At 37.0% G+C, this 120,755-nt stretch overlaps 1 protein-coding gene across 8 annotated transcripts; it reads left to right on the forward strand.

Moving 5' to 3' along the window:
- Positions 1-4,168: 4,168 nt before the first annotated feature.
- Positions 4,169-110,226, forward strand: TAF1B (TATA-box binding protein associated factor, RNA polymerase I subunit B). 8 transcript variants are annotated; one of them, XM_037812993.1, is made up of 15 exons: positions 4,169-4,251; positions 5,618-5,716; positions 26,117-26,204; positions 29,570-29,667; positions 31,543-31,638; positions 34,411-34,564; positions 41,544-41,700; positions 47,009-47,108; positions 80,897-81,044; positions 86,134-86,311; positions 86,947-86,993; positions 89,120-89,210; positions 96,232-96,302; positions 100,600-100,822; positions 109,811-110,226. In XM_037812993.1, exons 1-15 carry the CDS (start codon positions 4,234-4,236, stop codon positions 110,013-110,015), a joined length of 1,773 nt encoding a protein of 590 aa, XP_037668921.1. In that variant the 5' UTR covers positions 4,169-4,233; the 3' UTR covers positions 110,016-110,226. The 8 variants fall into 8 exon arrangements, with proteins under 8 accessions (XP_037668921.1, XP_037668922.1, XP_037668923.1 ...); XM_037812994.1 differs by lacking the exons at positions 4,169-4,251; positions 5,618-5,716 and adding an exon at positions 27,286-27,609 and having other exon boundaries at positions 26,122-26,204; positions 109,811-110,224; XM_037812995.1 differs by lacking the exons at positions 4,169-4,251; positions 5,618-5,716 and adding an exon at positions 27,331-27,609 and having other exon boundaries at positions 26,152-26,204; positions 109,811-110,224.
- Positions 110,227-120,755: the final 10,529 nt, after the last annotated feature.

A 120,755-nucleotide genomic window follows, 5' to 3' on the forward strand; every position in this document is an offset into this window, starting at 1 on the left:
TATTGGCCTAAAGTTGTCATAGGATTCTCTTATGATCTTTTTAATGTCTTTAACATTCATAGTGATCTCTTTTTATTACCCTTGATATTGGCTAAATTGCTTTCTTTTTTCTTCTTGATAAATCTTATCAGGATTTATTGAATTTAAAGGTCTTTTCAAAGAGCTATTGAATGCTTGCTTATTTATTTATTAATTTCCCTTATTTTTTTTTTATTTCCTTCCTCGTATTATGTCTAGTTTAATCTGCTCTTTTTTTTTCCTAACTTCTGGAGATGGATGACTGATACTGAGTTTCCAGTTTTTATTTTTCTTTAAAAAATGCATTTTAGGCTATACGTTTCCATCTATGCATAGATTTAACTGCACTTCAGAATTTCTGTTTCTTTTTCATTATTATTCACTTTGAAATGTTCTGCCCATCCACTGTGACTGCTTCTGTGCCCCACTGATTATTTGCTTAATTTCAAACACTTGGGAATTTTCTAGTTATTTACCATATCGTTGATAAAACCAACAGCAGGCTTCTTACCAAAAACAATGAAAGTCAGGAGAAATGGAATGATACCTTTGGAGAGATGAGAGAAGACAACTGCTAATCTTGTATTCTAGACACAGAGGAGGTAAACTTCATATTCAGTGCACTCTTCCCAAAGGAGCATAATTGACTAATGGTTAGAGTTAACAGTGGGAAACCTTGGGTGAATCACTTAAGCATAATAGTAGTGCAGGAGACTTTGCTTTGTTTAGGTCTTCCTTTTGTGAAGCTTCCAGGGCTAAACATACCTCTTTCTGATTTACACCTTCTTTTTTCAGGTATGTTATTACCTCCAATCAGATCTGATGTTAAATCAAATCTTGGGCTAAGAATCCTTCAGTTCCTCTAAAGGTTTACTACCTCTGTTTTAGTCTTATTTCTTTGTTTCCTGTTTCCAGGGCTACTTCAATTTTGCTCCAACATAATACCTGTATGTAGCCAACTTATTTTACAGAATTGCATCAACATTCATTCTCATCTACAGGATAAGACAGAGTTCATTTCTCTAAGCCCTTCCACCACTGATCATTTCCCATTAAACAAAAATCATCTGTGACTATCTGGTAAGGAAAAAACAGCTCTGAGCCAGATTTTTTAAAAAAGCATATTAAAATTTTTCTGCTTAAATCCCACCTAATTTTTATAGTCTAAGACATTTTCTTCCAAGGAAACTGACTTTGCTCAAAACACGAGACATCCTGTTAGGGAATGGCTGGAAAAAAAAAAAATCTGTGACTCATTTCTGTGCAGTCACAAGTCCAAAGTTTCAAGTCAAGGTATGTTGTCTATTTAAACTATTTTGCATGTACATGAAAATCTTACAAAGTAATTCATTCATTAAACAAGTATTTACTGATCACATACTATGACTTATGCACTATTCTAGGCTCTGGGTATTCAGCAATAAGCAAAAAGACAAAAATCAGTGATCTCATGGAGTTTATATTATAGGTTAATACACACACTAGTAGTTAATGGGATCTTCAGCACTGCCCCTCCCTCCTCCCATGCCAATATTTCAACATTTGAAATGAGGGCTGGCCTGAAAAATAAGAGGCTTATGGTAAGGCTGTCTATATGGAAAACCTTTGAAGGTGGATATGGTTTTTTGGAAATAGTCTGAAGTCACACAGAGCCAAGCTTGGTGAATGCTGTGGGTGACACAATAGAGAAGAACATTTATCTAGTGCTGTGATAAAATAATGAAAACTGATTGCTCCACAGGGCTGTGTTTCTTGAGGGCAGGGACTCTTCTTTTATCTTTCATTTCCTAAGAGATGGCACAGTGGCTGGAATGTGTTGGGTGTTTAATGAATCTTTTGAAATAAATAAATTGACAAGCAACTATGGAGTGAGAGAATGAAGAGCCACTCCCTTTACTCATGACTTCAAATACCATTTAGACAGAGATAATTCCCAAACGTATGTCTCCAACTCAAAACTTTTTTCTGAACTCGAGATTCCTATATCCAATTGCCTTTTCATCCTACCTACATGTATTATAGGCATCTCTAACTTAACATCCAAAACCGAACTTTGATTCTTTTCCTACCCCACTCCCAAATTGTTCCACCCACAGTTGGCTCCAACTCAGTCAATGGCAGTTCCACGGCTCTAATCGCTGAAGCCAAAACCTTGCCTTCGTTCTTGACTCCTTTCTTTCTCTAATGGCCCACTTGCTGTCCAACAGGATATCCTGTTGGCTCTGCTTTTAAAATTCAGTCTTTCCAGAATCTGTCTACTTCTCAGTGTCTCCACTGCTTTCACCTGGTTCAAGTCTTGCCTGGATTATTTCAATAGTCTCCCAACTTGTCTCCCCACTTCTAACCTCTGCGCCCTCCCACCTGCAGCAGTCTGGGTAAAATCAGATCATATCACTCCTACAATGGCTTCCTCAATTTCTCCAAGTAAAAGTCAAAGTCCTTACAACGGTATTATGCCCCTGACCTTATTTTCTACTCTCCCTTTAGCTCAGTGTTCCATCCACTCACTGACCTTGCTGATGACCTCGCTGATCCTGGCATGAGGCTCAGGACCCAAAGCCTTGGTACTTACTGTTCCCTCTGCTTGGAATGCTGTTCCCAACACAGCCCGTGCTCCTTTGCCTTAAAGGTTTCCTTTCTTGACCACCTCCTTTAAAACGGAAACCACCTTGTTGTTCCCATTCTTCCCTGCTTTTTTTTTTTTCTTGGCACTCATCACCATTTAACACATATATTTTCCTTATTTATTTTTGTCTTTCCCCACCAGAATACAATCTCCAAGAAGACAGGGACCTTTGTTTACTTTGTTCACTGCTGAATCCCTAGGACCTAAAATGGTGCCTGTTGAATAAATGAATGAGTGAACGAATGTGCTCAATGAATGAACCACAATAATCACTAAAATTGTTGAGCACTTATTATGTGAGGCTTAATTGTAAAGGACTCACAGGAAATATCTAATTTTTACAGAGGGGGTAAACTGAAGCAGGTAAAACACAAAACACAAAATAAAACAAAACACACACAAAAAAAACGTGATTAGAAATCAGGGTCTGACTCATCAACCTGAGTTCTTTTCTCCAAATCAAGATGCCTCGTCCATGCTACCAAAATCCCCTCCCCATGCCTCCTTCCATGCAAGCCTGATCCCTCCAGCAAGTGCCCCTCTTCTCAATCTTTCCTTCCATTCTGCTCTACATCAAAATGCACTAGTCCCCTGCGCCACCCCTTCAGGCCCATAGTCTCGGTGTTCCAGGTGAAGAGGCAGATAATGTGGTAAAAAGAGAGTCCTAGGTTTTTGTGAAAACTCCAACATTGAAGACCTTTGTTGAAAATTCTGTTCTCTACAGAAGGACTGAGTCTGGCCCGAGAACATAACTGTGCTTTTGGTGAGATCCCAGCTGCCCTTAGATTCTGTATTGTGCCTTAGTGAGGGAGATCTGCAAGGAGTCCACGCCATCTCTGACGGGAAAGAAACTGAAGAGAAGAGGCAGCCTGTGGAAGGAAGTAAAAGGCTCACTGAAGAAGAGCTAAAATACGACATGATATCCCTGTTCTGACTCCCTCACCCTCTCTCTCTCTTAATTTTATCAGCCAGACAATTCCAGCTGTAGCATTCTGCTTCAATATTCTGTCTGTTCCTCTCTTTAAATATCTAACTGTAGGTAAAAGCAAGATCTGCAACCTTACCTCTTGAGGTATTTTGTTTTGCTTTTAATAGTTGGATGGATTTTGTCAATCATCCGGATGTGCTGTTTAGTTTTTACAATATATTACTAAATAAAATCGATATTCCAGCTGCCTCATTTCCCTTAAAAAAAAAAATTAAAAGGAAAAATAAGCCAGTACGGGGTGAACAAAGCAAACCGTGGAACCTGAGCCGTGGGAGTTCTCGCTCTGGAACTTGACCCTCTAGTAACCCCCTTGGCCTTCGGAGCGAAAAAGTGGGTCTTAGAACGCACGACCATAAGAACAAAGCATGATTAATTAGATTAGCTCGGCAGTAGGCGCAGCCCAATTGCTTACTGGCTGGTTTTAGTTCGCAAGACTAGCAACAGGGATGCGGGATTTACGGCGCTCGGCCGCAGGCGCCCGGAACCCAAAGCCGGGATTTCTGGTTTCCGGTCGGAGGAGTGCACTCGCCGCTGCCGGAAGCTGCGCCCCACACCCGAGTAACGGTGCCCGGCGGCGGTGGTGGCTGCTGGGGTGGCGCCGATGGACCTAGAGGAGGCGGTGAGGAGGCGGTGCCCCGGGAGGGTGCGGACACCCGGGACAGGAGGGGAGTGAGGCTCAGGAAAAGGGGTTGGAGGACGCCGACTGGCTGTGAGGGAGGCTGCTGAAAGCAGGAGGGCGGGTCGGGAGGATGCGAGGCGGGGAAGCGCGAGAGGGCTGGCCGGCTGCTCGTGTTCTTGGGAAAGAGGCCGGAATTTCTGGCTCTGCGAGGTTGTGGGTGCAGGCAGGGTGGTTTGGTTTTCGATGTGGGTGTGTTTAAGGAGGAGGAGGATGTTCTGGGTTTTGTGGGGAGGCCACCCGCATGGCTTATCCTTCCTCGGTCGGACCACCCACAAGTTCTCTTTGATGCTGGGGTGGGGGAGGGAGGGGCAGAGGTTTGGAACCGGAATCCACCCAGGTAACCCTGCACGTCTCTCTGGGGAATCCTCGTCTCGGTCTGGTGCAGTGATGCCAAATTCTGGTTGCGGACACCCCAGTATAATGACATTTATCAGTACGGGATCATTGAAAACTTGAACAAGTTTCAAAATAAATTTTTCTTTTTTTTTTTTTTGGCATGCTACGTAAGATGCCGCATTATTTCCTGGTGTCAACGGAGTATTAGATATTCTCGTTAAGAATAATAAGTTGTGAAACACCACAGACGTTGGGAATCAGTAATTTCGTGTCAGAGAGTTAGGTCTATGTATGTACAGAAGCAGTGTGTGATGATAGAGAGCCTTACTCATAGTAGATGCTCAATAAATGTTCATTGAATGATGGGTGGTTAATATACATTAACAAGTATAGCTCACCAGTTAGCCTGTATACTCTTATGAGTAGGGACCACTGCTGTTTCACTCACTATTGAATTCCTAGCACCTAGTAAAATGCCTGTTGCATACATAGTTGATATACTTTATACTGCTGAATGACTACATTGGAGCTTGAAACAACTCTAATAAAAATGTGGTTCCTTTGTGGTGAGTGTATGTTTTTAGTGACCTGAAGAAGGTTCCAAATGATAAGCTATTTCTGTTGTCTGTCTTCTCTATACTTAAAGCTTTTCTTTTTTCACACAGCATTTTCAAGGAGTTTTATTTACTCTTTTTTTGTTTGCAGTTTTACCCCTAGCACCTTTTCTTATTTTTTTCCCCTCACATTCTAAATATTTCAGAAGATAGTTTAATTTTCTTTCATACTGGTTAAGAGACTGAGTTGTTATTATGCTTGTTTACAAGTAATCTCTGATTTATTTTGTGTTTTCTATGGTTTTTCATATACAGCATAAAATTGCAAGGTGTCCTTTGAGTAGAACTTTAGGGTTTAGATAAAGTGAACCAAGTTGGTTTGATCATAACACCTTTTCTCTCCTTGTTTCCTGTAGAAAGAGTTCAAGGAACGCTGTACTCAGTGCGCTGCTGTCTCTTGGGGTCTCACTGATGAAGGCAAATATTATTGCACTTCTTGCCACAATGTTACAGAAGTAAGTAATAGATATTTATGAATTTGTTTTAAAATTTCAGTTTCAGCCTGATATATAGCACAGTTCTCACAGAATTGATTTGTTTTTATCACTCATGCAGTGCCAAAATTCCAAAAATCTCAGTAGTCTTCAAGTACTTACACATGGGTTAAGAAATTTATAAATTAGATTTAAGATGAGTTTTTGAAATTAAGTTGAGCCATATTTATAAATGATTTTCTGATTCAAACTTTATGATTTAAGGGGAAATAATTGAAATTGTACTTAGAGGATGATACATTCCTATATTAGTTAATACTTAAGAGTTTTTAATATGCTTCATTATCATTTTATTTTTGTACAGTACCTTATAGATTACAGAGGTCTTTCTTATCTCATTTCCTCTTCATAGCAAAATGTGAGCTATATTGTGTCTATATATAGATGGAGCAACCAGGGCTCACAGGATTTGAGTGAGTTTGCCAGAATTACCCAAGTGTGAAGTATCTGAGCCAGAACTTGAACCTGAGTTTTCTGACTCCTGTGTTCTTTTTACCCTACCACACCTGCCTCTTAAAATAGAAATTATCCTACTGTTCTTTGTGATCTTGGTGAACAGGAGCTCTAGGTCCTATTCTAGTTACCACACCGTAAGGGCAGTACAACCAAAATAATCAAGGGTGTTGCCAGCCTGCTTTTGGACAGGCTAAACATGCCAGGACTCTTCTCTGTGGAAAGGGATTTGCTCCAAGTCTGTAGAGGCAGACTGGAACAAATATCACCTTCACCAAACAGGCTTAAGAAAGGCAAATATGAGACAGATAAAAGTAAGTGTGTAGACTTCTGTTTCTGGCCAAGATGGAGTCACCGGGACCAGATTTACTTTCCTACCTTAAACAGTTACAAACCTGGGCAAAACATATGAAACAAGTAAAAACAATGTTTTCCTTGAGATAAGTGGTTAATTTAGCTGGCAACTCAGTTGCACAAGTGCTTTTCCTTGAGTCAGTCATTGTACTTCAGTCTGCAGCTGAAGGCCTTATGTCTACTTCCCAATGTAGTCACATAAAGTATTAAAAAGACTTGTACTTGTTTGATGAAATTGTTGGAGTGATGGCTATGCTCATTATCTTGATTATGGTGATAGTTTTGAGGGTATCTCATCAAATTGTACACTTTATAAATATGTGCAGTTTGGTGGCTCTGCCTTGATTTGTGTTAAGGCTCTAGCAGTTTTATTTACTATTGCTTTTACACCAGCAGTGCAAATGTAAACACAATGAAGAAAGATGATATCTAAATGGACTGTTTGCTGTCAGCAAAGTCAGCTACTATTTTTATAGAAATTGAACTACATTAATTACTTCTTTTATTTCTATCTTTGGTAATGTTTCTGTTTGGTTCTGTTGATCAAATGTGCTGCAATGATTTGTAGCTTTGAAAGTCCTAATACCACTACCTCGCTCTACATTTGAAAGATGGTCAACCTGCATGTGGTAACTTGCCAGGAGTGTAGACCGCTTGAAGATGGGCAGCATCTTTCTTTGGCCCAGAACCTAGCTCGGTGCCATGCACGTAACAGGCAAAGCTGTGTGTTGAATAACTTCAGTGGTGAGTCTTAGCTTCACAGTAGTCCAGATGTGTCCTTCACATAGAATACCACGTGATTGCTGCTGCTTGGTGGTGTGTAGTGTGGTGGTGTTGAAATCAGGTGGGTGGGGCAGGGTGGGGGGAGTGGCTGATGAAACAGTATTTACACTGATAAGAGTGGAAGTCCGGGTATCAATTTTCCTATTTTTTGCCCCCTTTACTCCCTCCAACTTATTCTATATATAATTCTTAAAGCTCTAGATACCTTCTGGAAAAAAGACTTTCTGAGTCACGAAAGGAACCAGATATGTTATCCTTTTATCCAGGAAAAAATTCTTGAGCTATTAAATCTGGCCAATTTAGACAGTAGATATTTTCCACGTATTTCATGGGTATTTTTTTATAAGCTTAGTTTTTTGTTTTTTTTTTTATTAAAGTAATTGTGGGTTTTACAGAAGAATCATGCAGAGAATACAGAGCTCCAATGTACATTTCATGGGTATTAAATAAAGGTGTAGGCTAGAATTATGTAAGTTTAATAAATTTTTATGATTATAAGAGCAATATGTATTTTAGAAAATTTGGAAATTTGAAGATGAAAGCTAAAATTACCAATAATTGTGACAAAGAACATTTTAATAGCTTCCTTTTAGTCTCTTTTTTTTCCTTTGAAAGGAGGGGGGGAGGAGATATGTGTGAGTACTATTGAATTTTCTTTTTTAATAATTTAAGTGTTTTCCTGTGTTAGTCTAAACATTTGCAAACATTTTTATTCTGTGTAAATATTCCAAAATATTACCATTCAATAAATTAATTATACATCTGTTTTTGAGTGTTAGGTTTTCTAGCTTTTTGCTATTTTACATTTTGTCTAATCTAGATTTTAAGCCTTTTTTCCTGCCTGCCCTTTATAAGTTTTACCTATCTTTGCTGAATACCTGCTTTTTTTTTTTTTAATCATTTTATTGAGATATATTCACATACCACGCAGTCATACAAAACAAATTGTACTTTCGATTGTTTACAGTACCATTACATAGTTGTACATTCATCACCTAAATCAATCCCTGACACCTTCATTAGCACACACACAAAAATAACAAGAATAATAATTAGAGTGGAAAAGAGCAATTGAAGTAAAAAAGAACACTGGGTACCTTTGTCTGTTTGTTTCCTTCCCCTACTTTTCTACACATCCATCCATAAACTAGACAAAGTGGAGTGTGGTCCTTATGGCTTTCCCAATCCCATTGTCACCCCTCATAAGCTACATTTTTATACAACTGTCTTCGAGATTCATGGGTTCTGGGTTGTAGTTTGATAGTTTCAGGTATCCACCACCAGCTACCCCAATTCTTTAGAACCTAAAAAGGGTTGTCTAAAGTGTGCGTAAGAATGCCCACCAGAGTGATCTCTCGGCTCGTTTAGGAATCTCTCTGCCACTGAAGCTTATTTCATTTCCTTTCACATCCCCCTTTTGGTCAAGAAGATGTTCTCCGTCCCACGATGCCGGGTCTACTGAATACCTGCTTTTTTATTTATTCTGACATGTTTTACATTCTCAGTGTGGCTAACCTAGTACACTGGAATTGTTTTCAATATGGTTCTTTTGACTGAAGAGATGACATTCCAAAAAGCCAATTGTTAGAGACAGATCTTCCCTTTTTTTCTTAATGAGAGTTGGATAAATTTTATTCCAAATCTCTAAATTTAGAAAATACATAAAGTCTCCTGTTGGTTAAAAATCTTCACCTTTCTTCCAGCAGTAAGGGTTAATGTTTTTTGTGTGTGTGTTTTTTTTTTTTAATGTAACAGTTTATTTTTTCTGGAGAACCTCTCTTTGATATTTATATATGTAAATATATATGTATATTTATCATACTTTTTTATTGTAGAATTATAACATACATATAGAAGTGATAACTTTCTAAGTACAATTTAACAAGTAGTTGGAGAGGAAATTTCGAAGAATGTTATAGTTTACAGTTCCACAGTTTCATTTATTTCCCCGTTGTGAAATATAGCTTATATACAAAAAGGTATTATCTTTCAAAGTATGATTTAACAAGTAGTAATTTCCAAAAATGTTATGAGTTATAGTATTATAGTCTCAGTTGTTCCTTTATTGTGAAATATAACATATATACAAAAAGGTGATAGCTTTCAAATAACAATTTAACAAGTAGCTATAGAACAAATTTCAAAGGATGCTACATGTTACAGTCCCACCATTTCAATTCTTTTCTTCTAAATTTTAATACCCTAGCAACTAAGAAAAAGAAAATTATATAAAGATTCAGTATTCATAATCCTTTGTTAAATTCCATCTTGTCTGTTGCTACCCCTTCCTCTAGTTTAATCACTTTCCCCATCTTCAGGGATGTCTAGGCAGTGACCACCCTAACTTGTTCATGTTAAAAAGGGGTATCAACTTTATGAGAAAAGAGGACACATCTAGTTGATATTCTTGAAGAGGCTGTTGCCTCTGGGTTTGGGAATTCAGCTGGCATAGGAGTTCTCTGAAGAATATAACTTTATGAAGAATAAACTTAGTGAGTGAAACCTTTGTAGAGTCTCAGATAGGGATCCAGGTATTCTTTAAGGTTTTCAGGATTACTGTTGACTTGGGCTTATCATACTGTGGTCATTTGGCATATCTAGGGGAAGCTTGCATAAGAGTAACCTCCAGGACAGCCTCTTGAGTCTATTTGAATTCTCTTAGCCACTGACGTGTTATTTTGTTGCCTTTCTTTTTGCACTTCTGGTCTTAAGGCATTCTCAACACCTTGATGCCAAGGTCAGGCTCATTCCCAGAATCTGTGTCCTATGTCGCCAGGAAGGCTTATTCATCTTGGGGGTCCTGTCCCACATCAGGGGGTAGGTGATCAATTTATTTACAGAATTAGGCTTAGAGAGAGAAAGTCCACATTTGAGCAACAAAAGAGGTTCTCTAGAGGTGACTCCTAGGCATAATTATAGGTGGGCCTATCCTCCCCTTTACAACCATTAGTTTCACCCAAGAAAGCCTCAATATCAAGGGCTTGACTTATAAAGTAGGGAGTTCCTAAGTTTACATAGCATATGTTATGTCCACGATCATCCATCCATATCTCACCTTATCATCACTTAGTTTTACATTATATTAAATAAGCAGTTTCACAGACATTCTGTACCATCTGTGTTACAAACAAATTACATAGTTTTCGCATTGCATAAAAATTTCATCATAACCTTTTGCTGTTATCTCTGTTTAAAAAGATGGTTATTAAATATATTCAGCAGTAATGGCAGACATAGAGTTTTCTCTTTGCTGGTTGTAAAATCTAATTTGTGTAATCTGTAGAACAGTGAGAGTGCAAGGAGAATGTGGTAGAGCAAGAAAGAAGGCATATGTCAAAGAGTGTGTTTGCAGTTGATCACTGACTCATCGGTTTGGTATGAGTGTGTTTAGTGTAGATGCTATGATAGAACTACCAAGTTTATGATTCCTAGATTTGACAGTGCTTATGCATTTTACCGCACTTTGGCTAAGGTTACAAAAATCTAATTTCCAGTGCTGCATTTGGTGACTTATTTGCCAGTATTAATAAAGGTTAGTTTTACCTCTCAGGGTTGTTCAGATGTCTGTCAACAAAGAGAAGTAGCAGAGGTTGATTAACAATTGTTGCACCATAATTCCTTTTAAAAAATTTGTGCCTAATGTTTATTTTAATTTCCTAAAACATTTTTTAAATTAAGTAGTTTTTTTAAAAATTAATTTTTTTTTTTTTATTAGAGAGGTTGTGAGTTTACAAAACAATCATGCATAAAATACAGGAGACCCATACTCCACCACCACCACCACCACCACCACCTTGCACTGTTGTGGAACCATTTGTTCCTGTTAATGATAGCACTTTTAAAAATTATTGTACTTTTTTTTAATAGTAGTTACCTTTGTTACAATTGATGTAAGGTTATTAAAATAGTTCTATCGTTCATTGTTTATACTGGATGATAATTATAATAATTATAACAGTTATAATTATTATAATATTTACACATTTTTCCTATATACCATTCTACTGTTACCACCTTGTATTAGTATCATACATTTGTTATCATGAAAGAACTTTCTTGTACTATTAACTATAGTCATTGTCTACAACAGAGTTCACTGTGCTGAACAGTCCTGTTTTATCATTTAGTTTTTATTCTGGTAATATATATATATACTGAAGATTCCTCTTTTAACCACATTCAGTGGTTACTTATAATTCAGTGCTGTTCTGATTACACTAACCATAATGGACTACCATCACCACCATTCATTTCCCAATCTTTACCGTCAGCCTAAATAGAAATTCTGTACAAGTTAAGCATCAACTCCCCATTCTCTAACCCCAGTCTATCTCCTGGTAACCTATATGCTAGATTCTAACTCTGTGAGCTTGGTTATTACAATTAGTTCATAGCAGTAAGATCATACAATATTTGTCCTTTTGTGACTGTCTTATTTAACTCAAAATAATGTCCTCAAGGTTCATCTATGTCATCACATGCCTCAGAATGTCATTCCTTCTTACAGCAAGTAATAGTCCATCGTGGGTATATAACACATTTTGTTTATCCACTGAGCAGTTAATGGACACTTGGGTTTCTTCTGTCTTTTGGCAGTTGTGGATAATGCCCCCTGAACATTGGTGTGCAAATGCCTGTTTGAATCCCTTCTTTCAGTTCTTCTGGGTTTATGCCTAGTAGTGGGATTGCTGGATCATATGGCAGTTCTATATTTAGCTTCCTGAGGAAATGCCAAACTTTCTTCCAGAATGGCTGCACCATTTTACATTCCCACCAGCAGTGAATGAGTGTTCCTTTTGGTCTTTCACTACTCAGTATGAAATTAGCTGTCGGTTTTTCTATGTGCCCTTTATCATATTGAGGAAGTTTCCTTCTATTCCTAGTGTTCTAAGTATTTTTATCAAACAAGGATGTTTAATTTTGTCTAATGCCTTTTCTCTGTCAATTGAGATGATAGTGTGTCTTTTTTCCTCTTCATTTTGTTAATGTGGTGTATTACATTAATTGATTTTCTTATGTTGAACCACCCTTGCATACCTGGGATAAAACCTACTTGATCATGTTGTATAATTCTTTTAACGTGCTGTTGGATTCGATATACAATTATTTTGTTGAGGATTTTTGTGTCTATGTTCATTAGAGAAATTGGTCTGTAATTTTCTTTTCTTGAGGTCTCTTTCTCTGGCTTTTGTATTAGGATGCTTTTGGCCACATAAAATGAGTTAGGTAGTTTTTCCTCCTCTTCAGTTTTTTTAAAGAGTTTGAGCAAGATTGTTATTACTTCTTCTTGGAATTATTGGTAGATTTCACCTGGGATGTTATCTGATCCTGGGCTTTTCTTTGTTGGTGGGCTTTTGATGACTGATTCACTCTTGTCACTTGTAATTGGTCTGTGGGGGTCTTCTGTTTATTCTAGAATCAGTGTAGGTTGTTTGTGTGTTTCTAAGAATTTGTCCATTGCATCTAAGTTGTTTAATTTATTTGCATGCAGTTGTTCATAGTATCCTCTTATGTTCCTTTTTATTTCTGTGGGTTTAGAACTTCTAGTCCCCCCTCTCATTTCTGATTTTGTGTATTTGCATCTTCTCTCTTTTTTTCTTTTTAGGTCTAGCTAAGGGTTTGTCAATTTTATTGATCTTTTCAAAGAACCAGCTTTTGTTTTTGTTAATTCTATTTTTTTTTTCCTTCTCAATTTCATTTATTTCTCCTCTAATCTTGGTTATTTCCTTCCCTCTGCTTACTTTGGGATTAGTTTGCTGTTCTTTTTCTAGTTTCTCCAGGTGTGCAGTTAGGGCTTTGATTTTAGCTCATTCTTCCTTTTTTATGTAGACATTTAGGGCTATAAATTTTCCTCTCATCACTGCTTTTGCTGATCCCATATTAAATATGTTGTGTTCTCGTTTTCATTTGTCATATTACTGATTTCCCTTCCAGTTTCTTCTTTGACCGAGTGATTGTTTAAGAGTTTGTTGTTTAGCTTCTATATATTTGTGAATTTTCTAGTTCTCCACTTGTTACTGATTTGCAGCTTCATTCCACTATGATCAGAGAAGGTGCTTGGTATGATTTCAGTCTTTTTAAATTTATTGAGACTTGTTTTGTAACCAGCTATCCTGAAAAATGATCCATGAGCACTTGAAAAGAATGTATGTCCTTCTGTTCCGGTTCGCGGTGCTCCGTATATGTCTGTTAGGTGTAGTTCATTTATCATATTATTTAAGTTTTCTGTTTCCTTATTTATCTTCTAACTAGATGTTCTTTCTATTGATGAGGGTGTTGTATTGAAGTCTCCAACTACTATTGTCAAGATGTCTGTTTCTCCCTTCAATTTTGCTAGTGTTTGCCTCATGTATTTTGGGCACCATGATTAGGTGCATAATTATTTATGATTGTTATTTCTTCTTGGTGGTTTGCCCTTTTTATTAATTTGTAGTCCTTATTTGTCTCTTATAACAGCTTTCCATTTAAAGTCTGTTTTGTGTGATATTAGTACAGGTATCCCAGGTTTTTTTTTGATTACTGTTTTTGTGTGGAATTTTTTTTTTTCCAGCCCTTCACTTTCAACTTCTTTGTGTCTTTGGGTCTGAGGTGAGTCTCTTGTAGATAGCACATAGTTGGATCATACTTTTTTATCCATTCTGCCAATCTGTGTCTTTTGATTAGAGAGTTTAATCCATTAACATTCAGTGTTGTTACTGTAAAGGCAGTACTAAATTTAACCATTTTATACCTTGGCTTTTTATATGTCATATCTTATTTCTGTCTCTCTGTTTACTCTTTCAGTTACCCTTTCTGATAATCTTCATTTCTATACTTTTCTCCACACTTCTCTCCTGTCTTTTCCTTTCACCTGCAGAAATCCCTTTAGTATTTTAGGGCGGGTCTCTTTTTAACCAACTGTCTCAGTTTCTGTTTGTCTGGGAATATTTTAAACTCTCACTTATTTTTGAGGGTCAGTTTTGCCTAATAAAGAATTCTTGGCTGACAGTTTTTCTCTTTCATTACCTTAAATATATCATACTGTTGCCTTCATGCTTCCGTGATTTCTGATGAGAAATGTGTGCTTAGTCTTATTGTGGTACTCTTGTATGTGACAATCTGTTTTTCTCTTACTGATTTCAGGATTCTCTCCTTAGCTTTGGCATTTGACAGTCTAATTAATATGTGTCTTGGAGTAGGTCTATTAGGATTTATTCTGTTTGGAGTACATTGTCCTTCTTGGACATGTATAGTTATGTCTTTAATAAGAATTGGGAAATTTTTGGCCATTATTTCCTCAGATATTCTTTCTGCCCCTTTTACCTTCTCTTCTCCTCCTGGGATACCCATGACACACAAATTTGCAAGCTTCATGCTGTCTTTCAAATTTGTGAGACCCTGCTCAATTTTTTCAATTCATTTTTCTATCTGTCTTCTCCCTATGAGTTGGATTATCCTGTCTTCTAGCAGGCTGATTCTGTCTCCTGCCTCTCCACATATGCTCTTGTATTCCTCAAGTTTATTTATTTAAATGCAATTCTATGGAGAGATATTCACACAGCACAGAAACCATCCAAAGTATAGAGTCAGTGGTTCACAGTATCATCACATGATTGTGCATGCAGCCCTTGATCAAATTTAGAACATTTTAATTATTCCAGAAAAGAAATAAAAATAGAAAAGAAAATCCTCATCCTCCTATGCTCCTTACCCGCCCACCCCCATGTTATTGACCCACAGTGTTGGTGTGGTATATTTGTTACTGTTGATGGAAAAGTATTAAAATATTACTGTTAACCATAGTCCATAGTTAGTAGTAGGTACATTTTTTCCCATATATACCCCTCTATTATTAACTCCTTATAATAGTATCGTGCATGTGCTCCACTTCATGAAAGAACTTTTTACTATTTGTATAGTTAGTCACGGACATTGTTTACTAAACTGTGTTATACGTTTCTGTGTTTTAACCTCCACCTTTCCTTCTGGTGACATACATAGCTCTAAATTTCCCTGTTCTACCACACTCACACACCATTTAGCACTGTTAATGTTTCTCACAGTAATATGCTGCTGTTGCCTCTGTCCATTTCCAAATATTTACATTCACCCTAGTTAAACGTTCTGCACATATTAAGCAATTGCTCCCCATTCTTTAGCCTTATTCTGTATCCTGATAACTTATATTCTATATTTTGTCTGTGAGTTTACATATTATAATTAATGAATATCAGTGAAATTGTGGTGTTCAGAAGAAGAAGGGAAAAGGACCAGAAAGAATATTCAAAGAAATAATGGCTGAAAATTTCGCAACCTTATTAAGGACATAAATATGCAAATCCAAAAAACCCAGTGTACTCCAAACAGAATAAATCTGAACAGACCCACTCTAAGACACATAGTAATCAGACTGTCAAATACCAAAGAGGAGAGAATTCAGAAAGCATCAGAAGAAAAGCAATTCAGCACATACAAGGGAAGCCAAAAAATACTAAGTGCTGATTTCTTATCAGACACCACAGAGGCGAGAAGGCAATGGTACGATATATTTAAGATCCTGAAAGAGAGAAATTGCCAGCTAAGAATTCTCTGTCCAGCAAAGCTGTCCTTGACAAATAAGAGAGAGTTTAAAATATTCACAGATAGACAGAAACCGAGAGAGTTCTTTAATAAGAGAACTATTAAAGGGAGTCCTGCCAGGTGAAAAGACAGGAGAGAGAAGTCTGGAGGAGAGTGCAGAACTGAAGAATATTAGTAAGGTTAACTTTTTTTTTTAATTCATTTTTATTGAGATATATTCACATACCATGCATTCATACAAAACAAAGTGTACATTCAGTTGTTTACAGTACCATTATATAGTTGTGTATTCTTCACCAAAATTAATTTTTGACATTTTCATTACCACACACAAAAATAATAAGAATAAAAATTAAAGTGAAAAAAGAACAACTGGGTGCCTTCCCCCTCCCCCCCTGTTTTTCTACGCATCCATCCATAAACTAGACAAAGGGGATTGTTGGTCCATATGGCTTTCCCAATTCACATTGTCACCCCTCATAAGCTACATTTTTATACAATCGTCTTCAAGATTCATGGGTTCGGGGTTATAGTTTGATAGTTTCAGGTATTTACTGCTAGCTATTCCAATTCGTTAGAACCTAAAAAGGGTTGTCTATATTGTGCAAAAGAGTGCCCACCAGAGTGACCTCTCAGCTCCTTTTGGAATCTCTTTGCCACTAAAGCTTATTTCATTTCCTTTCACGTCTCCCTTTTGGTCAAGAAGATGTTCTCCATCCCACGATGCCAGGTCTAGATTCCTCCCCGGAGGAAAGGGAGATTCACTCCCCTGGGTGTCAGATCCCATGTAGAGGGGAGGGCAGTGATTTCACCTGCCAAGTTGGCTTAGCTGGAGACAGAGGGCCACATCTGAGCAACAAAGAGGCATTTGGGAGGAGGCTCTTAAGCACAATTATAGGGAGGTGTAGCCTCTCCTTTGCAGCAACAGTCTTCCCAAGGGCAAGTCCTGTGGTAGAGGGCTCAGCCCATCAAACCACCAGTACCCTATGTCTGTGAGCACATCTGCATCTATCGAGGTGGGGAAGCCCAATACCCCTGCATTTTCCACCAGCTACTCAAGGGGGCTCTGCATATTTTTTTCATTGTTTTTTTTTTTTTTTAATTGACTTTTTTTTAAATCAACTATATCAAAAAAATTTTTTTAAATATACAATTAAAAAAAACATTTCAAACAAATCATAACAAGGGAGTAAGAAAAAGACAACTAACCTAAGATAACTATTTTCCTTTCAACATGTTCCTACTCTACATAGCAACATTTCTGTGAACTTGTTCCTACCATACCCATCAGAAATTAACAGACTATAGTCATTCCTGGGCATTCCCAGAATGTTAAATTTGCCCACAGTAGCTTATCTGTTCTTACTGGGTTATCATTCCCCCTTCCTTGCTTGCTATCACTAGTTCCCCTACATTCTATGTTATAAACCATTTGTTTTACATTTTTGAATGTTCTCATTAGTGGTAGCATATAATATTTCTCTTTTTGTGCCTGGCTTATTTCACTCAGCATTATGTCTTCAAGGTTCATCCATGTTGTTGTATGTTTCACGACATTGTTCCTTCTTACTGCTGCGTAGTATTCCATCGTGTGTATATACCACATTTTATTTATCTACTCATCTGTTGAAGGACATTTGGGTTATTTCCATCTCTTGGCAATTGTGAATAATGCTGCTGTGAACATTGGCATGCAGGTATCTGTTTGTATCACTGCTTTCAGATCTTCCGGGTATATACCGAGAAGTGCAATCACTGGATCAAAGGGTAACTCTGTATCTAGTTTCCTAAGGAAGTGCGGGACTAACTTCCAGAGTACCTGAGCCATTATACAGTCGCACCAACAATGAATAAGAGTTCCAGTTTCTCCACATCCTCTCTGGCATTTGTAGTTTCCTGTTTGTTTAATGGCAGCCATTCTAATTGGTGTGAGATGGTATCTCATTGTGGTCTTAATTTACATCTCCCTAATAGCTAGTGAAGCTGAACATTTTTTCATGTGTTTCTTGGCCATTTGTATTTCCTCTTCAGAGAACTATTTTTTCATATCTTTTGCCCATTTTATAATTGGGCTGTCTGTACTATTGTTATTGAGTTGTAGGATTTCTTTATATATGCAAGATATCAGTCTTTTGTCAGATAATGGTTTCCAAAAATTTTTTCCCATTGAGTTGGCTGCCTCTTCACCTTTTTGACAGATCCCTTTGTGGTACAGAAACTTCTAAGCTTGCGGCATTCCCATTTATCTATTTTTTCTTTTGTTGCTTGTGCTTTGGGTGTAAAGTCTAGGAAGTGGCCACCTAATACAAGGTCTTAAAGATGTTTCCCTACATTACTGTCTTTTATAATGAGGTCTTTGATCCACTTTGAGTTAATTTTTGTGTAAGGTGTGAGGTAAGGGTCCTCTTTCATTCTTTTGGATATGGATATCCAACTCTCTCAGCCCCATTTGTTGAAAAGACTGTTATATCCCAGTTCAGTGGCTTTGGGGGCCTTATCAAAGATCAGTCAGCCATAGATCTGGGGGTCTATCTCTGAATTCTCAGTTCAATTCCATTGATTAATATGTCTGTCTTTGTGCCAGTACCATGCTGTTTTGACAACTGTGGCTTTATAATAAGCTTCAAAGTCAGGGTGTATAAATCCTCCCACTTTTTTTTTTTTTTTAGAGTGTCTTTAGCAATTCGAGGCATCTTCCCTTTCCAAATAAATTTGATAACTAGCTTTTCCAAGTCTGCAAAGTAGGTTGTTGGAATTTTGATTGGGATTGCATTGAATCTATAGATGAGTTTGGGTAGAATTGACATCTTAATGACATTTAGCCTTCCAATCCATGAACAGGGAATATTTTTCCATCTTTTAAGATCCCTTTCTAGTTCTTTTAGTAGAGTTATTGTTCTAGTTTGCTAATGCTGCCAGAATGCAAAACACCAGAGATGGATTGGCTTTTATAAAAGGGGTTTTATTTGGTTACACAGTTACAGTCTTAAAGTCATAGTGTCCAAAGTAACACATCAGCAATCGGGTACCTTCACTGGAGGATGGCCGATGGTGTCTGGAAAACCTCTGTTAGCTGGGGAGGCACGTGGCTGGCATCTGCTCCAAAGTTCTGGTTTCAAAATGGCTTTCTCCCAGGATGTTGCTCTCTAGGCTGCAGTTCCTCAAAAATGTCACTCTTAGTTGCACTTGGGATATTTGTCCTCTCTCAGCTTCTCTGGAGCAAGAGTCTGCTTTCAACAGCCGTCTTCAAACTGTCTCTCATCTGCAGCTCCTGTGCTTTCTTCAAAGTGTCCCTCTTGGCTGTAGCTCCTCTTCAGAACATCACTCACAGCTGCACTGAGTTCCCTCTGCCTGTCAGCTCATTTATATGGCTCCACTGATCAAGGCCCACCCAATGGGCAGGCCAACACTCCATGGAAATTATCCAATTAGAGTCATCACCCACAGTTGGGTGGGGCACATCACAGAAACACTCAAAGAATTACAATCTAATCAACACTGATAACATCTGCCCACACAAGATTACATCAAAGATAATGGCGTTTGGGGGACACAATATATTCAAACTGGCCCAGTTATGTAGTTTTCTTTGTATAGGTCTTTTACATCTTTGGTTAAGTTTATTCCTAGGTACTTGATTTGTTTAGTTGCTATTGAAAATGGTATCTTTTTCTTGAGTGTGTCTTCAATTTGTTCATTTCTAGCATATAGAAACATTACTAACTTTGTGCATTAATCTTGTATCTTGCTAAATTTGTTTATTAGCTCTAGTAGCTGTATCGTTGATTTCTCAGGGTTTTCCAGATATAAGATCATATCATCTGCAAACAATGACAGTTTTACTTCTTCTTTTCCAATCTGGATGCCTTTTATTTCTTTGTCTTGCTGGATTGCCCTGGCTAGCACTTCCAGCACGATGTTGAATAACAGTGGTGACAGCGGGCATCCTTGTCTTGTTCCTGATCTTAGAGGGAAGACTTTCAGTCTCTCACCATAGAGTGCTATACTGGCTGTGGGTTTTTCATATATGCTCTTTATCATATTGAGGAAGTTCCCTTCAATTCCTACCTTTTGAAGTGTTTTTATCAAAAAGGGATGTTGGATTTTGTTGAGTGCTTTTTCAGCATCTATTGAGACGATCATTTGATTTTTCTCTTTTGATTTGATAATGTATTATAATACATTGATTGATTTTCTTATGTTGAACCATCCTTGCATGCCTGGAATGAACCCCACTTGGTCATGGTGTATGATTTTTTTAATGTGTCTTTGGATTAGATTTGCAAGTATTTTGTTGAGAATTTTTGCTTCTGTATTCATTAAGGAGATTGGCCTGTAGTTTTACTTTTTTGTAACATCTTTTCCTGGTTTTGGTATTAGATTGATATTAGTTTCATAAAATGGGTTAGGTAGTGTTCCATTTTCTTTGATGTTCTGAAAGAGTTTAAGTAAGATTGGTGTCAGTTCTTTTGGGAAAGTTTGGTAGAATTCTCCTGTGAAGCTATCTAGCCCTGGGCATTTATTTGTGGGAAGCTTTTTGATGACTGATTGGATCTCTTTGCTTGTGATGGGTTGGTTGAGGTCTTCTATTTCTTCTCTGGTCAGTCTAGTTGTTCATATGTTTCCAGGAATTTGTCCATTTCCTCTACATTATCCAGTTTGTTGGCATACAGTTGTTCATAGTATCCTCTCATAATTTTTTAAATTTCTTTGGGATCTGCAGTAATGTCACCTTTCTCATTCATTATTTTGTTTATAAGGGTCTTCTCTCTTTTTGATTTTGTCAGTCTAGCTAGGGGCTTGTCAGTCTTGTTGCTCTTCTCAAAGAACCAACTTTTAGTGTTATTTATTGTCTATATTTTTTTGTTCTCTTATGTCATTTATTTCTGCCTTAATCCTTGCTATTTCTTTTCTTCTACTTGGTTTAGGAGTGGTTTGCTGTTCATTTTCTAGCTTCTTCAGTTGATCCCTTCTTTGATTTTAGCTCTTTCTTCCTTTTTAATGAATGCATTTAGTGCTGTAAATTTCCCCGAGTACCACTTTTGCTCTGTCCCATAGGTTTTGGTATGTTGTGTTCTCATTTTCATTCGTCTCTATATATTTAGCAATTTCTCTTGCTATTTCTTCTTTAATCCACTGATTGTTTAGGAGCGTGTTGTTTAACGTCCAGGTATATGTGAATTTTCTAAGTCTATGATGCATATTGACTTCTAATTGTATTCCATTGTGGTCAGAGAATGTGCTTTGAATAATTTCAATCTTTTTAAATTTATTGAGGCTTGTTTTATGTCCCAGCATATGATCTATTCTGGAGAAAGTTCCGTGAGCACTAGAGAAGAATGTGTATCCTCGTGATTTGGGATGTTATGTTCTTATATGTCTGTTAAATCCAATTCATTTATCAGATTGTTTATGTTTTCAGTTTCCTTATTGGTCTTCTGTCTGGTTGATCTATCTATAGGACAGAGAGATGTATTGAAGTCTCCCACAATTATTGTGGAAACATCAATTGCTTCCTTTAGTTTTGCCAGTGTATGTCTCATGTATTTTGTGGTACCTTGATTGGGTGCATAAACATTTATGATTGTTACTTCGTCTTGTTGAATTGCCCCTTTTATTAGCATGTAGTGGCCTTCTTTTTCTCTCATAACATCCTTGCGTTTAAAGTCTATTTTATCTGAGATTAATATTGCTACACCTGCTTTCTTTTGGCTGTAGCTTGCATGAAATATTTTTTTTCTATCCTTTCACTTTCAATTTCTTTGTGTCCCTGTGTGTAAGATGAGTCTCTTGTATGCAACATATTGATGGGTCATTTTTTTTTTATCCATTCTGCCAATCTATATCTTTTAATTGGGGAGTTTAATCCATTTATATTCAAAGTTATTACTGTGAAGGCATTTCTTGAATCAGCCATCCTATCCTTTGGTTTATGTTTGTCAGATATATTTTTTCCCTCTCTCTCTTAATGTCCTTTAACGTACCCATACTGAATCTCTTTAGTACTGAACCTTTCTCCATCTCTCTCTCTCCTTTCTTTGTTTCTCTGTCAGTAGGGCTCCCTTTAGTATCTCCAGTAGGGCAGGTCCCTTGTTAGCAAATTCTTTCAGCATTTGTTTGTGAAAAATTTAAGCTCTCCCTCAAATTTGAAGGAGAACTTTGCTGGATAAAGAATTATTGGTTGGCAGTTTTTCTCATAATTTTAAATATGTCATGCCACTGCCTTCTCACCTCCACTGTGGCCGCTGAGTAGAAAATACTTAGTCTTATGCTGTTTCCTTTGTAAGTGGTGAATTGCTTTTCTCTTGCTGCTTTCAGAACTTGCTCCTTCTCTTCAGTATTTGACATTCTGATCAGAATATGTCTCAGAGTGGGTTTATTTGGATTTATTCTATTTGGAGTTCGCTGGGCATTTATCCTTTGTGTATTTATATTGTGTAGAAGGGTTGGGAAGTTTTCCCCAACAGTTTCTTTGAATACTCTTCCTAGACCTTTACCCTTCTCTTCCCTTTCTGGAACACCAAAGAATCTTATATTTGGACATTTTATATTATCTATCATATCCCTGCGATCCATTTTGATTTTTTCTATTTTTTCCCCATTCTTTCTTTTGTTCTTTTGTTTTCTGTTCTGTCATCCTCTAGGTCACTGATTCGCTGTTCAGCTTCCTCTAGTCTTATACTATGAGTATGCAGAATCTTTTTATTTTGGTCAGCATTTTCTTTTATTTCCATAAGATCGGTCTGTTTTTTTTATTTACTCTTATAATTCTTCTTTATGCTCTTCTAGGGTCTTCTTGATGTCCTTTATATCCTGTGCCACGCTCTTCTTCATGTCCTTTATATCCTGTGCCATGCTCTGGTTGTTCATCTTTAGTTCTTTGATTAATTGCTCCAAGTACTGTGTCTCCTCCTATCTTTTGATTTGGGTGTTTGGGCTTGGGTTATCCATATCATCTGGTTTTTTCATATGCTTTAAAATTTTCTGTTGTTTTTGGCCTCTTGGCATTTGCTTAACTTGATAAGGTTCTTTTAGTGTACATAGACCAATTCAAACCCTTATCTCTAATTTGTCAGATCTTCAGCTTCATGGAGTACACTTTCTGTAACTAACCAGCAGGTGGCATCTGCAAGCTACCTGTTCCCCTTGAGTCAGTTCTCCCTCACTTTGTGGTGAGTGGGGGTGTGAGTCTTGTTGAGTCCAGTTGGTGCACCAAGCTTGTGTGTGTAGTTGGTGTTGCCCACCGTGCATATGGGACGTGTGTCTGAGCGGTTAGGGAGGGGGAGGCGGCTTTAATAATTAAATCTCAGTAAGGGTAACTTAAAGGATAAAAGGAGAGAGAGAAAAAATAGACCTGACAAATAAAAAACAAAGGATAAGATGGTTGAATCAAGAACTGCCTTTATAGTAATACCTTTGACTGTTAATTGTTTAAATTCCCCAATCAAAAGACACAGATTGGCAGAATGGATTAAAAAATAGGATCCCTCTGTATGCTGTTTACATGAGACACGTCTTAGACCCAAAGATGCAAATAGGTTGCAAGTGAAATGATGGAAAAATATATTCCAGGCAAGTAGTTACCAAAAGAAAACTCAGGTAACTGTACTAATATAAGACAAAATAGACTTTAAATGCAAAAATGTTATAAGAGATAAAGGAGGACACTATATAGTAATAAAAGGGGCAGTTCAACAAGAAGAAATAACAGTCATAACTAATCAGGGTGCACCTTGATTAGGAGCATAGATAGTTACATGGGTGAAACACTGGCAAAATTGAAGGCACATGAGTGAAACACTGGCAAAATTGAAGGGAGTAATAGACGACTTGACTATAATAGTAGGAGACTTCAGCACACCACTCTCTCCAATAGATAGAACAATTAAACAGAAGATAATAAAGAAACAGAGAACCTAAATAATATGATAAATGAACTAGACGTAACAACATACATAGAACACTACATCCCAGAACAACAGGATACACATTCTTCTCAAGTGCTCATGGAACATTCTCAAGGATAGACCATATGCTGGGGCACAAAACAGGTCTTAATAAATTTAAAAAGATTGAAATTATGCAAAGTACTTGCATTATGTAGAGCTTATCAACAAGCTCTACAACTTGCTAGACAACTTATATGAACTGGACAACTTCCTACAAACACATGAATAACCTACACTGACTAGAGAAGAAATGGAAGACCTCAACAAACCAATCACAAGTAAATCACAAGTAAAGAAATCGAATCAGTCATCAAAAACCTCCTGACGAAGAAAAACCCAGGACGGAACGGCTTCACAGGTTGAGTTTTTACCAAGCATTCCAAGAAGAATTAATACCATTCCTACTCAGACTCTTCCAAAAAATTGAAGAAGAGGGGACACTACCTGACTCATTCTATGAAGCCAACGTTATCCTAATACCAAAGCTGGATAAAGATACTACAAGAAAAGAAAACTTCAGATTAGTCTCTCTAATGTATTTAGATGCAAAAGTCCTCAACAAAATACTTGCAAATAGAATCCAACAGCATATTAAAAGAATTACATACCAAGACCAAGTGGGTTTTATTCCAGTTATGGAAGGGTGGTTCAACACAAAAAAATCAATTAATGTAATACACCATATTAACAGATTAAAAAGGAAAAAACACATGGTCATCTCAACTGGCACAGAAAAGGCATGAGACAAAATTCAGTATCCTTTCTTGGTAAAAATACTTAGAACACTAGGAATAGAAGGAACCTTCCTCAACATGAGGGGCATACATGAAAAACCCACAGCTAACGTCATACTCAGTGGTGAGAAACTGAAAGCTTTCCCTCTAAGATTGGGAACATGACAAGGATGCCCACTGTTACCACTGGTATTCAACATTGTGCTAGAAGTTCTAGCTAGAGCAATTTCAAGAAAAAGAAATAAAAGGTATCTAAATTGGAAAGGAAGAAATAAAACTGTTGCTCTTTGCAGATGACATGATCCTATATTTAGAAAATCTAGCAATAATGACCGCAAAGCTGCTTGAGCTAATAAGTGAGTTCTAATGTATTTTTAGTCTGTTTTATTGTGCCTTTCATTCCCGTCATTTCTGCTATGTATCTTTATATACTTTCAGATTCTTCTTTATGCTCGCCTAGCATCTTCTTTATATCCTTTATCTCTTTATGCATATTTTCCTCATCTCCTTGAATTGATTTAGGAGATTTGTTTGAACATGTTTGATTAGTTGGTCCAAATTTTGTGTCTCCTCCAGAGTTTAATTTGTTCATTTGACTGGACCATATCTTCCTGTTTCTTGGTATGGCTTATAATTTTTTGCTGATGCCTAGGCATCTGATTGTCCTGGTGCATTTACTCTGAAGGTTTCTCTCTCTTGCCTGGGGTTTTATTGTTGATTGGCTTTGTGTTAAGGCTATTCTTTGACAGTTGGTTCAACTTATTCTAGACCTTTAGAATTGACTGTTTAGCTGATGAGATTTCTTCAGCTCTTCATCTGATTCTTGCCCTGGATTTGCAAGTACAGTGTTTCAGATTGTACTGTTTGTGCCATTGTTTCACCCCCAAGAGAAAGCTTCCTTTCTTGTATTCCTTTTCCAGAAATCTTGATCTTTCTGTTTGTTTTTGTTTTGCCTCTACAGGTCTTTTTTTTCACTCCTTTTGTTGCCTCTTAGGGTTGACAGGTTTATTTTTGGTTGTGAGTGTGCCCTTGAGAGCACTGGGAATTGAAGACTTTGTAGTATGAATTGTACTCACTACTTAGTCATTTTAAAATTCAGTAAGTTTGATTAAAAATTAAAAATTATACTTTTATAATTTCAGAAGTGAAAGCTGTTTTTGAATATTATTCAAACATATTCAAAAGTAGAATGTATGTTGCTTAGGCTTTGTTGATTACAATAAAGGCAGAAATTGTTTTAATTCCCAAGTGTGTTTTGGATAGAGAACAAAGTGACTAAATTTGACTACTGTATCTGTTTGGTTTGACCAAGTTAAAAAGTGATTTAAAATAAAAGTTTAATCATTTTAACAGATACTTATGTTCCAGGATTGTTTTACATAATAAGAAATTTTGAGTGAAAAAGCAGTAATTTTACCTTCATTTTTCCTGGCACTCACAATTTGGTTCATCATGCTTTCCAGAGCATACTTAAAAATATGTTTTGGGGGATGTAAAACTATCTTTTTAATTGTTTCTGTTTCCTGCAGAGATCTAAGGAAGTTATAAACACTGAGGCTATTCCTAATACCAAGATACAAGCCATCAACCGGGGACTTAAAAAAAAAAGAAAACTTGGTATGCTCTTTGTATGTGTTTAACATTTTTTAACCACATGTCATGATACCTCTTTAATTTTCTTTTACCTTCATGGTTTGGGGACATGGAATGGAACTTTAAATAGATTCTAGAGAAAATGCCAGATTTTTTAGCAGGTAATCTAAACTGGCATTAAAGTGGGTTAACTCTTGATGGTATAATTGGAAGCTCATTTCTTAATCCTGCTTTTTGTTAATGAGTTGCATATCTAGTGGAGCAACTGTTATGCAAGAAACATTAACAGAGGGAGCATACATTCTTCTGTATCTACTGGCATATGCTCTTCTGTTATGTATCTGTTATGAATACGATTTTCTGTGCTTTTGAACAAAAATGCTTGTTTTCTGAAACGGTTCAACTGGAATTGTCAGGGTAGGCCAGTTAAACATGATATTCAACTTTCAGAAATCCATTTCTCACAGTGAATTTTGAACACACCTTTCTATAATAGAGGAAATTATTTTCCCTTAAGATAGCTTCAGCATGGGTGTGTTTTGAAAGGTAATCTATTTCGTTAATCCAGTGAATACATATAATTAGCTATTATTGAGAAGAACCTGAGGTTCTAACTAATGCTTTTTATTTCTATGACATTAACTACTTTAGGACCAGATTCTTAAGTTTGAAACCAGGGTAATATTAATGGTATACTCCACTACATGAGGTAGCTTTAAGAATATTGTATACAGACACACACACAAACGCACACACTCGGCATACGTTTGATATAAACGAAATGTCCCTATGAAATACTTTGGTGTTTTAGATGAATAGCAGAGAGAATGCCTAAATGTTGACTCATGTTCCTCTTTAACCTTTTCTAGTGACTATTTATATTAGACTAAAACCTGATTAATTTTAAATTTAATTAGTGTGAAACCTGTTTAGTGTGGACTTAACCAGTCTAAAGCATTCAGATTTGTAGTTTAAACATAAATTGCTGACAGAACTTCAGGAGTTTCAAATCGGTTGACAAGTGTCTTATATTCAGCCTCTTTGTCTTTTGTTTCTTCATCTGTAAAATGAGAATTGTAATACCATTTGTTATATAATACAACAGGACCAAAAACTCAGGATTTAAAATATGACTTGATCAATTTCTAAGAACAGTGTGCAGGACGAAGAGAGTGCACCTGTACACAGCCTGAAGAGTTTAAACTCTCTCAACTCCCAGTACATCAAAATTATAGGCACCTACAACTCGAGAGCCTTTCTCGGAATTGTGATAGTCAGCAGGAACGGAGAGCTCTTGTGACGTTTAGGTGAGGGAGAGGAGCAAGAGTCCTGTGGCATCCTGCAGGGGAGAGGAGATCTTGGAATCTTAGGTTAACAAACTTCAGAGGCTATGTGAAGGAAGTGCTGATGATTCGTCCAGCAGTGAGAGGTAAAAACGTTTAAGGCTCCTATCAGATTTTAACTTTTTCTTTAAGTGGTAGTTATAGTTAAACATATAGTTCTATCTGTTGTGTTGGCAGATTTCTTTACAATCTCTAAGGGTTGTTTGAGGATCAAAGGAATTAACCTACTTAAAATACTTAGCACACACTTGGTACCTGGGCACAGGTCAATGCGTATTAGTTTCCTGGCTTTCAGTTTCTCGTGATAACCTAGACCCTTTTCCAAAAAAGCAGACTACCTGTGAGCAGTTAATTTTCTGTGAATGTTCTTATTGCTTTCCTCTACTTCTGGTCCATCACATCTAGACTTTTTTCATTCGTTCACCAAATATTCATTGTTTCCTTTGTGAGTTGGAATAGAGTGGTGGAAGCAGTGAATGAGTAATTTAGGATTCTGCTGGGCACTGACTAAGTAAAATATACATTTAGAAACAATTAACTTTTTTTAATAAATGCAATATTATTGATACATATTCACACACTATATAATCCATCCAAAATATACAGTCAGTGGCTCACACTAGTATCAAATAGTTTTGCATTCGTCAATGTAATCAATTTTAGAACATTTTCATTATTCCAAAAAATAAAATAAAAGCAAAAAAGAAGACCCACAACATCCCATACCCCTTATCCCCCACCCCTCCATTACCTATATATTTGCAGAGTTGGCTTAGAAATACAGGCCACATCTGAGCAACAAAAGAGGTTCTTGTGGGGTGACTCTTAGACATAGTTATAAGTACGCTTGGTTTTGCCATTGGAGGGATAAGCTTCATAAGGGCAAGCCTCCAGATCGAGGGTTGTCTTATTAAAATGGGAGCCCTACTGCTTAAGAAAATAGCAGGAATTCCTCAGGTGGGGAAATTTAATAACTCCTTTTTTTTCCCCAGTCCTTCAAGGAGACTTTGCAAATACTTTTTTTATTTTCTGCCCAAAATATTCTAGGATATACTGGGGTATTACATTAGCCTGTACAGAATGATGAGATCTCATTCCCTATTCTAGGTTCCATGTAATTATATTGTTTAAATAAACTAATCAGACAGGTTAAATTAGATAATGTGCTATAGAAAATATAAATTTGGTACCAAATAAATCTTTCTTTGGTCTCACACCAGAAGTTGAAATTTTAAAATCCAGTCAATATCATCTTTTACCCTGTATTCTAATTTGCCTTAGTCCTAACCAGGTCCATTTCATTCATATCTCTAATTGAAGTCTGATCTCTTTTTCAGCTTCTTCAACAATTGCTGTGTGGAGTAATGCTGACTTTCAGAGCTGCAGTATTCTAACTTTGAGTCTCAGGTGTCATACAGATACTCAAATTTCCAGGGAACTACTAGGTTCTCAGCATCTTAGAATTTAGCAATAACAGTTAAAACTCAGGAATAAATGTGACTGCCATTAGAGTTTACAATCTAGGAACCTTTACAATAAGCCTTTTTGAACATTCTGTATTCCTTCATCATTGATTTCCCAATCTCTGCTCCTGATGTATCCCCTGATAACCCATGCTCTCGAAATCAATTCTCAGCATTTGCTCATTATAATTAGTTTATATTAGTGACACCTTAAAATATTTGTTCTTTTGTTTCTGGCTTATTTCACTCAATGTCTTTAAGGTTCATTCACCTAGTTGCTCACTTTTTTTTTTTTTTTTAACACGGTGACTATTCATTTTTCTGCCTTTTAGGCTGACCCTTCAGAAAATTATAGATAATTGAAAACACTTAAAATGGTAAATTATAAAAAATGATGTTTAGTGTTAGCGTTAGTATACAGATTTGCCAGATTGGAAACAAGAAATATAAGAGTGGAAACTCTGTTTAGAGGTATAAAAGAATCCAAGTTGTGATGTGTAAAACACAAATTGTAATTATGTAGTGGCACTGCACTTAGTAAACTAGGAATGTGAGTGTCTAAAGTATGTTATTTGTCCTTTAGAGAAAGGCTGGGATTGGTATGTGTGTGAAGGTTTTCAGTACATACTTTATCAACAAGCAGAAGCCTTAAAGACCCTTGGGGTAGGCCCAGAATTAAAGGTAAGTTTATTTGTTTCTAGATGTTAGCTTCACATTTTGATGTTTGAAGAGCACTAAGATTTAGAGTGGAACTAAAGAGAAAAGTAGGATTATCAGTAATAACACCAGGGCTATTGGGAGAATCATTTTTCTCATGTTTTTGTTTTAATCCTTTTACTGAACCAGCAATTCCCAAAGTATGTTCTACAGGATGTAAATAAGCAATATGTGTAAAAGGAAATTTAAAAAGTTGTATTTAGTCCTCAGATATTTAGGAAACATTGGGTAAAACAAAGGACTTGTTTAATTTCCAAGGGGATGTAGTATGCAGTATTCATTTGAAAACAAAATCTTTTGGTGTGCGAATGCTTGTGCATAGCCTTGATCGGAATTTGAGTTCCATGGAATGCACTGTGGGGAATTATATATTAAACCAGAGGCTTTCAAATTTGAATGTGCATCAGAATCACCTGGAGGGCTTGTTAAAACACAGATTGCTGGTCCCTATTTCCAGAGTTTCTGATTTAGTAGGTCTGGAGTAGGGCCCAAGAATTTGCATTTCTGACAGGTTCCCAGGTGACCCTGAGCCTGCAAGTCCAGGGACCACACTTGACTGTGCTCCCTCCCTGGAGTAACATAATATCCCTACTATTATTTGAATTTCCTATTTCCTCATCTAGTTGAGGTGATTCCAGGAATTCTTTGAAAAGCCAGTTATTTAGCGGTAAGTGATTATCGAACACTTACTTCATGCCCATCGCTGGAAACTAAGTGCTAAGAAAATCAGCCTGGTTGGGCAGAGAGTTATGCATTTGTGAAATGAGTAAACATAAAATTATGTGATGATATGCTCATAAAGTGATGATAAGAGCAAAAAGAAAAGGAAGAAAATTTAATTTGGACTGAAGTCACCAAGGAAAGTTTAGTAGAGGAGACTGCTGTTCAAAGCAGCATCTGGGGCAAGCCAAAAGGAATGACCTCCAGACCAGTGCATGGCCTCAGTGGACTCTGGGCTTACCCTAAAAAGTATCAGAGAAATTAAAAATTCAGAAACAGAAACCCCTCAAGGCTTACCTGTGATGGTCATTGCATTGGGGAAGATTGCTGCTGCTCTGGGGATTTGTGAATCCAGTTTTTCCCTGTGTGCTCATTCTATGTATAAATGTTTATGAGTAGTTTTATATAGTCATACTTTATAACTGTAGTAGAGTTTACTCCTGTATACAGCTTTCCACCCACTTCATCAGGGGTTAATTCTGAAAAGTTTCTCTGTTATTAGCCAGTGAGCCTAACTGTTTAGAGCTGGTCAGTTAAATGGCACAGGAATGGTATTATGCTAAGATCTCAGGCCCTAGAATCAGAACTGACTCCAAATCCTAGTTGTGGCTTTTCTGCTTATTGACTGGTCATCTTGGCCAATTTCCTTAACTTCTGAGCCTCAGCTTCTTCAGCCATAAAATGCAGTGTTATGTTGGAACTAGTGGATGCCTAGTACATAGTAGGTGATGAATAAATGGGAACTCTTTTGTTTTGTTTTACTTTAACTGGGGCTGGGGGACAGTAGGGCAGCACATCTGATGGCAGCTTTGGTTCCAGTTAGGAACGTAGTTGCTGTATGAGTTGTTCTCTTTCTCTCATTCTTCATTTACTTCACTTGCAAAAGGAAAGGATTCAACTCGGTTACCTTTAAGCCCTTCTTTCTCTAAACTCTAAGATGAAGGATTTATTCAGTGTGCACAACATGCCTGATATTTTGATAATTTTTTTAAGGAAAAGCAGTATGAATACATTTTAGATCAGAGACAATATTTAAAGTACAAATAATTCTGTGTTATAGATGTACCTGTGTATTTGTAATTATAACCTGAATTATCACTCATTTCCCTTCTGCCTTAGAATGAAGTTTTGCATAATTTTTGGAAGCGCTATCTGCAGAAGAGCAAGCAGGCATATTGTAAAAACCCAGTTTATACCACTAAAAGGAAAGCTGTGGTAAGTCACAGATTTTAAGAACAGGACTAAAATAGACATTTTTTAGTGGGATGTAGAGGTGAAGATGGATTCATGACCAATTTGAGTATCTGGGATTATGATACCTGTCGGAGGATTTTCGGTGAAGAGGCAGAAAGACAAGGTCATTGATCCAAAAATAGGAAGTAAATTTGACTTATTATTTGCCTGATTGAAATTTGTGGTTAAAAGGTAGAAGCTTAAGGAATTTCTGTCTTTGTACTATTTAAAAAATTATTTTTCTTGAATATGTTACTCCCTTTGCTTGGAATATCTACTTTCTTTACATTTTATTTTAAGATTCATCTCAGTTATCATCTCTTCCCAGAAGCCTTTTCATGAAGAAAAGTAAATCTGGGTGCCCCAACCCTGTGTCCACCAGAGCAGCTTATACTTTTAGCAGTTTGCTTTTAACTGCTTTATAAGTGTGGCATGGGAAATTTTGTTTGGATGAGGGAGGATTCCACTGCTGAGAGGAGCAAGATTGAGAATCTTTGATATGTTCAATGGGTAATACTTACTCTCCAGGGCTGAGTGGAAGAGATTCGGAATCCATTTTACACAAATTTGTTAACAGCTTGGGACCTTGACACAGTTTCCTTGTTTGGTTGAGTTCTCATGGGTTCCATATATAGGTTTTAGTGATGGTGGCTAGGACCAAATGATAGCAGTGGAGATGATAAGTGGTAGGATGCTAGAAATACTCTGAAGTAGAGCCAATAGAATTTCCTGATGGCTTAGATATTGGGTGTGAGAGAAGGAGGGAAGTCAGGGATAGCTCTAATCTTTGGCTTGAGAAGCTGAGAGGATGGCATTATCGCCAACTAAAATGGCAGGTGGAATAGGAAGATCAGTACGGTTTTGGACATGTGAAGTTTGAGATTGCTATTAGACATTCAAGAGGAAGTGTCAAGTACGCAGCTTGATAAACAAGTCTGGAGTTTTCTGGAGAGAGTTCTGGGCTGGAGATACACATTTAGCATTTGTCATCTTATACCATAAGCATCAAATCTAAAATACTGTCAATTGTAAAATGTACCATTATGTACCGCTAAGAAAGAAAATAATGCTGCAAATTAAACTGTCACATGCCATTCATTGTAAGATGCATCCTGATCTCAGAGATGTTAAAATATGGAGAAAAAGCAGTGTATCTGAGACTAAAAAATATATAGTAGATAGTATTTAAGACCGAAAGATCAGGTGACATCATCAAGGAGTGAAGATAAAGAAGAGGACAAAAAACTGAGCTCTGGGCCACTCTAGGGTTAAAATGTCTGGGAAAACAGAAGAACTGGCATAGGATTCTGAGAACGTGCAGCTGGTAAGATAGGAGGAGACCCAAGAGAGTGAGGGTGGCATTCTGGAAACCAGGAGAACAAAGGGTTTCAAGAAGATAAAGAGTGATGAACTGTGATAAAGCCTGCTGGTAGGTCAGGAAGGAAGAGGGCTCAAATTTGATTAGTGGAACAGGAGGATCCAAGGCTTGATTGGAATAGGGCCTAAGATAGACCGAGAGGAGAGGAATTGGAGACAGCAAGTCTGTACTACTCTTTCGAGGTGTTTTGTGGCAAAGAAGTACAAAGAAATGATGCAGTAGCTGGACTCGAGGGAAAGTTTTTGTTTGTTTTTTAAGTAGGAGATATGATAGCATATTTGTGCACTGATAGGACTGATATAGGAGGGAGGAAAAATTAGATAATGATGCAAAGAGAGAGTGGAGAAGTGAGTGTTATCTTTGAGTAGAGGAGAGGGGTGGCAGCTAGTACCCGGAGAAACTGCCTTTAGATAGGCTCTTGGATAGTTCATTAGAAGCAAAGGGCAGAGGGTGTGGGTTGAGATGCTGGCAGGTAGTTGCCTGTGGGAACCTGTGGAAGTTTCCTTCTGGTTGCTTCAGTTTTCTCAATGATACCATGCTCATCAGCCAGTTTTATAGTGTATCTTACCTCTCATGTGACTTGCCTATAGGGAGCAAATGTGCTTGACAGAGTTCACACCTAAGTAGCCTGGTTTCTTACTTCATTCTGTTGTGAGCTTCCTTAATGTGAGATTTATCTCCTGTTAATAAGATCAAGTTTCTTGGCTTGCAAGGCAAGAGCCCAACTTTTTGACCTATGATCAATTCCCCAAGGTAAGGTCAGCTAATGAGGCCCTTAATTAGCCAGCCAGCTTATCTTTCGTAGGTCATTCTGTTTCAGCTGTACATGTGTGGAAACTAAACAATGGAATGAGGTAGTATATCATTGTCAGTTAAGTGTTATAAGCCATGAATGCTACAGGAATTCAAAGAAGCTAGAAATCATTGAATAAGAATGGGTTGGAAAGACTGCATAATACATTAAGTGATGAATTGGAGAGAGGGAGAAGAAAGTACATCCAGGCAGGAGAAATGGAATTAGCAAGACACAAATGTACAAGGTAGGTGCTGTAAAGAGAAGCAGGCTGGTGTTCGTGGGTGTTTTTCTTGGTGTAGATACTAGAGCCCCAAGAGAGATGTTAGTGGGAGAACAATGAAACCTGATGCTTATGCTGGCAGCCCATTGCCTTGCCGCACCCATGTCTGTGGCCCTTTCTGAGAAGCGATGTGGGAGCTTCCAGAGAGCAGGTTTCAAAAGTAAAGGTTTTGGCAGACAGTTGCAGCTCTCTAGAGTAGTTTCTTTTATGGTGTATGTGAAGGTCAGGAATTGTTTACATTGATGGAAATTGTGTCTTAAACTCTTACGCAATAATTTTATTATATTATTTTGCAAATAGGTTTTAGAAAATAACCCAAGTCATTCAGACTGGGATAGTGAACCTGAGCTGCTAAGTGACCTTAGCTTTCCTTTTTTGGTTGAAAGTGGAGCAGAATCACAGTCTGATGTCAACACTCAAAAATCTTTCCCCACCATCAAAGCATCACAATCAGGTAAAAATGAAAATGTCTAGAATTTTAAAGCTGGTAAAATGTCTTAAAAATAGTTTAGTCTACTCTCCTCATATTACAAGGACGGGGACTTGGCGTAGCAAGGAGGAATGACTCGCTGAAGGACATGGCTAGAAAAAAGGTAAATTAAATGAAGTCTTAGTGCAATTAAAAGAAAGGCACGTAGTCTCCACATGAGTATTTTTGTGTGATTTTAAAAGAAGTTAGATAAAGAATAAGTAAATCCAGAAAGAAAGTTAGTTCAAAACTGATCGTTTATATGTAGGAATTATGTATGTCATATCATATGCGATATATCCTATATGTCAGGGTTTTCACCGTCTGTAAGGAAAGTAGCAGGGGAGGAACAATAGAACTTAGCTATATAGTAAGATAGACAAGAGTCAAAGATAACTAAAGCAAATTGAGTAAACCTTACTAGATTACTAGTGTGCTTGTGTCTTACTTTCTGACTTAATAATTTGAAATAGATAAGGGATTATATTTAAGGTTTCAGATATAGACCTTCTCTCCGAAGCATTTATTCATGATTTTGTTTCCTCACTACTTTTTTTTTCTTTTTAATGTGATAGAAAACAGACCTCAGAGAACAAACCAGAGTTTTATTATAGTTTACTAGAATCCTGAACTGTACTGATAGAGTTCTTTGGGAGACAGCTCCCAAAACTTCTGATGTTAAGGATTGTTTATTGAAATCTGGGTTAAATGTGTATATATAAAGTTTTCAACAAAACATTTCCTGTACATACTGCTTCTTTGCAAACCCCCTGCCCTACAAAGTTTAAAAATTCGTTTTCTTAGCATATCTTCATTTCTTGCTAGGCTGCACAGTGATATAGATATCAGATAAGTTACTTTTTGTGTTAAAAGAAATAAAGTTAGAATCATAGAAAAAAATTCAGAAGCACTGAACTGCTAGAGTTTTCTTCTCCATACTTTCAGACAAGATTGAACTCAAACTGGCCCAAAAGACTGCAAATCTAAAAACATCCAAAACTTTTTTTTGAAAGAAGACAATAATTCCTTCTAAGGTATTGTTTTTTTTTTCACCTGTGTTAAGGGTTTTTGTTTTTTTAATAAATGATGAGCCCTAAAGCTTGATTTTCATTTTTATATTAAAAATAGCTATTCATACAGTTCTTACTGTAAAACCATAAAATACAGTCAAGAAGAAAAGAACCAGAAATAATCACTAGTGGTGTAGTAGACAGCATTTTTTTAAAATGCAATTTTGCTGAGATATATTCACATAATATACAATCCTCCAAAGTGTGCAATCAGTTGTGTATAGTATCATCATATAGTTGTGCATTCATCACCACAATCAATCTTTGAACATTTTCATTACTGCAAAAAAAAAAAATTAAAATTAAAATAAAAAAGAACATCCAAAACATTCCATTCCCCTCCTCCCCCCATTGTTCATTTGCTTATTTACTTTTTTTAATACTCATTCATTGTTTTTTTTAACTTCATCAAAAAATTAAAAAACAAACAATAAAAAAACATTTCAGACAAAACCAAAACAAAGGAATAAGAAAAACCAAATAACCTAAAATAACTACATTGCTTCCAACCTGTTCCTACCATACCCCAAGAAAATAACTATAACCAAACAAAGGAATAAGAAAAACAACCTAAAATAACTTCATTGCTGCCAACTTGTTCCTACCATACCCTCCAAAAATTAACAATCCATAGTCATTCCTGAGCATTCCCATAACATTAAGTTTACCCTCCATAACTTATCTGTTCTTATTAGATTTTCGTTCCCCCTTCACTATTTGCTGTCTATTGCTAGGTCCCCTGTATTCTACAATATAAGCCATTTATTTTACATTTTTCAGTGTTCACATTAGTGGTAACGTACAATATCTCTCTTTTTGTGCCTGCCTTATTTCACTCAACATTACGTCTTCCAAGTTCAGCCATGTTGTCATGTTTCACGAACTCATTCCTTCTTACAGCCGTGTAGTATTTCATCATGTATATATAGCACATTTTATTTATCCACTCATCTGTTGAAGGACATTTGGATTGTTTCCATTTCTTGGCAATTGTGAGTAATGCTGCTGTGAACATTGGTGTGCAGATATCTGTTTGTGTCACTGCTTTCATATCTTCTGGGTATATACCAAGAAGTGAAATTGATAGATCGAAGGGTAACTTTATATCTAGTTTTCTAAGGGACCGCCAGACTGTCTTCCAGAGTGGCTGTCCATTGTACAGTCCCATCAACAATGAATAATAGTTCCAATTTTTCCACATCCTCTCCAGCATTTGTAGTTTCCTCTTTGTTTAATGGCAGCCAGTCTATTTGGTGTGAGATGGTATCTCATTGTGGTCTTAATTTGCATCTCCCTAATAGCTGGTGAACATTTTTTCATGTGTTTTTTTGCCATTTGTATTTCCTCTTCAGAGAACTGTCTCTTCATATCTTTTGCCCATTTTATAATGGGGCTATCTGTACTATTGTCGTTGAGTTGTAGGATTTCTTTATATATGCAAGATATCAGTCTTTTGTCAGATACATGGTTTCCAAATAATTTTCCCCATTGAGTTGGCTGCCTCTTCACCTTTTCGACAAATTCCTTTGAGGTACAGAAGCTTTTAAGTTTGAGGAGTTCCCATTTATCTGTTTTTTCTTTTCTTGCTTGTGCTTTGGGAGTGAGGTCTAGGAAGTGACCTCCTAATACAAGATCTTGATATTTCCCTACATTATCTTCTAGGAGTTCTATAGTACTATAGTAGACAGCTTTTTATTCATGTATAGAGAGAGAGAAAGGGAAAGAATTTTTGGGTTTGTTTTTGCAAGAATGTAAGGTATTTCTTCATTCTTTAAAAATTTTTATCAGAGTTATATATGTGTGTAATACAAATAGAACTAAAAGGCTTGTTATAGAAAGTTGCCGTCCAATGTGTCCTCAAAAGTCTTGTTCCCAAGAATCATTCATTTTCAAATTTTGAAACCTCCATGTCTTAAAATAATAGCTTCTAGGTAACTATTGAATTCCTGCTATGGAAGATGGTGTTTTAGCTCTTTTTCATGCCTCCTTCTCTACCCCTCCTCCCCATGTAATCAACAGCAAACAATTATGTGCTGTCTTCCAGTGTAATTATCATTCTGTCTTCTCAGTATAATTACATTATAATTTTTTACTAGATCAGTATTTAGTGTTGAAATTATTATAAATGTATAGATACTATTCAGAACTAAGCCAGGTAGCTTGCTGTGATTACTTTTTCTGTATAAGTTGATAATTGTCTTATTTTATTATTTGTTTGGTTTTCTATTTATTTATTACTGATCTATACTTTATTACCATTGTATCCCTACACTTCCTCCCAGTTCTGAAACTCTCCTCTTGATACCTTTGGTATTCTGTCAGTTTCATCTTGAAGAAGTTTCTCTGGAACCTCTGACCTGCTCGGATTTAGTGTGTGTAATCTCTTTGGGATCTCTCCTGAGGCTTCTAGTCACTGTCCTGAGGATTCCAATCACCTCTCTTTTGTTGGATCCCTATGACCTGTATCGCATTACCTCTTCTTTCCTGGTTTACTCCCTCACTTTTGTGGAGCATCTTTTCTTATTTCTCTGAGGACATTAAGGACATTTCCTCCCTGATTTGCTTGCTTTGGCCTCTGCTTTTTATAGTAGAGGTTTGCTTCAAATGTTTGGTAAGCCCAAGATGGCTATTCCTTTTTAAGAACAGAGTACTGAAAAGTTGATTAAAAATTTTGTAGCAATGGGTGAGTCTTGTCAGCTGAGTTCTTAGTAAACCTCCAGTGTTGTCCAGTGTTTAGCTCTTTGTCTCCTGAGCTGATCAGAGTCCCCAGAGAAGTCTCATTGAGTCTTCTGTTTTGAGGCTGTCATCCTGGCTGTGTTCTGGGCACTGGGTGGAAGGAGGCCCAAGGGAATAGGGGTTGTCTTGATACTCATTATGTAAACTTTCACTTCATCCCCGTTTTCAAAAAGGTACCCTTACTGTCAACTGTATGTTGAGAAACTGGCGTGCCTTATTTCAGAGACTTTGTTTTCCTTTTTCTAGAGAAGAAATTTCCAATTATCTGCCAAGATCGGGGAGGGGCAGTTCTTGGCTACATGGAGTTGGGATAGGAATCTGGATATCTAACTGCCTCCTAATCAGACTTTCAAACAGTCCTCCTGGTATTAGCCCTACCTTCACCCTTTTTTCAGGGGTACCTGGCTTATCCAATTCCTGAGCCATTTTTAGGGGTCCCTAGTGAAAAATTAAATTGTATTTTGGCTTTTCCCACTGCTAACTTTGGATCCAACTGTCTCAGGACCACTAAGGCAGTAATCACCTGTCCATATGCTTTCTAGCTTCTAAAATTTTATTGCTTTTGTCTCCTTTTCCATGTTATTTGTTGTTGGGTTATCTCTTTAAAAAAATTCCTTTGCAAATATGATAGTGGGACAGAGCAGAGGCTAATGTGTGTTTTCTAGCAGCCACCTTAGCTGGAAGTCACTACATGTTGTTTTATTTTTTAACATAAAATATAGAAATCTGTGTCCTTATATATTCTTCTAAAACAATGGTTCTCAAACTTTAGCTTCCATCAGAATTATCAGCAGGGCTTGTTAACACACAAATTGGTATGCCCAGTAATTTTCATTTCTAATAAGTTCCCAGGTGATGTGAACACCATTGGTTTAGGAGCTATACTTTGGGAACTCCAACCCTAAAGCATTATATAAATTGTTATACAATATTCCACTGCATATAAATTTTTATTCCCAGCATTTAGATTGTTTTGTGTTTTTCATATTATAAACAGTACTACCACAAACAGTCCTTGGCCTTTAATTTTTGCATGTTTTTAAAATCCTCTCACTAGGATGAAATCTTAGAACTACTGGATCAGTTTGTCACCCAGTATTTACTGGTTTCCTACTCTGTGCTGGGGCTTGTTCTGGGCACTGGGGATGCAGTGGTGAGCAAGGCTGTCGTTACTTTCAAGGTGCTTGTATTCTGGTGGGAGGAGATAGTAAATGCACAAATAAATAAGAAAGATTCCATTATAAAGAAAGGATTTACAGGATTTGGAAAAAGGGATTTTGAGGAATGATTTGGATACTTTATGTACAAGAAAGTTTGAAACTCTCCAAACTCAGGGTCATTCCTAGTCCTGCTTCTCTAGTCTCACTCCTTAGGTGACATCACCTAATGCCGTGGCTTTAAACAGCATCTGTATATCCCAGTGACTCTAAAATTTGTAGCTCAACCTCTCCTCTCAACTATAGACTTTTATATTCAACTGCAACCTAAACGTTTCCATTTGTATATTTAATGAGATCTCAGACTTAACATATGCAATTCTGACATCTTGATCTCTCTGATCAAACCTGCTCTTTTGTAGTCTTCTTTATCTCGATAAATGGCATCTCCATTTTCCTCATGGCTTGGGCCAAAAACTGTAGAGAATCATTCTTGTCTCCATACCTCATATCCAATTCATCAGCAAATCTTGGTGACTTTGCCTTCATATTATATGCAGAATCTAACCACTTCTCATTACCTCCAGTGCCACCACTCTAGTCCCTGTCACTGTTGTCACTCTCCTGGAATAGAATCTCCTGTTTCCACTCTTGTCCTCCCACAACCCTACACTCCACATAGCAGCGAGAGTGATCTTTTAAAAGCATAAACCAGGAGGAGTTGTAACTAAGAAGTTAGGATTTAACAAATGATTATGACTACTGACTCATTACGTAGATACTTCTTTTTAGTTTCTAGTGTATTGGAATAGCCAGAAGGAAATACCTGAAATTGTTGAACTGTTATCTAGTAGCCTTGATCTTTGATAATGATTGTATAACTATATAGCCTTCAACTTGTGACTGTATGATTGTAAAAACCGTGTGACTGACACCCTCCTTATCCAGTGTATGGGTAGATGAGTAATAAAATAAATACATGTATGGGGTGGGGGTGGGGGTGGGGGTAGCATAAACCAGACCATGTTGCTCCAGAAGCTTCTTCCTATACTTAGAATAAAAGCCACAGTACAAATCATGGCTTACAGATCCCTACATAATGTTATTTCTGACTCCCTGTCCAATATCATCTATCACTTTTCCTCTCACCCGTGATGCTCTTGCCACGCTATCTCCTTGCCGTTCCTTGAAGTACACTCCTGCTGCTGCACTCAGTATTCTTTCTGAGGTTTCCTTGAGACTTCCTCTGAAATATTCAGGTCTCTGCTCAAATATCACCTTATCAGAGAGGCATCACTGACTACCTTGTATACAATAGCACATCTCTCCTTCCGCCCCACCACTTTTTATCATCCTGCCTTGCTTTATTTTTCTAGGTAATTCTTATTACCATTTGTATTTGTTTATTGTCTGTGTCCCATGACTAGAATGTAAGTTCCAAGAGAGATGGGACGTCATTCACCACCATTTCCCCAGATCTTGAACAGTGGCACAAAGAATGAAACTAATAAGGATTGGTTGAATGAATGAAAGAATGAATGAATGAGGATAATGTAACGTGGTAGAGAATGACTGGTGGATAGGGGTGGAGGGAGGTGCTGCTTTAGCGAAAAAATTTGGTGAGACCTCTCAGAGAAGGGGACATGTGAGTTGAGACCTGGATCAAAGGAATTACACATTTTTTGTTTGGCTTTTTAGTTGTTTGTCCTTTTATTTACTTAAAAAAAGTGTTCATGTTCACTATAAAAAAATTGAAACAGTCCAAGTTCCTCTTTAGAATCCCACCCCATCCCACTCCCACAGATAACTTACTGTTTTGGCCAATTTCCTTCTAAACCTTTATAGCTCCTTATTGCCAAATTGCACTTTGAAAAGGTTATACCGATTATAACCTAATTTTAAGAAATTTAAAACAGCACTTTGAATTTTTTTGTTGCTTTCATTCTTTTGTTGTCCATAATAGTTTCTTGCACTTTTTAAAATCTCAATTTATACCCCAAGAAACTGCATCCATCTGTTCTGGATCTCTTGATGGCGTTGAATACTCACAACGAAAGGAAAAGGGAATTATGAAGATGACTGTACCAAGGACTCTTGCTTTCTGCTATCTTTCATTACTTTGGCAGAGAGAGACAATTACTCTTTCAGATCTTTTGAGGTAAGCTGGACCTCTAATATGATAATGGTTTTGCTGATTACTTGAATTAGGGGATAACCTTTGGATTGTTTAATTTTTACAGGGAGGCTTAAATTGAAGAAGGGATTGAAAAGATTGGGTAACCTAATTCTAAACCCTGGAATTTAATACCCTGTGGGCTAGTAATTCATCTCTTTGGTTTCCTTATTTATATCTTGGAAATAATAGTATTTACATCATATGGAGTGTTGGGAAATTATCTAATGTGAATAAAATGCTTTGAAGATGAAATGTGACATTTAAATATCTGAGAAGTATTATAGTAAGTATTTTTCATTTCTAGAGGAAAGAAGAACAGATGATCTTTACATGGGCAAAATGGTTATTAGTAACTAAACAAAAGTATATATTGGTGTTGCTAAGAGCTAAAATATAGGTTGTTTTGTTGATAAGGTAAAATTGAAAGCAAAACTATTGGAAGAACCTGTTACACAGATACTTAGCATTTACCTTTTTCAAGATAATCCACAAGGTTTTATGGTTAATGAGTAAATTATGGCCTTGCATATAATATGTCTCATTTAATAGAAGATGTGCCAAAATTATCAGTGTTCCTTTTTTTCACTTGCTTTATGCATAGTCTAAGTAGTAACATTTGGGTTTAATCATTGTGAAGTTGTTTCAAGAGCACAGACTTGAAACCAGATTTTCTTCTGGCTTCAAATCCTGACCCTGCCACTTAACTCAAGTAAGTTATTTAATTTCTCTCTGCCTCAGTTTCCTCATTGGTAAAAAGGAGCTAGTAATAATATCTATCTCACAGGATTTAACTACTTTCAGTAATGAGAACTACATAAGAAGCACTTAGAACAGAGACTGGCATATAATAAAACTCTATGCTAGTTATTGTTTTTTCATTATCATCTTCATCATTATTTTTACTGGCACTAGTCCCTTTGATTAAAGAAAATGCCCACAGTTAATGATGATAGTGCCTTTGAATTTAGCTACATCAACCAAATGACAAGGCTTTACTCAGGTGTGATTAAGTCTGCATACAGCTAGCTCAGGATTCAATGAATTTTGCTCTTAAGTTACAACCTCGTCTTGCTCAGTGAGTGATCTCATCCTCTCCCATGGCTTTAATTACCTTCTATATGCTGATGGCTCTCATATTTATACCTCTAGCCCAAACTTGTCTGCAGAGGGCAGGACCTGTATATTCATATATGCAACTGCCTGCTGGACACAACTACTTGGATTCTTTGTGGTATCTCAAAATCAGCAGGACTAAAAGAGGCTCACCATCTTTCTCCTTAATTTAGCTCCTTCTCTCATGTTTTCTTTCTTAGTAAATGTCATGCACTCTGTTGCTCTAGCCAGAAACTTAGGGATCATCCTTGGCTTTTTCCTCTCTCCAGATATACATTTGGTCATTATGTCCTATCAATTATTCTTCCAAAATATCTCTCAAAACCATTATTCTTTCCTTTCCCTCTGTCCCATTCCACACCCCCTCCCCCCATTTCCCTCCCTTTCTATCCTCCTCCTCCTTCCTCTCCAGGGAAAATTCTAAAGTGCCTTCAAGAAGATTGGATCTAGTATGCTAGAGGGCTTTTATTTTTCTCTGTGGGGTATACAAGTCAGGGAATGGAGCTAAGGTGCTTGGGGCAATAGAGTTGTAAGATGATTGATCCTACATGTCACTCCCCTGTTTCAATTCTTTAGCAGCATCCATACCCTTAGGAAAAATTCATAACTTTTATAATAGTCTTTAAGGACCCTGCCTACCTAGCAATAACAATACCAGTAATAAATAACAATAACCAACATTTACTCACTCCACAAATATTTATTGAATATCTACTATATGCAGGTATTATTCTAGAGTCTGGAGTCTAGAAGCTTCAGATACATCTGTGAGCCATATAGATCAAGTCTCTGTTCTCATTGAGTTCAGACTAGAGGGGGAATAGATGAGCAAATACATAAAAAATAAGAAAATTATCACAGAGTGAAGTGCTTTGCAGAAGATTGAAATACAGTGATCTGATAGAGAATGACTAGTTGGCTACTTCAGGTTAAGGAGGGCCTTGCTGTGAAGATGGAATTTAAGCTGCATTTCCAGTGACGAGAAAGTGCCAGCCATGTGCAGATTAGAAGGTAAGGCGTTCCAGGTAGAAGGAATAGCTGGTGCAAAGGCTCTAAAGCAAGAGCAAGCTCAGTGTGACTAAGGAAAAGAAGGCTGGTGTGGCTGGAGTAAGACAATTTGAAGAAGGATAAGGGCAGAAAGATAATAAGCAGAGGCCAGATTTTGTCTTTATAAGCCAAGTTAGGAGTTTGTATTTTTTTAATTGAGGTATAATTCATATATGATAAAATGCACCCTTAAAAATGTGCAATCCAGTGGTTTGTGGTGTATTCACAAGATTGTATACCTACCACTGCTGTCTAATTCCAGGATGCTTTCATCAACCCAATACCCATTAGGAATTTGGATTTTAGATAGTAAGTCACTGGAGGGTTTTAAGCAGGAGAGAGACAGAATCTGCTTTATATTTTTAAAGATCCTTAAGGCGGCTGTGTGGAAAATGCATTTTAGGTAAACAAGAGTGGAAGCAGGGAGCCCAGTTGGTGGTAATCTTTTGCTGTACTTTAGGCAAGAGATGGTGGCTTGGCCTCGACAGGTGAACTCGCTGCCCTCTCCCCTACATGGGACCCGACTCCCAGGGGTATAAATCTCCCTGGCAATGCAGAATATGACTCCCAGGGATGAATGTGGACCCGGCATCGTGGGACTGAGAGTATCTTCTTGACCAAAAGGGGGATGTAAAATGAGACAAAATAGTTTCAGTGGCTGAGAGCTTTCAAATGGAGTCGAGAGGTCACTCTGGTGGACATTCTTATGCACTATATAGATAACACGTCTTAGGTTTTAATGTATTGGAATAGCTAGAAGTAAATACCTGAAACTACCAAACTCCAACCCAGCAGTCTGGACTCCTGAAGACAATTATATAATAATGTAGATTATAAGGGGTGACAGTGTGATTGTGAAGACCTTGTGGATCACACCCCCTTTATCTAGTGTATGGATGAGTAGAAAAATGGGGATAAAAACTAAAGGACAAATGGGGTGGGATGAGGGGGATGATTTGGGTGTTCTTTTTTCACTTTTATTTTTTATTCTTATTCTGGTTCTTTCTGATGTAAGGAAAATGTTCAGAGATAGATTGTGGTGATGAACACATAACTATGTTATCATACTGTGGACAGTGGATTGTATACCATGGATGATAGTATGGTGTGTGAATGTATTTCAATAAAACTGAATTTAATTAAAAAAAAAAAAAGAGAGGTGGTGGCTTGGACTAGGACAGTGGTAAGGGAGATTGAAAGAGGAGCATGGGTTCAGGATGTGTTTTAGACACAATTTAACTCTAATGCAGGGCTGCTTAGATTATCTGTGATGAGGGACCAATTTGTTATATTTCCAATACATCACAGATGGATTGAACACATGGGATGAACATATGGGATGCTTTTAGCCTGTTCCAAGTCTCTTATAAACATCCTGGATTGATCCAGAGAGCCATGTGATAATACCTAACAAGGGGAATAATACCGTTAGAACTTTGATTCAGTAGCTATCCTTTAGAAAAATGTATTTTTCTAAAAGGAAATTCCAATTAAAAAAAACAGAATTTTTGGAAAGAGGATAAGAGCAGCACTGTCTCTCAATGGTGGAAAACTGTTAAAAACCAAAACACCCAGGACCTGCTCTGTGCAAACTTCTCTGCTTCTCTTGGGCAGGCATAGCCTTCTTCCTTCCGTGCTTTTGCAGCTGTGTGTTCAGCCCTCTGCCAGGGCACTGTTGGGAATGATTTACCCATGGGCTGTCTCTGTAACCTGGTTGAGTTAGTCTGTGAGCCCTTCCTGTCTTAAGCATCTTTGAACACCTAATGTCTCACCCAGTGCCTGGCACATGGCGGCAGTGATGAAAGCCAGCATGAACATGGTAACTTAATGGAACACTAGATAGTTACATAGAAATGATAAGCATACAGTACATTCTGTATATAAAATAATGAAAGTATTACTACACACAAATACTTTTATAGAAATTAAAGAAACAAATGAAAGCCTAATGGGGGGAGGCTTCCTTTTGGGGCTGCTGTGAAGAACCCTGTTTTATCTGTAAATTTCATAAAACATCGTATTTGCAGAAAATATTTGCTTTGTTTCTCAACTTTCAATAGCCTTCAAAAAGTTAAAAAAAAAATTCACATTTTAATTTGAAATTAAAGTTGAATGAGAATTGTTCTTTAAGTGGTAGAAAGCTGAAAGTCAGGGTTAGCCCAGTTCTAGCAAGTCAAGACCTTATGGCAATGCGTTTGTGTACTAACTTACTCTTGCCTTTATCTTAATCTCCTTAACAAATTCAAGTTTTAAAAATCCTAGTGCATGTATAGATATGTATACATATGACACAGATTGCAATACCCCCTTCCCTATCGTTTATGCTCCTTCCCTACTTTATTTTCTCCTTACCATTTTTTCCTACCTAACATACTATATATTTCGTTTATTTGTTTTGTTCCTGGTCTGTCTCCCCACTGGAATGTAAACTCCATGAAACAAGAATGTTTTCCTTTGTTCACTGTTACATCCCTGAAGCCTAGAATAGTACTGGGTACATATGAAACAAGAATGTTTTCCTTTGTTCACTGTTACATCCCTGAAGCCTAGAATAGTACTGGGTACATAGTACTCAATAAATTTCTGTTGGATGAATGAATGAATGTATTATAAATATATACATGTGTGGTTTTATTTATATGTATGTGCTATCTTCTTCCCACCTCAGTAATCTACTGTGTACCAGACATTGGGGATGGAATGGTGAGCAAATGGACAGGCAGTGTGCCTGTCGTTAATCATTCTTTCAGGTAAACTGTGATAGGTGCTGGCCACAGACAGGTAAACAAGAGATGTGGTATAACAAGGAATACAGGTATCATTAGAAGTCTCCTTGAAAAAATGGTTTGAAAAGGAGTAGGAAATAATCACGTGAGGAGAGTGAGGGATAGAAGGAATGCCATATCTGAAAGCCTGATGGCGAGTTGACAAGACACGTGCTTCTTAGAAATATTTAATATACTTAGTCACAAACTTGAGAAAATCATTAATTAACTAAATGTCTTCCACACATGGGTACAGAAAATAATAGATAGGATTCTTACCTTATCTTTGAAATACAAGGTTTTCAGAAACTGTTTTGATAAATAAGTTCATATCTTGAATTGAAACTTTCTTTTTAAAAATATAGGTTTGTTGAAGAGGATCATATACCTTATATAAACGCTTTTCAGCATTTTCCAGAAGAGATGAAATTGTATGGGCGTGACAAAGGAATCTTTGCCATTGAGGTAAGTTCTTTTCTTTTTTACTTTGTAGGCGCTAGGAAGACACAGATAGTGTGTTGAATCATTATTTGTACTCCTTGCCTGACTTAACTGTTTGGTGTAGGAGGTTTTTAAAATGTCATCTTGTTTTTGTTCTATCCAAATATGGAACATTATTTATAATTTAATGAAGAATGGAATTATTTTTTTCTCATTTTCCTTATGTGACTTCTTCTAATCCATTAGGTTATCCCCAAAATATGTCTATAGTGTGATGTGTGTGCGTTGCAAATACGTAGATTGTTAAGACTACACTTTAGAAGTTTTTATAGACCTTCATGTAATCCAATTTAAAAAAAAAATGTATTTGGTGGCTGTTGTTTGCATACTGCGTTTCTTTGATGGAAAGAGAAAAAAGTATCACCTTGTTTAAAGGGGCACTATTTTAAGTCCTTTGTGTTAGTAAATCTTTTTCTGGATCTGATTTCAGGTATCTCCAATGGAAGGGCTTCTTTCCTTTAATTATGAGTCTGTTGCTATTTATAGTACTTGGGTTATTTCCCCTTTGTTTTTCGTCAGAAGATTTTCAGTGTACTAAATATTATATTAAATATTATCCTCAGTTTTGCCTACTTAAGGTATTATTTTCATAGACAGACCTTCATGACCTTCACAGCCTTCACATTGTTTGTGGTTTAATTCAAGAGATATTTGTTGAGTGCCTGCCAGGTGTTCATGACATTATATAATATTTGTAACAACTTAATAAGGATAGCTCTAATTTATAGATGATGAAACTGAGGTTTAAAAGGTTAAGTAACTTGCCCATAGTCATACGATTGGCAAATCAGGAAACTAGAGTTGGGCTCAAGTATCTCTCATTTCAAATTCATGCCCTTTCTTCTGTGCCACAATGTCTTTTCCTTCTCTGATAAAAACTACAGTCAGGAGGGGCAGAGCTTCCAGAGACGAAGAAGTAAAGAAACAAATCCTCTCCTTTGAAAGCTGCTATAAAGCTGGACAAAATTGTCCAAAAAACCTCTCTCTGGAAATCAATCAAAGACAAACAACAAAGTTGAGAAGTGTTTATTCATGAAAAACTGCTGACCTTCAGGGAAGAACGTGGGAGTCTGGCATTCTTGCCCAGTGCTCCTGCCCTCCCTCACCCCCCACCCCCAGCCTGGTTGGTGAGTTGGTCCCACCAGGGTAGGGCTGGCTGGGGAACCACTGGCTTCACCGCTGGAGGGGCTAACTTGATTTGGGGCGGAGGGCACAAGACTCACACACAGAGGTGTCATCAGGGAAGTAGAACGCCCGTTAGGAAGCAATCAGGGAAAACCCAGAGCTCTGTTAGTCTGACTTGGAGGTTAAATTTCTAGTCAGAAATTCAACAGGGAGATCTTGGAAATGGAGGGAGCCATAATTGTTACAGCGATATCACAGATTCTGAGGCCATAACTGCTAATTATTATTGTAACTGGAGAGAATTTAACATCAGTGAAAAGTTGATATTTCATTACTAAAAGTTATGGTGCAGCATATAATTTTACTACTTATAATGAGTTCATCTGAAATCTTGAAATGTTTTCCATTATTAGTCCCTCAGAGGCAGTTATTCCATTCTTCAAGATAGACTTTGAGGCGTTAAAAAAAGGAAAAAAAAGGTTGGGAAGCATAGTAATCCAAGGTTTCTCATTATGCAAATCATTAAGATAGAGATTTTTTTTCTTTTTTTTCCCTCAATAGTTACTTCTCTCAGAAAATAGTTTATCTTCATTCTTTTATAGGTTAAATGAATTACCCAAGTAATTTACAACTTGGTAGTTTTTGCTTGGAGGAGGTCATTTTTTCCAAGTGTTTTTATTACTTAAATGGTTTACTTTGGGAAGAAAGTCATCATAAGACAAAAATATTCAATAGTGATCTGCTTCTTTAGAAAATTAGTCTCTAGTCAAGCATCCTTTTATGTTTAAGTTAATATTGGGGTTTATCCCTTTACAGCTAGCTCATCAGTGTTAATGTAATGCAGATGTAAAGTAAAATTGTAAATTTTGCAAAAGTTACGGCATTTTTTGTTGCCTTTGAAATTGATATAGGAAAACTCCTTGCAAATCCATGGACAAATAAGGATCTGAGAGAATTAAGCTACTAAACTATTGAAGAAGAGAACATCAGTAATGAGGGTGACACAATGGTTGCTTCAAAAGGGAAAATTTAAATGTCAAAGGATTATGAGAGTCCACTGGCAAAAATGATATAGCTCTTGAATATTTTTGTAAAGTGATCATTTTAATTATTCTGCTGGCATCGAAGGCAGTGTGAAGGGTGCCATGTTGTATTATCATACACTTTTGCTAGAAAAATTATGTCAAAAAGTACGTCAGATGTTCCATTCATTCTTTGTTTTGAGAATTTAGTGGATAGATATTATTATTACCAAAATTTTGTTCACTAAAAGAAAAAATATTTTGTTTCTCAAACTAAAGTCCCAACCAAATCCCCTTTTCACTATTTACCAATAAAACGTTGGTCTGTGTTTTAAGTGGATTCATTTTGAGTGACCTTTACTGGTGTGAGTTAACTTTGAATAATAACAAAATTGGGATAGGAATGAAGTGTTGCTATGAAAAGCACACAGTTAATTTATTTTCATAAATGGCATTCCAAAAATATTTCATTTAAATAAAGATCCCTTTCTGAATTATTTCAGTATTTAAAATGTTAGCACCTATTTTTATATTTTAAAAACTTAAACTTAATTATTGGCTTAACTGTCTTCTGACAATGCAGACTATGTAGTCATTGCTGATAAAATACATTTTGTTTATATGTTGTACTTTTGCAAGTGAAGGGACTGAAATGTTGACTGTAAAAAATTAAGTCATATCTTCTCATTGATACTCATTGTGAAATTGGAGACCTCGAATTGTGGTAGAAAAATGCAATATGAATTAGACTACCACTTTTATTTTTTTTTTTTATCTTCATTTTATTGAGATATATTCACATACCACGCAGTCATACAAAACGAATTGTACTTTCGATTGTTCACAGTACCATTACATAGTTGTACATTCATCACCTAAATCAATCCCTGACACCTTCATTAGCACACACACAAAAATAACAAGAATAATAATTAGAGTGAAAAAGAGCAATTGAAGTAAAGAACACTGGGTACCTTTGTCTGTTTGTTTCCTTCCCCTATTTTTCTACTCATCCATCCATAAACTAGACAAAGTGGAGTGTGGTCCTTATGGCTTTCCCAATCCCATTGTCACCCCTCATAAGCTACATTTTTATACAACTGTCTTTGAGATTCATGGGTTCTGGGTTGTAGTTTGATAGTTTCAGGTATCCACCACCAGCTACCCCAATTCTTTAGAACCTAAAAAGGGTTGTCTAAATTGTGCATAAGAGTGCCCACCAGAGTGACCTCTCGGCTCCTTTTGGAATCTCTCTGCTACTGAAGCTTATTTCATTTCCTTTCACATCCCCCTTTCGGTCAAGAAGATGTTCTCCATCCCACGATGCTGGGTCTACATTCCTCCCCGGGTAGACTACCACTTTTAAATACGTGTTTAAATAATATTCTAATGAAACATGTAATAATGCTACTCAAAATAAGCCATGAATTATAGCAATTATATCGAAACTTAAAATAGGGCCCTTCCAACTATTCTCAACATTGTATCTCCTTGTGCCACTTAGTTTTTTAATTTGAAACACTGGGTTTACAGTGATTCTTTCACAAGGAATTCCTCTTGTGTGCTAGCTCTATTTGTTGAGGAATGTCAGCTGTATCCTTTATAGCTTCTCATGTGGAGAATCATTTTTTTTTTTCGTGTACCAGTGCCACCTTCTATTTGTGTTACGGTACTTTCACATCCAGGATCTCCTGTGGTCCTTACTAAACTTAGCCTGTGTGATAAATATAGTTTAGCTATTATCCCATTTTACATGTGAGCAAACAACCTCAGAAAAGGGAGAATTATCTGCCCCAGGTCACACAGTTGGTTGCAGACTTGGAACTGCAGTACTTCAGGCCTTGTACTCATTGTATCATCTTTTGGTCTGTTTGCCTGCTTCTCTACCTTCCTCATTACTCTAGTTCTTCAAAACACTTCAATAGGTGCTGTGAAGATATGATAAGAGTTTATTACATCATCTTCTGTGAAGTACTAATTTTGAAGCATTAACCCAGAAGGAAATGGATGATGGGAAATACAGATAAATAAACATACAACATAAAAATGTAGCTTATGAGGGGTGACAATGGGATTGGGAAAGCCATAAGGACCACACTCCACTTTGTCTAGTTTATGGATGGATGAGTAGAAAAATAGGGGAAGGAAACAAACAGACAAAGGTACCCAGTGTTCTTTACTTCAATTGCTCTTTTTCACTCTAATTATTATTCTCGTTATTTTTGTGTGTGTGCTAACGAAGGTGTCAGGGATTGATTTAGGTGATGAATGTACAACTATGTAATGGTACTGTGAACAATCGAAAGTACGATTTGTTTTGTATGACTGCATGGTATGTGAATATATCTCAATAAAATGAAGATTAAAAAAAAACAACAACAATGAAACACTCTTGAAAAAGAAAAAAAAAAATAAACATACAACATACCGTAGCATTTTGCATATGAAGTAATTAAATATTAGTAGCATTTTGCTTTGAGTCAGAATGTTGGTCACTGTCTTAGTTTCCTAGGGCTTTTGTAACAAAGTATCATAAACTGAATGGCTTAAAACAGAAACAGTTCTGGAGGTTAGAAGATCAAAATCCAGGTGTCAGCAGGTCAGTGCTTCCTCTTAAACCAGTCATTTGGGATTAGGGCCCACCCTAATAGACTTTGGCCTCATCTAAACTAATAACACCATCAAGACCTGTTTCCATTAAGGCCATATTCATGGGACCGGGGGTTAATGTCTTTGGGGAACACAGTTCAACTCATAACAGTCACTGTGAATTGATTTGTAGAGAACAAGTGATTTTTTAAACCAGAAGTGGCTTTACCCTCAGAACAACTTAAGCAGGGAGCAGTTCCTGTAGATAAAGAGAATAGAAAGGAAAAATGGAGGTGGTTTCCCAATATTGCTATCCTTGGTCACCATTTTAATACCCAGGAGAGATAAGATGTGTTCCAAAAGTGCTTGCATTTGCAATGGCATACATCCAGGGGCAACACAAAGAGGGGGGATATAGTTGCAGGCACCTTTTGATCGGAAAAAACAAAAAAGAAATAATAGTAGTACTAGTTAGCATTCATTGAGTGCTTATTACATACCAGCCTGGTTTTAAATACTTTATAGCGCATTTATTATTCATACCAACTCTAAGAAGTAAGTGGTACTAGTAGTATTATCCTTATTTTACAGATGAGGAAACTGAGGCACAAAGAGGTTAGGTAACTTGTCTGGTACTCTTAATTCTGAACGTAGTCCAGCAGGGCCACAGTGGGCAGAAAGGGTATCTTAGTTTAGTTTTAGCTAATAAAAAATTCCCTCACTTCCCTCCTCTCTCCCTTTTTCTCTGTCTTCCCCTTAATCTACAGTGTTTTCTGTATCTTACATCCTAACTCAGTACTTGGATTTAACCTATTTCTCAGAGCCATTCAACACTCAAGTTATATTGATAATATCCGCTTTGGTTGAGGTTATTTGTACTTTCTGCTAATGCCTAAAATTCTTGTTTAGTTGTTTTTAACTCCCTAAATGACATTTAAGCTCCTTAGGAATAGACACCATAGTCTTTTTTATAGAATCGTGAATCATGAAATATTAAATCTGGATGGAAATTTGGAGATCCTTTAGTCCACTTCTGTTATTTTTCCACTAAGGAAACAAGCCTAAGAAGAAATGTGAAGTTGGGAATAAATAAACATCTACTTCATTAGGAATTTGATGAGGATATTTGAGATGATATATTCAAAATTGAGGCATACCACAGACCTAGAAGTGGTAATAGTCTCCCAGGCACCAGGATGGAACCCTTTTCCCCACCCTCCCAAGGCAGAAATTAAGAGGGAAATCAGTTGCTTTAAGAAAAAATGTATCATTTTTGGAAAATGAAGTTTTCATTTTAAAGTTCAGTTAAAAATCTCTGAATCTACCCATTTCTGAATTTTCTCAAAGTAAGCCAGATGGAAAGGGATAAGAAGTCATATTATGACTCTTGCTTTTCATTATGGTATTTACAATTTTGGTTACCATAAATTCAGCTTGTTGCAAAGAATATTGCTTCCTGGATTGAGTTTACATGCTTGAGATTGGTATCTAACCAGTAATTTCCTTTTTAATTAAAAAATTTGGTTTTACTTAGACACACAAAGTTCACTGTATAAAAATAATTATTTTAAAAACTGTTCTGTGTCCTTTCAAAATCTGATTATTGCCAAATGTTTAAATGACTGCAAGTGGCATCTAATGCACAGAACCAGGAGACTGTAAATAGCCATTACAGCTCGCATATCCCAGAGCCTAACCTAAGCCTTTTAGCTAAGATTTCGCTGCCCTCCTATGGGCAGTGTGGTGCAAAGTCCCTGAAACTATTACAGTCACATTTATTTATGGTGGTGATTGAGGGTTTCAGCTTGAAATGGTCTCAGAATTGTTAAACTGGTCTCTCCCCATCCCCACCCCCAAATTTTTACAATTTGAGACTTAAGTTTTGTTAATTAAGAGGTGAAATGAGTTATTTTATCTTTATTTGCTTGTTTTGTGTTTTCTCTAAAACCACTCAAATACTAGTTTTTACCTATCCTATCAGTTATTAAGGGAGTGGTGCTGAAATCTCCAAGTACGATTGCAGCATTTTTTTAAATGTTCTATCAGTTTTTGCTTTAAGTATTTTTAAACCCTCTTACTAGGCGTGTTGATATAGGATATTTATGTCTTCTTGGTGAGTTTACACCTTTGTCGTTATGTTATGTCCCTCTTTATCCCTGATAATATTTATTCTTCTGAAAAGACTGCCTTGTCTAATATTAATATAGCCACTCCAGCTTTTTTTAAAAAATTAATGTTTGTGTGTTACATCTTTTACCCTGTGTCTTTATATATAAAGTGGCTTCCTTATAGATAGTATATAGTTTGGTCTTGATTTTTTTATCCAGTCTGATAATAACTGCCTTTTAATTGGCATGTTTAGACTATTTACATTTGATATAATTACCAGTATGGTTGGATTTAAATCTACCATCTTGCTATTATTTGCCCCATCTAGTCTTTGTTCCTTTTCCCTCTTTTCCTGCCTTCTTTTAGATTAAGAATTTTTTATGATTCCGTTTTATCTCCACTATTGATCTATTAGCTATGCCTCTGTTTTATTTTTTTACTGGTTGCTCTAGAGTTTACAATATTCATCTTTAACTTATCATAGTCTATCTCAATAACGTATTACTACGTGTGTAGTATAGGAACCTTCCAACCTCCTCCCATCCTTAACAGTTGTCATTTTACCACTACCTTGTTATAAATCCCACAGTGCCTTGCAATTAATTTTGCTTTAACGATCAGTTATCTTTTTTTTTTCATTATCTTTTTCATTTTTTCATTAGAGAAATTGTGGACAACTTTTTTTTTTTACTTTGAAATAAATTCAAAGTTATAGGTACAGTTGCAAAAACAATACTAACCCCATACGCAGAACTCCATCATACCCTGATCCCCCTCCCCCAATAGCCCAATCCACCAGCTTTAGCATGCTGTCACATCACTATTTCTTTTCCTCCCTCCCTATCTATCATCCATCATCTATTGCTCTGTCTTCTGAACATATGAGAGCTAGCTGCACACATCCTTGAACAAACACTATAATTCACATATACACTTCCCATGAACAAGAACATTCTTTTATGCAATCCCATTAAGCGCAGCTAAGAAGTACAAGAGATTCAACAATGACACAACCTTACATTCTGTGTTTCCTTTTCCTTATGTCTCAACTGTGTCCCTTTGAGCCTCCTGTCCTCCATCCTCCAATCCCATCCAGGGTCATCCTTGGCATTCAATTGTCATCTATTTAAACTTTTTTTTTTTTCAATTGTGGAAACATATATACAGCCTAAATCTTCCCATTCCACCCCCTCCCTAGCATTCCGTTAGTGGCATTAATCACATTTAGAATGTTGTAATGCTCTTTCCCACCATCCATTACTAGAAATTTCCCTTCACCTCAAACAGCAACCCTACACTCGTTTCTTAACTCCCCATTTCCCCTTCCCCCATTTCTCTTAACCCATACTCTGCTTTTCAACTCTATGGTCATATTCTCTGATAATTTCTCTGTGTTTACTGTGGGGCTTAAAATTAACCTCTTAAATCCATAACAATCTTGTTTTTCTTTGATACCACTTTCACTTCAATAGGACACATAAACTATGTTCCTATACTCCTCCATTCCCCCACCTTTATATAGTTGTCTAAAATTACATATTTTACATTGAGTTCAAAACCACTGATTTGTCCTTAGAGTTTGTGTATTTTATATCATGTAGGAAGTAAATAGTGGAGTTACATTTCAAAAATTATTGACTTCTATTTGTATTCCATTGTGGTTGGAGAATGTGCTTTGAATATATTCAAATTTTTTTTTTTTTTTTTTTTAATTCTTGAGGCTTGTTTTATGTCCCAGCTTATGGTCCCTTCTGGAGAAAGATCCGTGATCACTAGGGAAAAATGAGTGTCCTGGTGATTTGGGATGTAAGGTTCTATATATGTCTGTTAAAATTTTCTGTATGTCTTTCTCCTTTCTTTGTTCCTCTGTTGGTACTGAAGTAGGGCAGGTCTTTTATTGGCAAAGTCTCTCAGCATTTGTTTGTGAAAAATTTAAGCTCTCCCTCAAATTTGAAGGAGGGTTTTGCTGGATAAAGTATTCTTGGTTGGAAATTTTTCTCTCTCAGAATTTTAAGTATGTCATGCCACTGCCTTCTCGCCTCCATGGTGGCCGCTGAGTAGTCACAGCTTAGTCTTATGTTGTTTCCTTTGTATGTGGTGAATTGCTTTTCTCTTGCTGCTTTCAGAACTTGCTCCTTCTCTTCAGTATTTGAGAGTCTCAGCAGAATATGTCTTGGAGTGGGTTTATTTGGATTTATTCTATTTGGAGTTTGCTGGGCATTTATGCTTTGTGTATTTATATTGTGTAGAAGGTTTGGGAAGTTTTCCCCAACAATTTCTTTGAATATGCTTTCTAGCCCTTTCCCCTTCTCTTCCCCTTCTGGGACACGAATGAGTCTTAAGTTTGGACGTTTTATTTTATCTATTGTATCCCTGAGATCCATTTAGATTTTTTTTATTTTTTTCTCCATTCTTTCTTTTGTTCTTTCATTTTCTATTCTGTGGACTTCTAGGACACTGAGACATTGTTCAACTTCCTCTAATCTTGTATTGTGAGTATCCAGAGTCTTTTTAATATGGCCAACAGTTTCTTTTATTTCCATAAGATCTTCTATTTTTTTATTTACTCCTGCAATTTCTTCTTTATGCTCTTCTGGGGTCTTCTTTATGTCGCTTATATCCTGAGCCATAGTCTTCTTGATGTCCTTTAAATCCTTTGCCGTGTTTTCGTTCCTTGATTGTAGTTCTTTGATTAATTGTGCCAAGTACTGTGTCTCTTCTGATATTTTGATTTGGGAGTTTGGAATTGGGTTCTCCGTATCATCTGGTTTTATCATATGTGTTAAGATTTTCTGTTGTTTTTGGCCTCGTGGCATTTGCTTTGTTTGATAGGCTTCTTTCAAGTTGTAAAAAAAGGTACCAATCTAATTTTTCAGAAACACAAGTTGGTGGTGTACACTTTCTCTAACTAACCAGCAGATGGCGTCTGCAAGTCATCTATACCCCTCAAGTCAGTTCTCAACTTTGTCCCTGCGGTGTGTGGGGATATGATCCTTGTGGGGTTTGGTTGGTGAATTCAGTTTGGGTGTGTTGCTGGAGCCGTCCGCCCTGAATGTGGGGCGTGTGTCTGGGTGGTCAGAGAGGAAGGGCAGCTTTAATGTTCAAACCCCCCAGGTTCCTGGAGATTCAAGGCCACCGCAAGAGTCTAAGCCTTCATTTCAGTTCAGCCCCACACCGTCTCTCTCGCTGACCCCCCTCCTCGCACAGCTCCTCCTTCCCAGCTCCAGGACAACTGGCGGGGCTCTGGGCTGTGGGCACGGCCCCGGGCAGGAGTTTATCCAGCCCTCTGGGGGGCCAGCTGCGAGCTGCGGGGTTTCTTTCTGCTTCTGGCTCTCCCCTCTGCTCCCCCGGCCCCAAGGTTATCTGCAGTGGGCTATCCTCCAGGCCAGACACTGAGAAGCCAGCTCAGCCCCCTCTTGCTGTGTTTTACTGCGTGGTTCCCACTGTCACAACTGCAGCCGCTCCTAGGTTTTTCCCTTTTTTTTTTTTTTTTTTAAAAGAACCAGTCGGTCTCCAAACACCAACCCCTGGCTTCCCCATACCGCCGCGTGGCTGCGGGTCTTCCAGCCAACTTACTCATTTCAGAATGCAGACTCCCGGTTTCACCAAGTATATGGCCCCTGTGGTACTAGCAGACCTCGTCCAGCTGGCGCATCACTGTAACTGGTGTTCTGGGTCACTTTCTGGTTTTTATCTAGTGTTTTTCACGGAGGTGTTTTTTTGCCCTATCTCACTTAGCCGCCATCTTAGGTTCTCCACAACTATCTTTTAAAGAGATTTTAAAATGAGAAACAGTATTTTATATTTACCTACATTTCTGGCTCTCTTTATTCATTTGTTTATATCCAAATTTCCATCTATCTGAAAGATATCCTTTAACATTTCTTGTAGTACAGATCTGTTGGGAATAAATTCTTCCAGCTTTTCTGGATTTAAAAAAGTCTATTTTTTCTTCATTTTTGGAAGACATTTTCATTAGGTATAAAATTCTAAGGCTGATATTTTTCCTTCAGCACTTTAAAGTTATGTCATTCCGTATCTTCTGGCATGCCTTGATTTTTTAAAATTCAGTTTTATTGAGATATTTTCACATACCATACAGTCATCCACAGTGTACAATCAGTTGTTCACAGTACCATTGTATAGTTGTGCATTCATCACCACAATTTTTAAACATTTTCATTGCTCAAAAAAAGGTAAAAATAGAATAAAAGTAAAAGTATAAAAGAACACCTAAAATATTCCATCCCCCCATCCCACCCTATTTTTCTTTTAATTTTTGTCCCTGTATTTTTACTCATCTGTCCATACATTGGATAAAGGGAATGGGAACCACAAGGTTTCACAATCACAAGTCACACTGTGTAAGCTACATAGTTATACAATCGTGTTCAAGAATCAAGGTTACTGGGTTGCAGTTGAACAGCTTCAGGTATTTCCTTCTAGCTATTCCAATACACTAAAGACTAAACAGAGATATCTATATAGTACATAAGAATACCCTCCAGAGTGACGTCTCGACTCCATTTGAAGTCTCTCAGCCACTGAAGCTTTATTTTGATTCATTTTGCTTCCCCCTTATGGTCGAGAAGATTTTCTTAATCACATGATGGCATGCCTCATTTCTGATGAGAAATCTTCTCTCATTCTTATCTTTGTTCTTCTCTATGTATTGTGTCCTTTTTTTTTTTTTTCCTTCTCTTGCTGCTTTTGCAATTTTCTCTTTGTGACTGGTTTTCAGTAATTGGATTCTGATGTGCCTTGGCATCATTTTCTGTTTCTTCTGCTTGGTGTTCATTAACCTTCTTAGATCTGTGGGTGTACATTTCTTCAAATTTTTTTTTTGTGTCCCCCACTCTACTCCCCAGACTTTTTCTGGGACACCAACTACATGTTGGATTGCTTGATATTGTCCCACAGCTTATTAAGCCTTCTTCTTTTCGTCTTTTTGCTCAGGGTGTTTCATTTTGGATAATTTTTATTGCTTTGTTTGCAAATTTACCAGTCTTTGTTTCTTCAGTGTCTGGTCTGCTATTAATTCCATCCAGTATATTTTTTATTTCAGATATTGTATTTTTCATATCTAAAATTTCCATTTTGGACTTTTTTATTTCTCCGTTTCTCTCATTATGTTCATGTTTTATTTTGCATCCTTGAGCATATTGACAATAGTTGTAGGATGTTTTAAGGTTCTTGTCTACTAATTCCATCATTCTGTTGTTTCTAGTTCTGTTTCTATTGATTGATATTTCTCCTATTTAATGTGTCATCTTTTTCTGTTTCTTTACATGCCTGGTAACTTTTTTTTTTTTTTTTTTTTTGAGAAAACAACTGACAATATTTATTGCCAAAGATTAAATTTGATCCTTCAAGTGAAACTTTGCATTTTGGAAAACTGTTATCTTAGATGGCATGGTCAAGGAGGACCCCGTGGAGGGTATGATGTTTAGACAGATATACATGCCCGGTAATTTTTGACTGGATGCCAAGATTGTGAATTTTACCTTGTTGGGTGCTCTATTTTCATTCTTGTGCTCAGTTAATTAACTTAAGGATCAGTTTGAGCCTCTCCAGGCTTGCTTTTAAGCTTTGTTGTGGCTGGTCCAGGACCTTTATTCTGAGATTAAATTAGCCCCCCTGCTAAGGCATGTACCTTCCAAAGGCTCACCCCAATGCTTCCTTGTATTATGAAGTCTCTCCACTCTAGACTGGAGCCTTGTCTAAGCCTGAGAATTGTTTGTTCTTTCCAAATGATTTCTAGTGATTTTTCGTTCCCTCAGCCTCAGATTTTTTCTCACCCACACACAGGTTTGCACGGAGTCAAAGACTCAAGCAGCCCTTCTGCAGATCTCTGAAACTCTCTCTCTCTGTGCACCTTTATCCTCTCTAGTACACTCCCCTGCAAATTATAGCCACCTCAGCTTTCAAGAACTCATCTCTGTCTCTTCAGCTCAGCAAACCACCAGCCTCTTTGACTCCTTGTGCCCTGCACTGCAGCTTGGAAACTTCCTGCATGCTGTAAATTGGGACCATTTGTTTCTCATCTCTCAGAGATTAGAGTCCTGTGCTGCCTGTTATCCAGTGTCTGTACAGCACTATTTCATATGTTTTTTCCAGTTCTCTAATTGTTTATGGTAGAAGGGCAATTCCCATAGTAGTTCATCATTCATGGGGAAACCCAGAAGTGTTCCAAATACTAATTTTTTTTGACATTTGGAAATAGAGTCAACCCTCAGATGCTTTTTAGATGAATGTTACCTGAACAATTCTTTCTCAAATGCCTGAAAGTATCTCATTGCAATTCAGTTTTGAATTTTTTAATTTGTAGTCTCTACTTATGAATATAGTCACTAATCTGTTCTTTGCTTTAATTTTTACCCCTGACTGGGCCATGTTAATGGAAGGTTATGGAAATAGGTTTTTGTTTGCACCAATACTTGCCCTTATAATAATCCCTTTTGTTGACTGTTTTTTAAGTTAATCTTGAGTAAGGGGACTAGGATAAAATAGGGGAAGAGGTATTTCTTATAGAGATTTTGGAGAAAAGTATAAGCATCAAAAATAATATGGAATTATGTCTTCCTAACAATAAATATTATACTTTGCTTTTTTCACTTATATCTTTGAGAGCTTTTTTTTTAAGTAAACTTTATTTTGGAATAATTTTAGATTTACAGAAAAGTTGTAAAAAGGAAAATGGTATAAAGAACACCTATATATTCTTTATCCAGTTTCAACTATTGTTAGCATTTTATCCCTTTCACTCTAGCATTTGTGCTGTTACCCCCTTCCCTATCTATATACCTACCTACCTACATACCTACATACCTATTGGAGGAAGCTAGGTAATGAGAAAACAAGACTGGAAACAATCCTTAGGTCTGTCAACAGGAAAATGGATAAAATGTGATTTATCCATACAGTGGTATCGTAAACAGCTGTGAAACTGAATGGGTTAAGCAGCAACCAACATGATTGATTTTGAGAAACATTATATTGTGCATAAAAAGCAAGGTGCAGAAGACTATATATAGTGTGATACTGATCCTATAAAGCTTAAAAAGAAGTTAAACCAAGCATATTGATTAAGTATATTTATGTATATGATAAAATTATTTTTAAAACAAGTTAGTGATAAGCTAATTCAGCATACTGGTTATCTCGGGAGGATAGGAGTGCCCGTGCAGATGCAACAATATTAGTAATGCTCTAATGCTTCAGTTGGGTAGTGGATTCATGGATGTTCACTTTATTACCAATCTTCAGAACTTACAAATATGTTTAATTTTTTTTTTTTTTTTTTTGGTAGCTTTCAAATTTTTAAAGGCAGTTAGAGGATGTTGTCTAAATAGAATTTCTAAAACAGAGCATTTAAGACTGCGGTGTTCTGGGCTGGTGGCTGGAGATCCTTGGTATTTGGGTTTTCTGTCACCTGGCAATGCACATGGCAGCCTCTCCTGGCTTCTTTCTCTTCCTGGTTCCGTTGACTTTCAGCTTCTTCTCTTGGCTTTCTCCCTTCCCTATGACTGTCCCTCTAAGGACTTTAGTAATAGGATTAAGACCCATCCCAGGCCAGACCTTATCTGAAGTAACCTCATCAAAAGTTCCTTTTTTATAGGGATTCACACCCAAAGGAATGGATTAAGTTTAAGAATATGATTTTCTTGGGTACATAGCTCCAAACCACCACATCAACTAAAAAGTGTAAACTCTCTGGGAGTAAGGACCCGATTTAATGCTTCTATTTTATTATCTATAAGGACTCAGTCATTGTTTATTGGTTAACCGATTTGAAATAACCTAGAACAGAATAGTTGTAGAACAGAAAAGGCTTAAATACTTTATTCTCAGGAAATATCTAATATTGATCTGTTGGGAAGTTTTTCTCCTAAATAGGTAACTTCCATACTGCTTCTGATGTATTGTACAACATATCAACAGGCCGTTAAATAGTGACATTTGACAAAAAAATAAAATTTTTAAAGCATTCTATTAATATTTTAGTGGTAAATGTGTGAAGGATATGACTTCACTTATAAGCAAGGATGTTTTAAAATAACAGTCATGGGTGTGTCAGTATCGCATATGAAAATCAACATATGAGATAAATCATCAATCTGCACTGTTTACCAACATACTGAAACCAGTAGTGAATTACTCAGGTCAGAAAATGTATCCGTGAGACTACATTTATGATACTTCATAGAGGAGAATCATACCTCATACTTGCTAAGTGTAACTGTTAGTACTGGGTGATTTCATGTGGATTACCTATGATTTAATTTGATCCTGGGCCAGATTCTCCCCCATACCAGGACACTCAGCCCCCAGGCTCTCCTTTCTTCTATTTCCCAGGAATTAGCTTTTACAGTAGCCTAAGCAAAATCAAGTAGTGACAAAGGTAAATCTGCTGCAGCATAATCATGCAACCCTTCCAAAATCAAATAGAATTTATTTGGGGATTGTCTCCTTTTTGAAATACCACCTTTTAATCTCCTTTAATACAGACATGTGAAATTTGAACATAGCTTTGCAGCAATCAGCAGAGTATTTGTAGATCAGACAAATCTTAAGAAGGAAGACTCCGATAGTTTTTCTGCAGCTTTGATCCTGTGGCCCAGACAAGTTACTATCTCCTGTCCAGTGGTCAAGTCCTCATTGGTCATCAGTTCAAAATTTAGAATTTGTTCATAAGGTCTATATTTGTGCAAATCGACTGTTTCTAAAAAGGACTTATCTTCAGGATCAAGATTACATTTCACACAAAATGTTTCATCACAAACCTCCAGAAGACTAGACTTTGAACATAACAAGTATTTTCTGTTATCACATAGATTTGCAACCATTAAGATAATTCTACAGCCTCAAAAAATGGAAGGTGAACCGTTCTATGAATTATGATACATGTGGAATTCATTTTATCCTTCTTCCATAAACAATAGATTACGGTGTTTTGTCATTGCTCCTGATAGTTTTATTCTTTCTTAATTTTCCTTTGTAATAGAAAGCCTTGTAATAAGTTTGGATTTAATAAGGTGAATATAGCACTAGCTTTTTCTCAGCTGAATCTTTGCTTCAGAACAACAATAAGAATAAGTCAGGGTGAGGCACTGCACTCTTTTTTTTTTTTTTTAATAGCTAAGCAGGAAGTTCACCTCTGACAGGGTATTGTAATCAGGTTTATCACGGGAGCCTGCTCTTGTGTAACAGAAACTCTAGCTTGTCCTTACCTGTCTTAAAGCATTGCTTCAAGAAGGAAAATAAACTTGCTGGAATATTTGTGAAATTCAATAAAATGCTTTCCCAAGCACTTGGCTTTTAATGCATGCTAGAACAATTTCTTATAGCTTTGTGGTCTTTTTAAAAACATATTAAACTTGTGATTTCTTAGTATTGTAATTAAATGAATCTGTATCACTCTAGAAGTCCTATGTACTGTATTTACTATACCTTTTAGATACAGTTTCAGTCGCGTGTATTACTAGTCCACAATCACTCCCCAATCCCACCCCAGTCCCCCTTTTTTTTCAGGAAAAAGTGAAGGTTTGAAATGTCTTCAAATGACTGTTTATTCAGTTGACAGGCAGCTTTTCTTCGTTGTGTGCTTTTCCTTTGCTCACAAAAGTTCATTCAGTATTCTATAGTATGTTGAAACTTTTAAATGGAAACAGCTTTTCGTTAACAAAGGAAGCATTTTCTTCCTCCTTCCATGTGTTAGCTTTCTGCACTAAGTCTTGGCTTCTTCAGCAGCTGTACCTTCACCAGAGATGACAAAAGGTGCAATTGTTTTAGGAGGTGGCGATGAGGATAATGCCAATGGAGTTTTTTATGTGTGGGCTGCTGGGGACTGTTTTTCTTCTGGTTTGTTTTGTTTTGTTGTTGTTATTCCAGAAAGTTGAGCACACTTTAAAAACAAAACAAAACAAAACACGCACACACACACACGCACACTCAACATTAAAAACCTTTCTTAAACCTTTATCTTAGTTGAGCTATTTCTTTCCATTAGGTGCATCTGTTATTATTTAAGCAGGTCCCTCTGTCTCAATAACAACAAATCTGACAAAACTCACTTCATAGGGGAGTGGAATACAGATACAGAGAGTATTGATGTGGTTTGTTTTCTTTTTCCAAGCAAGCCATGATGGTTTGGTGCTTCATACCATTATCCTGAGTTAAGAGCAGAGCTCAGGAAAGGAGTCAGTTGTGCAAATTAAGTTTTTATATTTCCAAGTATCTCCTTTTCTTGAGCTGTGATTCCCACTCTGAGGTAGATAGCCTCTTGATTTTATTTATTTATTTTGAAGATTACCTTCTTGTTCTTGTTGTTTTTAAGATTATTTTTAGCCCAAGTTTCTGGAGCATGGTAATGACTTGAAGCACCATTACTTCTCGCAAAAATCTTTTAGTCCATCTGATAGAATAAACTGAAAATCTAGGCTCTGTCAGGGACACTGTCTATACAGAATGCTGAAAAATCAAAATGCTGGTTGAACCAGAGTATTGGGTCTGGACACACTTGTCTCTATTACAGATACAGGCAGGAGGGCTCCAGTGTTTTCAGTTGAACCAGAGTATTGGATCTGGACACACTTGTCTCTATTACAGATACAGGCAGGAGGGCTCCAATGTTTTCAGTCTTGATTTTCTCTATTTTCATGTATTTTAAATCCACAGACCAATGCTGAACAAATAATGTGTAACATACATATTATTATATTACAGTCCTTGGCAGTGTCTCTAAATCCTCTCAAGAATTAGTCATTTCATCTTCCCTCACTAGACTCAGCAGGAAGGGATAAAGAGGAAACTAGAATTCATTCCAAAGCACATCTCCAGTGTTTTGAATGTTGATCAGCAACATTCTGATCTCTCCGAATGTATAAAAAAGAAGAGATATAATGCTGGTTCAGCCAAAACCCACTGAAGGGCATGTTGCCACCATGATTCATTTTGCCTTGAAGCAGTCTTACACCCTTGTGAAACTGTGTCCTTTCTTGTTTAACAAAGCAAAAGGTTCCCCCAGAGTTGCTGGTTCCTTCCTAAGCACCTTCAAATGGATGTCTTATGGGATCAGGTTTTAATACGTTCTGAATCCTCAAACTTTACTCTAGGTTTGTTACCATCTTACTCTGAAGACCACATGTAGCCCTTGGGTTTGTTTGTACAGTCTTTTTTAGAACAATAATATGACAGGTCTAAAATCTACCTGAGGGAAATTAAGTATAATGTAATAATAACAGGTGTTCTCAGTTTCCCTCACTCCCACTCCTGCCTTCCAGAATTACTACTGCAGGACGGCAGGAAGAGAAACCAGCTGGGTTTTTATTATTATCATTATCCCTGGCCTCCTACTATACCTTTGCCATCACTGAAATTTGTATGCACATCTCTTTTTAAGTTTGTGAAACCATCTGAAGGTCTTCAGGCAGCAAGAAAAATGAGAATGGGAAGCCAGCTAGAATTTTATTTTTTCTTCTTGAAATTTCATTAATCTTTAGAAGTTTTCAAACTTTAGTATGCCTAAGTCTACCCTGGGGAGCTTGTTTAAAGTACAGATTCTTAGACCCACCTCAGAGACTGGTTCTGTAAGTCTGTTGTGGGATCTAGGAATATGCCTTGTTAGCAAGCATCTTGCAAGTGGTTCCAGTATAGATGGTGCTTTGAACAGTGCAGACTAGGCTTGTCTCTGCCTCTTTCTTTCTTTTATTTCCCCCTTGGTCCACAAAAGATTTCAGGTAGAATATGACTGATTAGCAGAAAACCACAGAGTCAGTATGAAATGAAATGCTAGTATACCTTACTAAACATGCGAAATTTTAGACAGGATTCTTGTATGGATTTTATTCTGCTTAATACATCAGGATTCCACACATCTGATGAAAATACAGTGCAAGTACCTAGCAGCTTCTTGGGTGTTTTATAGAATGAATGCATTTTCTAAAAGTCAAAATAAGACTATTGTAATGCAGCTGTTTACTGAATTATTATATGATAGGTATCCATGTTTTAGAATTGTGTCAAAATTAGAGGCTGACTCCCTTCTCTGGAACAATTTCACTGTCCCCTTAGTCTCTAAAACGATGTTAAGTAACAGTGCTCCCAGCCTTCTGCTGAAGGTTAGATACTTTGCTGAGCTAGCAATGCAGGACTCCCAAACAGGCCTTGCTTAGTTGGACTGGAACATACATGTAGGGAGATTTGTCCATAGCCATACACTATAATTGGGCCACCACTTCAAGTGATGTTTGGGGTAGAAGGTAGAATTCTGATGCTTTTTTTTCTGTCCCCTGGGGCAGGAATGGTGGGCAGTGGTGACATCCAGTCATACCTCTTTCACCTCATTTGAGGCACTAAGAGGAAGATCCTTTTCAGTCTTATAATAGAACCATTGAGTAGCAATCAAGCATAAATCTGGACAAAGAGGACCGGAGCAAGAGATTCTGTAGGTATTATATTTTCTTTTTGCTCAGTGTATTTTATCTTCTGGGAAAGGCAGACCTATATCTTGGTGTTATTTATTTAATACTTAAGTTTAATAACTCCATCTTTTTCTGCTCTAAAGGTTATCTTTCTATTGCTAAAATATTGTGTATAAGATACTGGTGGATATTAGCTAGTATGGATTTTGAATATTTGTGGATTTCATATATGTTGAATTTTTCATCATCAGTTTTATTAAACATTACTTCTAATTATGACCTCTCTGTTTTTTAATGTTTATTTTTCCTAATTATAAAAGTAATATGTTCAAAATGATTAAAAGGAATATAGAAAATAAAGATATAAAAAAGGAAATAAAATCCACAATCCAGTTTTTCATGGATACTATTAACATTTTGGTATTATTGATTGTCTTGTTTAATAAGCATAAACATATTTGCAAAATTGGGATTGAAGTGTATATGCAAATTTGTCTCCTACATTTTTAACTCAATATTGTAGTCTATTTTCCTAAGTCATGGAACACCCTGTGGAAACACTTTTGTAAAAAAAATGGGACTTTATTTTGAAATAATGTGAAACATACAGGACAGTTGTGAGAATAATACAAACACCATACATAATCACCCCCCAGATACCCAGACCACCAATTTTAACATTTTGCCACATTTGCTGTATCATGCTATCAATCATTCAATCTGTGAAGTCACTTTTTAACAGATGCTTAATATGTGTACATGTACCATATTTCTAAGATAGGTGTCCATAATAAGGGAATGATGCATTCATATAGGGGAATACTTTCAAGCCATTCAAAATGGCGTTTTCATAGGCTGCCTTATGACATTAGAAAATGCTCACAAAATATAATGTTAGGTGAAAATGCAGGAGTTGAAACAAAAAATAACTAATTCATCTTAAACAAAGGTTCTCAGACAGAAACTTACTCTAAGAGTAATGTAAACAGAATTTTTAATAAGGGAGTGACATAATAGATTTTCATTTTAAAGTATCACTCTGGCTATTATTGGCTAGAAAAAGGCAAAAGGGGGCTGATAGTCCAGTTATGGGGAGGAGAGGAGGGTAGTAGTAGTGGAGGTGATAAAAAGTGGTAGCATTGAAGACTTAGTCTTGAGGTGACCAAGCAGTCTATGGAATTGAATGCATGTGGTGTGTGGTGAGGAAAGGAAGATGTCAAGAATGGTTCCCAAACTTTGGGGGTTTGTGATGGGGTGGGGAACACTGGTGGAGGGATAATAATTACAGGGTGTGGAAGATGAGGAATTCAGTTTGCGATATACTAGAGACATACTAGACATGCTACAGAGACATCCAAGTAGAGATGTCAAGTAGGCTGTTCAAGTTAAATTTCAATGTTTAATTTTCATTACAGTATTGTATATCATAAATTTTCAGTAATTGTGTTATTTTATATTCATATTAAAAGATTGCTAACATTATTCATCGTTATATTATTTAAACTAGTATAAAAACTGGAAACAATCTAAATGAATAATGATAGAAAATTGGTTACAAAACAAGTAGAATATTATGAAAAACCATTTAGCTGCCTTTAAAAATGTATTTTCAGTGTTATTCTAAAGGGAAAAGTTAGCTATGCATCAAAATGACTGATATTTTAAAAAGCAAGATCTATAATACTGAACCGAGACTAGGAGGATCTAGAATCTGTTCTAAACTGTAGTATAAATGTGTAGATTGGCTTTATGGATAATTATTTAGTCCTTGGTTTATATGTGAAAGGATGATAGTTTGTTTGTCACCAGATATTTAGTTTGATTTACCAGCTCTTACAGTGGAAGGTTTTAAAATATATGAAATCTAATTTTCACCTACCAGACTCCTTTTCATTAATGACCTTATAATTACTTGTCATGATGTTATCAGCCATTAAATCATTTTTTTGAGGTGATTATTTTTCTAAGGGGAGCATTCACTGCTCTAGTGTTTTGTTTTCTTTGCAGAGAAAAGCAGTTAATTGCATCTCCTACCTGCATTATTTAAAAGGATTAGGGTTGCCATAAGTCTTGTTAGTAATTGTAAAATTGTCTTAACTTGAAAAGGCTAAATTCTGTGTAAAATGAAGCAGAGGTCTAAATGAATTAATTTTATAAATATTAAAAAAAACATCTTCCTTCTAAAGGTCCCTGGGACTGTATATGTCTTCCTTTCTTTGTCTTTTAAGTTCACAGACTAGAATACAATTAATGGTATTTTAATATATGGTAGAATTATTTTATCTTAACATTAAGAAGACTTAAAAGGTCACATTGCTACTATAGATTAACAGAAGTTTGCTTTGTATTCTTCAGCTGCAGGTTAATCATATGGATAATATGGTGTAAACTGAAGGCCTTTTTGTTTCCTAATAAAACTCAAGAGTTTAGATATTGAAATAGTTTTATCAAAATAAATGTATTACAAGGAAGATCGGTTCAGGCAATGTAAAGTCAAACATAGCTATAAATTCTAGAAATTAACAATATGATTGTTTTCTATAAGCATATTTCTGTATCAATACAAAGCATTTCCCTATGCTTTATAATTGCATATAAGCTGAATTTAACACAGGATTTAAGAGAAAAATATCAGTTCCTTCAGTTGGCTCCCAAACACATTCTGAAGATGGGAAAGACAGTAGTACTTAACAGAGGTATTTGTGAAAACAACTCAGGGATTTTAATTGACTACAAGCTTGAATTGGGAAGCAGATTTTCACTTAGATTAAGGGAGTACTTTCTAACAATTAGATCCATTAAAAATGGAATGGAGTGCCTTAGGGTATTGAGGTGAAAAGAAGGGCCACTGAAAACCCCCTTGAGGGACTGGGGAAAAGTGTGGAAATATTTAACGTTCCCACCTGGGTTGTTACTGGTGTTCTCACAAATGTTGAGGACTGACAGTTTGGTAAGATGAGCCCTTGATCTTGGGGCTTGCCTTTATGAAGCTTGTTATTACAAAGGAGAGGCTGAGCCTCCTTATAATTGTGCCTAAGAGTCTCCCCCAGAGAACCTCTTTGTTCAGATGTGGCCTGTCTCTCTCTCAGCCCACTTATGCAGGTAAACTCACTGCCCTCCCCCCTATGTGGGACATGACTCCCAGGGGTGTAAATCTCCCTAGCAACGTGGGACATGACTCCTAGGGATGTGCCTGTACCAGGCATTGTAGAATTGAGAAAACTTCTTGACCAAAAGGGGGAAGAGAAATGAAACAAAATAAAGTTTCAGTGGCTGACAGATTGAATGGAGTCGAGAGGTCATTCTGGATGTTATTCTTGTATGTCTATATAGATATCCCTTTTTAGTTTTTAGTGTATTGGGGTAGCTAGATGGAAATACCTTAAACTTTGAACTGTAGCCCAGTAGCCTTGAATCTTGAAGACGATCGTAAAACTATGTAGCCTACAGGGTGTTACTGTGTGATTGTGAAAACCTTGTGGCTCACACTTCCTTTATCCAGTGTATGGACAGATGAGTGGAAAAATGGAAACAAAAATTAAATGAATAATAAGGGGGAATGGGGGGATAGGATGTTTTGGGTGTTCTTCTTCACTTGTATTTTTGTTCTTGTTCTTGTTTTTTGTTGTTGTTGTTGTTTTTTTGTTTTTTGTTTTTTTTTTTCAAGTAATGAAAATGTTCCAAAATTGATTGTGGTGATGAATGCATAACTATATGATGCTACTGTGAACAATTGATTGTACACTGTGGATGATTGTAGGGTATGTGAATACATCTGAATAAAACTGAATTAAAAGAAAAAATAATAATAAAAGAAGGGCCACTGGAAGTTTAGAAAAAGGGCCAGACATCTTCCTTCTAGGGAGTTTGTAGCGTTGGATCATATACTTCTAAAGTTACAACTCCGAATTTGCCAATTAGATTACTTCTCTCAAAGTGATGAGAGAAGCAGTCTCTTTTTTTGGCGGGTGGAGTTGGCATTAAATAACTTAATTTCAAAGATGAGGTGATATCTGGCTTTCCCAGAGCGTGGCCCTTCTGTTGAGCCATACTCACCTCCATCAGAGCCCTCCGAACACCACATTGCATGGTGCAGTGTCTGCCGTGCCTCTCCTTTGAGAAAATAAGCTCCAGCATGCCCTGCGGGGCCCCAGCTGCCTCTCCTACCATTCCCTTCCTCACTCTTCAGGCTCTTAATGCGGCCCTGGGCCCTGCATATGCTGTGCCCCCTTCCCACCTTCCTTCAACTGATTAACTTGCACTGGTTGTTGAAGTCTCAGGTCAGGTTGCCGCCCCCAAACTTTTTATTGTAGTAGCATATACAAAACTCAAAATTTTCCATTTTAACCACTTTCAAGAGTACAATTCAGTAGTGCTTATTATGTTTACAATATTACGCTACCAACACCAGTATCTGTTGCCCCCAACTTTTTATCACCTCAAACAAACTCTGCACCCATTAAGCAATAACCCCCACATACACTCCCAGCCCCCACGTCCACCCCTGGTAACCCATAAACTACTGTCTGTCTCTATGAAATTTGCTTCTTCTAGGTACTTCATATAAGTGAGATCATACAATATGTGTCTTTTTGTGTCTGGCTTATTTCAGTCAACATGATGTTTTCAAGGTTTATCCATGTTGTAGCATGCAAATATATCCCTTTTGTTCATCCGCTTATCTGTTGATGGACACTTGGGTTGCTTCTATCTTTTGGCAATTGTGAATAATGCTGCTCTGAACATTGGTATACAAATACATGTCCAAGTCCCTGCTTTCAGTTCTTTTGGGCATATACCTAGAAGTGGGATTACTGGGTCATATGATAATTCTGTTTCCAACTTTCTGAGGAACTGCCAAAACCCCCTGCCCCCCCCCCCCCAAAAAATCACTAACCTAACAGGAGAGAAGTTTTCACTAAGTTGGTGAGTTTTCTATTTTTTAAAATGGAACCTTTCTCTTTCGCATCTGCCTTCTTTCTTCCAACATTATGTTTTTAAGTTTCGTCAGTGTGGTTGCGTGCATTCTCCTTCTCAGTTGTGTTCCACTGTGAGAGTATATCACGTTTCTTATCTTTTTACCATTGATGGACATTTGGATGGCTTCCTTTCTTATAAATATGTCATTACGAACACTCTAGTTCGTGTCTTTTGGTGGACATGCATACACATTTCTGTTGGCTATATATAACTAGGAGTAGAATGGTTTTGTCATACAATGTGCATATGCTCAATTTCAGTAGATAGTGCCAGTTTTCCAATATGGTTTCATCAGACCCAATTTTAACAGAGTTCTACTGTATCAAAAATGTTAAGTTTTCTGAATTCCCATAATATTTTTTTAAGTATCTCACTCCTGGTACTTGATAACTTTCTGTCTTAAACGATAGTTATTTATGAGTACCTTACTGCCCTTCTAAATTATAAGTTCCATGAAAGGATTGTCTTATTCATCTTCATGTTCCCCAAAGAATCTAGCACAGTGCCTTGAATAGAGTGGACTCTAAATTTAATATTTTTATGTAAATAGATGAGGAAATGAGGAAAAACTACATGTAGTAATTGCAAAAATACACATAGCATATGCAAAAACACTACAGGGGCAGTCTTTATGTACTGAACAGAATTAATTTATTAATATTCACTCATAGATTTTCCTGAATTCTGTAAGAGACTCTTACGTACTATTATATGGAAGAGATTTCAGTATGAAGTGTAATTGTGAATTTTTAACTACTGGACTCAAATCCTGGTGTTGAGCTGCGTTGCGGGTTCGGTGGTCGTGACGCGTTTTTGTCTGCAGAGAAGATTGCCGATTGCCTGCGCCATAGTTCTGAGTCGTAGAGTTGCTTGAGCTGTAGACCGTCGGGAGCGGTCGGGAAGGCCGGAGCTTTTCGGTGAATTCCTTCGGACTCCGGTGGGAGCCAGCCTCATCCAGTAGCCGATAACAAAAAGAAATAGTGGTTCATCTTCACTCAGCACCTCCCAACCAAGAACCTGGTCCATTCCAAAGAAGTAAGAATTCCTATATCAAACTCTCCTTCAAAGAACTTGGCCAGACTGAAGAGGAAGAGTCAAAGAAGGTAGAGAGACAAAAGCAAAAGAAGAAAGAAAAAAATGACAGCTAAGAAGCAACAACAGGAAAGATAGAATTAAACTAAAGTGCAATAAAAGATGCACCAATGGATCTGTGGGCAAGATGGTAGACTGGTGAGCTGTATGTTTTAGTTACTCCTCCAGGAAAGTAGGTAAAAAGCCAGGAACTGCGTGGACTGGACACCACAGAGCAATCTGTCTTTGGGCATACTTCATACAACACTCATGAAAACGTGGAACTGCTGAGATCAGCGAAATCTGTAAGTTTTTGCGGCCAGGGGACCCGCGCCCCTCCCTGCCAGGCTCAGTCCCGGGGGAGGAGGGGCTGTCAGCTCCAGGAAGGAGAAGGGAGAATTGCAGTGGCTGCTCTTACCGGAAACTCATTCTACTGATTCAAACTCCAACCATAGATAGACTGAGGCCAGACACCAGAGACTCTGAGAGCAGCCAGCCCAGCAGAGAGGAGACAGGCATAGAAAAAAAACAACACGAAAAACTCCAAAATAAAAGCAGAGGATTTTTGGAGTTCTGGTGAACACAGAAAGGGGAAGGGCGGAGATCAGGCCTTGAGGCGCATATGCAAATCCCGAAGCAAGGCTGATCTCTCTGCCCTGGGCACTTTTCCTTAATGGCCCTGGTTGCTTTGTCTATTAGCATTTCAATAACCCATTAGATCTCTGAGGAGGGCCGTTTTTTTTTTTTTTTTTTTTTTTTTTTTTTTTAAATCCTTTTTGCTTTTTCTAAAACAATTACTCTAAGAAGCTCAATACAGAAAGCTTCAAAGAATTGAAATTTGGGCACGTCAAGTCAAGAGCAGAACTAAGAGAGCTCTGAGACAAAAGGCAATAATCCAGTGGCTGAGAAAATTCACTAAACAACACAACTTCCCAAGAAAAGGGGGGTGTCCGCTCACAGCCACCATCCTGGTGGACAGGAAACACTCCTGCCCATCGCCAGCCCCATAGCCCAGAGCTGCCCCAGACAACCCAGTGTGACGGAAGTGCTTCAAATAACAGGCACACACCACAAAACTGGGCGTGGACATTAGCCTTCCCTGCAACCTCAGCTGAATGTCCCAGAGCTGGGAAGGGGGAGCAGTGTGAATTAACAGAGCCCCATTCAGCCATCATTTGAGCAGACTGGGAGCCTCCCAACACAGCCCAGCAGCCCAGAACTGCCCTGGGGGGACGGCACTCACCTGCGACATAGCACAGTCATCCCTCAACAGAGGACCCGGGGTGCACAGCCTGGAAGAGGGGCCCACTTGCAAGTCTCAGGAGCCATACGCCAATACCAAAGACTTGTGGGTCAGTGGCAGAGACAAACTGTGGCAGGACTGAACTGAAGGATTAGACTATTGCAGTAGCTTTAAAACTCTAGGATCATCAGGGAGATTTGATTGTTAGGGCCACCCCCCCCTCCCCGACTGCCCAGAAACACGCCCCACATACAGAGCAGGCAACACCAACTACACACGCAAGCTTGGGACACCAATTGGGCCCCACAAGACTCACTCCCCCCACTCACCAAAAAGGCTAAGCAGGGGAGATCTGGCTTGTGGAGAACAGGTGGCTCGTGGACGCCACCTGCTGGTTAGTTAGAGAAAGTGTACTCCACGAAGCTGTAGATCTGATAAATTAGAGATAAGGACTTCAACTGGTCTACAAACCCTAAAAGAACCCTATCAAGGTCAGCAAATGCCACGAGGCCAAAAACAACAGAAAATTATAAAGCATATGAAAAAACCAGACGATATGGATAACCCAAGCCCAAGCACCCAAATCAAAAGACCAGAAGAGACACACCTAGAGCAGCTACTCAAAGAACTAAAGATGAACAATGAGACCCTAGTACGGGATATGAAGGAAATCAAGAAGACCCTAGAAGAGCATAAAGAAGACATTGCAAGACTAAATAAAAAAATGGATGATCTTATGGAAATTAAAGAAACTGTTGACCAAATTAAAAAGATTCTGGACACTCATAGTACAAGACTAGAGGAAGTTGAACAATGAATCAGTGACCTGGAAGATGACAGAATGGAAAATGAAAACATAAAAGAAAGAATGGGGAAAAAAATTGAAAAACTCGAAATGGACCTCAGGGATATGATAGATAATATGAAACATCCGAATATAAGACTCATTGGTGTCCCAGAAGGGGAAGAAAAGGGTAAAGGTCTAGGAAGAGTATTCAAAGAAATTGTTGGGGAAAACTTCCCAAATCTTCTAAACAACATAAATACACAAATCATAAATGCTCAGCGAACTCCAAATAGAATAAATCCAAAAAAAAACCCACTCCGAGACATATACTGATCACACTGTCAACATAGAAGAGAAGGAGCAAGTTCTGAAAGCAGCAAGAGAAAAGCAATTCACCACATACAAAGGAAACAGCATAAGACTAAGTAGTGACTACTCAGCAGCCACCATGGAGGCGAGAAGGCAGTGGCACAATATATTTAAAATTCTGAGTGAGAAAAATTTCCAACCAAGAATACTTTATCCAGCAAAGCTCTCCTTCAAATTTGAGGGAGAGCTTAAATTTTTCACAGACAAACAAATGCTGAGAGAATTGCTAACAAGAGACCTGCCCTACTGGAGATACTAAAGGGAGCCCTACAGACAGAGAAACAAAGACAGGACAGAGAGACTTGGAGAAAGGTTCAGTACTAAAGAGATTCGGTATGGGTACAATAAAGGATATTAATAGAGAGAGGGAAAAATATGGCAAACATAAACCAAAGGATAAGATGGCTGATTCAAGAAATGCCTTCACGGTTTTAACGTTGAATGTAAATGGATTAAACTCCCCAATTAAAAGATATAGATTCGCAGAATGGATCAAAAAAAATGAACCATCAATATGTTGCATACAAGAGACTCATCTTAGACACAGGGACACAAAGAAACTGAAAGTGAAAGGATGGAAAAAATATTTCATGCAAGCTACACCCAAAAGAAAGCAGGTGTAGCAATATTAATCTCAGATAAAATAGACTTCAAATGCAGGGATGTTTTGAGAGACAAAGAAGGCCACTACATACTAATAAAAGGGGCAATTCAGCAAGAAGAAATAACAATCGTAAATGTCTATGCACCCAATCAAGGTGCCACAAAATACATGAGAGAAACATTGGCAAAACTAAAGGAAGCAATTGATGTTTCCACAATAATTGTGGGAGACTTCAACACAACACTCTCTCCTATAGATAGATCAACCAGACAGAAGACCAATAAGGAAATTGAAAACCTAAACAATCTGATAAATGAATTAGATTTAACAGACATCTACAGGACATTACATCCCAAATCAACAGGATACACATACTTTTCTAGTGCTCACGGAACTTTCTCCAGAATAGATCATATGCTGGGACATAAAACAAGCCTCAATAAATTTAAAAAGATTGAAATTATTCAAAGCACATTCTCTGACCACAATGGAATACAATTAGAAGTCAATAACCATCAGAGACTTAGAAAATTCACAAATACCTGGAGGTTAAACAACACACTCCTAAACAGTCAGTGGGTTAAAGAAGAAATAGCAAGAGAAATTGCTAAATATATAGAGACAAATGAAAATGAGAACACAGCATACCAAAACCTATGGGATGCAGCAAAAGCAGTGCTAAGGGGGAAATTTATAGCACTAAACGCATATATTAAAAAGGAAGAAAGAGCCAAAATCAAAGAACTAATGGATCAACTGAAGAAGCTAGAAAATGAACAGCAAACCAATCCTAAACCAAGTACAAGAAAAGAAATAACAAGGATTAAAGCAGAAATAAATGACATAGAGAACAAAAAAACAATAGAAAGGATAAATATCACCAAAAGTTGGTTCTTTGAGAAGATCAACAAGATTGACAAGCCCCTAGCTAGACTGACAAAATCAAAAAGAGAGAAGACCCATATAAACAAAATAATGAATGAAAAAGGTGACATAACTGCAGATCCTGAAGAAATTAAAAAAATTATAAGAGGATATTATGAACAACTGTATGGCAACAAACTGGATAATGTAGAAGAAATGGACAATTTCCTGGAAACATATGAACAACCTAGACTGACCAGAGAAGAAATAGAAGACCTCAACCAACCCATCACAAGCAAAGAGATCCAATCAGTCATCAAAAATCTTCCCACAAATAAATGCCCAGGGCCAGATGGCTTCACAGGGGAATTCTACCAAACTTTCCAGAAAGAACTGACACCAATCTTACTCAAACTCTTTCAAAACATTGAAAAAAATGGAACACTACCTAACTCATTTTATGAAGCTAACATCAATCTAATACCAAAACCAGGCAAAGATGCTACAAAAAAGGAAAACTACCGGCCAATCTCCCTAATGAATATAGATGCAAAAATCCTCAACAAAATACTTGCAAATCGAATCCAAAGACACATTAAAAAAATCATACACCATGACCAAGTGGGGTTCATTCCAGGCATGCAAGGATGGTTCAACATAAGAAAAACAATCAATGTATTACAACACATTAAAAACTCGAAAGGGAAAAATCAATTGATCATCTCAATAGATGCTGAAAAAGCATTTGACAAAATCCAACATCCGTTTTTGATAAAAACACTTCAAAAGGTAGGAATTGAAGGAAACTTCCTCAACATGATAAAGAGCATATATGAAAAACCCACAGCCAGCATAGTACTCAATGGTGAGAGACTGAAAGCCTTCCCTCTAAGATCAGGAACAAGACAAGGATGCCCGCTGTCACCACTGTTATTCAACATTGTGCTGGAAGTGCTAGCCAGGGCAATCCGGCAAGACAAAGAAATAAAAGGCATCCAAATTGGAAAAGAAGAAGTAAAACTGTCATTGTTTGCAGATGACATGATCTTATATCTAGAAAACCCTGAGAAATCAACGATACACCTACTAGAGCTAATAAACAAATTTAGCAAAGTAGCGGGATACAAGATTAATGCACATAAGTCAGTAATGTTTCTATATGCTAGAAATGAACAAACTGAAGAGACACTCAAGAAAAGATACCATTTTCAATAGCAACTAAAAAATCAAGTACCTAGGAATAAACTTAACCAAAGATGTAAAAGACCTATACAAAGAAAACTACATAACTCTACTAAAAGAAATAGAAGGGGACCTTAAAAGATGGAAAAATATTCCATGTTCATGGATAGGAATGCTAAATGTCATTAAGATGTCAATTCTACCCAAACTCATCTACAGATTCAATGCAATCCCAATCAAAATTCCAACAACCTACTTTGCAGACTTGGAAAAGCTAGTTATCAAATTTATTTGGAAAGGGAAGATGCCTCGAATTGCTAAAGACACTTTAAAAAAGAAAAACGAAGTGGGAGGACTTACACTCCCTGACTTTGAAGCTTATTATAAAGCCACAGTTGCCAAAACAGCATGGTACTGGCACAAAGATAGACATATAGATCAATGGAATCGAATTGAGAATTCAGAGATAGACCCTCAGATCTATGGCCGACTGATCTTTGATAAGGCCCCCAAAGTCACCGAACTGAGCCATAATGGTCTTTTCAACAAATGGGGCTGGGAGAGTTGGATATCCATATCCAAAAGAATGAAAGAGGACCCCTACCTCACCCCCTACACAAAAATTAACTCAAAATGGACCAAAGATCTCAATATAAAAGAAAGTACCATTAAACTCCTAGAAGATAATGTAGGAAAACATCTTCAAGACCTTGTATTAGGAGGCCACTTCCTAGACTTTACACCCAAAGCACAAGCAACAAAAGAGAAAATAGATAAATGGGAACTCCTCAAGCTTAGAAGTTTCTGCACCTCAAAGGAATTTCTCAAAAAGGTAAAGAGGCAGCCAACTCAATGGGAAAAAATTTTTGGAAACCATGTATCTGACAAAAGACTGATATCTTGCATATACAAAGAAATCCTACAACTCAATGACAATAGTACAGTCGGCCCAATTATAAAATGGGCAAAAGATATGAAAAGACAGTTCTCTGAAGAGGAAATACAAATGGCCAAGAAACACATGAAAAAATGTTCAGCTTCACTAGCTATTAGAGAGATGCAAATTAAGACCACAATGAGATACCATCTAACACCGGTTAGAATGGCTGCCATTAAACAAACAGGAAACTACAAATGCTGGAGGGGATGTGGAGAAATTGGAACTCTTATTCATTGTTGGTGGGACTGTATAATGGTTCAGCCACTCTGGAAGTCAGTCTGGCAGTTCCTTAGAAAACTAGAGATAGAGCTACCATTCGATCCAGCGATTGCACTTCTCGGGATATACCCGGAAGATCGGAAAGCAGTGACACGAACAGATATCTGCACGCCAATGTTCATAGCAGCATTATTCACAATTGCCAAGAGATGGAAACAACCCAAATGTCCATCAACAGATGAGTGGATAAATAAAATGTGGTATATACACACGATGGAATACTACGCGGCAGTAAGAAGGAATGATCTGGTGAAACATATGACAACATGGATGAACCTTGAAGACATAATGCTGAGCGAAATAAGCCAGGCACAAAAAGAGAAATATTATATGCTACCACTAATGTGAACTTTGAAAAATGTAAAACAAATGGTTTATAATGTAGAATGTAGGGGAACTAGCAGTAGAGAGCAATTAAGGAAGGGGGAACAATAATCCAAGAAGAACAGATAAGCTATTTAACGTTCTGGGGATGCCCAGAAATGACTATGGTCTTTTAATTTCTGATGGATGTAGTAGGAACAAGTTCACTGAAATGTTGCTATAGTATGTAACTTTCTTGGGGTAAAGTAGGAACATGTTGGAAGTTAAGCAGTTATCTTAGGTTAGTTGTCTTTTTCTTACTCCCTTGCTATGGTCTCTTTGAAATGTTCTTTTATTGTATGTTTGTTTTTTTTTGTTTTCTTTTTAACTTTTTTTTTTTCATACAGTTGATTTGAAAAAAGGGAAAGTTAAAAAAAAAAAAAAAAGAAAAAAGACAAACAAGGAAAAAAAAAAAAACAAAAAAAAAAAAACGATGTAGTGCCCCCTTGAGGAGCCTGTGGAGAATGCAGGGGTATTCGCCTACCCCACCTCCATGGTTGCTAACATGACCACAGACATAGGGGACTGGTGGTTTGATGGGTTGAGCCCTCTACCATAAGTTTTACCCTTGGGAAGACGGTTGCTGCAAAGGAGAGGCTAGGCCTCCCTGTATTTGTGCCTAAGAGTCTCCTCCTGAATGCCTCTTTGTTGCTCAGATGTGGCCCTCTCTCTCTGGCTAAGCCAACTTGAAAGGTGAAATCACTGCCCTCCCCCCTACGTGGGATCAGACACCCAGGGAAGTGAATCTCCCTGGCAACGTGGAATATGACTCCCGGGGAGGAATGTAGACCCGGCATCGTGGGATGGAGAACATCTTCTTGACCAAAAGGGGGATGTGAAAGGAAATGAAATAAGCTTCAGTGGCAGAGAGATTCCAAAACGAGCCGAGAGATCACTCTGGTGGGCACTCTTACGCACACTTTAGACAACCCTTTTTAGGTTCTAAAGAATTGGGGTAGCTGGTGGTGGATACCTGAAACTATTAAACTACAACCCAGAACCCATGAATCTCGAAGACAGTTGTATAAAAATGTAGCTTATGAGGGGTGACAGTGGGATTGGGAATGCCATAAGGACCAAACTCCACTTTGTCTAGTTTATGGATCGATGTGTAGAAAAGTAGGGGAAGCAAACAAACATACAAAGGTACCTAGTGTTCTTTTTTATTTCAATTGCTCTTTTTCACTCTAATTATTATTCTTGTTATTTTTGTGTGTGTGCTAATGAAGGTGTCAGGGATTGATTTAGGTGATGAATGTACAACTATGTAATGGTACTGTAAACAATCGAAAGTACAATTTGTTTTGTATGACTGCGTGGTATGTGAATATATCTCAATAAAATGATGATTAAAAAAAAAAAAAAAAATCCTGGTGTTATCTCTTACATGGAAGTATGTGAATATTTTGTAACAGTGAGCTAAACTTGTTAGCCAGGAATTTGAAAATTAAAGAGGGGGTGAGTGTGAAGAAGGACAAGAAGGAAAGCTGTGTATTAGAGCAGTTATGACAACATTGTAATTTCCAGTACAGCACAGCTTTATCCTATCCCCTCAGATTCTTTTGCTGCGACTGGCAAGAAGTAATGAATTTTGGTGGCCTTTTTATTTAGTGGTAGTAGTATTGTTTAAAATTGCTGAGATGGGATGTTGAAGATATATGAGTGATTTTCCCCTTTCATACTTTTCTCCACATTCCAAGTTTTATTCAATGAATACGTATTACTTTTAAAACCAGAAAAAATATTTTTAAATTAATTTGGGTTGCGAATCTTGCTACCTGGACAATCTCTCTTTTATTTCAGTCTTGGCCTGATTATGAGGATATCTATAAAAAAAGTATTGAAGTTGCCACATTTTTAGATTTGCCTCGTTTTCCAGACATAATTGAAGGCTGCTATTTCCATCCAAACATCTTATGTATGAAATACTTAATGGAGGTCAATTTACCTGGTAAGTGTGTAGTATATATGGTGAGACAAGCTTTTACTTCCTAGAATTGTAATAAGAGAAATATAGAATTCTTTCAAATCACAGAAAAGTAGAGCCTTCTGGAAGGGACCTTAGTAACATAAAGCTTAATTTCAGATTCCTTTCTTAAAATAACTCAGAGCATTTAAAATTGCTAAAAGGACACTGTTCCGAAATAAAGAGTTCTGTTTCAGTGAATGTAAGAATGTTAGGGTTTTATACTTGAAATAATATATTTGGTACTTACAGTAAGTTTACTGAAAGCAAAGTAAAGTAACTAAATGTTTTCAATATATGTTATTAATGACCTAGCCCACCTCTCCCCCAGTAAATCACATTTTCTTCATTTGCTTGGAGTGTGATTATTACATAATGAATTCTAATAAAAAATTTCCCAGAAGCTAATCTGTGGTAACTTTTTGTTGTTTGGTAACATTTGCCATTTCCAGCCCCTAAAGCAAATGGAGATCCAAGTCTGGTAGGTTCACAAAGAACTCTTTAAGTTGGTGAAACAGAGTGTGAAAAGAGCCTCACTATAGTCAAAGTATACCAAGACACAGGTAACCCAGATGGAATCTGCTGATGTAATCATTCCTGAGTTTCTTGCTAAACTAGAAATGTGAGAAGTTCAGGACTTTTATTCTTAATAGAAAATACAAATGTGCTATGACTATACTATTGCTTGAGTAATATAAAAAAAAATGTGATTGAATTATTTTTAGATGGGAAAGGAAACTTGTTAAAAAAATACAAAATTGTATATATACTGTAATTTTAACTATGAAAATATGTGGTTACGTATATATAAATATAAATAATGTCTGTAATTCTTACAATATTTTTAAAAACAGTGATAAAATAATTTAAACTTTTCAAATGTATCATTTATTAAGCTAAAGAATGTATGTCTTGTTGAGATTCAGAGGTCACTATTTGATTAAGCTCCCAGAATTTGGAATATCTGGTTTCTGCATTTTGATATATTGCATAGATCAGAATTATTGTTTTGTACTTTGTTATTTTGATTTTCTTCTTTGATGATTCTTTCAAAGTATGGAAAGTTCCTGTATTCTCTTATATATTCGAAAAGATCTTGCACTTAAAAAGAGAATACTAAGTTATGGAGGATATCATGGATTACAAAAAACAAAACAAAACAAAACTCACCACCAACAACAACAAAAGGAAGTAAGCTGTCTGGTTTATAGTAAACTTCTACCTCAGGTGATTGTTTCTGGACAGGGAGGAGGGGGACAGTATTTTCCAGCCAGTGTGTGTAGTTTAACAGGCTTTCTTGCCTAACTCTTCCTAGGAATAACAAGTAGAATTAAGCTCATTATAATACGAAGAGAGGCATTGTCATCTGATTTATATAAAGTCTCTTTTTGGAGGCACTATTATATAGAACCTGGTTAGAGAAATTTGACTTCTCACAATCTGTTCAATAGAAATAATTTGAAATATAGGGAAAAAACTTTATACATAAATGTTATTGGTCTCCTTAATGATAATACTGAAAGTCAGAAACAACTTACAGATCCAAGAGAAAGGAAATGGTTAAGTAAACAATGGTATATATATTCAGTATAACATTATATAGCCTTTAAAATTATGTTTATGAAGAGTTCATAAAAGAATGGAAAATTCTTATGTTATAATAAAAAAATGAAATAAATCATAATATAAAAATATAAGTAAATATATCAAAATGTTAACCTGGTTATATATAGGTTATGATAATACATGTTACTTTTTTCCACCTTTATGTATCTTATAAATGTCCTATATTGAGTTTATGTTACTTAAGCATGGTGGAGTGGGGGGGAGACCAATCAACTCTTTTTTATTTTTTTTTTTTTAACAAAATAGATCTACAGGTTAAGATATGATCATCCTTGCACCATTGAATTTAAATTATAAAATGTCTGACGTTGATTTGCAACCCCCCCCCCCATAAGATTGCAGAAGAACCTCTTAGAATGTTACCATTTTCAAAATCTACAAACATTGCTCTGTACAGGGCCATCAGTTCTGTGGTGGTGTTGATCAAAAAGAAGAGAGCTGTGTATTTGGTACTTTCATGAAACGAGTATTTCAGTATGCTGATGCAGCAAATGCTCCTCCTCAGTGCCTTTAAATGTTACGAGGCAGCCTCTGGAGCTGGTGTACAAGCTTCAGCAACCATGTCGCACACACCCTTACTGAGTAAGCACTGCCTCTTTGATGGCTCTGAATGAATCCCAAATATATTTGATAGCATTGTTTTTCCTGCCAGGACTGAGGAGTCTGTTAGCCAGAATATCTGAGAGCTTTCCCAGACACATCTATAATTTGTGGAAAACATTATGGCTTACAAAATGCCTCCATAAATATTGTCTCACTTGTGGGAAGGAAGGGCAGGTGGGTATTCTCATTTATAGATGAGATTTGGAGAGGTTAAGTGAAATCTTACCTGGAGGTAGCAAATAGTAAATACTCAGAAACCTAGTCTTCCCATCACATATCTAGTATTCTCTCCACATTGTGCTCCCCTTTACAACTACACTCCCTGGTTTTTCTCTACTCTCCTTGCTACCTTTTTCATGTTTTCTTCAGTTTGCTTTTTTTCACTCTGTACTTTTAGGATAAAAGAAGCAGTTCAAGATATTAATTTTTAAAGAAATAGGAAAATTTTCAAGAAATGTCTTTCTTTATAGTAATAATAATATGGTTTGGGTTTTTAATACCCTAATACAGATAACATATATAAACTTTTAGGGTATATATTTTAAAATTAATTTTTTCCCATGTCTTAAGTATATGTGTCTGAGGACAAGATTCCTATCTATTACTCATTTTTTTGGTTTCCTCCATTATTAGCACGATGTCTTATACATAGTAGACACTTGGTAAATACGTGTTGAATTGAATTGAATTGTTTTCTTCTAATCTTTTCAGACCCGAATGAGGCTTGTAAATCCAGTTGAAGTCTGTATCTTAACAATAGTAAATCCAAATTCTCTATCACTCAAAGACCTTCATGACCTGACCCTGCCCTTCGCTCCACGTTCAACACTAAAGCCTTATTAAACTATTTGCATTTTCCCATCTTTGTCATAGGCTTTATCATACTGCATTCTAATTGTTTTCATGTTACTAAATGATGAGCTCCTTGAGGAAAAGCACCGTGACTTTATCTCCAGTATCTGGAACAGAGTAGTTGCTCAATAAATGTTTGTTGAATGAATGAGTAAAAGCCAAGCAAAAAAATTAATTATTAGAATCTTGTAGACATATAAAAATACTTTGATGCCATGTTTTGAATTATTGTCATTTGTATGTTCTATTTCTGTGTGAACAAATCATTTTTTCAGACGTAAAATTTTTTTTACTTAAAAAATTCAAGAAAGGACTTAGTTTTGTATTTCTTTAATTCTTCACTACAAGCATGTAGTTAGCACCAATTATACACTGCTGGCTGGGGATAGGAAGACAAAGTAAAACAAGATTGAGTCTCTGCTCTCAAGTTTACTTGTAAGAAAGAAGACAGAGAAATAAAAACTTAACTGTACATAGTGTTGGGGTAAATGCTAGGATAGGTGCTTTAGCATTTGGGAGAGGGCTAATCAGAGAAAGGCTACTGGTACCAGATAAGTGATGTTAGAAGAAGGATTGTTATTACTGAGTTCTGTGAGGTCCAGTGACAATCAGCCCAGCAAAGCCGGAGATGAGAAAGGGGGAAGGGAAATTGACTTCTCAGGCGAAGGGGCAAAGGTTGCTGTGCAAAGTCAGAGAGACAAGAGAGAACATGGCTTGTGGGGTAACTATAGAGATCTGTTGGGGCTGGGAGCTAAAACTAGATCAGGAATGAGATGATTGGATCAAAGCAGGGTAAGGCTAGAGGAAAGGATATCAGTTACAGGGATGAACTACACATAGCAGTGGAGCAAGAATGAAGATGGAGAAAAGCATGAAAGCTGACATTTATTAAGTGCTTACTATATGCCAGACACTGATTTAGGTGCATTAGGTATATTCATTTGTTTAATCTTCACAATAACTGTGAGGTAGGTACTACTGTTATTCCTGTTTTATACATGTGAAAAAAACTGAGGCACAGAGAGATTGTGTCACTTGTATCCAGGATCACAGCTAGGAAGTGAGGGAGCAGGAAGTCCTGCTCAGGCAGTGTGGCTCCACAGCCCATTCTGTTAACCACTGTACTGTGTACTGTATTAAGGCCATCAAGCCCACAGGACATTGTGACAGAGTGTGTGGGTGGCTCAGTTCAATTCCACACAAGTTATTACACTCTCATAATAATAGCTTGTTATACTTGAAGTTACTTAGAATAGGATGTGGTTCATCTTAGGTACTTAGATTAGTTAGTAAATAAGTTTGTTTAGTAATTTAGAGTTTGCAAAGTGTATTTATTTACACTGTCGTATTTAATCTTGGTGTATCTTCACCATAACCCATTTTACAAGTGAAGAATGTGAGGTTAAATGGCTCTAATCCATTGTCATAAAGCTATGATTGGAAAGCCTAAATATAGGCCTAGGTTTTCTGGTTCTAAGAACCACATTATTCAGCCTTGAGTAATAGATGCAGTATTGCTGAGCATATAGTTTCCTTAGGAAAGCAGTACGTCTAGTTAGACACATGGTGAGGGCCTCCAGTGTGCTAGCCGTGATGCCAGCCCCCAAGTGTACTTTTCCTAGAGAAACTCTTGATCTTAGAAGGAAATTAGTCTCAGGAAAGTGCAAATTGCTGCCAAAACACAGATAAGAGACGTGTATGAAACAATATAGAACTGATACGTAGTTGAATTAGGTGCCAAGATGTGTCATATAAATAATAGGTGTTTTAAGAAGTCAAAATGAAAAATGCCTTGCCTAGATTCTACTGATACTAGTTTTCCTATAGGGATATGATTTTTTGGGTCACTTTATTCACGAAATGTGTGTGTCCGAGTTCTAGCATGGTATCATGTTTTAAGATAAATCAATTCAAAAATTATGTGTATACACATTAGTATGGTTTAGTTAGCCAAAGAATTTAATTCACATTTTACTCTTTTGTTCTTCAACAGATGAAATGCACAATTTTACCTGCCAAGTGGTCAAAATATCTGGAATAGGAGAAGTGGATTTTCTGACATTTGATCCTATTGCTAAAATGGCAAAAACTGTTAAATATGATGTACAAGCTATAGCTGTCATTGTAGTAGTATTGAAACTGCTCTTTTTATTGGATGACAGTTTAGAATGGTAAGTGTATGTCTTCATTTTATGAGAAGTAACTCTTTATTGTGCTGATCTTAGTAGGGAAAAAAGCTAAATAAAACAAAATGTATTGCTTTTACCCAATATTTGGATTAAAGAAATCCATAATTAACTCACAAGAAAATGGAAACTCTGAGTTGTTACAGAACATTGAATATGAATAGTAGCAACAATTACTGCTTACATAATATTTTGACTCACCTGGTTGTCAGGATTTCATTCTTTCTTAGTAAGTTGCTTATATCCTGTTTCATTCCTAATTTTTAGATATATAAACATGTTTCTCATTGCTCCACTGAATCCTGAGTTTTAAAGTGTCATATAAATCCTAAAAAATCATGTAGCACTTTACCTAAGGCCATTAGGCTACTGGTACTATGTGTCACTCAAAGATTATGTTAGAAAGTAAAAGAATCTTGTTATATGACCCTTTCCCAAATGTCAACAAAGAATGGCAATTTTTATAGTGTTTTCTTGCCTCTTTCAGTGATTGCTTCTCCATTAAAATTTGGCCACAGTTTCAAGTACTGTTCTACACTTTTCTTTCAGAAGAATTCAAAATTTAACTGTTTTCAAATAGTGATTTCTAAATAAATTTACTTGTTTATTGTTATCTGCAGGTCTTTGTCGAATCTTGCTGAAAAATATAATGAAAAGAACAAAGAAGGTATTCAATTGTTTAACCAATTGAATTCAAAGTAATTGTAAATGATGAATTAAAAGATAATTCTTTTAATATAGGAAAATTGTTTTCTGCATATATACATTTACATACACTTATATACAAATTGTACTAGGATTATCTTACTATATAATGATCTAATTACATTTCTGGGCTACTAAAAAATCTCTGGTGACTTCCTACCATGGTATGGTAGAATCCAGCCTGCTTTTTTATTCCCAGTTTCTACTCACTGGCCATACTAGACTATGAACTTACTGGCAGTTTTTGTGGTCATGCAGTCTATTCTAATACCTTCAGCCTTTTGCTTATGCTGGTCCTTCTACCTAAAGTGCTATTTCCTTCTTACTCCCTAACTGCTCATTGGTGCCTGGAAAATCTCTCTTCATTTTTCAAGATGCAGTATAAGTATCACTCTTCAACCCACTCTAAATACCCTCTCCCAACCTCATTTCTTCCCAAATCAAAACTAATTACTCCTGCCACACTCACACCTGTCCAAACTTCTATTATATGTTTAGCACATTGAATTATAACTAGTGGCCTAAGTATATTGTTAGGCCCTATTAGATTGTTAATATTTATAATTTACTTAGAAGAACATTGGGCATATTGTAAGTATTATAAGTGATAGACAGATAAGTGAACTTCTAGAGGACGGAACCATATCTTACCTTTTTTTATGTGTCTAGTACCTAACCTCGTGACAGGCCTAAGAGCCACTCATTAATGTTTGATGGCTACGTGAATTCTTAAATTCAATTCCAGTTTCTAAATTGTTCTAACTAGGATTTATGCTCATTGGTTTGAGGAGCTTGGATTTAATGTAATCAGTTTGAGTGGTTTATCTAGAATATGTGCAAAATAAAATACTTCTTTGTGCACATTGTTCCATGTTGGCTCCTAAATAGTCTGAAAGGTTGAACTACATGTCTTCTAATGTATCTTTTAATGCAAAAGAATCACAGTAGATTGTGTAGATATTTGGAATAATTAGAGCACTTGGATATATTAGCTCCCTTGTGGTCCTCACAATAAATCTATGCTGTCAGCAGGGCAAACATAGTGGCCCCTGTTCACTCTGCTCCCCTGCCCAGCACCTTCCCCTGCTGCCTCCACTTTATTGATGAGGAAATTGAGGGTAAGAGAAGTTGTGACTTACTCAAGTTCACAGAACAATAAGTCATTAATTTTGACGCTTTTCCTCTATCCTTACAGTTCTCTTGGTAGTTTCTCTTCCTTTATGGCTGTTTGGCCCACAAGACCTTATTGGATTAACTGACGATTTTATTGGCTAGTTCAAAAGATTTCTAATTAGACATTGATAGGTACTGTCTTCATTAGAGTCTGTAAAAAAATCAATCTATTATTCTGCCATCTTCCTATCAACCTTCTTTTCTTCTAATTCCCTCACTCTGTAATTTCTCTGTTTTACTTTTTCATTTCCATTTTCCATCCCTACTCTTCCCATATGCATCAGATAAAAGAGTGAGGAGTGAATTATAGTACAGTACTTTCTTGCACTCAATTCTACTGTTTCTCCAACCTCTACATCTTGAACATACACTCACAACTGTCCAATGCAATCTGCTTTCTTATTTATCTCTGTATTCTTTGAATTAGGATTAGGAAGAATACGGGTAGGAGTTTCTGAAACTAAAAGTCTGGGTTCAGCTACAGCAGTACCATTTCAAACATTTATCAGTCATTTGTTCCTTGTATTCATTTATTCATCAAGCATATTGGAGCATCACCTGATGTGCTGGGCCCTGCTGGGTTTGGGAGGAGAAGGCCTGATTGTGTAGTGACAAACAAGATATATTTCTTATTCTCAAGGAGATAATAGTGAAGTCTAGGAGAAATATACATATAAAGAGATTATTTCAGTATTAATCTAAATAGGGCCATAATGTAGGTGAGAATACACAGGAGGAAGTGACGGACTGTTTGGGAGAGTCTATTAGAGTATGAAGACAATGACTCCATCCGTTAACTCTAAAAACATTATATAAATATTTAGCTGTGTCAATGAATTGAAGACTCAGAGGAACAGTGTATTTTATTATAATATGATTTATTTGGTTAAAAATCATGGAATTCATGTCTTTCAGATAAGCCATGGTTTAATTTCAGAAAGTGGTACCAAGTTATGAAGAAAACTGTTGATGAGAAGAAACAAAAATGGGAGCAAGCCAGGGCCAAGTATGTTCTTTCTTCTAGTTTTGGATTTACCTATTTATTTCAGAATCTATTACTTTAGAAAACCCAACTTTTGTTAGTATAGACTCATCATCATTTTGACTGTTTTTCTAGAAATATTAGCCATACATTCTAATTAACTATTTTCTTTTTTATGTTACTATTAACTGTTAATTAAGCTCCACATTATATTGGATTTAGCCAGTATTTCTTTCTGTCCCAGGATCCAATCCAGGGTACTACATTATATTTAATAATTAACGTTTTATAACTTGCATGAGTCTCATCTGCACTTCTAACACACCTCCTCCTCCTCCTTTCTCAAAGTTGATCATTTTCCATCTATTCTTCCCAATATTACAAAGATTGTAAGGTCATCCTGTGACATATACAATTAGAATGTTTCCCACAAATAAAGACCCTTTTGCAAATAAAACAAAAGAAAGCAGACAGAGGTTATATTTAATTCAGTCTATCTCACTGTCTGACTTTCCTTGAACTCTCACTCAATTGTGGTAGAGTGGAAAGAGCATGCATTTAGATACAGGCAGTTCTGGGTTTAAATTGCATTATATCCTAGCTGTATGACCTTAGGCAAGTTACTAAACTTCATAGCTCAGTTTGCTAAAATTTAGTTCGTTTGTAAATTTTCTGAGACACCATCTCATGTAATATAGAGTACATTTCTGTTGCTCTCTGATCAAAGCAATTTCATTTCTATTCTTACAACGTCGAATCTCTGTGAGACTTTAAAGAAAAAGTTAACATCTCTGTATTTTATATAAACATATAATACTAATTTTTTAAAAAAAATTTTATTGTAACATATATACAACATAAAACTTCCTATTTTAATCACTTTCAAGTATAGAATTCAGTGATATTAATTTCATTCACACTGTTGTGTTACCATCACTGCTAACCATTACCAAAACTTTTCCATCACCCCAAACAGAAATTCTGTACCCAGAATTAAGCACTAACTCCCCATCCCTCTCCTCCACCCACCCATAATTTGTAACCTATTTTCTGTCTCTCTGAATTTGCATATTCAAGCTGTTTCATGTATGTGAAATCATACAATGTTTGTCCTTTTATGTCTGGCTTATTTCACTCAGTATGTCTTCAAGGTTCATCCATGTTGTAGCATGTGTCAGAACTAACTTCCTTTTTATAGCTGAAAAATATCCATTGCATGTATGTACTACATTTTGTGTGTCCATCCATCCATTGATAGACACTTGAATTGTTTCCACCTTCTGGCTGTTATGAATAATTCTGCAGTGAACATTGGTGTACAGAAATCTGTTCAAGTCTTTGCTTTCAATAATTCTGGATATATACCTAGAAGTGGGATTACCATGTAATATGGTAACTCTCTGTTTAATTTTTGATCTAACTGCCAAACTGTTTTCCACAGCTGCTGTACCATTTTACATTCCCACCAACAATATACGAGGGTTTCTATTTCTGTGCATCTTTGCCAGCAGTTGTTATTTTCTGTTTTTTGTTTTGTTTTGTTTTGTTTTTCAAATAATAGCCATTCTTATGGATGTGATTTCTCATTGTGATTTTGCATTGCATTTCCCTAATGGGTAATGATGTTGAACATATTTTCATGTGCTTAATGACTTTGTATATCTTCTTTGAGAAATATGTCTATTCAAGTTCTTTGCCCATTTTTAATATTAAAAATGTTAAATTCTTATCAGATATATGGTTTCCATATATTTTCTCCTGTTCTGTTGGCTGCCTTTACTTTTTTGATAATGTTCTTTGATGTACAGAAGATTTTAATTTTGATGAAGTCCAGTTTATCTATTTTTTTCTTTTGTTGCTTATGTTTTTGGGTGTAAGGTATAAGAATCCATTGCCCAATACAAGATCCTGAAGTTATTTCCCTGTATTTTCTTCTAAGAGTTATATAGTTTTATTTCTTGTGCATAGTTTGTTGATCCATTTTGAGTTACATTTTGCATTTTGAGTTAAATTTTGTATGTGGTGTGAGGTAGGGGTCTACTTTCATTCTTTTGCTTGTAGATATCTAGTTTTCCCAGCAGCATCTGTTGAAGAGACTACTCTTTCCCCACTGAATGGGCTTGGCACACTTGTCAAAAATCAGTTGGCCATCCGCGAACATTTATTTCTAAACTCTTAATTCTTTTTCATTGGTCTCTATGTCTGTCATTGTGTCATTACCAGACTTTTGATTACTGTAGTTCTGTAATAAATTTTGAAGTAGAGAAGTGTGAGCCCTCCAACTTTGCACTTCTTTTTTAAGATTTTTTTTTTAGCTATTTGGGGCTCTCTGTCCCTTCATGTGAATTTGATAGTTGGTTCTTCCATTTCTGTGAAGAAGTCTGTTAGAATTTTGGTTGGTTTTGTTGAATAGCTTTGGATGGAATTGACATCTTTCTAATAGCTTTGGATAGAATTGACATCTTTATAATATTTAGTCCTCTAATCCGTGAACTCAGAACATCTTTCTATTTATTTAGATCTTCTTTAGTTTCTTTCAGCAATGTTTTGTAGTTTTCTGTGTTCCAGTCCTTTACATTCTGGGTTAAATTTATTCCTAGATATTTGATTCTTTTAGTTGTTATTGTAATAGAATTTTTGTTTTGTTTTGTTTTCCTTTTCAGATTGTTCGTTGCTGTGATAATGTTAATTTCACAAGTAATTTTATATCCTTTGAGAAAAGTAACAGTCCCTCAAATTGGTTAAAATGATCAGTTTCCTCATCAATAAAATAAGGATAATAATATATTCTTCTAATTAAGAACTAATTTTCAAGTTTCAGAGGTAAAACAAGATTATTTTTCCTCTAAATTTATAAGAACTTTTAAATAGAGAAACAGATTCACAAGAGTGGATAAGGAACTGTGGGGAGAAGGATCCTTGCCAGAAAGGGGAGAAGAGTAACAGTTTCTCACTATTCAGTTTTGGCCCATGTGTTAAGGAGAAGAGGTGGGAGGTGAACTTATGCTGACAGCTTGTGTTTCCCCTAGAAACTGAGTCTTCCTCTTGCTTGTTGGAGAAGAAATGGTTCTTGAGTTAGTGGGTCACAGTGGATACAAGAGTAGCAACAAGAGCAGGAGTTTGTTGCATTGTTTTATGTGGTCTGGAAGCATCAGCCATGGGGCCTTCCTTTCTGTGGTGCCAGCTAGGTTAGTCCTGACCAAGACCGAGAGGCCTCAGGCTTGGGGCCACGCTACCCGGGCGTCTCGGTAGTGACCAGGCATTCATTCACCCAGGTCAGGTATCTACTTATACCCCAAATGTAGTGATTGGAGCCCAAATTCAGATTGCAGAGTTCCAATCAAATTGCATGTCTAAGACACACTGAATTTTAGTTAGTTTAGGGGAGAATTTAGTGACCAAAGTAAGTCAGTCTTGTTATAAAATGGCATTTTCCAAAGAGATGTCAGGCACCCAGGAAGAGACTGTCCAGGGGACGCATTACCAAGACTCCACAGAGTGTGTGCTGAGGCCTCAGCTAGCATGTTACCGGTACTAACTAGTGCTGGGCACAGGGGCCCCGTGCATGCTGATGAACCCTCTCTTCCATCCTATCCCACCTCTATTTATTCTCTGTTCTTCTGGACATCATCTTCCTCGTTGTCATCAAAGCAGTTGCTATAGTTAAGCACGGGTCCCTATACATGAGAATATGAAAGAGAAGAATTTTCAACACCAATAATAGTTGAAAGCAAATGGTTAAAGAGGCTGCTTTAATGACTTCTAGTTACTGTGGAAGATGTTTAGGGGAACATGGAGGAAAATTAAAAAGCATATGAAGAAAATATTTGTTAACCTTTGGTTAGAGAAAGCTTTCTTAGATGTGACATCAAAAGCATGATCCATAAAAGAAGAAAGTAGATATATTAGACTTTGTTAAAAGTAAAAACTTCTGTTTTTCGAAAGACACTGTTAAGAAAATGAGAAGCTACAGACTGGGAGAAAACATTTGGAAATCACCTCTTTGATAAAAGATTTGTATTTAAATATGTAAAGAATCCTTATACAATAAGAAAACAAACAATCCAGTGTTTTAAATTGGCAAGACGTTTAAATGGACACTTCATCAAAGATATCTAGATGGTAAATAAGTACATGAAAAGATGCTCAGTGTCATTAGTCAGTAGGGAAATGCAAATTAAAACCACAATGAGAAATGATTGTACACCAAATAGAATGGCCAAAAAATCAAAACAAAACAAAATGGAGGGAATGCAAAATGGCACAGCCGTTTTGAAAATCATTTAGGCAGTTTCTCATAAAGATATTCACCCAAGTGAAATGAAGACCTAAGTTCACCCAAAAATCCGTATGTGGATGTTTCTAAATGGCTTTATTCATCATTGCCAGAATGTGACAACAACCCAAATGTCCTTCAGATGGTGAATGGGTAAGCAAACTGTGATCTGTTCATACAGTGAAAGGAATGAACTTCTGATACACCCATTAATACGAATAAATTTTAAGTGCGTTACACTAAATGAACGACTCAAAGGGCTACTGCCGAGTGATTTCTTTTGTATAACCTCTGGGAAAGGCTAAACTAAAGGGACAGAAAACAGATAAGTGATTGCAGGTTTTGAGGGTGTGGAGAGGGGTTGGCTATCAAGGGTATTTGGGGATTTTTTAGATATGAACTGTTCTGTATTTTAATTGTGGTGGTGATTACACAGCTGTATGTTTGTCACAACTCATAGAGCTGAACACTGAAAAAGGTGGATTTTACTATTCATAAATTATATCTCCATTTAAAAAATGGGGAGCAAAGCGTATGGAGAGTGGAAGGAAGCATATAGATAACTTCAAGCTAGAAAACCTAAGGACTCTGTGGCACATCTTAGTTTTTGTAGCTTTATGTAATGAGAAGAGGCAGGCAAAGCAGACTTTAGAAGATGCTTTGGTTTCAGAAGGGGTATCTAAACAGTTAATTTGAGTATTGTTATTTTAGATCACCTTTACCATTCTCTGAGAATATGACCCCAAAGAAATAACAATGCCTCTTTGATTATAGCAATAATTGCCACCTGTGTAGTCATATATTATGAATGCATAAGACACATCTATCTAGATTAGGGTAGTCACAAGGAATTTTTAACCACGAGCATTCCCAGGGAATGGGATTGAACCATTTAGTTTAGGGAAGTTCTTTATTGCTTGAGACTTTTTTTTTTTCACCATGAGCATTTTTTTTTAAGTTTTATTTCTTTATTATTTAAGAAAATAATGAAAATATATTTTAAAAACTCACAGACTCATTTACAAGCTCCCTGCTGTATTTTAAATGTCATATGATTAACTAAAATTTAGCTTACACATAATTTACAGGAAGAACATCTCCTAAATAACATTGCTTATATTGCTACTGCTATCTGATAGAGAATTTGCATTTCTCTTCTTAACATTTTAAGTCACCATGAGAATTCAAAGTAGAAAATTAACATCTCTGTTTTATGCAAAGTTACAATTTTACTGATTTTATCAAGTTTTTTTTAAAAATCCTTGAGAAAAATCTCAAGTCTTCAAATTGGTTAAAATGATAATTTGCTATCATAATACGACCGAAGTGTTTACTTTTATATGCATTTTCTTTCCCAGCATTGAAAAGGAGTGATGAAAAATTACAAATTATAGAATACTGTACATTCAAAAATAAAAGCTATTTATATGTCTGATTTTCTCTTCTTATCAGCTTCTTTTCTAGAAAGTCCACAAATATTTCTTGAGTGTCTACTAGCCATGTACTTTGTGAAGCACTGGATAGCATTTCTAACAATTATATGGTATTTTAAGAACATTTACATACATTCTCTTATTTATTCCTCACAACAACCCTGTGAAAGTAGCAGCCAAGTTTAGAGATGCTAAATTCATTTGTTTATTCATTTTTTCATCCGTTCAGTCTTCAACAGATATTTACATGAGTTCCTACTCTGTCCCAGTTACTGCCAGCACTCGATAAAGAAGAGTGAGATTCAGTCTCTGCCTTTGAGAATCTCCATAATTTCTCATTATCATTCACTCAAGATCATACCATGAGAAAGGGTCAGAGCCACATCATCTGTCTCATTACTCTTTCTCATGTGCCACAGTAACTCTCAAAATAAGCAAATAGCCTAAAATCAAGAAGTTAGTATTTATTTTTCACTATAAATTATGAAAACCCTCTACTTTTGTGAACTCAGAGGTAATGAAAATAAGACCAAAAAAAGTGAACTTTTAGGTGATCTTTGTTTCAAAGCAGCAGCACCTGCTTGCAGTCTATCAGTGACCACTAGAACCAGAAATAGAACGTTTCTCTTCCTTTTGGCCTGAGTCTAGGGCTGGTTGCCCCCAATCTGGAGGAACCCCAGATGACTTTTGGTGTCTTCCCTGGGGGGAGCCAATCCAGGGTCCCCATTTTACAGTGGAACCTCCCTGGCTGGACTTCTCTAGGTAAGAATAGTTCGTCAGTGCAGGGGCCATCAGGGCTATGTCATGCTGAATCCAGGTCTTTCTTTTTCATTCCCACCAGGAGTAGATAGGATAGATTCCCAGTTTAGTGCCAAAGAGAAATTCATCTAATAATTGTTACCTTTTTAATAGTTTTCAAAATCAGAAATACTATCGACTTAGTTCTCAGCAGAAGGGCAGTTGGTGCAAAGGCAAGGAGGAAAAGTTGTTTCTTAGGTGGCTCCACTTACTTTAGAAAAACGAACAGCAAGGGAATTTTATGGTGAGGGAAACCATCTCCAAGTTTATTAAATAATTAATAGCTTTTTTTTTTTTTTTTAATGTCATAGGGGAGGCTTTAAGCACATTGTTCTTTTGGCCTGCTGTTTAATCCAGTGCTGCTTGCTTGCTTCTAAGACTTTAGCTCTAGAGATATGTGTCAATCAGCCATTCTAAACCAGAGGTGTTACACAGAATATCAGGGATTTCAGATACTGCTTCAGAGAACTGTTCTCTGAAATGTGTTAAGGTTTATTTCTTCTTCATCCCGCTCTAATTTTTTTTCTTTCTTGTCTAGGTACCTTTGGAAAAGTGAAAAGCCACTCTATCACTCATCCATCGACAAATCAGTAGTATATAAAAGAAGAGGTGAGTTGAATTTTCTCTTATTAATGTAATGCTCAGTAGCCATATAGTTGTAGAAAAGCTAAATATCTTGACTTTATTATACTTCTTAACAAAAGTTCCAGAGCATATATACATCCAAAGAAACATTATCCCCTTCAAGAAATCGCCCTAGGAATCCATCTATTTATATGAGTAACATGTCATACTTCAAAATAGAGCTTAAGTTTCCAGCAAAAAATCTAAAATCCTGTATTTCTATGACTTTTGGAACTTTTTGTTTTGGAGAATTTCCTTTTAGATTGTCTTATACCTTTTGTTTTTACTCTCAGTGGCTACAAATTTTTTCGTTTGGGTTGCGTGTGATTTCTGTTAGTAACGAGCAGGTATTGAAGCCAGGTGTGGTGAATAAAATAAAATTGATAACATCTTAGACAATACTGTTTGTGTTCAAAAATTAAAAGTAAATTCAAAATGATTTTCTTGAATGGCTCATAAAATGCAATAGCTAACACATTATTGTGAGTATGATTAACTGTGTGGAACGGTTTGTGAAGGTGATTGATGGGGGAAGTTTAGAGTCATATGTGTTACCAGAAGGAAAGCCAGAGGTTAAAGCATGGGACTGTATAACTCAGTAAATCTTGTGATGGACAATGACTGTGATTAACAGTACAAATATAAAAAATTTCTTCCAAGAGCTCAAACAAAGGTATGAAACTATTACAAGAAGTTAATAATAGAGTAGTTTATAGGAAAAACTATGAAAACTATGGACTGTAGTTAACAGTATTATCTTAATATTCTTTCATCAACAGTAACAAATGTACCACTCCAATGCTAGGGGTCAATGGATGGGGGAGATAAATGGTATAGGATGTTTGGAGAAGTTTTCTCTCTCTGTCTTTTTGTTTTTGTTTTTTGTTTTTTTGTTTTTTTGGTGTAATGAAAATGTTCTAAAATTGGTCATGGTGATGAGTGCACAGCTATGTGATGATACTGTGAGCCATTGATGTATGGATGGGTTGTATAGTGTGTGAGTACATCTCAATAAAATTCCATTAAAAAAAAAACTGCAGTAGCCCCTTATTTCATTCAGAGTAGAAAGCCAAAATCCTACCAGTGGTCTACAAGGCCCCACATGATCTGCTCCCCCTACTCACATTTCCTTCCTACAGTCATCTTCTAAAATTCTCTCCCCAGTTTCGCTGGCCTCTTTGCAGTTCCCTATATGCCCTCAAAGACATCAGGCACACTCCTGCCTAGGGTTTATGCACTGGCAGGTCCCACTGTCTAGAATGCTTTTTCTCCATTTAAAAATTTTTTTTTTGTTTTTCTTTTATCTGCCTGGCTAACTCATTCACCTTAAAGTCTGCTCATATTCACCTTTTCCATTAATCCAACCCATGCTCCAATGGAACCTGCCCCATTTCCCACCCCAGCTCTTCTGACCTCCTAATCCCTTTTCTTAAAAAAATAAACTAAAATTAGTACTTTACTATCTAGTAAACTCAAGTCTTTATTCAGATACCACCATCTTTAATTAATGTCTTTTTTTCTGTTCAAAGGCCTAATCCAGAATACCACATTTCAATTAGTTGTCATATGTCCTTGGTCTTCTCTGGCCTGTGACAGTTTCTCGTTCTTTCCTTATTTTTCATGACCTTGACAATTCTGAGAAGTCTTGTTTTATAGAATGTTCCCCAAATTGGGTTTGTCTAATCTTTTTCTCATGGTTGGACTGGGGTAATGGGTTTTGGAGAGAAGGACCATAGAGGCGAAACACCTTTGTCATCACGTCGTGTATACGTGATGTCCACTTGACATCACTGGTGGTGCTAACCTTCCTCACTTGGTTCAGATAATGTTTACCAGGTTTTTCTGCTGTAAAGATACTGTTTTTCCCTTTTCACATCCCATTCTTTGGAAGTGGGCCACTGTCCAGCCCACACACAAAAAGCTGGGGTAGACGAAGATCTTCCTCCTGAAGGGAGCATTTACGTATATTATTTGGAATTCTTCTGGAAGGAAGATTTGTCTCTTCTCCCCCATTTAAGTATTTATTCAATCATTTGCACTCATGTATATTTATCATAATCTAATACTACTTTTCTTTTTTTGCTCAAATTGTTCCAATTTGGCCATTGGGAGTTCCTTCAATTTGATTCCTGTGACCCTTTGACATGCTCTTATCCCTTTAATTTTTGTGCACTTCATTACTTTCTAACATTATAAGATGCCCTAGGCTCATCTTGTAATTTTCCTGCCCCAGTTCTTCCTGATCCTTTTCACTCTGCTCTACTTTTTCTTTTTTCCATGTCTCTTTTAACATACATTTTGATTTAACTTACTTATTATGGTCCTTGTTTATTGTGTATTTCCCCCTGCTAGACTATACACTTCACAAGAGCAGACATCTTTCTCTGGTTGAACAGTGCCTATGACATAGTAGGTACTCAGTAAATACTTGTTGGATGAGTGAATGAATTAAATGACTCTGAAAGTATTGTAACCATGGGAATTCCAAAATGTTTCGACTAATAGCAACTTCATTGGTGTGTTTTCCTTTCCAAAGTGGTCTCTTTCATGAGGATGATACTCATTTGTATTTTGGAGTTATCACCTCCACCCACTTTACCCTCAATTTCGAATTTTACTGTTACAGCCTTAGTTCAGACCCTCCACATCTTTTGCATACTTAAATAGCCTCATAATTGTTCTGACTTCATCTTGCTTTTCTTAACCCCAGTCCATTCTCTCCATCCTCTAAAGAGTGATCTTTCCAAAACATGCATCTGATCATATTAGTTCTCTGCCTAAAGCCCTTAGTAATCTCCCTATTGTCAACAAAGATCCAAATCCTTTATCATAGTGCATAAGTTTTTCCTCAGTTGGATCCTTGCCCATTTCACTAGGTGTTTCACACACCATCCTTCATTCTCTTTGCTTCTAATTTGCCTCTTTCTACCAGAATTTCCACGCCTTTGTCTTTCTTACAAACATCTTATCTTACAAGACTCAGCTCATACCTGACCATCTCATGTACATGGAAGTGTTAAATGTTAGAGGAGTATGATGTATGCAACCTACTTTTAAATGTTTAGAAGATAGATAGTATCCCGGTTTGCTAATGCTATCGTTATGCAAAATACCAAAAATGGATTGGCTTTTACAAAGGGGGTTTATTTGGTTACAAATTTACAGTATGAAGGCCATGAAAATGTTCAAATTAAGACATCAACACAAGTATACCTTCACTGAACGAAGGCCAATGGCATCCAGAAAACCTCGGTTAGCTGGGAAGGCACATGGTTGGCATCTGCTGATACCGGGTTGTGTTCCAGCTCCTCTCTCAGCTCCTGTGCATTCTTCAAAATGTTGCTCTTGGGGCATTTTGTCCTCTCTCAGCTTCTCCGGAACAAATTCTGGACTAGCATCTCCAAAGTATCAGTAAAAGTCTGCTTTCAGTGGCCATCTCCAAAATGTCTCTCTTGGCTGCTCTCCAAAATGTCACTCTTAGCTATCTGAGGACCTTCTGTTTGTGAGCTCCTTTATAGGACTCCAGTGATTAAATCAAGACCTACCCTGAATGGGCGGGGTCCATATCTCCGTGGAAATAATTTACTCAAACGTTTCACCCGCAGCTGATTGAGCCACATCTCCACGGAAACGCTTAATCACAGGATTCCAACCTAATCAACACTAATACATCTGCCCCCACAAGATGGCATTGAAGAACATGGCATTTTGGGGAACAAAATACATCCAAACCGGCATAGATAGATAAATAGACAGATAGATAGAAAAAATGAATAATATAGCAAATGTAGCAAATGCCGGTAATTGGTAAAACTGAGCATCTAGTGAGGGTGTACATTGGAGTTCTATGTATCGTTTCTCTATGATTTTTGCAACTTTACTGTAAGTTTTGAATTATTTCAAAATAAAAAGTTATAAAGAAAAAAAAACTATGAAGCTATGACCTTCTCTAAAGTGTTTTCTGAACTCGACCATCCAATAGAGTTGACCACTTCTTTCCTTTATGCCTACTCTATTCTTTACATGGTTTCATTCTTCACTGCAATTAGTAGTTACTTGTTTGTCTTTCCTATGCTAGACTATAAGGTCTGTGAGGCCAGAGATTGTTACTGAATCTAGATTGTATTTCTGGTACATAGTGCAAAGCCCGGTAAATAGTAGATGATAAATATTTTTAATAATGAATGAATAGGAAGTTTGCCATGTAAGTTTTTTTATTGCAAACTTTGTGGTTTAACATTAGTTTTAACTTTATTCCTTTCCTTTGTTTCTCCATTTCCAGAAATGGTAGTGAATCTACAGAAACAATTTAGCACACTAGTGGATTCAACACCAGTTGTTGAAAAAAAAGGCCCTTCAAGTTTTCAGTTCAACTGGACTGAAGAAGACACTGATAGAACTTGTTTCCATGGACACAGCCTTCAGGGAATCCTGAAAAAGAAAGGCCAATCACTGACAACCAGGAATTCACTGTATTGGCTTAGTACACAGAAATTCTGTAAAAGGTTTGTGATGCTTTTAGAAATCAAAAGGTATAAGACATGGTGAAATACTAAGTTTGACCTGAATAGTATCCTTTTCTAATTAAAAAAAAAAAAAAAAAGTCACATGGAATTCAAAGAAATTCACTATAATAAGAGCCAGATAGGTTATTTGTTGGAATTAGAAGATGGTGAGCTTATAATCAGGATAATCCAGAATTATACACTGAGTGTGTAAAAGAGTTTGGGGAAAGCTGATAAGAATCAAGAAAGACAATATAGCACAATTAGCACAAACCTGTTCCTCCTTGCTAAATTAACCTGCAGTGAAACAGCCAAAGCAATAGAAGTGTAAATGAATGCTGATCAAGAGAGCACACAGTATTTTTTAATACATATTATTTATTTTCCTGAACAAGTTACCTATATCATGCCCCTTTACCTCTTACTATTTCCTTATGTATTTTCTAAGAATAAGGATATTCTCTTATTACATTACAGTTATCAAATTCAGGAAATTTGATATCAATATGATACTTTGATCTGACCTGCAGTCCATATTCCAATTTTGTCAGTAATCTCAACAATGTGCTTTATAGCACTTTTTTTCCTCCAATATAGGATTAAGTCCAGGAATAAGTATTGCATTTATTTATTATATCTCTCTAATCTGGTTGTTCCTCAGCCTTTCTTTGTCTTCTTTGATATTGGCCTGTATTCTTCGAAAATGTCATTATTTTCTAGAATGTTTTCTCAGTTTTGGTTTGTGTGATGCTACCTCATTTTAGGTTTAGATCATGCATCCTGACTAGAATAAGTGAGAAGTTCTTCTCAGAGTTGCATCTGGAGACACATGGTCCTCTGCCCTCAGAGGTGGATATGGGTCACTTGTGCAAGGTGTAGTGTACTCTCTCCACAGTGTAATTACTGTTTTCCCCCTTGCAACTTAATCAGAAATCTGTGGGGAGACACTTTAAGACCAAGCAACTATCCTGTTTCTCATTAAACTTTCCATCGTTGACTTAGCATTCATTGATGAGTCTTACCTAAGCCAATCTTGACTCCTGTGGTTATAAAATGGTGATTTTCTAACCCACACCCTGCACATGAATCAGTTGGCATTTCTGTAAGGAAGAGCCCTGCCATCAACATGGACTTGTGGGTCCTGTTTCACTCAGAGGTCTTAATTCATTACTGTCCTTTTTTATTTTGATGCTCAAATTGTCCCATATTTGGCCAGTGAAAGCCCCTTCAAGGTGTGTCCTTTTGACATGCCCAATCATTTAATCTATTTTACTATTTGTTTTTTGAGTATTTCCTTACTTCATGGAGCATTAAGATGCTCCAGGCTTATTTTATATCCATCTCCCTGTCCCATTCCGGAATCAGCCATTTCTCCAAAAAGCCTTAGCTCCTTTTCACACTGTTTAAAAATCACATCAGAACAAATATGTTTCTGATGCCACGTATTTTAAATTACTCCATACATTTATTAGTGAAATGGATCAAGTTTCCTATTAAAAATTTACAGGACAGTTACAGCTTTCATAAATTATTAGGGTAGCGTGAATAAAAATGTCAACAAAAAGAAATAAATGACTTCTGAACTAAAATACCTCTTCACATTACCAAAGGAACAATTGGAATCATTATAAATTATGTGGCAAGTCAGCAGAATATAGTGGGATGAGCTGGATTTGATGTTAGGGGAGTTGCTTCAAATTCTAGCTCTAATACATACCAGCTGGGTGGCCTTGGAAAATTTGTTTCAGTTCATGAGACTTAATTCAGGCCCTTCTCAGCAAAATCTGGATAATAACCATCTTACTGAGTTAGTACAAAAATTAAATGAGATAATGTACTTGAAAGCATTTGGTATAATGCTCTACTAAGTAGTATGTGTGGCACATATATTAGGCAATTAATTAAAATTCGATTTTACCTTCTCTTTCTCATTACTAGGAAAATAAATGGAGATTTTAATTTAAGCTTGGTGAGGATATCTTGTAAATACTGAAATAAGTTTTAATAGTCATCTTACAAAATGTAGAATTGACTTCCCACATATGGATGCAATCAGATAAATGAGAGTAATGCAAAAATTTTAAAAGGCCAATTCTAAAATAGTACCTACCCAATATCTAGGGTCTAAGGCATGTTGACAAACATCTGAGGGTAAAATTCCCCAGTAAAGACCAGGATGTAATACAGAAGATGAAGAATCATATTTTTAATGAGAAATTTGGGAATCAATTGCATGAATGAAGAAATTAGTATATTATTTTGTGTGTGTATATATATATCCAGTATAAAAACACCAGTATATACCATTGAGATTTAGTCCAATTGCTTAATTACTGCTTTGATTTTTTTCTTTTCTCTACCCTCTGCATTTCATGTTCAGATTCTTTCTTAATATATACTGAGTATAGGTATGTGAAGTCTAAGAAACAAAGCTTACTTTTATGATAATTGAGTTTGGAGAAAATGGGATTAAAGATAGGAAGCTGTATTGAGGGATGTAATCTATATTGGACATAGTAAAAACTCCGTAATGACCAAAAAGTAAAACACATACAGGCTTTTGACTTAAGTTAGTTTTAATTGTCAGCTCTTTGGCATATTGAGTTCACTGCATTCTCAGATTTCTTTCTTGGTAATAAGCTGCCTTTTATTTTCTTTTTATTTTTTTTCCTAAAGAGTTTTATATTCCTTATAAAAAGTGAATGGTGGAATAATGCAGTATAAGTTCTTGTTTAGGTAATTTATTTCATGTGATTCAAGAAACTTCATCACATATGAGGGAGTGAAAAACTTGCTCCCCAAAATGCAAAATTTGTTTTTTCTTTAATTGCTCTGAAATTCAACTCACAAAGTATTTTTGAGTACTTGTCCTAAATCCTAGGTGGATACAAAGATAAATAAGGAAGTTTCTTATTTTTAAGTTGGAGAGAAGATATCTTTCATGAGAGTGTATATGTATTTTCCCCACTCTCCTCATGTAATGTCCTAGCATAGCTGTAGAGAGTAATATACAGATTTAAAACTACAGAGACAATTAATAGGGCTTACAGGTACTCCTTGTGAAATTCTTTCAACTTTGGAATTTTTCATAATAAATGTTGGGGGAAAAAGGAAACTAAAGAGATTCAGGCTATTCCATAAAATTCTTTCCTCCTTGCCTATTTTACTTTTAGTTCGATTTTATATAATAATAGTGAAAAGGCATTAAGTAAGCTAGTTTTATGACTTGGAAGTCACTTCATCACTCAGTTTCTTCATATTTAAAATAAAAAGATTAAACTGATGTTTTTCCCTCACTAAAATCCTAAGTACAAAGACTTTTCTCACTGTGACTTTATTCTGATCTCACTCCTATATTGACAAAGAAATTGCCTGTAAGAAAATTTTCCGCTGTAGTTAAGAAGACTTGTTCTAGAATCAGTTTGTTCATAGCCCAGCTCTGCTATTTGCTAGTTGTGGGCCAGTTATTTACCATACCCACAGCTCTGTTGCCCCAGTTGTAAAAATAGACAACACCAACTCTGCTCTGCTCAAAACCTCCAGGCTCCCATCTTATTCAGAGTAAACACCACAGACCTTGCTTGATCTGCCCTTGTTACTCCTCTCACCTCACCCACTCCTGCCCTTAGTCTGCTCATCCCTTCTGTTCACAGTGGCCACCTGCTGCTCCTTGACCTCACCAGACACCCTCCAGACAGAGGCCTCTGCCATCCTGCTGGATTGCTCTTCCCCGTGTATTCACACGGGCTCACTTGCCGGGTTTTGTTCAAATTCCACTTCCTCAGAGAGGCCTTTTTTAACCATCCTGCTAAAATAGCACCAACCCTCCCCTCACGCACAATCCATCAGTTTCTATCCCCCTTGCCTGTTTCAGTCTTCTGTATAGTGTTTATCACTATTGAATGTGTTACATTACATCGTATCATACATATTCTATACCTTTATTTTGGTTGTCAGCTTCCCCATGTTAGAATGTAAGGTCCTTGAGAGCTAGGACTCCTGTTTTATTTAATGTTAAATCCCAGAGGCTAAAACAGGTCCTTAAACTTAGTAGGTGTTCGGTATGTATTTGTTAAGTGAATGAGTGGAAAACAGAACCTTCCTCATAGGTATTTGTGAGAATTAAATGAGATAGTTGGTATCTGTCACATAGTACTTAATAAATATGATCATTATTATTTAAAAAAACTAATTTTCTATTAAAGAATTTCACTTCCTGAGTTGAGTATCAAAGATAAATGAAATGTAGAAAATACAGTAAGAGATAATAAAATGAAATAATCCATATTAAAATCTGCTGCTTGAAAAAAAAAACTTCTAGCTGAGTCTATATAAAGAGCGACACTGTTTAGCAGCAGCAAACGCTGGTGTCCTCATCTGTGGTCAGCTCTGAGTCTGAAGTGATGCCTTCCTTGGCAGTGGTCAGTGCAATGTCTTTTTCAGATTTTAAGATTTCATTGTGAGGAGGAGATTGGAAGCTCTAGGTCAGTGAGGAGCATTTCCACTAGATCAGTAAGTTAAGAAGTGGTGTGCTTGTGTCTTCTGTGCTTGCAGAGTTGATGCTGAGTGAGTTAGGGTATCACCTTACATCTTTGTGGTTTCCAGCTAGCACAATTAGTGGATTTTTGGATGTTTTTCTAAGACTTAACACTATAATATAAGACAGTTAGAAATAGACCTTAGTATAGTCAGAGATGAAACAGCCAAGATTTTTTACTCTGCATGAACTGTATAAGGTTAAACTACAACATATAGATGAAGTTTCATTAATACCATGACTTTATGCACCAAAATTATCTGTCAGTCTTGCTTATTTTAGACCACAACCTAGAACTACAGAGTAACCAAAAAAGGGTTCAGCCAGCCAATAAAAATATCACAAAGTCTAGTCACTAAAGCTTATGCACTTTTTCTCCTTAGCCCTCTCTGAGAACCTGTTTACTCTTTATGTGTGTTTCTTTCAGACTTAGTTGTCTGATTGCCAAACAAAAGAAACAAGGCAGGGTGGGGAGGTGGACTGAGAGGCCCTTGGGCCAATAGGCACGTTGACAGCAAACGTACTTGACATCCATTTTGACAAACAATATGAGAAGCAGACAAAAAACTTCAAATTACAGTTTGTTAATGGTACACAATTCATAGCTCTGCATAACAAAATAAGCCTGATGGCAGTTCTGTTTCAGCATAGTATGTGTTCCAAGATCCTGTATGCGTTTTCTTTTGTTTGTTTTTCTTAGTTTTATTTTCTAATATTTCTATGCTAAAATTGGGCAACTTGGAATAATATAATTGTAAAGCTAAAAAAAAAATGCTGAATATGCTCTGTTTAAGACAACCAAGAAATGCATACTTGTTTTTAAAGATTGCCATCCTTCATGGTTAAAATGAAAAGTTTTGATGCTTAAGAGAGCAAATCTTCAGCTATGTAGAAGATTTTGTTATGCAAGAGGACTCATTTCTGAGGATTCAGTAGAGAAAGTTTTACTGTAAAATAATCATGAGAACACCCAGACCTTGAGAACCAAGCAGAGAGAGGCCAAAGAGCACCTCAGATATGGGAGATTGTTTATCCTTATCTGAGACAGAGCTAACGATCTTTTTTTTTTTTTTAAATTCAGTTTTATTGAAATATATTCGCATACCATACAGTCATCCATGGTATACAATCAACTGTTCACAGTACAATCATATAGTTATGCATTCATCGCCACAATCTATTTCTGAACATTTTCCTTACATCAGAAAGAATCAGAATAAAAAATAAAAGTAAAAAAAGAACACCCAAACCTTCCCCCGCATCCCATCCTATTTGCCATTTAGTTTTTGTCCCCATTTTTCTACTCATCCGTCCATACACTAGCTAAAGGGAGTATGATCCACAAGGTTTTCACAATCACACTATCACCCCTTGTAATCTACATTATTATACAATCGTCTTCAGCAGTCCAGACTACTTGGTTGGAGTTTGGTAGTTTCAGGTATTTACTTCTAGCTGTTCCAATGCATTAAAACCTAAGAGGTGTTATCTATATAGTGCATGAGAATGTCCACCAGAGTGACCTCTCGACTCCATTTGAAATCTCTCAGCCACTGAAACTATTTTGTCTCATTTTGCAACCCCCTTTTGGCAAGAAGGCATTCTCAATCCCACGATGCTGGGTCCAGATTCATCCCCGGGAGTCATATCCTGCGTTGCCAGGGAGATTTACACCCCTGGGAGTCGGGTCCCACGTAGAGGGGAGGGCAGTGAGTTCACCTGCTGAGGTGAGAGCTAACAATCTTAATGCATTTAAATGCAGTTAATATTTCTCAAAATTTTAAGTCCCTGTCTGTGAGTAGGCCAGTTACTGACAATTAGCTAGGTCGAAACACTTGTTTGTGGGTGATGAATAATCAAGTGCCTATCCCTAACCATCCTGAGAGTGGCAGATAGTTCAACTTTCCTTCCAAAGGACAAGATAGAGTAGTAGTTTTCAAATTGTATTCCAGAGGACAAGAAGATGCTTTATGGGTCCCATAAAAGTTCCATTTGAATTTTTTAACTGTTCTTAAAACTATGATAGAATACAATACTCAAGTATGTTATATGCCAAATTTGAGCATATTTGAGATCACCAAAACATTAACTTGTGTCTCCAGGTGTATTGCTTTTGTGCAGACTTCAGAGAGTCTATTCCTTTTGCACGCACTTGAGCTTCTCATAAGGAAGGTTGTACCTTCACACCGCCTCCCTCTTTTCAATTTTGACCTGTGCTTATCCACTCACCTGAAATTGTATAAACATTCTCATAGCATACATGTACCATACTTATTTATTTTAAATGTCAGAGCTTGAGGGACATCACTTGGCACATGCTCTACTCAGCAGAATAATTGACAATAATGAATTATTTTTGTCTTATACTTAGCTTTATCTTATATTGTCATTGGTTCAACTGAGAAATAAAAATTTCTTACTCTGTTAAATAACTTGGAACCATTTTTTTGAAAAGAATCCCAATATTACAAGGAAAACCATTTTAAAAATTTGCCACTTGTAAGTACTTATCTTTATATGTCAAGTTTTTCTTAATATTCTCAGAATTCAATGTGACACTCAGGTTATTATGACTGAAACTGTCAGAGTGACTCCTGTTTAAAATGTTTGTTGCATAACATTTGTTGACTATAGCAAGTTAATGTTAAAAATTTAATTTAATTTATCATCCCAGTAAGATGTTTCTAACTGGATTTTTTGTTTTGTTTTGTTTTTTAGCTAAAAAAAAAAAAAAAGTTAAAAAAATCTAATAGCTAGAGGAATCCTAATATTTTGATTCAATGATTTTTTTTAACCCTTATATCACTGAAGCAGTTCCCCTATATGCCCTTTTCTATACCATTTATAGTTGTTGTTTTAAATATTTCTGGTATAGAAATTGAGCTTTCCTTAGGTCCCTGAGAAGAGAAACAATAACTTAATTTTACCCTTTTTGTCATAGCATTTTAACTTGGAATTTGTCTGAAGGAAACTCTCTTATTATAGCTGGAATTTTAAAATAAGCAAGAAAAGTAAGAGACCACCATACTTGTGAGAGTTGCTGTAAATAGCTTATATTTCATTTCTACTAAACCAATCAATGAACAGATTTCCTACTAGTGAACATTGTATGATATTGGCTTTTTTAATATTAAAATAGCTTTAAGATTTTAAGCAAAAACAAACAAAAAAAATCCTTTTTAAAGGAGCATAGGGGAAATGAACATTTTTTGAGCCCTTACTATGTGAAACCCTGTGAAGTAGGTACCATGAATTTTTCCTATTTTATGGATGAGAGAACCAAGACTAGGTATCCACAGCTGACAGGTGGCAGAGCTTTGTGGTATAAATCATAAACATTCTTTCAGAAATTTAGGACCATATATAAGTCATAACATCTAAAAGTTTATATTACTTGTTTACTATTTTTTCAAATATTACATTATGAAAATTTCAAGTATATTCAAAAGTAGAGGAAATAGTACAATGAACTCCCATTTACCCATCACCCAACCTCAACAGTTGTTTCAACAAGGCTAAACTTTTCCCCCATGCCCCAGCTCACTCATTCATCCCACTACCCCCAGATTATTTTTTAAATATATCCCAGAGATATCGTTTCATCTATAAATATTTTTAAACAAAACCATAACACCATTAGACAGACCTAAAAATTAATAGTAATTCCTTAATATTGTTGTCAAATAGGGATTTTCTCAGTTGTCACCTAATTTTTTTTTAAATGTGTTTCACTCAGAATCCAAATAAGCTTCATACGCTGCAAGTGGTTACTCTATCCTTTAAATATGTTTTAATCCATAAGTTCTTCCATCTTTACCTCTTTTTTCTTCCTTTGCAGTGTGCTTATTGCATATACAGGTCATTTGTTCTGTACTATTTTCCAGTCTGGATTTTTGCTGGTTATAGTCTATGATATCATTCAATATGTTCCTCTGTCCCCTGTGTTGCCTATACCTCGGGAGCTAGAGATTTGATCAAATTCAGGTTCCACTATTTTAAAATGAGTGGAATTGCTTTGTAAGCTCTTCTTTCTATAATACATACAGGATTGCAAGTTCAGTAATAAAATCAGTGTTTTATTTTGGGCGAGGGATGATATTTTGTTTTTTTCTGTTTGTTTTAGAAATATGTCTGTCTCTGCTTTTCTGTTCCGTGACCCTGTATAAAGGGGGGTGGACCAGAGCGGAAGGACCTGGGCAAGGGGTCAACAGACTTGGCTCCTGGTTCCACCTGGGTGCCTTGTACGGGACATGAACAGCACTAAAAGGGGTTTTCCTTTGAAGAACTAAGGAGTTTTACCAAATTGTTCTAAGTTTCCTTCTGGCTCAGGGTACTGTTTTAAGCCTGACTGTGTACATTTACTAAGTTATGTGGGGGAGTTCAAGATATAGATGCATACATTTCTAAATTGCCATTTAAAGATAACTTATTCCTGTTTCTTCCCCTTCTAGCTATTGTAAACATGTGACAACCTATGAAGAATCAAATTTTTCTCTGAGTTATCAGTTTATACTAAGTCTTTTCTCCTTCCTGCTAAGAATAAAGACCTCCTCACTCCATGAAGAAGTGAGCTTAATTGAAAAGAGGCTTTTTGAAACAAAATATAATAAAATGAAAAATAAAACTTCAAGATCCAAGAAAGTGAGAAGACGTTGAGAAAAATGATTTAGAAACTTCCTCAGGAAAATATTTTAATAGTGACAATAATGTCAGATTATAATATGGCATTCCAGAGAATTGTGGAAAATAGAATTTTATCATGAGTATGTATGATACAGATACATCATAGGTACATGTACTTATAAAGATGTATATTAGAAAACAGGTAAACTTTGAATTTATTTTTTTAAATTTTGAATGTTCTTTGAATAAAGCATCAATAAGATATATAAATGGTATCTGTAAATTTGTATTCATTGTATTTTAAAGCTAAATTTGCTTTTTAAAGTAGATCACTTAATTACTCTTTATACCTTAAAAGTAAATCCCAGGTGGCCCCACCATAGCGCTTGCATCAGATGAAATTCTGCTGCTGATTGCGCCACCTCAGCTACCACTGGCCCCCAAAATCCTGTCTCAGGTCTGTCCTCCATCCTCCACCAGCCGCCTTCTATATCCTCACTGGAAGCCTGAAGGTGCCTCCAGATCCCTTCCACTCTCGGGGTGGCCTAGAAGGCTGGGCAGCCATGTCTTCCCTGCTGCAGTCACCCCAGCTTGGCAGTGGGGTACCCAGTAACTGGTCTCCTCAAGCCCCATCTCTGCCTAAATACTTGGCCTCAGCTATTCCTAAAGCACAGAGGTTCACAGTTGCTATCACTTAGCAGAAGTGGACTAGGTGCCATAATGGCCAGACACAGAGCCCAGGGAAAGGAGAGCAGAGGAAGAAATTTCCACCATGCACAAGGCTCAGGGCCTGGAGGAGCTAGTCCCCAAGTGAGGAGCCTGGTTTCCAGGCTGCCCCTGTTTTTATCTCCTTCCAGAGGAAGTAATAAATGAACTAGAGTGACTCGTGGGTGTAATCTCTTTTATGAACAAATCTTATTTCATGTTTGTTTGTTTGTTTTAATTAAATTCTTTACCACTATAGTGAAACATAATTTTGCAATTTAGGTGACCAGCCTAAAGGAAAATAAAACAAAGTGAGATTTCACATGGTCTCAGATCCAGTAACTATTATAATACTGGAAGTCAGATATTTCTTGGGGATGAAAATAAAATGCATACACTTCTGGAAATTCCATGACCATTCTGAGCTCTTAGCTGTACAGATACAGCGAAATACATGCTGAAATTGAGCTAAATTTAGGGTATCACATAGTCTTAAACTCAAATTTGGATCATCAAAACATGGAAAGTAGAACTGTGAAACACTTATTAAGCACCTATTTTGTGTTCAATATTTTACATGTTTACTCAATATAACTGAATAAATCTGTTCATCTATAACTATAGCAGTTAAATTTTGGTCATAGTAGATTATAACAAAAACTAAATTTTAAAATCAGTGAACGTACGGTGAAAGTTTTTCCAGCTACGTTTTTATTTTTTTGAGAATACAGAATATTGACGCAAGTATTTCATTAATCCACAAGATAGCTCAAAATTTTTAGTTGTTTTTATTATTATTTTTTTTTAAATCTTTTCCCAACATATATTTCTTCAGGCAGCTTGAGACTTCTGGGTTAGACTTCAAAGGACAGGGAATGTCTCCTAACTGCCAGCTTTGGCTCCTCTTGCATCATATCAATCACCATTATTCAGGAAATGTAATGATGATCAGCCGGCTGCTGAACCACAGGGCGTGCCTCAGCTCACCTAAGGCGAAGGCGAGCATTTCTCTACAGTTTCAGCAGACCTGTCTTTGCCACCACAGAAGGGGAGCCGCCTTCCAAAGCCCAAAGGAAAGGCATACCGCAGGACTGGGGCGGCGAAGCACCCAGCAGCAGGGACCTGCACATTTCACCTGCACCGTGGAGTGTCTGTAGTTCTTTGTTATCGCTTTTATTTTTGGTTTTTTGCTCCATTGGATCGACGCCACCTAGAAGGAAAGGCAGTATTAATTCAATTCTGTATTTACATAGAAAGGTACATTGCTTAAGAGGAGAAAAGGAGACTTATTTCCTGAATCTTAAAAATTCGATAGAATTTGAAGAGTGTGGCTGCCTGTAAAAGTTCTGGAATTATTATATATTGCAGATAGTTAATAGTGTGTATTTTTATCTTAAGTATGTAGCCAGTGATTTTTTTAAAATTTTAATTGCCTCTGAATCCTTGAAAGTTGAATAAATTTGCTCAGTATTAAGTCTCTTACAAAATTTATTCAGGCAGCGTTTAGTGTATGTTCCCTTGTTTTGTGCCCTTGGAAATTGAAGTATTTAAACATAGTGCTTTTAGTACCAGACTTACCTGATAATATACTGTGACTTGAGAAGGGCTTACAAAAGAGTACTTTTATTGACTTCATAAATTAAGAACCTGGTATTTCAGCTCACTTGGCCTTTTGCCCTTCTGCAACAATTATTTCCTTCTGGAACAATTAGTACATGTTTTATGGATATTTGCGTTGAACTGGGTGACTCAGATATCCCAAAGGGATTTTTAAGTTAGAATACCACTTACATGCAATTACCTTTTGTCACCATTGTTTGTCCACATTTATTTGAATTAATTTATTAAGTTAAACATTACCTAAAATGAAGAAGGTGGTCTCTGAATTTTTAAACTCCCAGGTTAAAAGTAGGAAAAATGTGTTCCTTGCCATGTTGGACAATAAGGAAATATAAAACAAGCTTACTTATCTTGACCTTTCTCTTAGAAATTCACACCAGAATAAAAATCCTAGGAAGACGGTCTGGCTTCTAGTCCCTTCGCTCCCAGCCTGAGGGTCCTTCACCTTCAATCCTTCCCACATCCTCTCTGCTGCTGTAGCTCTGCCACTATCAATCCTGCCAAAACATGGTTTGCAGGTGCCAACCCCTCTCCATTCCAAAGTTGCTCCTTACTAGCTATCCCCTGCATTTCTCAAAGTGATGGCGCTGAATCAGAATCACATGTGGTGCTTGTTCAACATGTCCCCGTACCCCACCCTGCCTCCCCTCCTCACCTCAGCAGTGGATAGAAAGGGTGGGATGACCTCTGAAAATCTACATTTTATCTTCTCTGCATCCCCATGCCCCACAGGCAATTCTGATGCCCTGGGAGATTAGGGACTGCCCACACTCCTTCCTACCCCAAGCCAGCGCCCAGCTCCAACTGCTGCTTCCTCCCCCTCCCAGGCCCTTCAGCTCACTGTGCTTCCTCAACCTCCTTCCTCACTCCCTCTGCCTGAAAGGGTTGAATTGCGTCCCCCAGAAGACATGTTCAAGTCCTAACCCCCCATCCTGTGAATATGACCTCATTTAGAAATAGGGTCTTTGAAGAGCTTACTAAGATGAAGCCAATAAGACCGTCGTCCTTGTAAGGAGAGAGACACAGACAAGCACATGAGAGAACACCAGGTGAAAACAGAGGCAAGAAGGAAGGCCAGGTGGAGATTGAGACAGAGATGCATTTGCAACCGAGAAAAACCAAGGATGGCTGGCAAACCACGGAAAGCTAGAAAAGGCAAGGAAGGATTCTCCCCTCCAGGCTTAAGATGTAGCATAGCCCTGCAGACACTTTGATTTCAGACTTCCGGCTTCCAGAACTGGGAGACAATAATCTTCTCTTGTTTTAAGCCCTCCAGTTTGTGGCACCTCGTTTTGGCAGCCCTGGCAAACTATGACATCCCCTTCCGTGAGTCCTTCCTCAGCATCCGTGTGAGCTCTGTCTTCCAATTCCTCAGCCCTTATAGCACGTCCTATTTTTGACATTTAGTGTAGCCTTTTTATGTATGTGTCCTGTTTTCCTAACTAGGTGGTATGCTTGTGAGACAGGATCATTTCTCCTAGCTCCTTATAGAACCCTATATCCAATAGATGGTCAGTAAATGTCTTTGAAAGAAAATAGTGATGTTAAGAAGGGAAAAATTACAAAAAGTTTCCTAACTTATCAGTGTTTGGTGAACGAACTCATTGCCTGCCTTCCAAATGTTGGTTTTGAATCAGTTGAAGTGCTTTTAAGACAGAAGGAAAAAAAAACATTTTACCCTTCAAATATCATTTGACTCATTTAATCCTCTCAACAACCCTAAGATGTGGTACTATGTTATTTTACAAGTAAGGATATTAAGACATGAGAATTTAAATACCTTGTCCAGGTCACACAGTAAGTGCTGGAGCCAAGCTCTGATCCCAGGCAGTCTGGCTCCAGAGTCCACGGGCTTTGTCACCTTATACAGCACTGCCTCTCAAAGATCTCAACCCCTGGTTTTGTCATTTTGGAATCTAAGGAACCCAAATGCTATTCAGAAGAAGAAAACATTCTTAGCATTTATGGCTAGAGTATATCCTCACCACCCCTCCTCCAACCCTCAAGCCCAAACCTGTTCTTCTATGATCCCTGTCTTTCAATTATAGCACCATTCACCTAATCACCTCAGCTATAAATCTCCAGCCCCTCCCTCCCTGTCACCCCCAGCATCTCATCAATCACTCAGCCCTGACGTTTCTCCCACCAAGCACCTCCCTCACCTGTATCCTCCATCCACGTAGTCACTGCCTGGTTCAGGCCCTCACGGTCTCTCTCCTGGTTTGGTTATGAAACCTCTCTCCTCTCCAAGCGTTTATCATTCCTCTGCCAGTTATTTTCCAAAAATAGATCTAGTAACACTCTGAGGCTTAAGATTCTTCAATGGCTCTCAGTTGCCTGCCTACAGACCCAATGGCCTGGCCTTGAGGTCTGTTATAATGTGGCTCCTACACAACTTTCCTTGTCTCATGCTCCACCATTACTCCTTCCAACTCAGGCAGAGGCCAAGGGGCTCCTAAACAAGCTGCAAACATCTTACTCCTTGGGGCCTTTGCCCAGGGTGGACTCTCAGAAATGCCCTTCTCCCTCTTCTGCGGTGGAACCCTTGCTCTTCCTTTATGGCTCTCTCACATGCCATCTCTTCTATTCAACCTTTCTCAACTCAGTTCCCCCAGGCAGAATTTGTTCCCAAAGCATGTAGCCACAACTCCATTACAGCGTTTATAACTTTGGTGCTAATGCACTTACATCTCTAGATTGAGCTCCTTGAAGGCTGGACCATGATTTAGTCATGCGTGTGTGTCCAGTGCCAGCACTGTGAGTAGGTGCTCAGCGTAGCACTCTGAGCGCTTAGTAGGAGATTATGAGGTTAAGAATCTCGAGGCCTTGTGTGAAAAAGAGAATTCACATTGAGAAAATAATATAGGCGACATGCCAAATAAGAATATCTAGGACATTTTACATATCTAATGGATAAATACGGGATTTATGCCATTTCCTTTTACCACCCGTAGCTCGTCAGAAACTTTTTGGAATTGTCTTTGATGCCTTTGCAATGAGATGCCTGTAAATCTGTTTTGCTTTATTAAGGATCAAATGCTCACTAAGAAGGATTTTGTTGTTGTTTTTGCCTGGTCCTCCATCTAAATGTTAATTGCCCTTCTGATTTCACACCTTGGAGTGTCTTCCATCTGGAGTTTTGTGATGCTTTGAGTAACTTTTATTAAACTTACAGGGCACTGAAGTAAGTAACGCTCAGCCACCTCCTCAATTCCAAGGTAAACACAGCCATAGTTTTGCCCATGATGATTTCAGTCCAGGCACATATCTACCCTTTATGAAAAGCAACCCTGCAACTCCAAGACCTACTTCCACTACCTTTCTTTTTCTTGATGCCTATTGCAAGAGTCTCCTGATTTTCCCTCTTCTTTGTTCAACCCCTAGTTCTTTCTTTTTCTAATTATCACCAATGGGAGTAACTCAAAATCCCAAATGTTGGAATTCATAGTCTCATGATTTAGAAAATGAATGCAAAACACATTCAAAAATGCTGAACTGTCAAGTAAGGGAAACCCCACTGGGGAAAGACGACTGTAAAGCCTGAGTTAATCAAATGTCAACTTGGGGCAAGTGACTTCACCTGTCATTGCTGGTTCCTTACCAGCAATGGTAAGGATGGGGATGCTATCTCTCTTGTATTAAAATGTGGTGAGATGCTACAACAATTTTAAGTGAACATTATTTTAGAATGAAGGTGTTTTGCTACTAATAATCTTTTCTTCAAAGAGTAAGATATGCAAATGTGAACTAGTAAGCAGAGATCCCCTGTCTGGGGTGTTTTTTTGAAATGGCAATATGTGTAACGGCTACACCCCACTTGGTGTTAGTCACAGGTAAGAGAGGTTTACTGTAGGTTAAAGCAGTGTTTCTAAGCCTAGAGCTTTCTGGTAGCCATGTTGCAACTGTTGAGCCTTCCCTGGAATGATTGGTCTACAGTGAAGCCACAGGAAAAGAATGTGAGATAGCTAGCTTCTTCTAGTTGCCAGCAAGTGGGTGACACCCAACTCGACATAGCTTCTTCTGCCCCCGTTTAGAAACAGAGAGAGTTGCTGGCTTCCTGGTGTCTGAGTCTGGACCAAGTCCCAAGTATTTGATAAGACTCACCAGAGACTACAGTCATCTTGGCAGTAGCAGGTAGACATGGTGAGAGAAAGGGGCCAAAGCCTTCATAACTAAGTTCACAGCCATGTCACCAAGGACGTTTTTAAATAGAGTGTATGGATACCAAAAAAAATAGGTCAAATGCCATCTCCAAAAAAAAGATATTGTCACTAGAAAGAACCAGCCATTTCTCTGCCACATTTAACGTGTCCAGGCTGCTCTATAATGGGGCCTTAGGCTAAACCCAGAGTATCCCACAGAAATATTCAAATATTTGCAGTTACCACCACAAAGAGGGAAAGTGTGGAATTTGGAAACAAGATGTCTGGGTTCAAGTCCTGAAATTACTAGTTACAAGACTTTGGATATGTCATTTGATCTCTCCGGACCTCATTTTTCCATCTACAAGAAAGACATAACTCCTGTCTATCTCCAGGGGTCTTTAAGATTCAAATGCGCTATGATGCAAAGTTATGCAGTGCCTTCATATCTAAAATTTTTATACTACACTTTTTAAAGCTTTTATTTTGAGGAAGGGAAAAGGACATCTGTCTAAATATGGATTCTAAGTTGTGCCTATTTCCTGTCATTCTAAAAAAGTTAATTTGTGAAGCCAAATTTTGCTAAATGTTAAGCTTTGAAGTTTAATATACCAGATTATTTAAAGATTGTCCATTAGCCAGTTCATAGATTTTAAAAGTAAAATACTTGTGACTGTTAAAACTAAAAAAAAATAATAAATAAATAAAGACTCAAATGCGCTCAGGAATGCAATCACTTTGAACACTGAAAGCTACTGAAAGGTTAATATTATTACCATTTTGAATAATGATAATAATTATTGATCCTCTATGTTTATCCTTATGCTAGATGGTAAGGGAATTTTTTTTTCATATGAGGCATAGTTTCTATCTTAAACAGCTTAGAATACAGTGAGGAGAAAAGGGGAGGTAGAAAGTTTACTATTTATTGAGGATCCTATTATGTGCCTGGCATGGTTGGAGATATTTTTCATACAACAAAACCAAACCATTGGTGATAGAGATAATTATCCCCTGTTCCACAGTTGAGGAAGCTGAGGCTCAGAGGTTAAATGACTCTCCTAAGTCACAGAGCCAGGAGGTGAGGGTGGAGATCCTGCACTCTTTCCCTTCCACACCCCGTTTCTGAGCAGAAGAGTGGAAAGACTTTCATCTCACAACAGTCACTGGCAAATAGCATGAGGCAAGGGCTCTGGGGAACAGAATAGGACAGACTCTTGGATGTGAGGGCATGGGGCAGAGGCCAGAGCAGGAGGCTCTACCGTCATCTTTCACCTACTTGAGATGTTCCTTGAATACAGGCCGTTCCATCAGGGTTGAGGTCCCCAAATGTGATGTACCCTAGAAACTGCTGGTCAGGTTATGATGAGGTTGCACGCCCAAAAAACAAGCGCTTGGAGGAACAGGACAGGATCCTTGTCCTCCTCAATCTAAAGAAGCCAGAAGCCAAGTGTCATGTCTAGTTGCCAGGCGTCGTGTGAGATTCTTTAAGTACATTATCTCATTCAACTCCATAAAACCTGAAATTATTATCCCCATTTTACAGATGAGAAAACTGAGGCTTGGTGGCAAAGTAGATTGCTTCAGATAAAAAACAAGAAGAACTGGGATTTGAATCAGAGCTTCTTAACTGAAAGTTCTCTCAAAATCACACAGAACTGAACTAACTAAAAGGGAAAGCAGCTTATGAAAAAGGGATAGCAGAGGAAGGGTTCCTGGAGGAGATGACTGATGTTCAACCTTTAAAGAAGACTGAGAACTGGGACGATGGGGTGGAGAGAAGAAAGAACATAGGCAAAGCCTAGAGACCTGACCCGAAATTGCAGGCCATGTTCAGGGAGCACAGGGGAATGGTCATGGTTTACTGGAGACACATTTCTAAATGTATATTGGGCCAGATTGAGAAGGAACTTGAATGCCAAGCTAAGGAGCTTGTACTTCAGCTTGTGAGCTGTGTGTGGCTATGACCAGACCTATTCTTAGCTACCATTCTTAGAGTCATGGGACATTGGATCTGAGCCAGATGACCTGTCCAAACTCCTCTTTTTACTAAGACTTGGAGAGAAGTGACACAACTGTTGGTCAGGGGAAGAACCTGGGCTGCAACCATGTCTTGTGACCCTATCAATCTACTACCCACCCCACCCTCCGCTTCTTTGCTTCTGTTAAGTCTATTAGTACCGCATGGTCTCCAGAAGGACAGGGTCCAAAAATTAGTTCCCTTCTCTGAAGCCCATGACTTGGGAAGGTGCCTTCAAAGCTCCTCCTCTCAAAACCCACAACCCTATCCTTGAGCTTAAAGACGTTATTGCCAGACAAATAAAAAGATGCTATGCTTCACTCATTATTTTTTTTAAAATGCAGTTCAAAACAATGAGATCCTATCTTTCATCTAACAGACTGGCAAAGCTGGAGAAGTTTGATTATGCCAATGGCTGGTGTGGGTGAGCCACAAGGGTTAGTTTGAGACCCCATAGATAGAAGTCTAAATGCGGGGGCAGCCTTTTGGAGAATCATTTGGCAAGATCAATAAAAATTGCACATGTGCATACCTTTTTTCCCAGTAGTTCCAATTCTAGAAATTTATCCTGAGGCTATACACCTTCCAGTGTGTGAAAATGTTATTAGAGGGATGTTTATTGCAGAATGGTTTTAATTGTGAAAAGCTGGAAAAACACTAATATTCACCAATAGGATCTAGTCATCATCCATCCATACAAAAATAATATGCAACCATTTTGTAAAAAGTTCAGTAGACTTATATTGCTCACATGGAAAATGTTTAAGATATAAGAAGTGAAAAGAGGCAAGCTGCAGAGCATTTTGCACAGGCTGAATCCCACTTGTGTAAGAAAAGGAAACATATGCATTTAGAAAGATACACAAAACTGTTAATAATGGTTATTTCTGGGGAGAGGGACTAGAGATGAAGGGGAGGGTTGATTTGTACTCTATACCCTTCTGTATTGATTAAATGTCTTCCTTATCTCTCTCTCTTTTTTGTATTTGTCTTTAACATGACCTTTTATTATTTTTATAATTTAAAAAGTAGTAAAAAGATAAAAAATCAAGAAGGTACTGCCAATAGCTGATAAATTTCAACTTCTCTTTTAGAAAGCTATTAGAGACAAACTAAACAATCTCATATTCAAATTTATTTAAAATTTATAAATTAATAAAATCTGTTTTTAATTATTATATCTGTGATCTAATACCTCAATCCCCCTGTTTTTGCTTTTTGTTTTATGGTTTGATGGGTATTCATTCATCCCATATTTATTTTGTGTCTTCCCTATATCAGACACTGGGACTGGAACACAAGGCTTCAGTCTTCTACAAGAGGAGGGCCATTTAACTCAATCCTAGATGTGGTACAGAAGGGAGAAAACTGGCAAGCAGAATGGATGCTTGCAGAGGAGTGTATCCATTCAATTAACATTTCCTGGACATTTTCTGGGTATATACCAGGAACTGCGGACATAAAAATAAAAGAGATACAATCCCTGCCCTCTCTTGGAGAGCTCACCCTTTTGCAGAGACACATGCACAAACAGAAAATCACATACAACAAGTAGAAATAGAATATGGTATTTTTTTTATTTTTTTGATAAAATTAATTTAAAAAAGAAAAGAAATAGAATACAGTAGATGTAGTAATGAGTGATGCAGAAGGTACCGTGGGCACTCACAGAGCAGCAAACTACACCTGGGCCTACTGAGTTTGGGAAGTTCAGGGGAGTCTGCCAAGCCTGGAAGAAGAGCAAGAAATGGGGCTGGGGGGTGGGGGATGAGCAGTATGAGAAGGAGCAGAATTGTAAAACGTCAGGTTGAGGTGTTTGCTTATACACCATGCTAAGGAGTTTAGACTTTATCTTGAGTGTAACAGAGTGACATAATCTAAGATTTGTGTTTTCTAAAGGTCCCTCTGGTCACGTGTGGAGATAACAATTAGAGGAAGAAGAGGGAAAGAGACATGGTTTCCCAACTTCGGTCATTTCAGCACAACTCCGCTAATGTACAATTTCTATGTACCACTTGTAATATTTTTCTTAAATTAACTCACCTTTAACATGTAAATAATTTATTTAAACAGGAAACTAGTGAATAAGAAAGAAAAGAAAAGAAAAGAAAAAGAACAGGATCCAGGGCTCCAGTGTTGCATCCGCAATTAAAGGATAGAAACTGCAAACAGCAGAACGGGACAACAAGAAGTGAGCCTCTCAGTCCCTAGGGGCTGAGAGAACAGGGAGAAGGAAATTGGTGAGAATAGATGAGGGGCAGATAGCACAGATAAAGACCTCCATAT

Source organism: Choloepus didactylus, chromosome 20 (genome assembly GCF_015220235.1).
Source record: "Choloepus didactylus isolate mChoDid1 chromosome 20, mChoDid1.pri, whole genome shotgun sequence".
NCBI classification, from domain to species: domain Eukaryota; kingdom Metazoa; phylum Chordata; class Mammalia; order Pilosa; family Megalonychidae; genus Choloepus; species Choloepus didactylus.

Bases quoted from the DNA above. Each gene is read 5' to 3' on its own strand.
- TAF1B (XM_037812993.1), top strand. The intron at 86,994-89,119 runs GTATTCAATTGT...CATGTCTTTCAG, and splicing joins TAATGAAAAGAACAAAGAAG to ATAAGCCATGGTTTAATTTC. The intron at 89,211-96,231 runs GTATGTTCTTTC...TTTCTTGTCTAG, and splicing joins TGGGAGCAAGCCAGGGCCAA to GTACCTTTGGAAAAGTGAAA.